Raw genomic sequence first — 144,179 nt, 5'->3', positions numbered from 1 at the left:
GACTAAAATGTTTCTGAATTGCAGATCTGGCTTTATACATGTTATCATAATGCATTTAGTTTATTTTGTCCTGAGTGTGGTTATAAGTATAAGTGAACTACTATTTCATGCATATTTTATTCCTCTTCATAGCAAACAGACACTTACTGTATTACATTTACACGGCCTTGTCCAAACCTGTGGATCTGCCGGGCATCTATGAATTCACTGCTATGGGTCTGCTAGACGACAGACAGATCGACTATTACAACAGCAAGGAAAAGAGAAAGATTCCCAAACAGCCCTGGATGAAAGAAAAACTGATGGATGATTACTGGGAAAAAGGCACTCAGTCGAGAAAGAGCAAAGAACAGTGGTTTGATGTGAACGTCAATATTCTGATGAACCGCATGAGACAAAATGAATCAGGTGAGGAACATTCTTACAGTTTAATCTGCATTTGGTTTTTATTAATCCTGTTATCATCTCACAGCAAATATTTCAATTTGTGTCCGTGTCAGATCTTCATGTTCTTCAGTGGAGACATGGTTGTGAAGTTGAGCAGCAGGGAGATGAAGTGACGTTTCTCAAAGGCGTTTCTGAGTACGGCTATGATGGAGAGGACTTTCTGTATTTTGATATTAAAGAGTCTCAATGGGTCGCCTTAGTTGATGCAGCTCTACCAACCAAGAGAAAATGGGACAATGTGCCGATCCTAAACCAATACACCAAAGGCTACCTGGAGAAAGAGTGTGTGGACTGGCTCAACAAATTCAGAGAATATGGAGACCAGGAGCTCAGAAACGGCTGTGAGTAAATGTGTGTGTGTAGTTGTAGATGATCTGCAGCTGTTATAGAGATAGAAACTGATTGATGAACTGATTCCTGTGTTTTCAGCTCCTCCAGATGTTCATGTGTTTTCAAGGAAATCCAGTGACGAATCCAAACTGAAACTCACCTGTCTGGCCACTGGCTTCTACCCCAAAGACGTGATGATGACCATTAGGAAAAATGGCACATTTGTGCCTGAAGATGATATGAAATTCTCAGGAATCAGACCAAACCATGATGGATCCTTCCAGAAGAGGAAGAGTGTGGAGATCAAGGAGGAGGAAAAAGCAGATTATGATTGTTTTGTGTTCCATAAGAGCATCAAACAACCAATTATCACCAAATTGGGTAATTAAAGCAGCTACTGTACATAGACAGATAGAAATATCACCTGAAATTTGATTTTTTTATTTTACATCTACTCAAATAATTGTATTGATGGCTCAATCAGACTGAAACGTCTTCATGTAAACACATCAATGGATCTGATTGACCTCGATCCAAATGAAATTCCATGTAGACTTGAAATAATCCCATCAACAGGAAAAAAGTTAATCCTGTAAAAGTTTGAATATGACTTTTCACTTACGCAGTCACTTACGCAGTACCGTCATGTGTATGCTTACATTCATTTTACGTATTACAAATGTGCCAAAATCTCACGTCTTATAATGTGGTCAGTGGAGGACACTGAATATTTACTAAATATTTGCTTAAAGCTCTTCTGTCAGATATGTCAGCTTTCTTGAAAGATGAAAACGGTCTGCAATTTTACTGGTTTTGTTTCTCATGACAGTTGATCATCTTTAATTAATTCCATTAATCAGTATAGGATGAATACACACTAACTCTTACTTGTAAGCATTTTGAGAACATTAAAACCTATATAATTTTTTGTTGTATCCATTTTCTTTTTTATTGTAAATATATTTTTTTATAAAATTTACTTATTCATTGAACATTGAGTGGTCCATCATTGATGTCGACTTTAAAGGGGTTGTTGATTATGATTTGACTTGTTTAACTTTAGTGAGTGTGTAATGTTGCTGTTTGAGCATAAACAACATTTGCAAAGTTACAACGCTCATAGTTCAAAGCAAAGGGCGATATTTTCTTTTAAAGAAATCACTATTTAAGGACTACAAACTGCTGGTTGGGACTACAACGAGCTTCTTCACGGGTTAGTGACATCACTAACTCTAAAATTTACATAAACCCTGTCTCCGGGAGTATTAATTATAACCATAATTAAACTAAACTATACCTGTTCTCTCTTCATGCAGCAGATATTCTCTGGCTCTGTGCATCTTACAACAGTTCTAACACAAGCGATTTATAGATTATCGTGACAGAACATGCTATTCGATGACTTAAAGATGGTTAACTTCACATCAGCTACATAAATTAATCCATTAACAATTCCGTTCTACATGTTGTCACTTCTTAAGTCTCTCTGTCATTGTCCAGTTTGAACATAAAAGGCTGAACAGTTTCTGAAATGTTAAATGCGTGTGTGCGTGAGGTAATCAGAGCTGCTTACATGAGCTCTTGAAGCTCCGCCCTCTTCTAGAAAGGGGGCTGGGTGTAGCAGCTGATTTGCATTTAAAGGGACACGCACAAAAACGGCAAGTTTTTGCTCACCCTCAAAAAGTGACAAATGTAATGTCAAATGTTTTATGCTATAAAAAAATGACCTGTGGGGTATTTTGAGTAAAACTTATTTTAAAAAATATTTTACATCTTGTAAAAAGGACATTATAGAACCCCTTTAAAATAAATCACTCTAGTCTGTGAATGGTTAAGAGTTTCACTGAAAAACTCACTTTGCCAATACCCTTCAGATATTGACGAAGGAACGATCAGTAAAATGCACACACTTCAACCCATCTAACAGGGAACGTACCCATAACTTTCACTAACATTCTTTAAAAGTTATGGAAATGTTAGGACAAAACGTTCTCAAAATAATGTTTATGGAATGTTCTCATAATGTTATCAATAGTTAATATAAGAGAAAATGTTCTTAGAACAACGATGTTGGAACGTCCTTGCAATGTTATTTTTACTTGAACATTCTCATAACATTGAAAGAAAATATTCTTAGAACAACATTCTCTGAACGTCGTCATTAATATTTGCTAAATGTTTATGGAATATTTGAATAAAACGTGAAAACATTTTATTTTTGTTATTTTTCAAAGTCTAAGTAAAAAAAATGTTTCGTAAAATGTTTAAAAATGTGACGTTTTGAACGTTCAGAAAACTTTCCGAAATAAATTTTCACAACATTTACAATATGATAGAATAGAATGTTCCTTTAATGTTCACATGAACCAAGAAAATAGAAAAATCACACAATTCACTGTTTAAACGGAGTATAAAAACAAAATTGTGTCTTTATCTGGGCACACCAATGAGTTGTTTTACTTCTTATCCTTTTATATCGAGGCTGTCAGTAGATTAGAATAGTTAATTGCGTATAATCTTGTTTTTGTTGGAATTTTAAGAAGTTGCTGCATTTCTCAAGTGGTTCTCATGTTATTGTCGTTTTTCGCTCTTATGTGATCTTTTAAACTTGCTGAAGTTTGATCCTATTTAAATTCCCTTGTACAAATATGGCAAATGGTCTTATTTTTTATTAAATTGCTACAACCCCAAATCAGAAAAAGTTGGGACAGTATGGAAAACGCAAATAAATAAAAAAAGAAGTGATTTCTAAATTTACTTTGACTTGTATTTCATTGCAGACAATATGAACACAAAATATTTCATGTTTTGTCTGGTCAACTTCATGTAATTTGTAAATATGCATCCTTTCCTGTCATTCAGACCTGCAACACATTTCAAAAAAAGTTGGGACAGTAAAGATTTACCACTTTGTAATGTTGCCATTCCTTTTCACAACATTTAAAAGACGTTTAGGGACTGAAGACACCCGTACCCTCTTCCTCTGCAGCCAGGACTTTGTAATGTGTGCAGAATGTGGTTTTACATTGTCTTGTTGAAATATACATGGACGTCCCTGGAAAAGATGTCTTCTTGAAGGCAGCATATTATGCTCCAAAATCTCAATGTACTTTTCATCATTAATGGTGCCTTCACAGAAGTGCAAGTTACCTTTGCCAAGGGCACTGACACAACCCCATACCATGACAGACCCTGGCTTTTGGACTTGTTGCTGGTAACAGTCTGGATGATCCTTTTCTTCTTTGGTCCGGAGCACACGCGTCCATTCCTCCCAAATATCTCAAATACTGATTCATCTGACCACAGTACACGTTTCCACTGTGTGATGGTCCATCCCAGATGCCTCCGAGCCCAGAGAAGTCGATGGCACTTCTGGACACTCTTAACATAGGGCTTCCTTTTGGCACAGTACAATTTTAACTGGCATTTGTGGATGTAACTACATATTGTGGTACTTGACAAAGGTTTGCCAAAGTAGTCCTTAGCCCATGTGGTGATATCGCTTAAAGATGAATGACGATTCTTGATGCAGTGCCGCCTGAGGGATCGGAGATCACGGTTGTTCAGCTTAGGCTTGCGCCCTTGTACTTTACGCACGGAAATTCCTCCAGATTCCTTGAATCTTTTAATTATGTTATGCACTGTTGAATGTGAAATATACAAATCTCTTCCTATCTTTCTTTGAGGAACATTGTTTTTAAACATTTCAATCATTTTCTCACGTATTTGTTGGCAAACTGGCGATCCTCGGCCCATCTTTGCTCCTAAAGGATTAGACCTTTCTTGGATGCTGCTTTTGTACCAAATCATAATTACAATCACCTGTTGACATCTGTTTCAAATCACATCATTATTTAACCATTTTACCTCATTACTAGCCCTAAATTGCTCCTGTCCCAACTTTTTTTAAAATGTGTTGCAGGTCTGAATGACAGGAAAGGATGCATATTTACAAATGACATGAAGTTGACCAGACAAAACATGAAATATTTTGTATTCATATTGTCTGCAATGAAATACAAGTCAAAGTAAATTTAGAAATCACTTCTTTTTTTTTATTTGCGTTTTCCATACTGTCCCAACTTTTTCTGATTTGGGGTTGTAGTTAAGAGGAGTTTCTCCATGTTGTGCGCTATTAAAGCAATTTTATGAAGTATTGGTATCAATTTCAATAACTGCCTTCATGTTGAGCTTTTTATTTAATGTGAAATAATAACTCTGAAACGTTTAGCACCGACTAACACATATGGCAAAAAGCACATTTGACACTGACTTGAAAAAGATAGCATCTAGTAAGATAAGCTTGTTGGGTCATCCAACATAACTTTACAACAGTTTAGTAGTTGGGCAACTTGGCAGTTGAGACTTTTTTTTTTGTACAGTTTTTTTCCATTGTGAAAACACAATTTTGATATAATGCCTCTTTGCCCTCACACATGGCACACAAGCCCTCAACAATGCTACAAAAACCGGTAATAATGTTGCTTGTGGTCCTCCACCTCAAACACCACCGTGGTTCTCCACCTTTTCTCATGATGACCACAACAAAAGACACAACAAATTTATACATTTACTCATTTATTTATTCCAGAGAATCTATATTGGTCCTAGTCAGGCAGTGTGGGTAAAATCCTCTGGCGTGCATAAACTGAAATGTCTGGCTTTTTCCAATTTCATTTTTTGTGTCTTCAACAAGTTTTGGAGTCCTATATGTGGCTTCTCACACATCCATATCTAATCTTCTAAAACACTTGTTTTGTCTTTACTGTCCATGCACTTTTAGTGAAGTTAAACGTAATTTCAAGAGGAGTGAACCCATCTGGGCCCGTATTTATCAAGCATCTGAGAATTACTCGCAAGAACGCTGCTAAGAATTTACTTAAGAGTAAAACAATTCTTGGCTTAAAGCTGCGCTTAAAAGTTAGTTATCAAGCATCTCAGTCATACTTTAAGTGAAGTGTAGGACTAAATCTTAAGTGTTAGTCTTAGAGTTGATTCCCGACACTTTGCTGTGCCACAAACGGGATTTTGGATGATGTCATAGTCATGAACCAATCATTGAATAGATGTCGTTATTAAAGAATATTCTCAGATAAATTCACATTGAATGGTGAAATTCCTAACAGGAGTTCACATTTAACACACATTTGACAATAAATCGTTTTCAAGAGAAAACATTATGATATACAAATTTGAAATGAAAGATAAACACGTTTCCCACCATGTCTTCATTAAACATTTTAAACTGGTGTGCTGTTAACTGACCTGCCTATATAGGCTAGATTTTATGATATAATCAGCCACCATGTTACTCCATATTTCACTGTATATAGTAAGAGTACATACTGTTAATTTTGCATTTTTACCTAACATTTTTTACAGTGCATTCAACTAGATGGCATTGGATTGACCTTATGTAATTAACTTAAGTTTATTGAAATAAATAATATTACATACGTGCAAAGTAACCCAGTTGCGTACCTGTTGACACAAAAACAATTAATTAAAGCCACATATAATTTTCAAGAAAAAAAAATGTAAACACCCGTGAAAAGGATTGTGACTTTTTTGGTAAGATTTTGACATACATTTAATATATTCACATCTAAATATTTTATACAACAAAATACTCTTTCTGGTTGTCATGCCAAATTTGTGAATATATTCAAAAATTGAAAGAGTTGATGCATTTTCTATTAAAATTCTAACTTTACCTCACAAACACGGCCAGCCCCAGGAATTTGGGCGCCCTAAGCGGGCAGGTTCATCCAACACATACACAGAGCATACCCACATGGAAAGAACCTATATAAACATATATGTTTTAATATAGGTTTTGATATAGGTTTTTAATATATGTGACATATATAAAATTGGCCGTTTTCCTATATTATATGTTCATATATGCACATATATGTACATATATGTGTACATATATACGTGCATACATATACCTATATAGGTACATATATGCACGTATATATATGTTCACCTATATGTGCACCTATATGTTCACTTCTATGTTCACTTATACTGTATGTTCACCTATATGCGCACCTATATGTTCACTTATATGTTCACCTACAGTGAGGAAAATAAGTATTTGAACACCCAGCTATTTTGCAAGTTCTCCCACTTAGAAATCATGGAGGGGTCTGAAATTGTCATTGTAGGTGCATGTCCACTGTGAGAGACATAATCTAAAAAAAAAAATCCAGAAATCACAATGTATGATTTTTTAACTATTTATTTGTATGATACAGCTGCAAATAAGTATTTGAACACCTGAGAAAATCAATGTTAATATCTGGTACAGTTGCCTTTGTTTGCAATTACAGAGGTCAAACGTTTCCTGTAGTTTTTCACCAGGTTTGCACTGCAGGAGGGATTTTGGCCCACTCCTCCACACAGATCTTCTCTAGATCAGTCAGGTTTCTGGCCTGTCGCTGAGAAACATGGAGTTTGAGCTCCTCCAAAGATTGTCTATTGGGTTTAGGTCTGGAGACTGGCTAGGCCACGCCAGAACCTTGATATGCTTCTTACAGAGCTACTCCTTGGTTATCCTTTGTGTGTGCTTCGGGTCATTGTCATGTTGGAAGACCCAGCCTCGACCCATCTTCAATGCTCTAACTGAGGGCAGGAGGTTGTTCCCCAAAATCTCGCAATACATGGCCCCGGTCATCCTCTCCTTAATACAGTGCAGTCGCCCTGTCCCATGTGCAGAAAAACACCCCCAAAGCATGATGCTACCACCCCCATGCTTCACAGAAGGGAAGTATGTATATGTGTATCTGCTGTATATATGCAGCATATATGTGCATATAAACTGCATATAGGTTTCATATATGTGCATATATCCTCATATAGGTTCTTTCCATGTGGGATAACATCCAACCTACTACCTGAGATGGCATATATGCATGAATATTTGAGGCTACATGTACACACACATACATTTTTCTATCGACATCCGATAGCAAACTGTCAAAAAACTGTCAGTGGGGTGGTATGGGGAGATGTAGCCAAGATGGTCTGAAAAGTTTCTCAATCTAGAAACAATCTTGCTCAGTCAGTGCCCCTGGAATGAGGAACTGAGAGGAGAGGAGGAAAGAATAGAGAAGTGGTTAATGGCTTCTGTACTGTAGTTGTTTGAAATGTAACACTTTTATTAAATAACCGATAGTTATACTGTGTCATTGTTCGTACAATCATTAAATATTGTATTACAAAATAGGTGATACATGTTTCATTATGGTACTACATGTAAATACATCCCTGTAAACTGCAGTAGTAGAGAGAATACTACAGACACAGTGGAATCATTGAAGAAAATCTGAAATATATTGATGAAAAAACAATACAGTACAACCACAACATAGGTTTATTTGAATCAAAGCTAAATAATTAGCTATGAAATAGAAAAGACAGTACTGTAAAACATCAAATGCAGTGTTCCTCAACTTGCTTGCTTGTACTGTAAAACGCAAAACGTAGGAGGGATTACTGTACTTCTAAATTTTCATCAGTTCTGTCTTGTGGATTTGGCCACAGGTTCTCATCTACATCACAATGGATGTTTTCATTAGCCAAAAATCTGGAAAAAAACCCTCGGGCATGGCGAATCCCGGCCTGACACTGGTCTGCCGGGATGTCATCCATGGCCTGGAGAAGAGTGACTTGTTCATGAGGGCACCTACATGTATTATAAACCTTCCATCTCCATGTGGAGTTCCCTTTCGAAAGGGAACTCTCGCTGCGTCTAGCTGACGCTATGGGGAACGCCCTCGGCGTGACTGGTGTCTGAAGCTACTATCGAATCACGGCAAAGTCTTTGACCGACGTCAGCCCATGACGTCATCATCGTGCGACCCGGAAGTATAAAAGGGCGTCGTGCCAACACATACACATCTTTTCTCGTCTTCAGGGACTGTCTGTTTGAACTGCTATACGAGTTAAGGTAAAACAAATTCATTTATTAATACACACGAGTGTGTATTTACTGCCTGGGATCAAGAGCATGCACAGTCAAGTTCATTTGAAGTTGTTTGTGTGTGAGTGTGAGCGGTTTTCAATCTGAGATCGCTCCACTCTAGTCTGGCTTTTTTCTTGAGGGAAGAGAGTTTGGCATCTGGGACTGGATGATGTTGTCCCGCTCATGCTGAGGCTGAGCGCTGGCATGCATCATGGGTTCTCAGATGCAGCTCGCCATCATCGTGATCATTCCCGAATTAGGCACTTATTGATTACCAGTTCTCTGTGGAGAACTTGTGTTAGTTGGGCCTACAGCTGGAGGTTACCCGCCAGGCAGGTTCAGCTGCTCCCCTCAATGAGGGTCGTCTATGAGCACTCAGCCGCCTGAGCCTGGTCAGACGGTCGTAGGCCTCTCATGAGGCCTCCCTGTTAGATCAGTCCATAGGCCCTTCCGGCCTCCCTACTGCTTTGAAACACAAGCACCTGGTAGATCCTTGATTTGATGTCCCTCGCGGCGTCCTGTGGAGGGTGCTGGGGGAATATGGGGTCCGGGGTCCTTTGCTGAGGGCTGTCCGGTCCCTGTATGACCGAAGCAGGAGTTTGGTCCGCATTGCCGGCAGTAAGTCAGACTTGTTCCCGGTGCATGTTGGACTCCGGCAGGGCTGCCCTTTGTCGCCGGTTCTGTTCATAATTTTTATGGACAGAATTTCTAGGCGCAGCCAAGGGCCGGAGGGTGTCAGGTTTGGGGACCACACGGTTTCGTCTCTGCTCTTTGCGGATGACGTTGTCGTGTTGGCCCCTTCTAACCAGGACCTTCAGCATGCACTGGGACGGTTTGCAGCCGAGTGTGAAGCGGCTGGGATGGGGATCAGCACCTCCAAATCCGAGGCCATGGTCCTCAGTCGGAAAAGGGTGGCTTGCCCACTTCAGGTTGGTGGAGAGTTCCTGCCTTAAGTGGAGGAGTTCAAGTATCTAGGGGTCTTGTTCACGAGTGAGGGGAGGATGGAACGGGAGATTGACAGACGGATCGGTGCAGCTTCTGCAGTAATGCGGTCGATGTACCGGTCTGTCGTGGTGAAGAAAGAGCTAAGCCGTAAGGCGAAGCTCTCGATTTACCGGTCAATCTACGTTCCTACTCTCACCTATGGTCATGAGCTTTGGGTCATGACCGAAAGGACAAGATCCCGGATACAGGCGGCCGAAATGAGCTTTCTCCGCAGGGTGGCTGGGCGCTCCCTTAGAGATAGGGTGAGGAGCTCAGTCACTCGGGAGGAACTCGGAGTAGAGCCGCTGCTCCTCCACATCGAGAGGGGACAGCTGAGGTGGCTCGGGCATCTGTTCTGGATGCCTCCTGAACGCCTTCCCGGGAAGGTGTTTCGGGCATGTCCAACCGGGAGGAGGCCCCGGGGAAGACCAAGGACACGCTGGAGGGACTATGTCTCCCGGCTGGCCTTGGAACGCCTCGGTGTCCCCCCGGAAGAGCTAGAGGAAGTGTCTAGGGAGAGGGAAGTCTGGGCATCTCTGCTTAGACTGCTGCCCCCGCGACCCGGCCCCGGATAAGCGGAAGAAGATGGATGGATGGAATTTTACTTGTGTTCATTGTGGTTTGAAGACCGTAGTGGAGATTCTTCTAGTGAAGACAGTGAAGTACAAGTAAAATCAACCTCTCACAGTCCACATTATGAGAGTGACACTTTGGTGGGTGCATTAATTGCATGTCTTCTAACATAAGTATAACATTTAATTGTAACTCATTTTAACATGTAGCTTGTGTTTTTTATACAGATGTGGGATGATCCAGATGAAGCAAGCACACCAGAGGCAAGAAGCACATCAGACAGGTATTATTTTAGCATTGTTAACAGGGCATTCTTTGGAAGTTAGGAGAGTTGTTTAAATTAATTTATAGTTGTTGTTTTTCAGACCGCCTAATCTCTCTCGGCCTTTTTTGGACAAAGTAAGTTTATAATTTATGTTCATACCATGCAGTAACTTTGTTAGAACAAATACAAAAATGTATTTTGTCTTATGGGTGTTGTTTAAGGTCAGTTACAGTGGTTTTTTTTTATTTTTTTTTTATTTCTGATAAATCTAGGAAGCAGGAAAAAAAATGTCCAAGAACACACACATGGCCAACAAAAGTGCTACAGGTAAGTTTATCTCAAAGAGTAAAAAACAATGATTTGCTTTACAAGCAGCCTAACAATTACTTTTGTATGTCAATGGATGTAAATTCCTGATACTCTTTTTCTTTTTACAGCAATTACACACATCTGTAAGCACCAATAGTTATTGAAAGTGACTCAGAGGAGTCAGATGAGAGCAGACAATATGTTCAAGAAGAAAGGTTCTAGTTCATTAATTACTCTCAATATCATGTTCCTAAATTTATTCACTCTATTTTTTTGTATTTCATAATTAATATTTTGCTTAACTCAATAAAAACCAATTTATGTTTTACAGCACAGATGTATTATCTGCTGCAGACATTGTGTCAGAACTCTCAATGAAGGTGATAAGGACATCTTGCAGCAGATTCAACATAAATAGAGCAGATGTTTGGGACGGAGCAGTTCGTGGTTTTAAACGTCTATCATATGACCCATTCCATGACAAGCTCGTCAAATTCACAGACGACGAAGGCACAGTTGAAGATGCAGTGGACACAGGTGGTCCCAAACGTGAGTTTCTAACCCTTCTAATGGATTGTTTAAGAGCACGGAGAATCTTTGATGGTCCAGAAAATAGGAGATTTCTCACCTTTAACAATGCAGGTAAATTATTTACTTAACTCTACCTTTTATCTGCCCTGCTCATAATTGTCTTTTTTACTAACTGGAGAAAAACTCTATTTTACTACAGCTGCCAGAGATGATGAATACTTTCTTGCTGGGCGGATGATTGCTGTTTCTATAGTTCACGGTGGTCCAGGACCTCGCTTCCTCTCAAGTATGCTGTACGATCACCTCACTGGGAGGACTGACATTAATGGAACAGTTGAAGATATAACTGATGAGACCATGAAGGCAGCTTTACTTGAGGTGCATTCAACTTTCATTTAAGCTTTATATATATATATATATATATATATATATATATATATATATATATATATATATATATATATATATATATATATATATATATATATATATATATATATATATATATATATATATATATATATATATGTATATATACATACATACATACATACACACACACACACACACACGTATGTGTGTGTGTATATATATATATATATATATATATATATATATATATATATATATACATATATATATATACACACACACACACACACACACACATACATTGTACATTATATATATACATGTGTGTGTGTGAGTGTGTGTATATATATATATATATATATATATATATATATATATATATATATATATATACACACACACACACGTGTATATATAATGTACAACGTATGTGTGTGTGTGTATATATATATACACACACACACACACACACACACACATATATATATATATATATATGTGTGTGTGTGTGTGTGTGTGTGTGTGTGTGTGTGTGTGTGTGTGTGTGTGTGTATATATATATATATATACACACACACACACACATACGTTGTACATTATATATACACATATTATTATTATATATACACACATTATATATACACATATATATATATATACACAAACACGCATATATATATATATATATGTATGTGTGTGTATGTATATATATATATATATATATATATATATATATATATATATATATATATATATATACACACACACGTTGTACATTATATATACACATATGTGTGTGTGTGTGTATATATATTTTTTTTTATTTTTTATTTTTTATTTTTTATTTATTTATTATGGTTCAAGGATTAAGTTTAAATCTTTTTTGTATTGGCTTTATGAAAAATGTATTAGAATTTACTTTTGAATGTTTTTATGTATCCTATTTACCAGCTATCCAATGCAGCTTCTTTGGATGAATTACACATGCTCATTGACAAGTATGCCAGCTTGCTGCAGACTGCTGGATGTTTTGATTACCCACAAAGTGTTGAAGGCAAAGAAAACATTGTAAAGGATTTCATACAATGGTACATATTATACAGAAACCAGTTCTCAATACAAAGGTAAGTTGATTTCTAATTTGCTTATTAATTGTTGCATTTAATTGTTATTTGTTGCATATACTTATCATTGTCGTTACTTTGTGATCTTGTTTGGCTTCCAGATTTAGGGATGGGCTTTCCACCTTGGATGTCATCCATGCCCTGGAACAACATCCAAGTGTATTCAGACCCTACATGTGCTACAGTGTTGAGAAACTAAAACCTGAATCATTGGAGGCTGTCTTCAAGGCTCAGCTCAGTGAAGAAGGTAGCACCAGACGACAAGAAGAAACAAGGATTCTAGGATACTGGAGAGACTATCTGCTTGACACTGGAGGTAAAGGATTGAACATCACATTTTATTGTTGTTGTGTACATATTTCATAATATTAATTTTTTTTATTTTCTTTTTTTCAGAACAAGAAACCAGAGTCTTCCTCCAGGACATCCTGATGTTTGCAACAGGACTCGATTCACTGCCTCCTTCAACAATTCTCCCTCAGCCCCGACTGAGTTTTGAGTGGACTTCTAAATTTCCCATTGCCAGCACCTGTGCCAACACAATCAAATTGCCAATGTCCAAAAGCTATGAAGAGTTCAAAAATGCAATGGACTTTGGTATCCAAAACTCACCTGGTTTTGGATTGCACTGAGTAGAACAATGTAAATGTAAAGGGATATCTATCCCTTTAACAGTTTGTTCCAAAGAACACACGTTTCTGAACTAACCAGAGTTTAAATGCGGACCATGTTCTTTAAAGTTATATAGTTCTCCACACCAGTCTCCCAAGCGTGAGGTGTAGTCAGATTGCTTTGAGCATGTAATTCTTCAAAGTTTGCCTGAAGCTGTTCATCTCCACATGTACTAATAGTCGGTTCAATGAAAAAGTGGTCCAAGTCTTCCTGTGAGACACGAAATCCACATTCTCTTCCATTAAACCTTTGAGTAAAAGAGGAAAATGTGTCTACCATTATATTGTTTGGTGTGAAAATTCAAGGTACAGTATTGAGAGCAATAAAGGTTAATTCGTATTAAATTCTGAATTTTATTTTTGGCTCAAAATAACACTTTATTAAACCTCATGTCAATGACTTTCTTCTGTGGAATAGAATGTTAGCCCCAATCTCTTTTTTCATTTTACGAAAGAGCATTGAATGAAATGGTGAGTGAGACTAACAATATATATAATATTTCCATTTTGTGTTCAGTGGAAGAAAGCAAGCTTCATGGCTTTGGAACAACATTAGGGTGAGTACATGATGGTAGAGTTTGAGGTTGTGTTAACTATCATTTTAACAATTCCATTATAAAATGCAAATAAGTTTAACATTTAATATAGTCATATACCAACCTGTGTGGAAGAGCGTACATTGCATCTGGTTTACCGGAAGGACAGCGAGACTGTTTAACTGCCCTAATGGTGTGAGTGTTCCAAATTTCTTTGCATTCATCAAGGTCCATCTGCAGCACACTTAAAAACACAAAACGCACCAAGCATATGTGCTCATGACTGCCATTAAAAAGTTGTCTCTCTTTCAAGTCATTTAGAAGATCCATCCAGAACTGAGACCTGTGTAAATAAAACAACAATATCAACATCCTTTTAGACATTCAGGGGCCTATACCATGAAGCCGGTTTAGCTGGCTAACCAAATATGTTTAAGCTTAGTTTGTGCCAATCCTGGGTTTGGCTTTTAGCAGTGTTCATCTCCATAGTAATTTACGCTCCACAGCTAACCTGCTCCAGGGCAGATTATGTTCTGAATAAGAGATCTCAAACTGAAATTAGACCAATCAGCTGTGAGCAAAGTGACACACCTCTGATGCAATAAAGTCACTCCCTTTAAAGGTTTCTACTCCAAATTAAAGATCACTACATAGCAAATGTTTTTTAAAGACTAAAGCGTCTGGCTGTTTGAAACATGATGCTTATTTATAATAATAATTTTGAATGATTTAGATATCATTTATGTCATTATACCTGTATACATTATTACATATGTATCATTTTAATCAATCATTAATAGGCACTTAGTTAAAAATGAATAAAAATAGCCTATATACAGGTTATACAAATAAACTTTAAAATAAATAAATAAAGCTATACAAATTACTACATGTGAGCTTAAATGCTTTCATAGACAGTTCTTTTCTTCTTCCTGTGTAAATTTGTTTAAATTATTAATATTTTTCAGTCATGTAATATTCTACAGAAGAGAGAAATCAATCTCACTGCTTCGAGACGTGAATCTCAGTTTCACTGATCCACAGCGTGTGATTGGCTGTTCACTACTGATGTCACAGCTAAACTCCTAAACTCAGGATCAAAGCCTGAGTTGACAGAGAAAGCTGATGATCAGTATCATGGGACCAACAAAGCCTGAATAGATTGGTTTGGTTTTGTCAACTGGAAACTAATCCTGTAAATCCTGTTAAACTACAATCATGGTACAGGCCCCAGGACTGGTTTCACAGACAGGGTTTAGATTAAGCCAGAATTAGGCCTTAGTTTAATTAGGACATTTAAGTAGAGACAAAACAATGGTACCGACATGACATGGTACTCAAACATAAATTTGAATCTGGAATTAGAACATGTTTTAATTGAGGATTTCCAACTGTAAAATTCAGCAAGAAAAGTAATATTAAATATAACCCCAAAACATCATGACTGTAGACTATACCTTTGTTTTCTGAAGTATGACCACTAGCTTTCAATTCGTTGGTTTGTGATTGAGGAGCCATACATATGGCCAGAGCCGGATTAACGCAAAGGCAAACTAGGCACGTGCCTAGGGCCCGATTGGCGGGATGGGGCCCAGACAGAGGGACAAAAAAAAAAAAAAAAACATTAAAATGTAGGACAAATGTCCTATCTACAGTTTATTTCAATATTTATTAATTACCTAAAAATAGTGACGATGTGTATCTTAACCATAGACTGTTACATTACGTCACATTAACGCCAGCCCATGACTGTATTTATTATAATCAGGTCAGAGCGGGACAACAAAGCTAGCAGGCAGGTGTTTTGAGTAGGCTAACATTCAAGATGCTTTCGGGTCCGGCAAAACGTAAAAAGAAAAAAAATGAAGAGGAACAAAAGAAGAGACAGCGGGGGGCTTTATAGAAGTTTCTGTCGGGCAGCCGTCCGACAGCTGTGAACCTAGCTCGAGTCAGCAGAGCCAGAGGCCGAGCCATGCCCGGAGACACGGCCCGAAGACGCGGTGGAAGATGCGGCGGAAAATAAGTAAAACAACATTTCCGTGTCAAGTTTTATGCTGCGTTCACACCAAACGCGAATAGAGCGTCTGGCGCGAGTGATTTCAATGTTAAGTCAATGGAAAGGCGCGTTTACGCGCGTCTGGAGGTCCCGCGGCGCGGAAGGCGCGTTTTGCGCGGAACGCAGCATTAAGTTACAAGAAAATCTAATTCAAAATGATAATAAAAGATAAAAACAAATGTAAAAAAAAGAAATAAATCAATAAAAGAATAATGGCATGGCCCTACTTTACATATGATATAATAATCATGTATGGCTCCCATAATTGTACAAAGTCCTTTATTTTACTCCTGGAGATATAAGTCAGCCTTTCCAGTCCAATGCACTCTGAAAGTTCTTTTATCCATTGTTTTATAGAAGGTGCTTCCATGCTCTTCCAGTTCAGCAATGGCTTTTCTGGCATGTAACAATCCAAAGTCCAGTCTAGTGTGTTTCTTTGTTTGTGAGAAACCTGTAGGATATATTCCCAGTACACAAAGTTTGGCACAATGTGGTATTTTAAGATTAAACCGTTCTGACAAACATTTTATGACATCTTTCCAGAAGTTCTGTATATCCCATAGACAGTGAATTAGAGTTCCTTTATAAAATATATATCAGGAATATTGCTAGACAAATGATTGAGTTTTTCAGGTGTTAAACCCTTGTCAACCATTTATACTGTAATAATTTAAGCCGCGTGTTTATGATTTGTTTTTGCGCCTTTAAACATGCTTCAGTCCATTCAAATTCCTCTATTTATTCTTGAATGGCTTTCCTCCTTGCGTTTAATTTGTCTACAGCAGACTCTTTAGAGTTAGACATTATAATATTTTGACAATTGGCCCTTTTCACCTCTTTTTTCAATTATTTCCTCAATTAATGACAGTTTGGGAATGTATAATATCTGTAGACCTGGAAGACATAAAACTTTTAAGCTGTGAATATTTAAAAAAAAAAATGTTTTGAGGGAATCTGGTGTTTATCACACAATTCTTGAAATGTAAGAAGTATACCATCCATATACAAGTCTTTAATAGTCTGAATACCTTTAGTTTTCCATAGTTTAAATCCTCCATCCTTATATTTATTATTATTTAGTGTTAGACAGTTTCTAAATGGTCTTGATGAATGTGAAGGGGTCATGTTTCCCTTCTTGTTGTTAATTACAACATTTATAAATGTTGTAAGCTATTGTATTTTGCAGAAAATCTTAATTACAACATTTATAAATGTTGTAAGCTATTGCATTTTGCAGAAAATCTTAATTAAATGTGTTGATTAAATGTAAACAGAGCAAATAAGATAAACTTATTTGCTCTGTTTACATAGTTTACTGACACCTATTGGTTATTTACTGGTACTACTGCCTTAACAATGACACTCCCAATGGATGAGGATAATTTAATAGCATTTAATAGAGCCGTGTAATGACGTATAAATAATGAATATCAAAAAATTGTCTGATAGACTGGTTAATATACAACACAACCAATTTGTAACCAAAGACTAAAATGTGAATTCACTTTTATTAGTAACTTTGGTAAGTTTCAGATTTCAATTCATAAATAACATCGATGGAGGGGGGCCCAAAAAATGCAGCCTGCCTAGTGTAGTCCATTTATTTAATCCGGCTCTGCATATGGCTTGAAGCCCCTGCAAGGTCATCTGTGTGGGTTGATCTCAGAGAACAGTGGATTCCAGCCATAGTTCCATTTTCAGTGCCACAGTCTGTGCGAAGAAGCTTTGGTATGACCCCAAATTCAGTAGCACACTGTAGGTAATGATGAGCTATAATATCTGGGTTGTTATTGGTAGCTCCACAAACTAACCACATCACTTTGCGTGAGTAACCATCAATGCAGCCACTTATAGCCAAACCGTATGGTTTTAATTTGTCATAGCCATCAATGTGCCAGACATGATTTGGCCCCAAAGAATGGTAAACCCTTCTCACAAATCTTCTTCTTGAGCGTTGTTCAATGCCTAATGGATCAAGGTCTGCCATCATAAGCATTACATCTTGCCTTCTCACTGTAAGATTGTGTTTTTGGCGTAGGGTCTGGCACATTGTGCGGTAACCATAATGCTGTCCAGAACCATGCAACTCTGCAATAATAGCTGTTCGGACATTGTCCAAAGGTGAGTCGTTTTTTCGTTTGTACAAGGACAGTCTGTTCAACTTTTTTTTCAGGGTACGCAGGCTCATTTTAATGTTGTGCTTCGATGCCAAGAAATCCACAATGACACTGTAACTGTGTCCATCTCTGAAGTACTTTAGAAGAAGATCATCCTCAGAAACATGGACTGATGACTCTAACAATCAAGAAAGAATAGAACATAGCATTCATATGTTTTACAGGGCATAATGTAATTGGACACACTCAAGCTTTCAATACATAATAGAAAGGGTATTATTGAGTTACGATTTTAATTGGTAGAACCACCTGCCTCAAAGAATTTAGTTAATAAAAAGTATGCTACAATAACAGTACACAGCAAAAAATGCACTTCTTACTTAGTCATTTTGTCTTGTTTCTAGTCTAAATATAAAAAATTCTTAAATCAAGATGCATTTACTAGATATGTCAAATGACATAAGATATTTTTCTTGAAAATACAATCAAAATTAATTGAGTTTTTACTTAAAACAACAAATTATCTGCAAATGGGGTGAGAAAATGATTTCTGAAAAATGTCTGATTGAAATCTTGTTTCTGTCCCAAACAGAAATAAGATTATTTTTCTCACCCCATTGGCAGATAATTTAGCTTCTTTAAAGCAAAAACTTAAATGATTAAATAAAATTATTAACTATCCCCCCCCCCCCCCCCCCCCCCAGAAAACTAGAAAAATATCTTATGTCCTTTTACTTATCTAGTAAATGCATCTTGATTTAAGAATGTTTAGATATTTGGACTGGAAACATGAAAAAAATACAAAATAAGAAGAGCATTTTTTGCCGTTTAACTTGTGGTTTAGATATAGCTACACACTAGACTACAGGTTCTAAATATTTTAATTTTTCATGCTTATTTGTGCATTTGAGCCCAGTGTTCAAAACGTTTGTATAAATTACATCATGATAACATGATCAAGCTGACTTAATACATAGGCCTACTTACCACGTTGAACTTCAGCCAAAAACTGGACATTAGAACCACACAAGCCACAAAAGGCTATAATAATCCCCAGATCGTTTCCACAAAATGGACAAAACATGCCAGCCTATATAGACAACGGTTGAAATTTAACATTTTAGCTGACATCAGGTATTAATGAAACAAAAGCAGAGCTAAGTTGTCCAAATCAAACATCATTTATCTTATACTCGTTTTATGAATCGATACATAAAGATTATCAGGATATCCAAACATTCAATAAAACATATTTTGATCATTTAAAAACTATTAACGTTACACGTATTATGCTCACATTACTTACATTGAGAATCTCTTCGTGTCCCGACTTCAGAGGAAATCGGCTTTTCAGTGCCGACTCTGCCCCCTAGTGGTCGGGAGCATTTCCGTTGTGGCTTATTTCCGTTGTGTTGTGGCTTATTTCCGTTGTGTTGTGGCGATTTCGTTGTGTTGTGGCTTGTTTCCGTTGTGTTGTGGCTTGTTTCCGTTGTGTTGTGGCTTTAATTCGTTGTGTTGTGGCTTATTTCCGTTGTGTTGTGGCGATTTCGTTGTGTTGTGGCTTGTTTCCGTTGTGTTGTGGCGATTTCGTTGTGTTGTGGCTTGTTTCCGTTGTGTTGTGGCTTTAATTCGTTGTGTTGTGGTTTGATTTCGTTGTGTTGTGAACTTATGTTTGCTTTTTGAATTTCCTTGTGTTGTGCACTACTGGGCCACCGTAGTAAACAGTCTGAAAAGGTGGTACATGGGACCATAGAAACGGTGTCTGATACGTAAAGAATGAAAAGGAAATATAACATCCATATGTGGCAGGAGAAATCTGAAAGTAGTTGCACCAAGGGCGCAACTACTTAAATTAGAATAAATACAACTTTAAGGAAACCGACTACCCCACTCTGAAGTCACACAGAGAATGATTAATACACTTTATTAAAGCATACAAGTTGGTTGCACTAGTAAGGAACAGAGACGTGAAAATCGTACAAAAGAGTTCTTTATTAATACAAAAGTCACCTTAAAAATACTCTGAACGTATCAGACAAGACACGCCACACCATCGGATCATAATGTTATTTACCTAAAGGATTATTAGGAACACCTGTTCAATCTCTCATTAATAAGGCGCTGAAACGTCAGTTTCGTGTCAGCCATCCCTAGAGTTTAGGTGCTAAATAAGAAAAGGATCGCCTGCCTGCAGTTGATTTTGATATTCTAGGTATTATCAACTGGCCAGAATTTTGAGGCCGCAGTGGACGTGATGGAGTATAATGCGTTAAGAGCTTGCTCAAGTACTGGGGAGCTAAACCATTTAGTGCTTTGTAAGTAATAAGCAAGATTTTTAAATGTATGCAATGTTTAATAGGCAGCCAATGCAGTGTTGAAAGAACCGGCTAATATGGTCACACTTCCTGGTTCTAGTAAGAACTCGAGCTGCTGCGTTTGGACATCTATCTATCTATCTATCTATCTATCTATCTATCTATCTATCTATCTATCTATCTATCTATCTATCTATCTATCTATCTATCTATCTATCTATCTATCTATCTATCTATCTATCTATCTATCTATCTATTTTGGCTCCTGCAATGGGTAGGGGGGTGTCCTATCCCTGTGCGTTGAGCCGACCAGATGAACCAGTTGTTTCCAGTGCTGACGGTCTTGTGCCAGCTGCTCTGCATCCTCCACAGCAACTCCATGTTGTTGGAGGTCGCCCGCAAGGACGTCAAGCCATCGGGTGCGGGGTTTACCTCGTGGTCGTCTCCAGCCTGCGGCTCTCGGATCAAACTGGAGAATGGCTCTCGTCGAATGGTCAGGAAGGAGGCGGAGGACATGGCCGAACCAGCGGGTGCGACGTTGCGCAGCTAGGCAGGTTGCTCTAGGCTGGCACATGCGGGCTCTAAGCACTTGATTGGAAACCCGCTGGGGCCACCTGATGTTCTCGATGGTTCTGAGAGCCCTGCTATCAAAGCCATCTAATCTTGCAGCCAGCATGTGCCGTAATTTAGATATATTTTTAAGATGGTAGAATGCAGTTTTACAGATGCTAGAAACGTGGCTTTCAGATGAGAGATTGGTATCAAAGAGCACACACAGGTTCCAAACTGTGAATTGGTAAGTTTCGTCAGGGCATGAAGAAATATAGAGCTCAGTATCGTCAGCATAACAGTGAAAACTAACGCCATGCTTCCTAATGATATCTCCCAGTGGTAGCATATACAGGGTAAAAAGCAACGGTCCTAGCACTGAGCCCTGCGGTACTCCATACTGAACTTGTGATCGGTGTGACATATCTTCATTTACTGCTGCAAACTGATTACGGTCACATAAGTATGATTTAAACCATGCCAATGCAATTCCAATAATGCCAACATAATTTTCGAGTCTATTCAAAAGAATGTTGCAGTCGATAGTATCAAATGCAGCGCTAAGATCGAGTAGCACTAATAGAGAGATACAACCACGATCTGATGATAAGAGTAAGTCATTTGTAACTCTGATGAGAGCAGTCTCAGTACTATGAAACGGTGTAAATCCTGACTGCAAATCCTCACAGATACCATTTCTTTCTAAAAAGGAACATAATTGTGAGGACACTGCCTTTTCAAGTATTTTTGACAGAAAGGGTAGATTTGAGATTGGCCTGTAATTGACTAATTCTGTAGGAACAAGTTGCGTTTTTTTAATAAGTGGTTTAATAATAGCCAACTTAAAAGTTTTCGGTACATATCCGAATGACTAAGATGAATTAATTATATTAAGAAGAGGATCTATGACCTCTGGTACCATCTCTTTTAATAGCCTAGTCGGTACAGGGTCGAGCATACATGATTTAACGAGTTTAACCAATTCTCCTATAGCAGTGAATGAGTGGAATTTAATCGCATGTGTTAGCACGTTAACATTGACAGCCCTAAAATAAATGTATACATAAATAAGGATATAAATGTATAATTATTTTGATTTTCTTTGTATTTTCTTTATGTATTTTAATTTTTTTTAAATTTTGGCAGACTTGGCATTACATAAATGGCTTCTGAACTGCGTTTTACTGTTCTGCTCTGTGTTGTTTTTAATGTAACACTTTTATTAAATAGATTTTATTTCAGTTTCCAGTGAAACCAGTTAACCAATTTAATGTGATCACAAAACATTTTGCACTTATGCTCCTTGTCCACATCCTTAATTAATGTTACTTATTGACAAACACACACACACACACACACACACACACACACACACACACACACACACACACACACACACACACACACACACACACACACACACCATCAGAAAGAGGTTATAAACACGAGAAGTAGGGGTGTGCATTGGGACTGCCCTCACAATTCGATTCGATTCCGATTCACCAGGTAACGATTCGATTCAATTCGATTCTATGATGCATTGCGATGCATCAAAATTCTACTGCACACAACAAGGCACATTTTTAATCAGTCATGAGGCAATACAAGCAGTCAGATATTTAACAACAGATTTTATTGGCTGCTATGTGTGTATTATCACTCTCCTGTATCTTTGACATAAATGTCATTAAATAAAATAAAATTGAATGGTACAGGGTATTGGATATGGCATTTTAAAACCTGAAAAAGAAAACATAAATCACTGCTTTCAGTGCTTTGAATGAGAAATGTTTCTCTTCTCTGCTTTAGAACCATTTGAAATTAAATAGAGCAATAATAACAGCCAACTTTTTCCAGCAGTGAACATAAGTGTTTTAATTAATCAGTAATCTCCCTCCGCCTCAGCCATCTTGATTGTTGTTGTTGTTATGACCCCGGAAGTAATTGAAACTTCACAACTTTATTGTCCAACTCAAGGCCAGAAAATAAACGATGACATAATCGATTATGGCACTTAGCCGCATCGATGCTGAATCGTGCATGCCCCGCATTGCGATGCATTGCCGAATCGATTATTGTTGACACCACTAACGAGAAGTGCTAGTAAAACTGCTGAGGCAGGAGCATTAGGGTTAAGAAAGGTCGAGATGAAGAGGAAGTGAAAGCACAGAAGAAGAAGAGAGCGTTCACTGTGACAGTCGTGTCTGTCCGTCTCCGCAGGCGTCAGTGGAGTGTGTGGATCTGGGACAAGTGTACTTCTAAAATAATAAAAGCAACCTGTGTGGTTTATAATTTTCAGCCATTAAATCTTTCCCCATTCCTGGGATTTTCTGTCATTTATGACAACCCTTTCCTATTACAGTTTTTTACCATCATTTTTGCACTAATATCAGAACCTTCATGTCATTTTTCAAAGCTCTAGACACATAATTCACAACGGATGATCAAAATGCTAATTTTTCAAAACTTGATCTAAACTGCTCAAAATGATAAGTAACTGTTGCATTACTACTGATGCATAGTTTTGATGGAAACTGATAATATTCTATCATGAAAGTTTCAGGATAACTAGATCAATTGAAACCACTTACCACAGAAAATGACCCAGGTGGACTACATTATCCATGAATGTCATATTTCATCATCATTCTTCATCAGACATGGTTTCTATGGTCCCATGTACCACATTTTCATATTTAACATTACATGCAATGTGGAGTTACTGGGAACTCATTACTGGTGATTGAGTTCTAATACTGGTATGCCTTGCCTATATATATATTGAGATGAGTGGTATTCTACTCAACATAGTGAAGACATGGAGCCAGCAGTGGGCGGTGGTAGAGAAGGAATACATGGTGGTCAAAGGAATAGAAGGGGACAAACGCCTTACCAGAGAGGTGTTCATGGGCCCTGAGAGGTGTGGGTGAACGTGGTAGAGGACAAAACCACAGACCTGGACCTGGACACCGGCAGCAACAGCAAAGGAAGTCCAATGAAATTCAAGCTATAGTTGTAGACTGTCATAAATCATGCTACAACGATTCAACCAAATCTCAGAAGATCAACTGTGGGTTCATTCATAAAGAACTGTCGACAATGAGAACTGGTAAGTCTTCAGAATGCACTAAACTTTCTGTTAACTGACACTTTTTTCATACAGACATGAAAATGCACTATCCAAACTTAAATAGTTGTAATTCAAGAATGCTTTGGAATATAGACATAAGGCTGGTCTTGTTTTAAAGAAAATATTTGCCAGATTATTGTATAATATACAAATCAATTATGAAAGTGAAATAGAAAAAGTTATAGAAGTTTACGTTTATGAAAATGTAAAAATATAATATTGTATATCCGCGATGGCGACACGCAATGATTCTATTTTAGAAACGTTTTCTATTTTTCTGGAACAACAACACAAATCATGGCAATGAGAATCTCAGGTAATCTGTGTGTGTGCTTTATTTAATGTTAAAAGTGTGTAATGTGACTTTGAATATCATTTAGTGCTCCCAGCTTTGTTAGTCGTACTAAAAGCAACAATGGTTCACCTCAGATCTTGAAATTAAACAAATGGAAACAAGAACATTCAAACTGTGAACAAGCAAGTATATTCTATGACAGTGATTGTTTTAGTAACTCAGTATGTATATTTGTGAATTTGATTATGTACTTATCCATTTCCTTGCGAGTGCCGTCAGATTAATCTCTGGTGCTGTACAATTGCCATGAGAGCCCGCCCACACTCTGTTCTGATTGGTTGTGGTTTTTGATTGATGTGTCGCATCTCGTAGTCGCGTTGCATCTGGTGTGGACAGACAAGTTGCTTGTCGCTGGAATCTTGGCGCGTGTAGTTAGGACATTAGAGGCGGAAACAGTAACAAAATAGTCTACTCAAGTAAAAGTACCATTACTTCAATGAAATTTTACTTAAGTACAAGTAAAATTACCAGTCTAAAAATCTATTCAAGTAAAAGTAAAAAGTAGTTCATTTAAAATGTACTCAGAGTAAAAGTTACTGAGATTTTTAAAAGCGGGGTGGGGGACTCTCCCATTTAGGGTTGTAATAGAATTTCACAATATGAAAACATCAGTTTGAAAACATCAGTTTCACAGCATCATGATATTAAAATTTTAAATTAAACTGTTATTAAATTATGGTTATTATTATCACCAGTTAAAATGGCGTTAAATTAAATAAAACAGTTTTTTTGGTTGAACAAATGCTTTATTATAACAAACTTGAAAACATTTGTTTGTTTTGTTTATTAAAATTTCAATAAAACATGTCTAATCGACTAAATTTAATAAATTATAATGAATTAGATTAACAACTAATAATTAGGGTTGGGTACCATTCACATTTTAACCGGTATCGGTACGGTACCCAACGGTACCTTTTTTCGGTACTTTATGGATTTACATCAATAACTATAAATAACCTGTAAGTAATTTATAGAAGTGTTATTGACATTATGCCAGAGCTGCCCTGGTCTCTGTCTGCCATTGTCTGTGATGTTTGTATACTGTAATATTTACTATAGTAGGCTACTAGGTACTGAAATTTAATTAATAAAAACAACCATATTATTTTTTTTCTTTTTAATTTAATTTCTATGAAAAGATTTCCCACAAATTATGTGCTGTGTATTTTCTGGTAATCAAATGAAGACATAAGACATTAATTTAATTTATCTTTTAATATAATTCAACTTTTTTGTCAAACAAAGTGCTGCACAACTGAGTTTAATACGGTTAAAATTAAAACATTAAAACAGAAAAATTGTAATTTATTACTTAAAAAATGAAGTTTTGATTATTATTATTACATTTGTGTTAGTATTATTAATTGAGACGTATCTAAATTCTACTGTACAACAGTGATGTATTTGTCAAGATAAACCAGACTTTTATTTTGACGGGTTGCCGTTCCTATGAGTTTCTGTGTTTAAGAATATGACGGTAGTTTTTCACAAATGACACGGTAAAATGCTCATAAAGTGGCTCTCAGTGGCTCTGGAGATGACATTCGTGCGTTCATGTCCTCATATGAGATGGCAGAGATGGAAACACGCAACCGTCATGGTGATAGTGAGCGCGATAGTGAGCGCGATAGTGTGTGTGTGTGTGTGTGTGTGTGTGTATGGTGAACCGCGCTTCTCTGGCATTCATTCGCACAGAGACACGCAGGATTCGTATTTAAATAGTCTTTTTGTGGTTTAATATTCACAGACACTAGTCTATTATCACCAGATGCGTTCTCAGGTACCGGAATTTGGTACCGATTGATTTAATGTGAATCGGTACTCGGTAGTACCGACGTAATTCGGTCAGTGCCCTTAAAAGTACCGAGTTCGGTACCCAGCCGTACTAATAATAGAGTCCTATGATTTTTTTCTTTTTATGATTTAATACAAATACATTACCAAAACGGTGGTAATCAAATAAAATGTAACAAACTTTTATCCTTTTTTTTTTGGCAAGGTGCTGCAAACCAGAGATTTATTCAATTAAACCATGGATTAAAAAAATATTCTTAAATAATGTTTAAATTATCCATCTTTTTGTGATTTTTGTGCATTTGTTCTCCCGCCCTTCAATTCAATGCAGTCGTTTTAAAAATGTAATGGCTGTGGGCCCACCGGTGGTCCGGTGACAATTAACAGGTTTTTAAGCTACTTGCAACTGTCGAATGACTGTATACAGCAATGTGCACCACAGATTTTTGATGTGATTACTGTACATTTGTTCTTTAACTTTTCCCCTGCAGAATAGAGACTAGGCCAAATAGTCTGATAACGGTCACATAGGTATGATTTAAACCATGCCAATGCAATTCCAATAATGCCAACATAATTTTCGAGTCTATTCAAAAGAATGTTGTGGTCGATAGTATCGAATGCAGCGCTAAGATCGAGTAACACTAATAGAGAGATACAGCCACGATCGGATGATAAGAGTAAATAATTTGTAACTCTGATGAGAGCAGTCTCAGTACTATGAAACGGTGTAAATCCTGACTGCAAATCCTCACAGATACCATTTCTTTCTAAAAAGGAACATAATTGTGAGGACACTGCCTTTTCAAGTATTTTTGACAGAAAGGGTAGATTTGAGATTGGCCTATAATTGACTAATTCTGTAGGAACAAGTTGCGTTTTTTTAATAAGTGGTTTAATAATAGCCAACTTAAAAGTTTTCGGTACATATCCGAATGACTAAGATGAATTAATTATATTAAGAAGAGGATCTATGACCTCTGGTACCATCTCTTTTAATAGCCTAGTCGGTACAGGGTCGAGCATACATGATTTAACGAGTTTAACCAATTCTCCTATAGCAGTGAATCAGGGGCGCACCTAAGGGGGGGAAAGTTAGGACGATTCTAAGGGCCCACACACTTTTGGGGCCCCCAGAGATCGGTTTTATTAGTAGTAACAGTACTAGTAGTAATGTATTATAAATTTATAATCTATCAAAGAGTTACAAATATAAAAAAATGATAGCACATTTCTGGCAAAATCCAGCAAAACGCTCCACTCATGAACCGCTCACGCTCACCGGTAAAAACTATGTTCACTCATATCCCACTCCGACATGAAAATTCTCTGTGCTATAGGCCTAATTGTTGCAGCCATTAATGTATTTATTTTTATATTTATGTTTAAATTAGTGGTGGGCATAGATCTTTTTTTTTAAATCTAGATTAATCTCACTGTAATCTTGGAATTAATCTAGATTAAAATGGCTCATCTGAATGTGTGCTGGTAAGTGATCGTTTGTCTTTTTGTAGTTTGAATAATAAATAACTTCTGTCCCTTTAAGACCTGACACACGCATGGATCCCACTCCTGTGAGCTGGTTACGACTATGTTTACGTTAAAACTCACCAAGATGGGCATTGAGACATTTGAGTGTATTTGACCATTAATGAGCTGGAAAAAGGAGCTCATTTTTGCACTTGTGTGTCAGAGGCGGCTTTATTACGGTAAGTGTGTGCGCGCTTCAGATGCGAGCGCGAAATCTGCGGGAATTAGTAGAATTAACGTTATGTGCAACCCCGCGCGAAATTCAGACCGGTCACACCAATACTAACAAAAGTCCAGCAGAACACCCGTTCGACATGTTCAGAGGGTTAACCGGACTGAATGAGAGGAGGCGGGTGCGTGTCAGCTCGCTGTCGGTCGGTCGGAGAGGAGAGCGCAGCTGATACCGATACTGTAGAAAACGAGTATTGTATCATTTCAGATATTTCAGTACAGATACATAGCGAAATATCGATATTTTTGACAACACTAGTAGGGATACACACAGGTTCGAAGACGTTCTCTCGCACCCTACAGTGCAATTCGGCTAGGTATACATCCGCGCTAAAATAACAAGGTCAAAGTCATCATAGCTTGCGTAGTATAGACCCAGCTCCCAACCCAACTTTGAGAATAGATTAACGGCAATATTTTTTTTATCGCCCAATAAGAGTCTCACGTTAACGCAGCACGTTAACGCCGATAACGGCCCGCCACTAGTTTAAATATTATATTGTTTTTTTATGTCTGTTGTCAATCTGTCAATCTATGTCAATTATGAAAAGTGAACAGCATGAGATAGGACACATCATAAGATGAACTTCTTATGAACTACCGTTTTCTATAAATTGTATCTTAATTTTAATCAATGTTTCATCAGACAATTAGGGCATTCTGGGTTGAGCAAGCAGAGCTTAATTGGTCAGTATTATTAAATTGCAGACAAAGATTTTGGATAGTTTGGTGTGGTAGAGGGCCCAACATCAAATTCTTTCATAGGGCCCAAAATTGCTAGCGGCGCCCCTGCAGTGAATGAGTGGAATTTAATCGCATGTGTTAGCACGTTAACATTGACAGCCCTAAAATAAATGTATACATAAATAAGGATATAAATGTATAATTATTTATTTTAGTTTTTTGATTTTCTTTATGTAGCCTATTTTTTTATTTTTTTTATTTTGGCAGACTTGGCATTACATAAATGGCTTCTGAACTGTGTTTTACTGTTCTGCTCTGTGTTGTTTTTAATGTAACACTTTTATTAAATAGATATTATTTCAGTTTCCAGTGAAACCAGTTAACCAATTTAATGTGATCACAAAACATTTTGCACTTATGCTCCTTGTCCACATCCTTAATTAATGTTACTTATTGACAAATAAACACACACACACACACACCATCAGAAAGAGGTTATAAACAAGAGAAGTGCTAGTAAAACTGCTGAGGCAGGAGCATTAGGGTTAAGAAAGGTCGAGATGAAGAGGAAGTGAAAGCACAGAAGAAGAAGAGAGCGTTCACTGTGACAGTCGTGTCTGTCCGTCTCCGCAGGCGTCAGTGGAGTGTGTGGATCTGGGACAAGTGTACTTCTAAAATAATAAAAGCAACCTGTGTGGTTTATAATTTTCAGCCATTAAATCTTTCCCCATTCCTGGGATTTTCTGTCATTTATGACAACCCTTTCCTATTACAGTTTTTTACCATCATTTTTGCACTAATATCAGAACCTTCATGTCATTTTTCAAAGCTCTAGACACATAATTCACAACGGATGATCAAAATGCTAATTTTTCAAAACTTGATCTAAACTGCTCAAAATGATAAGTAACTGTTGCATTACTACTGATGCATAGTTTTGATGGAAACTGATAATATTCTATCATGAAAGTTTCAGGATAACTAGATCAATTGAAACCACTTACCACAGAAAATGACCCAGGTGGACTACATTATCCATGAATGTCATATTTCATCATCATTCTTCATCAGACATGGTTTCTATGGTCCCATGTACCACATTTTCATATTTAACATTACATGCAATGTGGAGTTACTGGGAACTCATTACTGGTGATTGAGTTCTAATACTGGTATGCCTTGCCTATATATATATTTCACGAGTTCACACTTACATCAAATTAAATGGAGTAAAAGATTATGCGTATTTGGCGTGCTGTCCGGGGGAGGGCTCCGGGCTCGGAATTTTGGCCCGAACCCAGAGTGTCCCCCCCATGATGAAGATAGTCTAGAACTAGACTGTATTTTATTATGGCTTGTGTTGACATCTAATGAGTTTAATAAATCAAAGTGAGGAGATGGGGTGGTGGAGGGATGCTAAAAATAAAAACGGTCAACGAAAGAAGGTGAATATGCTGTATATATACACACACCTCTTATCGTTGATTAAATCGATTGGCTTGATGTGCTCCACCTGTGTTTAATTAGGTTTAATTATCTGAGGGTGCTCCACTTGGGTTTGATTAGGTTACATTATCTGGCATGCTCCATTGTTTAGATAGGTTTAATTATCTGGACGTGCTCCTCCCGAAATTAGTTACTAAAACTTCACATTGAGATGAGTGGTATTCTACTCAACATAGTGAAGACATGGAGCCAGCAGTGGGCGGTGGTAGAGAAGGAATACATGGTGGTCAAAGGAATAGAAGGGGACAAACGCCTTACCAGAGAGGTGTTCATGGGCCCTGAGAGGTGTGGGTGAACGTGGTAGAGGACAAAACCACAGACCTGGACCTGGACACCGGCAGCAACAGCAAAGGAAGTCCAATGAAATTCAAGCTATAGTTGTAGACTGTCATAAATCATGCTACAACGATTCAACCAAATCTCAGAAGATCAACTGTGGGTTCATTCATTCAGAACTGTCCACAATGAGAACTGGTAAGTCTTCAGAATGCACTAAACTTTCTGTTAACTGACACTTTTTTCATACAGACATGAAAATGCACTATCCAAACTTAAATAGTTGTAATTCAAGAATGCTTTGGAATATAGACATGGTCTAGTTTTAAAGGTAGGGTAGGTAAGAATGATCTAAAACACTTTTGTCCAAATTTGTTTAAACTTTCTTTATATGTCAATACATAATTAAAATTTAAGTACTCTGAAAAAGAGAGTATAAAAATCGAGTGACTCTAGACTTTTTAATCTGCAATAAACACCGCTCATTATTTTTGTTCGGGACGAAACAAGTGATTGGCTTGGGCGCCTGTCACTCTCTCTCGTTACCATGGCTACCGCCGCTTTTGCTCCAGGATCTGCCCACATGCGCGCACCCCAGTGTTGCCAAGTCGGGCTACTTCAAATACTGTTGCCGCGGCTGTTTTTCATGTCCGTGGGTTGAAGCGACCCCAATTATGTGATATTTTGCCCCGGGATTTGCCAATTTTAGCAGGCAGCCCTACCAAAAAGACACATATTTTACCCCCCAAATGCGATTTTTACCAGAGAAACACGATTGGGCTTGTTTTGGGCTAGTTTTGAGTAGCAATTGGGCGGATTTTGTTGTGAAAACCTGGCAACCCTGGCGCACCCGTTTGAGTTCAAGAGACTGTATTTCTGCTGGACAGGTAATCTTTCATTTTGATTATACATTTTTTTGGTTTATGTTTTCATGAAGCATGTCTCACTAGCACACGTAGCTGCCTAATATAGCTAACATAACATTACTTAGCATAAAGTTACGATGTTATACACTTAGCGAGCCATTAGTAGAGATGATAAATACTCAAAATGCTTAGCTCAAGTTGATCGCTGTCGTGTTGAATTTCGCAAAATGTAACTTTAGATAACAAAATGCATGTGTAAAAGCTAGTACACCGCATCCAGGAACTTTTTTTAGAACTAAGTTAGCTTTAGCTACTACCCTCTGTCTAAACTCTTTTACCATGTTCACCGGGAACTTTACCTGCACGTTTATTTCGGCCCTTGGTTTGTTTTTATAAACCAACGTTTACTGATGTTTTTATCTTGTATCTGTGTGTGTCGTAGACACTGTGTTGTGTGTGTATTTTAAACTTTACCAGTATCGTTATTCTAGCTTGAGAGTGAGTACTAAAAGACATCTTATTTGTTTATATTCATAATGATAAAGTTAGATTTTTTATTACATGTGATTCTGACATGATGTCACTACATGCACTTCTTCTCCGCTCGCCTCAGGTCAATAATGCGTCTTTCAGCTGAGCTGATCGTGGTCGGCGTAGCGTGTTCATGTGTTTTGGGGGCGTGGCTTTGGAAAGAGCCCAGAAGGGAGAAGGTGGAGTGAATGGAAATAATGAGCTGTCTTTAAAACAGTCGTGAGAGGTCTACAGACACACAATTTTTATACTTTCTTTTTCAGAGTACTAACATTTTAATTATGTATTGATATATAAAGAAAGTTTAAACAAATTTGGAAAAAAAGTTTTTTAACCAAATCCTACTTACCCTACCTTTAAAGAAGACATTTGCCAGATTATTGTATAATATACAAATAAATTATGAAAGTGAAATATTAAAAGTTATAGAAGTTTACGTTTATGAAAATGTAAAAATATATAAAAAAATTGTAAAATATGACCATCCGCGATGGCGACGCGATGATTCTATTTTAGAAACATTTTCTATTTTTCTGGAACAACAACACAAAACATGGCAATGATAAACTCAGGTAATCTGTGTGTGTGCTTTATTTAATGTTAAAAGTGTGTAATGTGACTTTGAATATCATTTAGTGCTCCCAGCTTTGTTTGTCGTACTAAAAGCAACAATGGTTCACCTCAGCTCTTGAAATGGAACAAGAACGTTCAAACTGTGAACAAACAAGTATATTCTATGACAGTGATAGTTTTAGTAACTCAGTATGTATTTTAGTCATGTTTAAATCGCGTAATATTTGTGAATTTGATTATGTACTTATCCATTTGTGTCGCATCTCATAGTCGTGTGGACAGACAAGTTGGTTGTCGCTGGAATCTTGGCATGCGTAGTTAGGACATCAAAGGTGGAAAGAGTAACAAAATATTCTACTCAAGTAAAAGTACCATTACTTCAATGAAATTTTACTTAAGTACAAGTAAAACAACCCATTCTCACTCCCAAGGCGTCAAAATCCGCAGCATGGTCAAGTGCCTTCCGCGTCACATCGAAGACGCTAAAGTCACCCCTAGGCCTCACTATATTGACGCGCTGGGTGCTCCATTCATTTCAGTTGTTTACCCAATGCGTCAGATCAAGACGCATGTTATTCTTTGCATTTGTAAAAGCAGACATGATTTTATTAATATTTGATTCATATTTAAAGGTTACTTTTATATTTTGGAGTTGCTAACCCAACTCCTACCCTAAACCTACCCACTTCTAAACAATATAAAACACATAACAGGCAAATACAATTACAGTCACATCTATTTATTGCAAAAACTGACCAAAGACAGTATAAAAGTATTAACTCATGTTGCATTCCAAGTCTTCTGAAGTCCCACGATATCTTTATGTAAAGAACAGAGTTGATCTTAATGTTTTAATCACTGAGAGGATGATCCCGCCACACCGTGAACGCACTCATTCATATCTCATTCAAATAATACACACGCCTCTTTAGCATGACGGATTCGGTCACAAGACACATGAGAACCAATGCAATTTCACTATGAAAACTGACGTAACGGGCGGCAATATTTGAAATTGAAGGTGTTCGGATGGAGACGCTGATCGCTTTTGGGGATTTCCTTCACACAAATCAATCGCTTTGCCTCGGAATATTTGTACTTTTTGAATAAATTGTGCATGCAGTCGACTGTGCCTGTTATATCTGAGTTTTATATACCACACAAATGGGTAGGTTTAGGGATGGAATGGGGTTGGGTTACATGTTAAAACGTGTCTAGATAGCATAAATAAAATGATGCTGGCTGATTAAATTGAGAATCACAGTCCAACATGTCATAATGGAAAAAATCATAACCCAAAATATGATCATCATGACGATAACGTTCCCATGCCCAACGCGTCTGTGTATGACGCCAAAGGTTTCTCATTGAAATGAATGGAGCACTCAGCGCGTTGATATAGTGACGCCTAGGGGTACCTTTAGCGTCTTTATTGTGACGCGGAAAGCACTTGATCATGCTTCGGACTTTGACGCCTTGGGAGTGAGAATGGGTTGAGTAAAATTACCAGTCTAAAAATCTACTAAAGTAAAAGTAAAAAGTAGTTCATTTAAAATGTACTCAGAGTAAAAGTTACTGAGTTACTTTTTTGAACAGCTGGGGTGGGGGACTCTCCCATGTAGGGTTGTAATAGAATTTCACAATATGAAAACATCAGTTTGAAAACATCAGTTTCACAGCATCACGATATTAAACATTTAAATTAAACTGTTATTAAATTATGGTTATTATTATCACCAGTTAAAATGGCATTAAATTAATTAAAACTGTTTGGTTGAACAAATGCTTTATTATAACAAACTTGAAAACACTTGTTTGTTTTGTTTATTAAAATTTCAATAAAACATGTCTAATCGACTAAATGTAATAAATTATTATGAATTAGATTAACAACTAATAGAGTCCTATGAAATTTTTCTTTTTATGATTTAATACAAATTCATTACCAAAACAGTGGTAATCAAATAAAATGTAACAAACTTTTATGCTTTTATTTTTTGGCAAAGTGCTGCAAACCAGAGATTTACTCAATTAGGATTTAAAAAAAACTTAAATAATGTTTAAATTATCCATCTTTTTGTGATTTTTGTGCATTTGTTCTCCCGCCCTTCAATTCAATGCAGTCGTTTTAAAAATGTAATGGCTGTGGGCCCACCGGTGGTCCGGTGACAATTAACAGGTTTTTAAGCTACTTGCAACAGTCGAATGACTGTATACAGCAATGTGCACCACAGATTGTGATGTGATTACTGTACATTTATTCTTTAACTTTTCCCCTGCAGAATAGAGATTAGGCCAAATAGGGGAGGCAGAATCAGAATTCTGACTGACCAACAAGAGCAGGCTGTGGTCAGTTTGGTTCATGCCAGAAATGATACTTCGCCTTACAGAACCTCGTCATCATATCTTGGACAACAACGACATATTCAACAATGTGGAAGCCATAATTTTGCTATGCTAAGTTTGCCATAAGATTCTATATCATTTTAATCATTAATGTCTTTTTACACTCTCAGAAAAAAAAGGTACAGTGGAGATTCCTTGGATAACAAAACGTATAACTGTACCTTTAAAGGTACACAATTGGTCCTTTAGGGTACAATTGTACCATTGTTTTCCTCTACTTAGAGCAGGGGTAGGCAAGGTCAGTCCTAGAGAGTCACTGTCCTGCAGAGTTTGGCTCCAACCCTGAAAAACATCTATAGAAGCCCTTATTGAGAATGAACAGAGGTTTAGATGTTAATGTTTTATTGAAAATGTTTGGTCACCATTATGGTAATCAGTGTTTCGTTTAGTTGAGCTTTAGGGCAGTTTGACTTTTGGCCTTTTATGGGTTTGTGGTTTTTGATACAGTGTTAACAAAACACATAATCTGTTCAAGTCAAAAGAAACCATAAACAAAAAATGTGTAACTAAACTAATAAATAGACGCACACAGATATCAAGAATCAGCATATGAATCTCAACAATGGTGACATACTTAATGCTGCAATGCATGCTGGGAGCCATGAGTTTTATACTGTGGTGGCTTAGTAGGGTTGGAGCCAAACTCTGCAGGACATCAGCTCTCTAGGACCGAACTTGCCTACTCCTGACTTAGAGGTACAAAAACGTTCCCTAAAAGTACAGCCCCAGTGAAGGCCACTTGTACCTTAAAAGGTACAATTTTGTACTCTTGAGAGTGTAGAGAGTGATGGAGCTTTACACTGATGGGCCATCACAAATTCATATTTTTGGATGAAGCAGGAGAGAGGTTGTTGGGTTGGTTCCCCCTCGGTAGAAATCGCGTTCGCAGGGGCGCGAAGGTCTAGTGCAGGGGTTCTCAACCCTGGTCCTCGAGGGCCAATGTCCTGCAGTGTTTAGGTCCAACCATGACCAAACTCACCTGCCTGTAGCTTTCTAGTAATCCTGACCGGCTTAATTAGTTGGTTCAAGTGTGTTTGATTAGGGTTGGAGCTAAACTCTGCAGGACAGTGGCCCTCGAGGACCAGGGTTGAGAATGCCTGGTCTAGTGGGTTAAACCACATACACAGAAGGTTGCTGGGACAATCCCAGCAGTTGACACCACCAGTGTGTCCTTGAGCGTAGCATTCCATGTTACTCCATGTTGCTCCAGGGGGATAAAACGCGTTTGGATAAAAGCGTCTGCCAAATGCATAAATGTAAAACCTGAGGGGAGGTAATAATTTGGCAGGGTGCCCAAATTAGGCACAACACCGTGTTATATGGTAGGGGTGCTGTTATGGATCTTCTAGTACAGAATATCAGGATTCACAAGAAGATGTGTGTAAACTAGAAAGCGAGGATACAAGTTGTTTATGGACAAGTGAGCTAACATGATCAGCCAAACATTCATCTGCACACACTCAAAAAATATGGCTGTTGTTGGTCCAAAGAATTGAACTATGTTCTAATTTAATAATACACTTATAACTGAAGACCATACAAAGTTTGGAGGTCTGTATCTCTTGACTCTACACAACAAATGTATACATTTACAAAAATGTTTTATTCATTATTGTACTTTACAGTACAATGCAGCAAACAACAACAAAATAATTCTGCCCCAACATATCTGTCTTTGGTCTGGGACAGGCCAGAGAATCACATCACATCACAGGCTACATTGGCCCTAACCAGGCAGAATAAAAATCCTAAAATCCTCTAGCATGCATCAAATTAAATGTCTTGGCAGGCTTCTTCCATTCCATTGTCTCTGTGTCCTACAAAAATAGGGAAGTTGCCAAGATAGTCTGAAAAAATGCTGAATCTAGAAACAATCTTGCTCAGTCAGTGTCCCTGGAATGAGGAACTGAGAGGAGAGGAGGGAGTGGGTAGAAAGAATGAAGAAGTGGTTTCTGAACGGAGTTTGTTTCAGTTTCCAGTGGAACCAGTAAACCAATTTAGTGTAACCACAAAACAAAGTGCACTTTTGCTCCATATCCACATCCTTAATTAAAGCTACTTATTGACAAATACACACACACACACAAAATTGAGGCAACAATTTGCATCAGTCTTCTAAATATTTAGAACTCATCTAATTTGTGTTTGACCAAATTGACTTTACATGTCTTCAACATGCACACTCAATTTTCCTCGTAAAACACAACTCAAATACTTTTTGCAGCAGAAACATATTTTCAACTGAGTAAGTACCAATAAAATTACATGTAAAAATAACTCAAGTGAATACACTTATATGACATACATTATAACAGTATACAGAAGAGAAAACCCACACTACTGCTATAAACAGTTGCTCACTGAGCAAAGCAATTCATATGATGCACTGTGTCTGTCGTCAGCCTAACATCAGGCTCCTCATCACCACGGTAACCCCCAAAATACCAACATGACAAAAACCTTTCTACATCCCAACTTAATAGAACATTAAACAGTAATAACAAGCCGTCTCCTTCATTTATCTTGCTTAAAACACATGAAGATAAAAATTCAACATTTTATCTTACAATTAGATCTCATGCAAAGCATTCTGGGAACTAGAAATCTCCTTACTCTCAGGTTGTACACAATAAAATTAAGTTGTGACAAAATGTTCATTTAAATATAATATTGATCAAGCAGCAAACATCTTCGAAACAACAACGGCCACGTCTGATGTAGACAACACTGTTATAAAATTACCCTTAAATAAGAAATATGTAAAAAATTGCTAGATTTATGTGGCAATGTGGAAAAATACGTCGTCGTGTGAAAAGGGTTCATCACATCAGCCAAATCCAGCAGTAAATATTTGAAGTAAATGTAAGTTAAATAGTATGTTGGAAATGCACATCTACAAAGCCTTGATTACTCAGGATAAGAAGTGCGATATACAATTATACAAAATATGTTTTTGCTACAAATCCAAATTAAGTGAGCTAGTCAAATTATCCAAGTAAAGAAACAAAGATTTATTATTTATGTTACACTTAGAGCCTCAATGATTCAGTTTTATCAGTGTAGGGTTTACCAGCCTTAGAAACGTATGAACTCGTTGGGAGTTGAGTTCATAGTGATGAGCGAGTGTGTAGGTGTGGTCTCTACTGCAACACTATTTAAACACGTACGAGGAAACATCAAGTGTATTTCTGTGGAACTGCTACAACCACTTCAGCTTTATTTCTGGTTTGTGATTCAGTTCAGGTGACGATGCGTCTGTTTGTCATCTCTGCGTTGCTGGTGTTGGGCTTTCCATCCATCATGACTGAAGTCGTTGATTCATTCAGCACATGCAGTGATTTTTTTATTGGAAACGATCCTCCAGAAATCACAGATGTTCTGAAGAATAATGAATCGGAGAATACGGACCGCTACAAACTAATCTGCCAAAAGTATGAAGGAGAATACAGGTTTGCAACTCTCTATGACATAAAAGAGAAGATCCCTGTTTTCTCAGCTTACAAATTTACTGGGATTTATAAAAAAACCCCACATATTCCATGGATGATCGAGCCGCAGGTAATGTTTCTCATGCTGGATTCTTACAGTTATAATCGAAATTGTCTGAGCTTTATGCATCTGATTTTACTTTTCTTCAAATAATAATTTGGAAATGATATATAGAATTGAATCTCTTTCTCTTCATTATCTCTTCTGTAGCTTGAACCATTAGATGGCAGAATGTCTGCACCAGGTGTCAATCAGGCTATAGAGGGAGACTACTGGAAGGATGGCGAAAAGAAGACAGTGGATCATGGACACTTATTTCCCAATGGCCACGCACCTGATGAAATTACAGCTGAATCCACATACACACAGACCAATACTGTGCCACAGAAGATCAGCTTTAATAGTGGTAGTTGGAGACTTATGGAGCGACGTGTTAGAGATTTAATGAATTCTAACTGCCGTGACCAAAACAACATCTTAGCTTATGTGCTGACGGGAGCTGTGCCTGGCAACACGCGCTTAAATAACAGAGTTAACATCCCCTCATACATGTGGACCGTTTTCTGCTGCTATAATGCTAAAAGTAAAGCATGGGAATCCCAGGCTCACTGGGCTGAAAACAGAGATGAGGACAACCCAACGCCAATCAAGGCAAAAACAGTGCAGGAATTAGAAGTTTTTCTGGCAATTAATTATAAACGATCCTTCCTCTTCAGCAATGAGTGTTACAATATGTATGGTTCAAAACAATTACACACGGATTTGCGAACATTTTTCATGTCATCAGATTCCATAAAACTGGGTTAAGTTGTTTTTCAATTCAGTAAATTTCAGTAAACTGAAAGGTTAATTAAATGTCATTTCGTTAAATCAGGTTAACATTCCTAATTTTGGCCAAAACTATTAAGTTCAGTTATTCTAAAATGAATATAAAACTAAAACCAAAACAAGTAATCCAGTTTAATTGATTATTTTTATTTAGTGAAATACAATTTTTCAACATTGAAACAAAAATCAACATTAACAAATGTTATCTAACAAGAACACCTTTTACAAAATCTTATTGGCTTTTTTATTATACATGATACATTAAAAATATAAAATGTATTTTATAATTGTAAACATTTTATTATACATTTAACATTAAAAAGTCTCCCAATTTTTTTAATTTTGATAAAAAAACGCATACAATAACATTTTATTTCATATAACATTTACTCTCCATATCCAGTCCTGTGCAAAGCATGATGGGAAGGGGAAATCCTGTCCCTGGTTTCTATAATGCAGTTTTAAAACAACTAAAATCATTTATGTAACTCAACTCAAATGGATTAAGTAAAGTGGTCGAAAATAATTGTGTTGGATTAACTTCATTTACTTAAATCATTTATTTCCGGCCTTCTTAACTGAAACATGTTCTTTCAAAATTAAAATATTGAGTTGAGCTAAAATTTAACTGTTTCAAGTCAGTTTAACACAATGCAATTTTGTTTGAATAAGATACCTAATACAATGGTGTTAAAGGGATAGTTCACCCAAAAATGAAAATGCTGTCATCATTTACTCACCTTCATGTTGTTCCAAACCTGTATGAGTTTCTTTGTTCTGCTGAACACAAAAGAAGATATTTTGAAGAATGTTTGCAACAAAGCAGAGAGAGCAACCATTCACTGTAGTAGGGGAAAAATACTATGTTAGTGAATGGTTGCTCTATCTGCTTGGTTACACACATTCTTCAAAATATCTTCTTTTGTGTTCAATAGAACAAAGAAACTCATACGGGTTTGGAACAACATGAAGGTGAATAAAAGATGACAGCATTTTCATTTTTGGGTGAACTATCCCTTGGATGATGGAGCTTTTAATACTTAGCATTTAAGATACTAATGTGTGCTGTTACTAGCTAAAAGTTTGTAAACTAGCTAGTGCAGTATTATAATTCAGTTGTGTAACATTAAAATATATGAATTTGAAGTGGATGAATGAATATATGAAATTGAATGCCTGAATCATGTAAGCCATATAAATTTCTCTTTAAGACTACTTAATTAAATCACTTAAAATGTATTCATTCTATGATGTTTTGATTCTATGATATTCTATGACATTCTATGATAATTGATTCATGTGGGACTGATGTACACAATTAAGTCATGTAAATCCAACACACTTTTTTTTCAGTGTTCATCCAATAAAAATTGGATGTTAAAGAACATTCTGGTCTCCCTTGAATTAAAATCTATTAAATTTACACTCATTATCGTCTGTATTTTATTAAATGAAATTATTAAATAAACGCAGGGGCGGGAAGATGTTTTTTTTTATGTGTTTTTTTTAATAAGAAACAATATGGAGTCTATAAAATCAAAGTCCCTTTATAAGACGAGTCATTTCACTCAGCGGCCATCTTTAAAACGCCTCTCGCCAATGCAAGTGCAGCTCCTATCTCTTTGAATGGGGAAACGGCAAATTCTCCACAACTGCTTACGATTCAATTTCATAATTGAAATCACCAATGAAATCTGACAACAACCGTCTCATAAATTGTGTTTCATTGTGTGTTGCGTCGTGTCATATCTGGGGGCGTGGCATGGTGGCGGAGTCGGCGTCGTGTCATTTCTGGGGGTGTGGCATGGTGGCGGAGTCGGCGTCGTGTCATTTCTGGGGGCGTGACGTGGGGGCGGAGTCGGCGTTGTGTCATTTCTGGGGGCGTGACGTGGGGGCGGAGTCGGCGTCGTGTCATATCTGGGGGCGTGGCGTGGTGGCGGAGTCGGCGTCGTGTCATATCTGGGGGCGTGGCGGTGGAGTCGGCGTCGTGTCATATCTGGGGGCGTGGCGTGGTGGTGGAGTCGGCGTCATGTCATATCTGGGGGTGTGGCATGGTGGCGGAGTCGGCGTTGTGTCATATCTGGGGGCGTGGCGTGGTGGCGGAGTCGGCGTCGTGCCATATCTGGGGGCGTGGTGGCGGCGTCGTGTCATATCTGGGGGCGTGGCGTGGTGGCGGAGTCGGCGTTGTGTCATATCTGGGGGCGTGGCGGTGGAGTCGGCGTCGTGTCATATCTGGGGGCGTGGCGGTGGAGTCGGCGTCGTGTCATATCTGGGGGTGTGGCATGGTGGCGGAGTCGGCGTTGTGTCATATCTGGGGGCGTGGCGTGGTGGCGGAGTCGGCGTCGTGCCATATCTGGGGGCGTGGTGGCGGCGTCGTGTCATATCTGGGGGCGTGGCGTGGTGGTGGAGTCGGCGTCGTGTCATATCTGGGGGCGTGACGTGGGGGCGGAGTCGGCGTCGTGTCATTTCTGGGGGCGTGACGTGGTGGCGGAGTCGGCGTTGTGTCATATCTGGGGGCGTGACGTGGGGGCGGAGTCTGCATCGTGTCATTTCTGGGGGCGTGACGTGGTGGCGGAGTCGGCGTCGTGTCATATCTGGGGGCGTGGCGTGGTGGTGGAGTTGGCGTCGTGTCATATCTGGGGGCGTGACGTGGTGGCGGAGTCGGCGTCGTGTCATATCTGGGGGCGTGACGTGGGGCGGAGTCTGCGTCGTGTCATATCTGGGGGCGTGACGTGGGGCGGAGTCTGCGTCGTGTCATTTCTGGGGGCGTGACGTGGGGGCGGAGTCGGCGTTGTGTCATATCTGGGGGCATGATGTGGTGGCTGAGTCGGCGCCGTGTCATATGACACGACACCGAATATGACAGATATGACACAACGCCGACTCCGCCTCCACGTCACGCCCCCAGATATGACACGACGCCGACTCCGCCACCACGCCACGCCCCCAGATATGACACAACGCCGACTGCACCACCACGCCACGCCCCCAGATATGACACGACGCCGACTCCGCCCCCACGCCACGCCCCCAGATATGACACGACGCCGACTCCGCCACCACGTCACGCCCCCAGATATGACACGACGCCGACTTCACCACCACGCCACGCCCCCAGATATGACACGGCGCCGACTCAGCCACCACATCATGCCCCCAGATATGACACAACGCCGACTCCGCCCCCACGTCACGCCCCCAGAAATGACACGACGCAGAGTCGGCGTCGTGTCATATCTGGGGGCGTTACGTGGGGGTGGAGTCGGCGTCGTGTCATATCTGGGGGCGTGGGGGCGGAGTCGGTGTCGTGTCATATCTGGGGGCGTGACGTGGGGGCGGAGTCGGCGTCATGTCATATCTGGGGGCGTGACGTGGGGGCGGAGTCGGCGTCATGTCATATCTGGGGGCGTGACGTGGGGGCGGAGTCGGTGTCGTGTCATATCTGGGGGCGTGACGTGGGGGCGGAGTCGGCGTCATGTCATATCTGGGGGCGTGGCGTGGGGGCGGAGTCGGCGTCGTGTCATATCTGGGGGCGTGGCGTGGAGGCGGAGTCGGCGTCGTGTCATATCTGGGGGCGTGACGTGGGGGCGGAGTCGGCGTTGTGTCATATCTGGGGGCGTGGCGTGGGGGCGGAGTCGGCGTCGTGTCATATATGGGGGCGTGGCGTGGGGGCGGAGTCGGCGTCGGGGAAAACAGTCCATTCCCCCTGTTAAAAAGACCACCATTATGGTTATAATCATGTATATTAGTTCACCTTTTCTATATGCCCGAAATCACATCATCTGTCGCAGCATCCGACCAGCGAGCCAATCAGCACTCGGGGTAAAACGTGCAGATCAGCGCACCCGCCCACTAGTTCAGTCAGATCAATCGGTAATGCAAAGGGATGCGAGCTGTACTGTAGCGATTTATCTTTGCTAAAGTTGTGTGCGTGCCTGCAAAGTGAGTAGCAGTCTTTACATATATTGTTCTCTACTTTGTTTATGAACCGTTTAATTGCTTCAAGTGTGTAGAAGTTAATGTATGCAAGTGACAAACGCGAACTAACTTGTAAAGATGTCCGTGGGTATATTTACATACCAGTTTCCTCATATATATCACTGTCATGCATCAAAGACATAATCTATGTGCCATTCACACATCATATGGTTTATTTAACGGGTAAATATCGCTAATTTCTAAGAGTTAAAGCACTCGTTAAGCGCATGCGCACTACTGTGCTAGACAGAGCGGCTCCGTCTCTGTATTCAGCGCTGAAAGGTGTCGAATTTCAACTACACCATATTAGTAATTTGTAGTGGTGCATTTCCCTATATAATGGCACATTTGTTCTTCATATTTACTGTAGTAATCATTGTAGTTAAATATTCCTTGTGGAGATTACTGTGCTTATATTTATTGTGACTACTGTTATTTGTTATTTGTACTTATTTCTCTTTTATCTGTTAATTGTAGAAAACCACACACACATGCAAAGAAGATTTATTCAGTGTACTGAGTTATGGTGACAATAAATGGGTTATTCCCGAATACCTGATCTTCTGTGTTAAACGTCTCTCACCGGACGCTCTGTAGTGGGTCTGTTATCAACCGGCAAATTCACATTGGGAAAGCTACTAGTAGCCATCCTTTTTACACCCCCACAATGTAAATGCATGGGGTTAACCCTGTATAGCCTGTGTGGAATCACTTCTGCCGCTCAACAGAGCAAGATCTATAGCAAAACGTAGCCGTATTGGGTCAGATTGTCCGTACAGTATCTGTAACTGATAAACGACCCAACGGAATCAATGACCAAAGGTGTCATTTTCTCATCAAAACACATGCAGCTCCGCCGAACCCCATACAGGGATGACATGCCAACTTCATAAATCTTTCCATGAAGACGTTCATTCAGTGTTCCTGAATTTAATGGATTAAAAGTATGTATTGCATACATTTAACGTTTTAAAATGATCATAACGTGTCTTGTGCTATGAAATTGACATGTCAGTGTCACCACATTTTTAGAATTATTGACAATAGCCGTTTGCAAGCCGTTTATAGACGTTTTTTATTAACTTTTTTATAGCAACCGTCTTAATCAAAAGACTGTGTGATTTATGAAGTAGCCTAGCTATTATATTCTGTAATATTTGTGGGAGCAGCTGCATTTAGACGAGAAAATGTCCTGTGACAAGTATGACTTTATTGGTGTTTTGTTCAGCAAACTTTTGCCATTGCAATTAATGAATTCTCTTTTTTAATCTTCACAATAGTGCCAGCATCATGTAGTGCAGATGTTTAATTATAATGGACGTATTGCACAGGCTTTGGGAATTGACGAATGGCTCCGTCTGTTTATTTGGCACTATATTAAACTTCAGATCAGGGTTTATTAACTTACTAGTTGTGCAGAACGCCACGACAACTTTTCAGGACTGCACCAAGCAAAAATAAATCGTAATTGTTACAAAGAGTAAAGATAAAGTGCATTCATTCTAATGGCTTGTTTTCCCCCACGGCATATGACGGATATGACGTTTTTGTGGGCGTTCCCAGTAATGCAGACCAACACTATAGGAACCGGAGCTTCTAACGGCAGCTGCAGTGACACAATGACTTTACTAATCAAGCCGGGGCTTATTCACCATATTGGGCATTGCACTCTCTCCCATCCAGGTTTTCATTCATTCAATTAAAAAAAATGTAGGGTAATGGTTCACATCTGTATTTTATATCTTGAGCTAATGAAAAATAAATAACTTGCCCTAAACAATATTTTCTATGTCTATGAAAACTATTTTATTAAAACTGGCACAAAGTATATTTTTCTTAATACAGTTAAGGGAGACATTTTATGTCTGTATGGTTACACATTTGATATAGTTAAAAGTATTTGTTCTCATTTTATGCAAATTAGTTAATCCTGTATGAACTAACAAAAATATGTGTATTATCCATTAACATGATAATTTTAAAAATCCTCATTGTGCATCATATCTTATGCATATATGAAAAGAAAAGTTATTTTATTTGAAAGTATTATTGTTAAATACTGTAGACATCGATCCAAACACAAACCAATCACAACTATGATTGTTAAGGGGCATGTTGTCACACTGAGCCCCTATTAGAAATATATTATATTCTATACTTTTATGAATTCTATAGAGAAACCATAAGGAAAATGTGAATACAGACTGGTAAGTGAGTTCTAGATGGTTAAATACATAGTCTTTGTTGTGGGGTAAGGTAATGGGGGAAAAAATTGTTTATAATCATAACGTAAATAGAAACCTTAAGTAAAATTTTTTTTTTTTTTAAACCCAATTTTATTATTATTTTTAAACCCAATTTTTTTTTAAACCCACTTTTTTAGGCTAGCATATAAGTGACTCAACTTGTTTAAATGTATGTTTTTTAATGTTTATTTTTTAATGTATTTTATATTGTTTTATTGTATTCTATACTGTCCATAATGTTTATGTGAAGCGCTTTGAGATGTAACTTTAAAGGCGCTATAGAAAATAGTTTATTATTATTATAAGTATTTGACTTAAATGGGGAGGTGTCGTGGTAATGTGCATTACCTGAGAGATGTGTTTCACTAACCAGCGCACTAGGGGGAGATGTGGTGGATATGGTTTGACACTCTGTATTTGATTAAGTTGACTTATGTGTTGGACTGATCATCTGTTGATTGCTCATGTCTGGGCAGTGTTATTGTCAGTTAAAGCGAAGGACAAGGCCGTCTCTTGATGTGTTATTAAATATAGCGATAAGACTCTTGATGAAAATAACTGAATACAGTGTTGTTCTATGGCGCTCTTCAATAAACCTCAAGAGATGGTTAATGCCTCCTTGTAAATGCTTAACTTCATTATGTGCTGCTGTACTTGGGCAGTTTGGCGTTTAGACGCTGACAAGGAAGGAACGATGTAAACCGTTTTAAATCACACATGGATTTTCAATTATGGCCGAAGTTTCACGAAAATTTTCTCTCTGCTTTGTGGTTTTCTACTTTTGTGGGACTTCGGCTTCACTTCAAGCAGGTAAAGGATTATGTTTTTCTGCATTTATCCGAGAACGAAAGTGAAAGTAAAACGTTTACTCTTCTTTCTCAGACTTTGTAACGACAAAACTGAATTTTGATATGTTAACATTGTATATGAAATATAAAAGTGTGTATGTACATATTTATAAATAAAATATTTGTTTTGTTTTGTCAACGTAGAACATGCTTTCTAATTTACAGGTTTAACAGGGTTATAGCAGCCTTTATCTGAAGATTGGTCTTACTTAGATTAACGGATACTAAATAGACACTGTAATAATCATCACAACAAATAAACATACTTAAAAAAAAAATGTGTGTGTATCCAACAGGATCTTGTTTGATCTTTTTTTGGATTGCTTTCAGATTTGGGATTTTGTGTCCTTCAGAAAAATACAGGGCTGCACAGCAAAACCCCCAGTGTTAAATGAACACTGCTCAGAGCACATATGGTCCCACTCTACAGAGAGTTAAAGTGACACTGAATCAGTTAAAGTTAACCTCTTATACTCCAAGGACTCTGATAAGGAATGACAGCATCAAGTATATTCTTTACATTTTAAATGTCTGTGGAGGAGCTCTGACCTCATATGTGGTACCATTTGAAAGCTTAGAATGTCTACTTTCTGGAGATGTGCATCACTTTGGCATTTGTTTTACATATGTTTATCACTTGACTTTTAGCAGTTTTTAATGTAACTTCAAAGGGTTTCTTGTAGGGCTGTCAAAAGATTAATCGCTATTAATCTCATCCAAAACAAAAGTTTGTGTTTACATAGTATATGTGTGTGTACTGTGTATAATTATTATTTATATATAAAAACACACACAAGCATGTATATATTTAAGAAAAATTTATTATATTTATATATAAGATATTTATATTTATATATAATATAAATTATATAAATGTATATACAGTATATACATGCAAATATTTCTTAAATATATACATTAATGTGTTTGTATTTATATATACATAATAATTATACAGAGTACACACAAATATATTATGTAAACACAAACTTTTATTTTGGATGTGATTAATCACGATTAATCTTTTGACAGCTCTAGTTTCCTGTCAAATGTGTATTTAGACCACTGTATGTGGGCATGGGAAGCTTTTCAATTTGGGAAGGCCAAATCCAGGCGGAAATCCACAAACATTGTCCCAGAGCTTGTCCCAGTGCTGTGTGATAAAACTGCACATTTTAGAGTGGCCTTTTATTGTGGCCAGCCTAATGCTGCGTTCACACCGAACGCGAATAGAGCATCTGGCGCGAATGATTTCCATGTTAAGTCAATGGAAAGGCGCATTGACGCGCGTCTGGAGGTCCTGCAGCGCAGAATTGAGCGAATTTGGTCGCGAATTGAGCGTCTTGCGCGATACGAGCGAGTGGATCTTTTTGTGCATTTTGTGCATTCACGCGTTTGAAGCGAATTTGCGTCTGACGCCCGAGTTGAAAAATCTGAACTTTGGCGTCAATTCGCGCCTGCTTGCTGCTGTCACGTGGCAAGGTGACGTGATGAGAAACCCTGCATAATTTAAAAATACTGTTATTGTGCCACTAAATGTAGTTTTAATGCTTTTCAGTTGATAATGTAGTTGTTTAAAGCTCAATTCTGTGGTTTATTTATAAAGAGAGCCTATTTAAAAAAAAAAATATTCTTGTGTTTTTGGAGTTGTGAGATCCAGGCGATCACCGGGTGCTCAGCGCTCGTTAACCCCGGCGAGAGCTATGGAGTCAAAATAGGGCCACATATATCTGCAAAATAACACAATGTTTTGCAAACAAAAAATATGTTTTGCAAAAAAAAAAAAAAAAAATTTGCAAAAAAAATAGAATATTGAGAAAAAAATGCTTTTTTGCAAGTAAAAAAATAATAATTGCAAAAAAAAAGTTACCACTGAGAGAAAAAATAAAGTTTAGCAAAGTAAAACTTGCAGCATTGACTTTGCAACACCTTTGCGCCGCTCCTTTAAATCCGCGTTTCCGTCATCCGTGCCTCTGCGACGCAAGCTTTCCTTTGCGCTTCATTTTTCTTTGCGCCTCGCTTTGTGTCCCTGATTTGACGTGGGGGAGGGGTCAAGAGGTTGGGGTGTGTACAAGGGACGAAGACGCGTCCTTCTCGTTACGTCATCAGCGCGAGCCCCAGACCGTATGGATCTCGAGACCTCTGTGTGTCATTCTGCTGCATATCATCTAGCTGTCTTTGAACACAAGAATATATTGGGCATGATTAATTGCATACATTTTTTTAATTTAATTTTATTATTTTTTTTTTAATTAATGAGTTAAATTGACAGCTCTACTTGTAACACTTTACCCCAACACTGATGATGTGTCAGACAGATTCAAGAAATGATTCCTGATGTAGTTTGGTTAGTTAACATAGCTGAGAGCTGCATGCATGCAACTTGGGTATTTATAACCCTTACACCAGAATGCTAGACATCGATGGATCATCCTCTGCATAGAAAGTGAATGAGATTGGGCAAATTAATTGAGACAGCGAGAGATCAGCACAGTTGCTCAGCCTCAAGGGCGAGTGGCCAAATTTAAGTCAGATTGTATTGATTGACGTAACGAGAAGGACGCGCCTTCGTCCCTTGTACACACCCATGTACACACCCCAACCTCTTGACCCCTCCCCCACGTCAAATCAGGGACACAAAGCGAGGCGCAAAGAAAAATGAAGCGCAAAGGAAAGCTTGCGCCGCAGAGGCACGGATGACGGAAACGCGGATTTAAAGGAGCGGCGCAAAGGTGTTGCAAAGTCAGTGCTGCAAGTTTTACTTTGCTAAACTTTATTTTTCTCTCAGTGGTAACTTTTCTTTTGCAATTATAATTTTTTTACTTGCAAAAAAGCATTTTTTTCTCAATATTCTATTTTTTTTTGTGCAAAATTATTTTTTTTTTTTGCAAAACTTTTTTTTTTTGCAAAACATATTTTTTTTTGCAAAACATTGTGTTATTTTGCAGATATATGTGGCCCTATTTTGACTCCATAGAGAGCAGCCTTTCCTCGGCCAGTCCTTCTGGCATTTGCCGCTGGCTCTGATGTCTCTGTAGCGGTTAAACATGAGATTTAATTTGTCTTGTGTAGATCTAATGAGCGATACTTGGTCTCATGAATCTATTGTTTGCCGCCAAATGGTTTTGACTAAGGGCAAAGTGAAGTTTCATAACTTTATATTTTTTAAGGATATTTAAATATACATGCAGTGAAGATCATCCAGGTAGTGCGTTGCCTGGACCACATTTGTGTGGCTATTAATGTTTAATATATATGTTTTAGGACATATTTCTCCTGGAGCGCCTTGAATGCGCGTCTATTTCGCTTGCAACACTCGATTTCTACGCGTGTCCAATTCACTGTGGATGCGCGAATGGATTCAAAATGTTCACTCGTCAAACTAGACGCGGTAGACATGATTTTGATGCTCTATTCACCTTTGGTGTGAACGCAGCATAAGGCACACCTGTGCAATAATCATGCTGTCTAATCAGCATCTTGATATGCCACACCTGTGAGGTGGATGGATTATATCGGCAAAAGAGAAGTGCTCACTAACACAGATTTAGACAAATTTCTGAACAATATTTGAGAGAAATAGGCCTTTTGTGTACACAAAGTCTTAGATCTTTGAGTTCAGCTCATGACAAATGGGGGCAAATACAAAAGTGCTGCATTTATAATTTTGTTCAGTGTATTATAACTTTTATGTGGTTGCTTGGCTCAGAAATTCGTTGAGTTTTTCGTCAGGTGTCTTTTTTAATTATATGATGTCACTACATTGCTGTCTTGATGCCAGCCAATCGCTGCATTTCTGATCGTGGTTTTGAGTATCGATGCATCTGCCCTTTTTAGGGAACACAACAACATGCAGTAATTTCAGACAATTTAATCCAGATATTTTAATCAAATCAGCAAATTCGTTTGAAGGACCAAATTAGCCAGAGTTCTGTTATCGCAATTAGAAGATCTGGGATTTGCCAAATCATCTCAGATGTATTAAGTGAGGTATGAAGAACGGACCCCTGGTCCTCTCTCGTCCTTCACTGTCGTCGCTCTTCCTTTTATGCCTCCGAAGCTCCTCTGTGAGATCGCCCCATTCTCTCACGGCACTTGTCCTTGACTGCTTGCCACAACCACACATTTAGGATGATAAAAGCTATATAGCCTGATCATCTTTTTCTCTGGCTTTTTTATAACAAATTATGTGTTTTGGTAAACACTATTACAAAGACAACAATCTCAAAGCCAAACTAAAGGAAACACTTTCAATAAAGCATCAACATCTAAACCTCTGTTGATTCTCAATAAGAGATTCTGTAGTCGTCTGACAGAAATAAAGTCAGTCTGGTTAGTAATGTGTGAAGCTGGTGATGCTGTTTGTGGAGTTGTTTAATCCTAATCAGAGAATTAATGTCTTCTTTTATCTTCAGTTGATTTCATCTAAGGCTGTGGCTGAAGTCAGCAGTAGTTCTTGTGTTTCTCTTTCCTTCAGTGATTCTGCTCGTTATCATCAGGTGTTCATCATTAAAGCATGAACGGGGGTATCACACACAGTTTCTGTCAATCTCATGTCAATCTTGAGTTCCTATAGAGTAGTATTGGATACTTAATATCTCCGAAAAGACTTTAGTTTTATCATATTTATAAAAGACAGATACGCTGTACCGAGTCTTTCCGAATAAAACCGAGCGGCTGGAGGCGTATTGTGTGGGCGGAGCTAAAGAACCACGTTCATGTTGTTTACTTGATGTGCACTTACGCCTCGATCGCCAACAACACAGACATTTGAAGCGGTTTTACTCACAGCACGCGGTTCCAACGCATGACCGTGAACCTTAACCGCTGGGACTGCTCCATCTTTCAGCATTAGACGATCTGCGAATCCGGAGTTGAACTGGGCCTTGTTTATAAAACAATCATCACCAAAATGCAGGGAACTAACAAAAACACTTGCGCAACTCTGTTGTTGCTCCGGAAAAACAAACTCCATCCACTGTCCCCTTAACGCTGGGTTCTTTGGGAAGCTGAACAGGGTTGTCTGGCCCTGGCAACCAAAAACACACTTCTTTGGTGACATTATTGATTTCATGAAGTCCTGTAATTAGGGCTGGGAGATAAAACAATAACGATATGTATCGCGATAGACACATAATCGATATCAATAAAAAATGCGTTCGATAAAACGTTCAAAAAAATTTTTTCTTCGTCGGAAGAAACCAGAGGTTGTGAATAAAGTTTGGTTGCATGAACAAAGGCACTCACTCTGTGGTAACCAAGCAACGTAGGGAGTGACAGGCTAACAGCCAATCAGGTAACTGTATCAGGTTTGTTTGCGCCATATCGTTGTCTTGTGTTGGATTAATTCTTCAGTAAACAGAACCGGCGTGGAGTGTTAAGTGGAAAATGAGTGCCGCAGTGAGCGAGGAAATTGTTGATAAAACAGGAAAACAAGTCAGCTCGCCACTATGGCAGTTTTTTAGGATTTTATAAGTCTGACCGTCGTCCCCATCAAGACTGGTCAGCATGAGCATCCGCTCGACTCGTTCGTTTGTGCTATTCTTGACTTTGGTTCTAAACCCTTAATCACTATTCCCTACTTTAGTCCACTGACACAGTTCACTCGAAGGAGTGAATGAAAACAAGTGAGTGAATTCGGACAGGTGCTGTGTGTACATTGGCTGTACACTCGTTATTGCGGTGCAAAGTGGGATAGAATGAGTGCACTTAATAACATAGGTCCATAATTGAAAAAAACTTTCCGAAACTTGTGAGAAACCGGAAGGAGTGTTTTTGGCACAGAAATACTCCATCAAACGTCCAACTTATTTTTTTTTTTGTTTAGCATGGGAATCCAAGTCTTTAAAAGTGTAAAAAAGGTAGAATGCATGAAATAGCATTATACCCCCACATTAATGGTCAATCATCACTTAATTAATCTCTTAATTATCTCATTAACTTTAACTGATTCAGTGTTACTTTAACTCTCTGTAGAGTGGGACCATATGTGCTCTGAGCAGTGTTGATTTAAGACTGGGGATTTTGTTGTGTGGCTTTGTATATTATTATAATAGATTTAGTCTATTTGTTTCTTACTGTAACTAAAAATGTTTTGAGAGTATTGTTTTGATGTTTTTACTTCTTTTACTTTAAAGGGTTCGTTCACCCAAAAAAGAAAATTCTGTCATTAATTACTTACCCTCATGTCGTTTGACACCCGTAAGACTTTGGAACACAAATTAAGATATTTTTGTAGAAATCCGATGGCTCAGAAAGGCCATTGGCAACAACGAAATTTACACTCACAAGACCCATAAAAGGTACTAAAGTCGTCTACAGTGGTTCTACAATAACGTTATGAAGCAACGAGAATAGTTTTTGTTCGAATTTTTTAAAAAAAATAACTTTATTCAACAAGTTTCTGTCTTCCCCCTGGGTCTCAGACGTGAATTCATGAAGCACCACAACGCATGCGCGAGAATATGACTTAGAGCCGGCTGTTCGGGCACTGTAGTGAGATAGACTTTTATAACAATGTCTTTGGTACCTTTTATGGGTCTTGTGAGTGCAAATTACAGTGCTGCCAATGCCGGCCTTTCTGAACCATCGGATTTCAACAACAATATGTTCATTTTTGTTCCATCTAACGACATGAGGGTAAGTAATTAATGACAGAATTTTCATTTTTAGGTCAACTAACCCTTTAAGAAATGTACCACTTGTAAATGTAAAATTTACATTTCAGTGAACAGTTATTTCATGTATGTTTTATTCCTCTTCATTGCAGAGAGACACTCGCTGTATTACATTTACACGGCCTTGTCCAAACCCGTGGATCTGCCGGGCATCTATGAATTCACTGCTATGGGTCTGCTAGACGACAGACAGATCGACCATTACAACAGCAAGGAACAGAGAATGATTCCCAAACAGCCCTGGATGAAAGAGAAACTGCCGGAGGATTACTGGGAAAGAGGCACTCAGGCGAGAAAGAGAAAAGAACAGTGGTTTAATATGAATGTCCATATTCTGATGAACCGCATGAGACAAAATGAATCAGGTGAGGAACATTCTTACAGTTTCACCTGCATATACATTCTAATTTTATTATTGTTATCCTCTCACACACATTTCAATTTGTGTCCGTGTCAGATCTTCATGTTCTTCAGTGGAGAGTTGGTTGTGAAGTTGAGCAGCAGGGAGATGAAGTGACGTTTCTCAAAAGTGTTTCTGAGTACGGCTATGATGGAGAAAACTTCTTGGCTTTTGATATTAAAGAGTCTCAATGGGTCGCCCCAGTTGACGCAGCTCAACCAACCAAGAGAAAATGGGATAATGATCCCGCCCTAAACCAATACACCAAAGGCTACCTGGAGAAAGAGTGTGTGGACTGGCTCAAAAAATTCAGAGAATATGGAGACCAGGAGCTCAGAAACGGCTGTGAGTAAACGAGCAGTATTTGTGTTTGATGATTATCAGCAGCAGATTGATGAACTGATTCCTGTGTTTTCAGCTCCTCCAGATGTTCATGTGTTTGCAAAAAGGTATATCAGGTACAAAAGCAAGCTGAAACTCACCTGTCTGGCCACTGGCTTCTACCACAAAGACGTGACGTTGAACATTAGGAAATATGGCACATCTCTGCCAGAAGATGAGATGAAATCCACAGGAATCAGACCAAACCATGATGGATCCTTCCAGATGAGGAAGAGTGTGGAGATCAAGAAGGAGGAAAAAGATAAATATGATTGTATCATGACCCCCTTCAAAGGATCTATTATCATTAAACTGGGTAATTAAAGCAGTTACGCAGAAAGAGCTATTGATTAATAATTAGCTAATTCATTTTCCCATTTTTTTGTTTATGATATCCTTAATTAATCAATGCTATTTTTCATCTTTTTGCATTTGATTAGATGGAAAATACTGGGACTGCCCACCAGAGACTGTCACACTTATGACCGGAGTAGTGATTGGAGTTGTGCTTATGCTGGCTCTTGATGCTTTAGTGGTTTACATCTTAGTGAAGAAAAAGATTATTGGTGAGTAGTGATGATCCACACATTCTTGTTTTTGGTTTTGTGTTAGTAATGAAATAATAATTCAGGGTGTTTTCACACTTGGTCCTTTTCAGGGGTCTGAGCACGGCCCATGTGTGAACACTCCAAACGATCTCAGACCCCTTTAAAGCGAACTGAACCGAACCGAACCGAGACCATTTCGGGAGGTGGTCTGGGTGCTGTTCGATCTCATCTTATGGTACGGTTTCTAAAAATCCGCTCTGGGCTTACTTGATTTTTCTGTTCGCGAATTTCAATGTAGTTTGGTCATCAGATGCCTCCGTACAAATCTGCTTCTTCTGGCAAATCTCTACAAATTATTTGTTCAAAACTTACACTCTTATTTATTGCAATTTCAACCACTTCCGAACTGTGTAAGAGAAACTGTGTAAACTGGCGCCTTGCCAGTTTAAATGGTGTTACGAGTGCACCAGTGATGGGAATAACGGCGTTATAGATAAACGGCGTTACTAACGGATTAATTTTTTTCAGTAACGAGTAATCAAACAAATTAGTGTTTCTCCCGTTACAACGGCGTTAGCGTTACTGAGAAAAAAAATGCGGCGTTACTATAATTGAGCTCACTGAAGCGGTTTTCATCCGAACAGGCTCTCTGTCAGTCGGACCTGCAGCGTGTGTGTGTGTGCGCGTGCGTGTGTGTGCGCGCATGCCATGCGTGTTTTTGGTACACATAATTGATGATGATTGGTGGGTGGGAGACAAGGTCGAGGTTGATAGGTTGAGTTCACACACACACACGCGCACACGCATGCAAAGTCACACACGACCAGGAGGAGTCAGAGCGATGTCAAGCCCAAGGACTTCAAAGGTAGCTTTGGCAAACTGGAAGTATAAGCGCTACTTTTCCCTCGTTGAGGTGAAAGGTAAGAATATTTATGTAACGTGCAACTTATGCCCAGGAAGAAAGAGTCTCTCCACGTCGGTGGCAAGTAATTCTAATCTAATGAAGCTCCTCACATCATCACATGCCACCACAACATTAGTGGCTAAAAACCCAGGTGATAACGTGAGCTCCACTACCAAAGGAGTAGTATAGTACTGATAATATTTACACAATATTTACACTATAGTAGGTCTACTGATAATATTTACAATAATGTATTAATTTTGATAGGTGTCTCACATTGTCCCACAACAATAGTGTAGCCTACATTAATGTACAATGTTTTATAATAATAATTTATTCTATTTAGTGTCCAATTCATTCATTTAACATATTTAATATTGGGGGCATCCAAGTTATTTGACATATTTGAACAAAAAAGTAACACAGTAGTTACTTTCCCTGGTAATTAGTTACTTTTATAATGATGTAGCTCAGTTACTAACTCAGTTACTATTTGTAAGAAGTAACTAGTAACTATAACTAATTACTTTTTTAAAGTAACGTGCCCAACACTGTAGACCACACACTTAAAGTGCATGCACAGAGGCCAGCCGTCACAGCGCGTGTACTAAACAAAATCTTTAGCGTCTTGTTGCATTTATTTTAACGTGTCAAAAAAAGTGATTTTGTCTTAAGTGAATGTAAACATCTAGCCTAATATAATAATCAGTGGAGTACGATTCCGGTGAAGAATATGCATTTTTATTTTTTGTTCACGTGATTATTCCATTTCTTTCTTGAATGTTGTTATTAGGCATACCTACATTACCTGGAAATTTAAAAGCAGTTTATTTAATTTGCATCTTTAGTATTGTATTGTTTATTTTTTGTTTGCTGATGTTATCATTGCCTTCTGCAATAAAATAAACATGATTCAAGGAAAACAATTCAACAAAGGTGGATGTAGCAATGTTTGTTCGCAGGGATGAAAGGAAGAAGTCAGGGTTGGCGATAAGCTGGAACTCGTGGGTTTTATTTTTAACTCATTATAAACAGAAACTGGCGCCACGCGCACTCGTGCAACAAAACACTCAAAACTGGAAACTTGTCACTTTAACAACAGCTTTCTTTTGGACGACTCACTCTGCCAGGTCCCACGAGTCCTCAGCGTCCCTCTCCTCCGGCACACTGTTCCAGCATGGCTTTTAACCGGTCTCTCCGCGCCAATCATTGCAATCAGACACAGGTGTTTATCATCATGCACTTGACCCACTTTCTCACCGCTCGTCTCCCGACTCCCTCTGTCTGTGCAGACCTCGCGAAACCACACCCCCCTCGCCACAGTGGATGTGTGATATCGCTACTGCAAGAATATGTAGTATTGCAAAAATATATATATTTTTGTGTAAAAAGATAAACAACTTAATTCAACAGCATTTGTAGCAATGTCATTTAAAAAAAAAATCTTTACAAACAAATATCTTGGTTACTGAGGCACAAAGAATGTAAGTGAATGAGATAAAATGTTGAAGACCATACACTCTCAAAACATTTTTTTTACAAAATTGTACCTTTTAAGGTACAAGTGGCCGTCACTGGGGTGGTACCTTTAAGGGTACATTTTTGTACCTCTAAGTCAGGGGTAGGCAAGTTCGGTCCTAGAGAGCTGATGTCCTGCAGAGTTTAGCTCCAACCCTACTAAGCCACCACAGTATAAAACTCATGGCTCCCAGCATGCATTGCAGCATTAAGTATTTCACCATTGTTGAGATTCATATGCTGATTCTTGATATCTGTGTGTGTCAAAACTTTTTTCCCCCTAGAATGTATTTAAAAATCAGAATTCAGAATGTCTGATCTGTGGCAAGAAAGTGTTGTTGGTGAATATTATTTATTAATATTTTTAGTCAATGATGAGTTTAGTCAAAATTTTTCTTCATGATATTTTTAGTTTATGGCTTCTTTTGATTTGAACAGATTATGTGTTTTGTTAACACTGTTACAAAAACCACAAACTCACATAAGCGAAGAGTCAAACTGCACAACTAAATGAAACACTCATCACCATAATGGTGACCAAATATGTTAAATAAATCATCAACATCTAAACCTCTGTTAATTCTCAATAAGAGCTTCTATAGATGTCTTTCAGGGTTGGAGCCAAACTCACTTGGACCGAACTTGCCTACCCCTGCTCTAAGTAGAAAAAAACAATGTTCCCTTTCAGTCGGTCACGTTCAACGTATGTCGGAACTGACAGACGAATTGGGATCTATTTTCAGAGACCAATCTACTTCGAGTGTTTAAAAACAACGCATTCCACGGCCCGCCCCGTGTTGCGGGTATAAATACGGTAGTGGAAGTGTCGCATATCCTTTTCAACTTCGGTGTTGTGTTCCTACGAAGAGTGTTCAAAGTCTTGTGAAGAGGATCGTTGGAAACCATTCCAGGATATCTCAGTGTCGGTGTGACGTGCCTTGCAGCGGTGGTCGCGAAGTGAAGAAAACAAACAGCTGTTTTCACAGCTTGCTAGGCATTTTCCTCTTGAGTGCTCACAGCGGGCTTGCACCTTTGAACCGCTGTGAGCCATGGCCATTTCCCCTGTGTGCCTCGGCACTGAACAGAGCATTTTTTTCCTTTTCTAAAAGAGCAACACTGTTTGACCCTGCGTCTTTTTCAAGATGTCATTCAAACCATGTGTTTCTGGATGCCGTCGGTATCTGTCTCCAGTTGACGGACACGATCGCTGTCTCTCGTGTTTGGGCGTTCAGCACGCTGAGGCGGCTTTCGTGGATGACTCATGTTCGCACTGCGCGAACATGACCATCGCAGTCTTACGGTCTAGGCTCCAATACCTCAAACGGGGTGGAGTTCCATTGCGTATCCCCCGATCTAATGGTCCTCCCACTGCAAACCAGAGGGCTGCTACCTGGTGGAGACCTGAGGGTTCCAGTGAGGGCACTCCCGCCGGGTCACCAGGCTCCTCGGGCCCCTCCCCCCTCCGCTGCGCTGGTAGAGCTTCCGGAAGAGCGCGCTGGTCCTTCCATTGGGGGCCAGCCGTTACTTTCGGGGCTCCGACTGACGACATTTTATCGATAGGTGCATCAGGGGACGAGCTAATGGACTCTGGAGACGAGGATCTGGCTGCGTTGCCCCCTTCGGGTGTGGTAGCGTTGTCCGAGTATAATCCAGAGCTCACGGCTATGCTTTCACGGACCGCCGCGAGTGTCGGGCTCGAGTGGAACCCTCCACCGTGTCCCGAACCCTCGCGGCTGGACGATTGATATCTCGGGATGGCCTGTGCTGGTTCTCAGTGCCCCGCCCCAGTACCTTTCTTTCCGGAGGAGCATCAGGAGCTCACAAATCGTGGACAGCGCCCTACAGTGCTCGAAGCCGATCAACTGACACCTCTGTCCTCACTACCCTCGATGGTTGGCGCAGGGTTACATGGAGGTCCCCCAGTGGAGCGGTCGGTAGCGATGCAACTGTGTCCAAAGACCGCTACTGACTGGCGGGGTCACCCACGTCTCCCCTCCCAGGCATGTAGGTTTTTGTCCGGTCTAACGGGCAGAGCCTACACAGCCTGTGGGGAAGCTGCGTCATCTTTGCATGCCATGGCGCCCCTGCAGATCTACCACGCCAAGGCGCTCAAGGAACTGCACGAGGGTAGTTCCGACCCAAGGGTTATGCAGGAACTGCAACAGTCGCTGGCCGCAGCACGGTCCCTCCGGGGTCCAGCGGTACCCACATTCTCAATAAAAGAGCAGTTTCCTCCCTCCCTGAGCCCCGAGAGGGACAGGTTGGCAGTGTGCGACGCCCCCGGGCCTTGCCACTCCTTTCCTCACCTCTCCCCCCTCGCCAGGGGGCAGCAGTGTGGGCACCGAGGATGCCCCCGGGCCTTCTCACCCACACTCTGCCCCACCTGGAGTACTCAGGCAACACTCCGGGCTGCTCCCGGGCCTCCCGAGTCGGGCCTGAATGCTCCACTTTGCTGCCTCACCCCGGGTACGTCTGTGGTGCCGTTGGTCCCGCTTGATCGGTCTCTGGGGGCCTGGCTAGGTCTCCCCAGGCCATCACGCTGGCTTCCCAAGTACAAGAGCATCCTCTTCACCTACGCGCGGAGCAGCGATGCCCATGTCTTGCGGTCCGAGATCAATGTCCTGTTGGCGAAGGGCTTGATCGAGCTGGTTCCTCCTGCTGATTTGAGGTCGGGGTTCTACAGCCCCTAATTCATTGTGCCCAAGAAAGGGGGTGGGTTAAGGCCAATCTTGGACCTGCGCATTCTGAATCGGGCCCTGCACAAGCTCCCGTTCAAAATGTTAACGCAGAAACGCATTTTCAAATGCACCCGTCCCCGAGACTGGTTCGCAGCGATCGTCCTGAAGGACGCATACTTTCATGTCTCTATCCTTCCTTGACATAGACCGTTCTTACGCTTTGTCTGAACTTTTGTTCCCCTCTACGAGGCACCTCTACACTCTGAAGTGGAACCTGTTCGTCGAGTGGTGCTCTTCCCGCCGGGAAGACCCCCGAAAGTGTTCGATTAATGTTGTGCTTTCCTTCCTGCAGGATGGGTTGGAGCGAAGGCTGTCTCCCTCCACCCTCAAAGTGTTCGTCGCAGCAATAGCGGCGTATAATGATGCTGTAGACGGTAAATCCTTAGGTAAGCCCGACTTAATCGTCAGGTTCCTCAGAGGTGCGAGGAGACTGAATCCTCCTCGTTCAACCTCGTTACCCTCTTGGTATTTAGCTCTGGTGCTTAGAGCACTGCAGGGTCCTCCATTTGAGCCTTTGCGGTCTGTTGAGCTAAAAATCCTGTCCATGAAGACGGCTTCTCCTTCTCCGGCATTGGCCTCAATCAAAAGGGTAGGGGACCTGCATGCACTTTCGGTCGACCAATCGTGTCTAGAATTCGGGCCGGCCAACTCTCACGTTGTCCTGAGACCCCGGCCTGGATACGTGCCCAAGGTTCCCACCACTCCCTTCCGGGACCAGGTGGTGAACCTGCAAGCGCTGCCTTCGGAGGAGGCAGACCCAGCCCTGGCTTTGTTATGTCCAGTTCGCACTCTTCGCGCTTACGTTGACCGGACTCAAGGCTTTAGAACCTCACAGCAGCTCTTCGTCTGTTACGGAGGCCAGCAGAAGGGAAAGTCTGTCTCCAAACAGAGGTTAGCCCACTGGATAATGGATGCTATCGTCTTGGCTTACCAGTCCCAAGACGTGCCTTGCCCGTTCGTTGTGCGAGCGCACTCCACAAGGAGTGTAGCTTCCTCCTGGGCGCTGGCTCAAGGCGCCTTGCTGACAGACATATGTAGAGCTGCGGGCTGGGCGACACCTAACACGTTTGCTAGATTTGATAGCCTCCGTGTAGAGCCGGTATCTTCCCGCATCCTCGCCCCTAGTGGCCAGTACCCGTTCTAGCGTCGGCTTGCAACACCACTCCCGCCCTCTGGGCTGGATACTATTGTCTCCAGTTGTGTTCACCGGAAACGGCTAACCCTGTGAGTTCCTCCGTCACCCCTTCGGTGTCAGACATTGCGGCCGTCTGACGCTAGGCCTGCACCCGTATGCTTGTGGAACGTGTGTGTAGGCTGGGTTCCATATGTAGTGGTCCCGTAACGGCTACCCCATATGTGTATTTTCCACGGTACCAGCTACCCTACTTGGCTAGCCCCTTGTCTTTCCCTTGACAGAGCTCACTCTGTCGTCTCTGGGTGTGTTCTTTCCCCCCTGGGACCAGGATCCACCCCAGAGACTGCCATAGGTAGCATTACCCTGATAGGTTAGTCCTTATGTGTATTTCGCCACCTCACCTTCCATTGAAGGACGTGACTCCGCAGTGTGCCATCTCCTCGAGACGGGCACGCTTTCCCAGCGTTATCCAATAGTCACGCTGAGTGGGTCTTGCAGGAACAGCAGTGACTGTCCTTCCCTGCCGGGAGCCCTGACTCCAGCGCCAGCATCTATAGCGTGTTGGTAGGGATCCCAATTCGTCAGTCAGTTCCAACGTACGTCGAACGTGACCGACTGAAAGGGAACGTCTGAAAGGGAGCATCTCGGTTACGTATGTAACCCTCATTCCCTGAAGCAGGGAATGGAGACATACGTCCCGTCGCCAGGTGCTGTGCTTCAGCTGAAGGCCCGAGCCACTTATCTCGGCTCCTCAGTTGAAAACGATATGCGGCACTTCTACTTCCGTATTTATACCCGCAACGCGGGGCGGGCCGTGGAATGTCAGTTCCGACGTACGTCTCCGTTCCCTCCTTCAGGGAACGAGGGTTACATATATGTAACCGAGACGGTATAATTGTACCCTAAGGACCAATTGTGTAAAGGTAGAGTTAAACATTTTGTTCCCCAAGGATACATTGTCTGATGGTCATGCTTTAATTCTGAAATTTCTAGTGTAGTGTCATTTTCATGGGTATTTCATAATATTTAACTACAATAAGATTGAACAAAAGATATGGACTTGTTTTCAATAACTTATTTTTGCATTACAAACAATTTGGAGTGCAAAGAATATATTAAAAATGACTATCTGTTATTCTGTTTAGCTTTCCCACCTTTAAGCACAAACCCACCAAAACTAGGGCTGGTCCGAATACCATTGTTTGAGCTTCGAAGCATCGGTAGTAATCAACATCAAATATTGGAAGCTCCGGAGGGAGGGGGCTGAACATATTCTTCTCTCTAATAAAAGCATGAATCTGTGGCGTGCCTCACACGGGCAGGGCTTAAATGCTCAGAGAACGGACACTGCACTAGTGATACAAAACACATAGGTCTGTTACGTCCCAGTTTTGATATATTATAGTAGTAAAAATCATTTTGTTCAGTTAGAGAACAGATTAACTGCAATTAAAAACTGAACGTGTAGCGTTAGCCGAATGAGAGTCAGATCTCATACATCAGAGAGTGAGGAGCTGACTGACAAGATGACGGCGGAATATTTTATTTCAAAGCCAAATGTAAAAGCGCCTATTTATGGGAGTTTGTCATTGTACTGTGTTGTTGTTGTGTTTTTCTTTAAGAATAATAGGCTAATGAACCCACAATTCAAGCAACCCACCCCGAATTGGCAAACTGAAAAGTTTTGCCATTCATTTAATCATAGCCACTTTAAAATTACATTTAAACCAAGCACATATTTCTAGCAGGTGAAATGCCGTAAATACATAACATCCAATCAAATCACCTCATCTTTCACGGTCAAAACTGACCATATGACAGATTGTGTGCAGAGGATGCTGCCTTAGCAAATCAAGCTACATTACTGCCGTTCTGAACAATGTACCTTTGTAAAAGTGGGGATTCAGCACTTCTAGCATGAAAAACACGATAGAGATCGATTTAAGGCTCAAACTCTCTTTGATACAAAAACATAACCTGTGTGAGTTCTCTTTTTTACTGTTGATCATATATTAAACACAGATCAGGCATAACATTCGGACCCCCTTCCTAATATTGTGTTGGTCCCCCTTTTGCTGCCAAAACAGCCCTGACCCGTCTCTGATGGACTCCACTAGACCCCCGAAGGTGTGCTGTGGTATCTGGCACCAAGATGTTAGCAGCAGATCCTTTAAGTCCTGTAAGTTGCGAGGTGGGGCCTCCATGGATCGGACTTGTTTGTCAAGCTCATCCCACAGATGCTCGATTGGATTGAGATCTGGGGAATTTGGAGGCCAAGTCAACGCCTCAAACGTTGTTGTGCTCCTCAAACCATTCCTGAACCAGCCTTCGCTCCCCACGTGCATCAATGAGCCTCGGCCGCCCATGACCCTGTGGCCGGTTCTCCACTGGTCCTTCATGACCCTGTGGCCGGTTCTCCACTGGTCCTCCATGACCCTGTGGCCGGTTCTCCACTGGTCCTCCATGACCCTGTGGCCGGTTCTCCACTGGTCCTCCATGACCCTGTGGCCGGTTCTCCACTGGTCCTTCATGACCCTGTGGCCGGTTCTCCACTGGTCCTCCATGACCCTGTGGCCGGTTCTCCACTGGTCCTTCATGACCCTGTGGCCGGTTCTCCACTGGTCCTCCATGACCCTGTGGCCGGTTCTCCACTGGTCCTCCATGACCCTGTGGCCGATTCTCCACTGGTCCTTCATGACCCTGTGGCTGGTTCTCCACTGGTCCTTCATGACCCTGTGGCCGGTTCTCCACTGGTCCTTCATGACCCTGTGGCCGGTTCTCCACTGGTCCTTCATGACCCTGTGGCCGGTTCTCCACTGGTCCTTCACTTTTGATAGAGACTGACCACTGCAGACCGGGAACAACCCACAAGAGCTGCAGTTTTGGAGATGCTCTGACCCAGTCGTCTAGCCATCACAATTTGGCCCTTGTCAAACTCGCTCAAATCCTTACGCTTGCCCATTTTTCCTGCTTCTAACACGTCAACTCTGAGTACAAAATGTTCACTTGCTGCCTAATATATCCCACCCACTAACAGGTGCCGCAATGAATCAGTGTTATTCACTTCACCTGTGTACCGAAATCCACACAATTGCAAATGTGACATTGATTTTTTTAATTATTTTTTTTTACAACAGTTCAACAAACAGAAGGGTATTAAGTGATATTGATTGCTCTATTTTTCATGTTTGATCAACGAAAGCCACAGCATAACTTGAACACATGAGTAGGTTTATATGCTCCCTCATAATGCGATTATAATAGGATTTTGACAATATTGCGATTAAACTTTACATCATGTAAACACAAAACTTCAATCAAACTAACGGGATTAAGCTCATAATCGTAGTAACCATAGTCACAATAAACAGCCATGTAAATGCCTTAATCGCATTATTACCATTCTGACCAACACAACTCGCTGAGCCGTCTCCACTCCATATCTTCATCTAGATGGCGCGAAGAACACGACGGCAGCAGGCAAACCCAGCACTGCGATCTCCATCACGGTGCCAAATAATATCCAGCAAGCTACATCCATAAAAATGTATTATGAATTTGAGCCGAGTAGAGTAAAACAATGGCCTGTAACATGCATACGTTATGCCTATCTGAGTGTGGTATAACTTATTAGAGAATAATCAGAATAAGGAAAATTGCATGTAAACTGAGTGAAGAGTTCTGCTCATGTCATGTAAACATCTTACTGTGATTAAAACCTTACCTTATTAGAAATAGTCACATTATTGGTGCACATGTAAACGTAGTCATTGTGTAAGTCAATGATTCAATGACCCATTCATAAATACAGCCACTTGCTTTCAGAGCTGTGCGATATGGACAAAAAAGTCTATCGCAATTTCTTTGAGCAATATTGTGATTGATTGGTCACGATTTTGACACACACAGTTCATAAATACATTCACTGTGAATTCACTCAGCTTGAGCCGAATGAGGGTCGCCACACAAACGCAACAGGAGTCAGATCTCATTCATCACGAGAGCGAGGAGCTGAATGACAAGATAAATAGGCAAATATTGTCCCTTAATGGTAACGGTGTGACTGCAGTCTAAGTGGAAGAGAAGGGGTAAGAAGAAGGATGCTAAATGCCTTAGGGGGTACTCCGAACATGCCTCCTTTTTAGATATTTATTCCGCTAGCTCTAGCTAAATCAAACAACTAAATGCTTTCTTAGGGAATTGCTTTGTTTTTTTTACCAGGCAAATATTAAGTGCACTTATACCACAGCAATGTAAATGAACATTTCCCTGTTTCTCCAACAGGTCAAGCTTCTAGAACATTAGACAGCAGTGCGACTATTTCTCTGGATCAAGCGAATGAAAATGGTAACCGTTTCTCATTATGAATCTCATCACACACAGCAAGAACGTGCAAAGCTTCAGAAGTGTTCAACTTTGTTTGACACACATGTCTTTTCACATGTCACATGTCATGACACATGTAATTTCTGTTTATTAATGTTTCTGTAAATGCATATTTGTTTAAAATTTTGGTGCATCCTTATTTGATAGGTGAGCTCACCATTCCACTGGAGATTGATGAATCAAGAAGAGAACTGTTGGAGACTCCAAACTTCTGAACTGATGAGGTAACTGTATTTTATACACAGCAAAAAAAATTATGTTAAATGAACACTCCTCAGAGTTTATTTGACTCCACACTCAAGAGTGTTAAAGTAACTCTGATTCAGTGTTAAAGTTAATGAGATAATTAAGAGATTAATTAAGTGATGAGTGACCATTAGTCAAGACACCTGATGATAAGCAGAATCACTGAAGGATCACCATTATGGTGATCAGTGTTTGCTTTAGTTGGGCTCTTTATCCTTGGGATTATAACATTAGTTTAACTGTATTTTATACCACAAGTCTGTTGAATGCTTGATTCTGATTGGTTGATGGACATTCTGAGTCAGATTTGACTGATGATCAAACACATTTAGGAAATATTTAGACTGTAGAAACATTCAGTAGATATGTAAAATAAATATTGCATCAATTGTGATGCATGTGTTATTTATCATCTTTAAATGAAATAGAGTGATATCACATATATCAAGTGTACAGAAACGTATTGTTGTATGTGAAAGTGGATAGTTATTTGCTAAGGGTCCATTGATTTCAATTGGGATGGTGTAACATAAAGTGCAAATACTCAAGCCCAAGTTTTCCATGCACTACTCGTCCTGGAGAATAATGTCAGTTGTCCTGTTTTACCTGATATTCAACATCTCATTGAGAACATGAATTAAATAACGTCACTGTTTATGTCTGTGTTACAGGAGTCCCACACTAGTATTACAGCACTATTAACAGATCAAGCCCTGAGAGTTGAGATATTGGTCAATATCAACACTATCAGTATTTGGATCCAAGATGGCAGCTTCCAGAACAGTCGTGTTAATCAGACGGTGTGAACCATTGCATTGAATTATCATTTTTCAGAGTCTAGACTAGTTGCTATGAGTCTAGACTCCTACTTTTTGAAACAGTCGATCATCGTGCCTCACAGGAGCGTTAAAGAACTGCTAACGCTAATGTCTCACAAACCCGCCCAGCACCACAGCTATCACAGAAATCATGGATAACATTTACAGGGAGTGCAGAATTATTAGGCACGTTGATTTTCTGATCATATTTTTTTTCCAGGCACATTTGACCAATTCCAAACCACAGTAATCCTAATAACTACTATTGATTTAGTATTTAATAATGTATAAGTGATATATAATTGTTCATGAAGGCTGGAAATGAAAATCACCTTATATTCAGGTGTGCAGAATTATTAGGCATGTTTTCTTTTACAGATAAATTGAGCCAAAAAAGAGATTTAACTCAGACTGAAAAGTCAAAAGTATTAAATGTCCATGAGAAGGATGCAATACTAATGCAATACTAGACATTGCAGTTAAGGCGTGACCATTGGACAGTGAAATGCTCGTTGGGTCAGCAGGATCAGACAAAAACAGGTGGTGAAGAAAAGACACCTGTTAACTGCAAAAGAATTAAGAATTAAGGTGAAGAATTAAGGGTGAAACCATCAGGAACCCTTTAGTCTCCAGCGCCACCATTTTCCAGAGCTGAACCTACCTGGAGTCTCCAGAAGTGCAAGGTGTCAGGATCTCAGAGACTTCAGTTAGGTAAAGAATCCTAAAAAATGACCCCCACTAGATAAGAATCACAAGCTGAAGTGTTGTAAAATACATGAAGAAGGTTTTTTTATAGGCTTTATGGACAGATAGGTTGAGAGTGACTCTTGAAGGACCAGCACCACATCCTCTAGTACCACTGTTTGAAGAATTCATCTTCCAGAATCTGGCAGTACGTTTTGGGAGTTCATTTTTAGTCCATCTCTGCAAAACGGACTTCAGGATGGACTAAAATGAACTCCCAAAACGTACTGCCAGATTCTGGAAGATGAATCTGGTGGTTTGGAATTGGTCAAATGTGCCTGGAAAAAAAATATGATCAGAAAATCAACGTGCCTAATAATTCTGCACTCCCTGTAGAAAACGGATCAATGAAAAGTTGAGTCAGCTGTCACAACTTCTGCAGCAACAGAAGGAAAATCTTGATGGCCTTATGCATTTGAGAACCAAATTTCCACGGTGGAAGATGCTGAGAAACTGGAGACGCTAAGAGACGAGTTAGTGAGCTAACGGATCATTTGGATGACTTGGAGAACAGAGGGAGAAGGAAGAGAATGCGTATTGCTGGGATTCCTGAGAACGCAGAAGGTGATTGACCTGTTGATTGTTTCGAAGCCTGGCTGGCAAACTCTCTGGGCATTCAAACTCCGGGTAGATCCGTCAAGTGTCCCCATATCCAAAGGCATTTTTGGTGAGATTCCACAACTACGAGGATGAGGAATGGGTCATCACTGCTGTGAGAGAGTTGGGGAATGGAGAGCAGGCTTTGATTTTCCAGGATTTCTCTGCTGCCGTTTTGCACAAACAAGCAATTTGAGGAGGTCAAGAAACATCTGAGGGTCACTAATGGCAGCTTTATCTTACCTCTGTCAAAGTCACACTACCAACATGATCCAGGATCCATCCCAAGTGGACACACATCTGTTTGAAGATGACTTTGCTCCCACACGTTTAGACAAATGTTATTGTAATGCTGGCAACACGAGTATGACCCAGGTATGAGCTTGCACATGTTGTCATATTTCTCTGTTTTGTATTAGGCTCTCTGTTATAGAGATGTTTTACACATTTAAGGTCCACATTTCTGTCAGTGCTACATGTTAACTTTATTTTGTCATTCAGGATCTCTTTCACACTGAATTGTGTTCCTTTAGACATGATTTTTTCTTTGTTTTGCTCCTTTCAGCTCACTTTTGATGCACACATGGGATTGTATTATTACTCCGGGAAACATTTCTGGTCGGGATATATATTTGCTTTTCTTTCTCACAAAGCATTTCAGCTGGCACTTTTTATTTGACCTACTCTTCACAGGCTTATGTATCCCATAGGAACAGATCTCAAGACAGGAAAACGCTGATATTAGCCCTTCTACAAGTAACTCATTTTGATGATAAGAACACCTTAAGTGGCAACATTCGGGCTTCAGTCATGTTGTTTGTTTATTTACGTTGAGGAGCAGAGGGGTGGCCATTTTGTTTAGAAATAGCTATACATTTCCGTTAAATTGAATCAAACATAAAATAGACGTTAAGAGATTGTGAATGTATATTCATGACTGTATATATAGGTCCTGTCTGGCTTTGTATATCTGGGAATACATTATATAACTCCTCAATTCAACCGGATGTTTCAGACTTAAACTCCTCTTATTAAACTTGATCTATAGTTGAATACTCTCCCCATCTCTTGGCTCGAGTGCGTTGCTCTTTTGAAAATGAATGATCTTTCAAGAGTATTATATCCAATTCAGATATTTTCTTGCAGAAAACAAGACTTAGACAGGGCTAATAAAAGACCTCACTTAAGCATTAATATATTGAATCTCCCAGAGGATGAGGGTGGTCTTGGTCTCCCAGATATTAGAACGTGCCAACTTAGTACCAACATAACTATCTGTTGAAGGCAAATTGTGTTTAACATCAGTTTATACTCCAATATGTACTGTAATAACCCTGATTTTCCTCCAGGTGTCAGTGATTTACACTTTCAACAGTGTGCTTTCAACACCATTGCTGAGTATTTTCTCCTTTAAAGGCCTCCTGAAATCAGCTTTTAGTATGACTGTTAGCCTTAAAGGGTTAGTTCACCCAAAAATGAAAATGCTGTCATCATTTACTCACCCTCAAGAGTTTCCAAACCTGTATGAGTTTCTTTGTTCTTCTGAACACAAAAGAAGATATTTTGATGAATGTTTGTAACCAAGCAGAGAGAGCAACCATTCACTACCATAGTAATTTTTCCCCTACTACAGTCAATGGTTGCTCTCTCTGCTTGGTTACAAACATTCTTCAAAATATCTTCTGTCCAATCAAATGGTCTCTAGAATCTGAAGCCCCGCCCCTACACTATAAAGAGACCCTGAAGCTGCATCTGAAATCGGTCAGCTGTTCACACATTTACTGTTTTCTACATTGTGAAAGGCACACACACACCAACGGCTCTGGTCTGAAGTTAGACTAGAGACACGAGAGCAGATCATATGTGCGAGTCTGTGCAGACAAAACATATCAGACCCATCTAAATTCTGCACAGAAGGCTGTATTTCAAAGCGATATGGAGGAGATTATGATGATAAACGGTTAGAGATTAGGAGGAAACTGTGGCTTTACCAAACAGAAAGGCTCTAGTCAAACAGAGATATTAACGAAGCGCTATTGGCTGTTTCAAAAAAGGGGAGGAGCTTCTAACAGCTGGAACCGTTTCAGGGGAAATTATGTCAACATATTGAATAATGCTGCGCGTCTCAAGGCACTTCAGTGGGACTTTAAACTGCAGTGAGCCAAAGACTCCGCCCATTTCCTCGTGTCACAAACATGTAACCAATCCTGTCGCCTTGTGGGCGGGGCTTTCTCCACTGTACGAACCGATGTGAGTGACTAAAGACGTCATACAGGGCCATACTCGGAAAAAAAACTTTCCGAAACTTGTTTAAATCCTGAAGGAGTGTATTTGGCACAGAAATAGACTACTCCGTCATACGTCCAACTCATTTTTCTTTATTATTTTTTTTTTAATTCTGGCCATTTTATCATGAGAATCAACTCTTTAACAGTGTAAATAAGGCAGAATGTAGCAAATAGCATTAAACCCCGCTTTAGCTGAAACTGCGCACATGCATTTTTAGACATGTCGTTTTATCCACATCCATTCACTGCTGGGTTATTGCCAATTTAAAGGACAAATATTTTATTACAAACATTTTGCAAATAAAGCTTCAGTGAAGGATATTTTCTACATCTTTATATTCTGTGGTCACTCGGGGACTAGGTTCCTTCAATCTTTCATTGAAAATGAATGGAAAACAACAGTAAATTATGTTTAATTTGCAAAAACACTCATATTTTGCAACTTTCATTAGTGAAATATTATGAAACGCCCACCTCAGAATGTTATTAATGCATCGTTTGATGTGTGACGGATGAAACTGAGTTTGGTGATTTTGCTGTAAAGCTGCGTTGAAGACACTTGTACTGTATAAAGTGCTGTGTAAATAAAACTGACTTTAAGTGTGTGAAATTTAGTGTGGTTCAGTGTGTGTCGGTGTTTTATCTCCATGGCAACTGCAACTCACAGCCAGCGCTGCTCAACAGTGAAACCACTTCCTGCTGGCGTTTCATCGAGTCATTTCTCAACACAAGAGCTGTGTGTGGCTTTATATATAGACGTGTCCGGCTGTTGTTCCATTTCCTGTTGCTTCCAGGGGTCATTTCATTATAACAAGTGTAATTGATCACAAATCTCCATTTGGCTCCAGTCAGGAGCAATGAAGAAGAGAAGCGTGTGTGTGTGTGTGTGTGTGTGTTTGTGTATTGAAATCTCTCTGGGTGTGTGTGGGTTTATTGTCATTTCTGACCTGTTTGGTGGAAGACGAAGATGAGACGAATTGTGTCTGCAGAAACCGCAGTGAACATTTCACACAGTCATCATGACAAACACTCACGACACACACACACACACACACACACAGAGTCTGCTATACCACACACAGACATTTCAATGATGATCCATCCTCACTTGTAGAGTTTTCCGCTTGTATACGGCCTACGCCACCTTCATGGAAACAACATAAACACACAGAAACACTGAGTGCTAAAGGACTGGACAAGTAAGGAGCAATACAAATATTCCCAGCAAGCAATGGCCATCATTTCACCATCTCAGTTATCTATAGACCCGATATAGTCCGGCTATGAGTAACCCACTTCTAGCCAAAATTACCTTGAGTTTGGTAGTTTTTGCCAAAATAACTTGTGAGATGTGATATTCCATCACGTCAGCAAAGTCAACAGTGATTACAAGGTGTTTGGTGTCATATCTTTGAAATGTTAGTGCTCTAGATGACTATAGTCTCCTCTTGGGCTGTGGTTAGACGTCTATATTGGGCGTCTACCTTGTTTTAGCCTAGACGTCAGGGCTGTGTTTGGACGGCTATTAGACGCTATCAAAATTGCCCGTTGGGATAGTCAACAGTCAAGAAGCCAAATGACGGCATTTGTAGAGAAAAGACGTTTAATTCTACAACCAAGTTGACATTTCAGTGTTTATTTACGTTTTATCAACATTACGATCAACGTTGATACCGTTTTATTTGTCAGCGTTTTTAAATTTTTACATTTAAAAAGCATTTAAGCAATATTTAATGTTGAATGAATGTAAAACGTGTGTAGAAACCATGGAAACCACATGAAAAAATACTATAGTACATTATAGTAAAATTACTCTAGTAAATACTAGTGTTTTTGAAAAATATACTACAGTAAATTAACAAAGTGTAGTAAATACTATAATATACGACAATATACTACAATTTACCGTAGTTTCTTTACTATAGTATGGTTCAAAAACACTGTAGTATTTACTGGAGTAATTTTACTGTAATTTTACTATAATATACTATAGTATTTTTCATGTGCGTTGATAGACAGCATTGTTCTCCAGCTCAACACAGTTAGTCTTATTGTTTAAATCTGGTGTTGTTGATTTAGCGCATATAGTAGCATTATAACATCACTTTAACACACTCATATGTGTGATAAAACAGCGCTGCGATCCACCAAACGCTCGCATGATAAAAGCTCTGCGAAATCAGAAATTACATATTGTGCCTTTAACTTTTTACATTCATTTATTGTGAAACGATTTTTTTCAATGTTGTTTCTGTTAACCTTTTTACAACAGCGTAGCAGTAAATGTTGTTTCAACGTGTCATCAATGTTGAATAACCAACTGACAACAATATTTCAATGATAGGGTCGGTCATGTGACGGCAGGGAAGTCTATGAATAAAGTGTTCTTTTATGGGTCGGTTTTGGGTTATAGTAGTTGTAATCGTATGTCCTCATTTATACAGAGAGTGTGTTGTAGTTTGTCTATGGTACATCCTCATTTAGATAAACACACATCCGTGTCTGCGCACGCGCACTGGCTCTCTGAGGGTGTTTTGCGGGCGCGTGCACGCTGCCTTCGCGTTATTAATAGAGTTCGTCTTAATGACGGGAATTGAGAGCTTTTAATGAACTTAACCATGTCGATGTACATCGGATATTAGCTTTATGAATATCTGTGAAACTTTGGAGGAGACTGACGGAGTTCATCTGCGCTCGTTTGTTTCTAACGGTAAACTCATTTATCTGTCATTGATATTCATAAATGAAGCAGCTGAATATAGATCAAATCATCTGCCGAATTAATACACGTACATGCATAGTTATGTTTTCCAGTGTTCTCATCTATAACTGATCTGGTTTTGTATAACGGATAGGCTAGCCACGGACTTGATGTGGAAAAAAACGAGCGCGTCTTAGAAAACCGCAGAAAACTACATTTTAAATAAACAAGAGTTTATTCTGCCAATATAAAATATAAGAGTTTCGTTTCATTATGCGATTCATATTTAACACGAGACAAAATGTGCCACAAAACAGTTTTATCTCGTATGATGATGTGATATCATCTTTAGTTTTGGTTTTACTCACACACGATAGTTTGGTCTGAATGTTTGTCATCAGTAAATGAGTTAATGTGACAGTGCTTAAAGCAGGAAGAGTGTGAGTAAAAGAGGAAGATGAGATTCATCATGAGTGTTGCAGAAATAATCTGATAAACACTTGAGCCACATGTGAGAAAGTGAAGCAGTTCCTCTGTGATGATGTGAAGAACTGGAGACTGATGATGATGATGATGATGATGATGATGACGAAGAAGGAGTTTTGATGTAATGCTTCTGGACCTCTTGAGCTGATTTCAGAATCTCATACTGCTCATGCTATTTCTGTAAGGAAGTCGAACCTATGACAGTCATAAAAGGCATTTAAAGTCGAAATTATGACGTAAAGTATTAATTTTGACATAAAATGGCATAATTATGACATAAAACATTAAGCGTCTGACTGTAAAATTCAAAATTATGATGTGAAGTATTCATTTCGACATAAAGTGTCATAATTATGACATAAAGTTAATAGTCTGACCTTAAAATTCAAAATGATGACATAAAGTATTAATTTTGACATAAAGTGGCATAATTATGACATAAAGTTAATAGTCTGACCTTAATATTCAAAATTATGATGAAAAGTATTAATTTTGACATAAAGTGGCATAATTATGACATAAAAAGTTAAAAGTCTGACCTTAAAATTTTAAATTATGATGTAAAGTATTAATTTGGACATAAAGTGGCATAATTATGACATAAAAAGTTAAAAGTCTGACCTTAAAATTTGAAATTATGGCGTAAAGTATTAATTTTGACATAAAACGGCATAATTATGACATAAAAAGTTAAAAGTCCGACTGTAAAATTAGAAATGATGACCTAAAGTATTAATTTTGACATAAAGTGGCATAATTATGACAAAAAGTTTAAAGTCTGACCTTAAAATTCGAATTTATGACGTAAAGTATTAATTTTGACATAAAATGGCATAATTATGACATAACAAGTTAAAAGTCTGACCTTAACATTTTTAATTATGATGTAAAGTATTAATTTTGACATAAAATGGCATAATTATGACATAAAAAGCTAAAAGTCTGACCTTAAAATTCGAAATTATGGTGTAAAGTATTAATTTTGACATTAAATGGCATAATTATGACATAAAAAGTTAAAAGTCCGACTGTAAAATTTGAAATTATAACAAAGTTTTAATTTTGACATAAAGTGGCATAATTATAACATAAAAAGTTTAAAGTCTGACCTTAAAATTCCAATTAAGGCCTAAAGTAATAATTTTGACATAAAATGGCATAATTAAGACACAAAAAGTTAAAAGTCTGACCGTAAAATTTGAAATTATGACGTAAAGTATTAATTTTGACATAAAATGGCATAATTATGACATAAAAAGTTAAAAGTCTGACTGTCAAATTTGAAATTATGACAAAGTATTAATTTTGACATAAAGTGGCATAATAATGACATAAAAAGTTAAAAGTCTGACCTTAAAATTCAAAATTTTGACAAACCAACTCATAATTTTGATTTATAAGTCATAATTTCTACTTTTCATCTCATTATTTTGACTTACTCGATGATTTTTCGTACTCTTAACGTGTATGTGATGATGTCATTGGGTGTGCAGTGATGTCATAGTCGTGATGGCTCCGCCCCAGAGGAGGCGTTCCCTCGGCCCCGTCTCACCTAAACGCATCTACAGGAGTCTGTCCGTCAAACTGAGGGGCGGAGCTTCCCCCGGTGAGGCGGAGCATTCTGATTGGAGGAGGCGGCTGAGCAAAGGACCAGCTGATGTAACAGCTGCACACACACACACACATATATAGAGTGAATGTCCTGCTGTTTACATGAGCGTGTGTGTGTGTGTGTGCAGTACTCGTGTCTGTGGGACGCTCTGGAGAGTGAAGACACCCTCGCCGTGCAGCATCTGTTATCCCGAGAGAGAGAGACGGGTGGAGGACAGACAGACCGACGGGTGAACGCCGTCAGTGAGCTCGGCCTGGTGCCGCTGGACGTGGCCGCTCTTACCCATAATGCCTCACTGCTGAAGGTGCTGCTGAATGCCGGAGCCAAACACAACCCCACCTGTGAGTGACACACACACACTTCAGTCACGCTACACAATTCATCACACACGTTAGAAAAGTTAATAGATAATAGTGAAGACACCCTCGCCGTGCAGCATCTGTTATCCCGAGAGAGAGAGACGGGTGGAGGACAGACAGACCGACGGGTGAACGCCGTCAGTGAGCTCGGCCTGGTGCCGCTGGACGTGGCCGCTCTTACCCATAATGCCTCACTGCTGAAGGTGCTGCTGAATGCCGGAGCCAAACACAACCCCACCTGTGAGTGACACACACACACTTCAGTCACGCTACACAATTCATCATCACGTTAGAAAAGTTTATCAATTATTAAATGGATGTATAAATGCCTCTCGCCGTCCCGCCACAGTGAGCTCGGCGTCTGATTGGTCGCTGAAGCTGGATGAGCTGGTGTCATTGGCCGAGCAGAAGCTGGAGGAGTGGAGGGCGGAGCTTCAGCTCAGAGTGAAGGCGGAGCTTCAGTCACACACAGACGCGCAGAAGAACGTCGAGCTCTGGACGCGCCGCTGTGAACTTTACCGTCGCATGAGAGAGAGATTCCACACGACGGGTATGAACACACACACACACACACACACACACACTCACTCACTCAGATGACCCATCATCACACCCGTCTGTCTCCCTCAGCTCCGCCCGGGCCGCCCGCTAGCGCCGCCCTGCTGGTGACGGGCGACAGCTGTGTGTGTGTGCGTGTGTGTGAGCCCTGCGGTCGGACACATGGCCTCATCACCAGATACAGAGGTGAGACACCGCATCATCACCAGCGGACTGTACTCTGATGACGTCATCACTGACCTGTCTGTGTGTGTGTGTGTGTGTGTGTGTGTGTGTGTAGTTGAATGGAGCTCTTCCGCTAGTTTTCAGCCTCTGTGTGGCTCTGGGTTCATCACGGACAGCAGCAACACAGAGTTCAGCATCACGGGACTGAAGACTGTAAGACACACACACTCACAGCTATACAGGTGCTGGTCATATCATTAGAATATCATCAAAAAGTTGATTTATTTCACTAATTCCATTCAAAAAGTGAAACTTGTATATTATATCCATTCATTACACACAGACTGATATATTTCAAATGTTTATTTCTTTTAATTTTGATGATTATAACTGACAACTAAGGAAAATCCCAAATTCAGTATCTCAGAAAATTAGAATATTGTGAAAAGGTTGAATATTGAAGACACCTGTTGCCACACTCTAATCAGCTAATTAACTCAAAACACCTGCAAAGGCCTTTAAATGGTCTCTCAGTCTAGTTCTGTAGGCTACACAATCATGGGGAAGAAGCTGACCTGACAGCTGTCCAAAAGATGACCATTGACACCTTGCACAAGGAGGGCAAGACACAAAAGGTCATTGCAAAAGAGGCTGGCTGTTCTCAGAGCTCTGTGTCCAAGCACATTAATAGAGAGGCGAAGGGAAGGAAAATATGTGGTAGAAAAAAGTGTACAAGCAATAGGGATAACCGCACCCTGGAGAGGATTGTGAAACAAAACCCATTCAAAAATGTGGGGGAGATTCACAAAGAGTGGACTGCAGCTGGAGTCAGTGCTTCAAGAACCACTACGCACAGATATATGCAAGACATGGGTTTCAGCTGTCGCACTCTTGAACAACGTCAGAAGCGTCTCGCCTGGGCTAAAGACAAAAAGGACTGGACTGCTGCTGAGTGGTCCAAAGTTATGTTCTCTGATGAAAGTAAATTTTGCGTTTCGTTTGAAAATCAGGGTCCCAGAGTCTGGAGGAAGAGAGGAGAGGCACACAATCCACGCTGCTTGAGGTCCAGTGTAAAGTTTCCACAGTCAGTGATGGTTTGGGGTGCCATGTCATCTGCTGGTGTTGGTCCACTGTGTTTTCTGAGGTCTGAGGTCAACGCAGCCGTATAGCAGGAAGTTTCAGAGCACTTCATGCTTCCTGCTGCTGACCAACTTTATGGAGATGCAGATTTCATTTTCCAACAGGACTGGCACCTGCACACTGTGCCAAAACAACCAGTACCTGGTTTAAGAACCATGGGTTCCCTGTTCCTCATTGGCCAGCAAACTCGCCTGACCTAGCCTGATGTTGTCATACTCAATTCTAGTCAGAATATGAGTGTGATCTGCTCCGTTGGGCTGTGATTATGGGGCGTGTCTCAACCGAACCAGGAAAGACCTCAATTGGATAGACCTACAACCAATCAGAGCAACAGAGCGACGCATAACATTAGTTGTCAAATGTCAACAGAACTCAACTGCACTTGTTGCCAAGTCTGCGGTTTTGCCGCGGGCTGTTTTTCCATGTCCGCGGGTTGAAGCGACCCCGATTATGTGATATTTAGACCCAGGCAACCCAGGACACCCAGCCAAAAAAACACATATTTTACCCCCCAAACAGACTGATCTCCTCATGCCACGCCGCATCGCTGCAGTAATTCAGGCTAAACCAGCCCCAACTGAGTATTGAGTGCTGGACATGCTCATACTTTTCATGCTCATACTTTTCAGTTGGCCAAGATTTCTAAAAATCCTTTCTTTGTATTGCTCTTAAGTAATTTTCTAATTTTCTGAGATACTGAATTTGGGATTTTCCTTAGTTGTCAGTTATAATCATCAAAATTAAAAGAAATAAACATTTGAAATATATCAGTCTGTGTGTAATGGATTAATATAATATACAAGTTTCACTTTTTGAACGGAATAACTGAAATAAATCAACTTTTTGATGATATTCTAATTATATGACCAGCACCTGTATATGACACACACACACACACACACACACACACACACACACACACACACACACACACACACACACACACACACACACACACACACACACACACACACACACACACACACACACACACACACACACACAGATGTGGATGTTTGTGACTGGGCTCTGTGTGTGTAGGGTGTGCAGTATTTCGTGCGGGTCAGTGCGTATAACATCAGAGGCTGGGGTGTGTGTGTGAGCAGCAGCCCGCCGAGTGTCGCCCCCTCCAGTGAGTACGGAGAACTGCACACACACCTGCCACACACACAACATCATCGCCTGAGATCTGATAAACGCCAATACATGACTAAAGTCCTTTACTAAAGTTGAACTGAATGTAAAACATGATGCACCGATCAGCCATAACATTATGACCAATGACCTAATATTGAGTTATTTTCCGCTGGAGTGATCTCTCACTGTTTTACAGTGTGTTTGATGTCTGGAGTGTGCTTTAGTGAGTGTGTGTGTGTGTGTGTGTGTGTGTGTGTGTGTGCCTGCAGGCTGGAACGAGTGCTGCGGTGTGACGGTCAGGCGCAGGAATCAGGCGGCGGCCGTCAGGAGGATCTCACAGCAGATCAGAGAGCCTGCGCTCATCACCGGTACCACACACACACACACACACACACAGATAATAGAGTGAAGAAACACCCGTCATCACTGATAAACACCTGTGTGTGTGTGTGTCAGATAACAGCAGCTCTGTGAAGAGAGCGTCTATGTCTCGTGGCCTGAAGCAGCTCTTCCACTCCAGCAGGTTCGTCCGTCTGTTGCAGAGGTGAGACACACCAGGGGTCACAGGGGTTACAGGGGTCACAGGGGTCACAGGGGTTACAGGGGTCACAGAGGTCACAGGGGTTACAGGGGTCACAGCGTCACAATCACCTCAAACCAGTTCACATTATAACATTGTTATTCATTCATTTCCTGTGTGTTTAACGGGTGAGGATTATGAAAACCTTGATGAATGAGGAAGCCTCGTTTTAAAAGAGTCTGATTGCTAGACCTGAAAATAAAGTGATAGAAATTAATCAAATCTGTAAAACATGGAAATTTTTATATTTACTAGTTATGATATTGGACATTTTTATTATAAGTTCTAAAAATGTTTGAAAAGTAGTTTTTGAGTATATTTTACTTTTAGTTAAAAACACTAAAATGACAAACTTTTTTTTCCAAAAAAAACTAATTTAGTCTTATTAAATTATTTTAAAAGTAAAATGTTTATAAAATAATTTTAATATTACATTTGAGTTTTTTTAAATCTTATTTCAAATCTTAAAATCATATTTTTTGCATATTTTTTTATATATATAATTTATTTATTTATTTGGATATATTTTTGTTAAAAAAAAGTGGGAATCCCACATAATGTTCAGTTTATAAAACCTTTAATTATTATTAACATTTTTTAATTGTAGTTAAAAATACACAACAAAATAAATGTAATCTTAAGTGTGTGAGACACACCAGGGGTCACAGGGGTCACAGGGGTCACAGTTCATGACTTCAAACCATCTCACATAAAACATGCTTTTACTAAATTAAGATCATTCTTATTTTATTATTCATTCATTTCCTGTGCCTTTAACAAATGAGGATTATGAAAACTGATAAATGAGGAAGCTTTGTTTCACAAATCTGTCAAATATGGGCATTTTTATAATGAATATACATTTTACTAGTTATGATAAGTTCTAAAAATGTCTAAAAAGTAGTTTTTGAGTACATTTTACTTTGAGTTATACATTTTTTTATCTATATTTTTATGTCATGTCTTATTAAATGATTTTTAATGTAAAATGTTTGTAAAATAATTCAAAAGTGCATTTTAATATTAAATTAGATTTTTTATTTCATGGCAAATCTTAAAATTATTTACATTTTTTATAAATTTTTCATATTTTCTTAAGATATTTGAAATATATTTTAATTTTGATTTATTTTTGTTTAAAAGAGCATTCAGTTTATAAAACCTTTAATTATTATTTTTTATTTATTTTTGTATTGTAGTTAAAAACACACAACAAAATATTTTCGTATTTTTGTCTATATATATATATTGTCTATGTGTCTTATTAAAAAATTTAACATTTAAAATGTTAATACAATAATTTAATTATGTAAACATAAAACTTTTGTCATTTTATTTTTAGTTTTTTTATTTATGTTTTTGTTTTAGTTATTTGTAGTACTTCAAATTGTACTAAAGAAAAAAAATATATATATATATTTTTTTTTTACAAATATATAAAGAAAATATTTTAAATGTATGAGATTAAGATTTTTTACATTTATTTGTATATATTACTATTTAAAAAATAGAGGGAAAATATTCAGCTTATAAATCTTTTAATTATAATTGTTTTATAGTCACTTTTTTAATTTTCAGAAGCTAGGAATGTCCATACATTAATATTAATTTAAGTTTTAATATACAATTTTGTGTCAATCTCAAATCTTAAAATGATGTATTATTTTTGTATTAATCATACACTTTTGTAATAATTTTTTTTGTTGATATTTGTAATATATGTGTATGTATTATTTGTATGTGTGTGTGTGTGTGTGTAGAGGCGTGTACCTGGCGTGTGTGTTCTATCAGAAGGACTGTGTGCTGGTGTCATGTGACGAGCGGCTCCCTCTGGTGGAGGTCCAGTGCTGCTCCGCCTCCGTCACGCAGGACTTCCTGTGGTTCACTAAGGTCAGGCTGGCTCAGACGGCAGCAGTGTGTGTGGCTGACTGATGGTCTGACTGTGTGTGTGTGTGTGTGTGTGACTGACTGATGGTCTGACTGTGTGTGTGTGTGTGTGTGTCAGCTGTCGTGCGCGTGGACGCAGGTGTGTGTCCTGCAGCAGGTGCTGTCCTCTTCATCGCTCTGCTCGTCTTCATCGCTGCTGCAGAACAGGCTCAGTTTCCTGCGGGCCGTCGCGCAGCTGCAGGTCAGTCTCACACCCGTCTCATTCAGGACCTGCTAATGTTCTGCTTTTTCATTTTAGTTTATACGTTTATAAGTTTATAAGATAAGTTATTTAGTATCTCCAGTTCTGTTTAAAGCGCTTTCTGTAAGTCAAAGTATAAGGCTTTCATTATAGCCTATAGTATAGAAGCTTTTTTGACATTATTATTATTATTATTATTAAATTCTGAATAAAATGATTCACATTTTTAATGTGATGTGCGATTTATATTATAGCAGTTTTTGTATGAAAATGTATATTTAAAGGGTTAGTTCACCCAAAAATGTAAATTGTGTCATTAATTACTCACCCTCATGTGGTTGGACACCCGTCAGACCTCCGTTCATCTTCAGACACAAATGAAGATATTTTAGTGTAAATCTGATGCTCTGAAAGGCCTCCATTGGCTCAATGCACGGTTCACTCTCAAGACCCTACAAAACTAAAACTCGAGCATTGATAAGCCATGATAAGATCATGAGAAATGTTTTTTTAATGGTCTGTAAGTCTGTACAGTATGAGATTAATAAGCACTGAGAGCTCAGACAAACGTATCCTCACTCGTAATGGAAGATCAAACTCAACTCTGTGTCTCAGGGTCATGGGTAATGCACTATACAGCACATGTACAGGAATTATTGTATGACCTCATGATGTCAGATACAGGCGTCCATATCATGAAGTTTGTGGGTTGCTTATTCTGACTTGTATCTTTGCATCACACATCTTTCCACACCCATTTTCTCCCGTCCATGTCACTGTCTTTATACTGTCCAGCCCTCCCTCTATGAATGATTCATCTGTGAACTTTAGCCCAGAGAGTCTCTCAATCTCTTCAATTGGCTTCTTACATATCTCTTTTAGAAATTCCGAACCCTGACATACTTTATTGTCTTTTAAATCTTCTTCATCATTGGGAATCAGACAGCATTCTGGCTCTTCTACTGTTCCATCAACATTCTCAACAATTATCACCTTAAAGAAGGCGGTCGGCACTGCTTTCAGATCCTCTGAATCAACAGAAGCTGCACCATATCCTCTTCTAGTGCAGGTCCAGTGTAGACATGGACATTTCGGATGTCTGTATTTTGTATTTTATTTCGACAATATTCCTCCAGGGCTTTCCAGTAGCCACTGTTTAATGTTTGAAGCTGTGGTGAAATGTTGCTGAACACAAAAGTGCTGTTGTAGGCTTCCTGACACCACATGTGATTGGCAGTCGCAGCGAGATGACCTCGTTAATAGCCTTTGTTTATCAAGAATGAGCGAAATTTTATTTTTACTGGATTATTGTTAGCTACAGTGTTCCTGTTCAATATCTCATACACCCATTTAGCATTCTTGGTTTCATCATCATATGCCAAGACATAAGTGGGTTTTTTTCTCACAATATCAGAGTCTGAAGGATTTCCGTCTATTAATTTATGTTTTTTTGAGTTTAGGTTTGAGTTTTTTGGTTTAGTATCTTCACTGAATTCATTATGAAACAGATGTGAGAGTGGGATCTTTATGTAGACGGTTTCAGAATTATTTGAACCTACTCTTTCCCTTGTTCCATCTTCTCCTTCTTCTTGAAGCTCATCTTCTGAAGGATTTTCAGTTTCATCGGTGTCATTAAAAGTTGAATCCTGACTTCCTGATGCTGCACCTGCACTCTCTCTGTGTGTGCGTGTAGCTGTGCCTGTTGTAGAGTTCTGCTCAGCTGCTTGTGTTTGACGCTCATGATACAAATATTTCATCACCTGCAGCAGTATCACATAAGCCCACTCTTTTTTATTGGATTCACCAACGGTTTGAGCTGTTTCCCAAGCTTGTTTGATTTTCTCAATTGGCCAGTATATACAATCCTTTTTAATGTCACATTTCTTTTCAATCTTTGCTTGAGAAGTATGATGGTTCTTGAAACATTCTAACAAACCCGTAACTATGTTATGCAAAGTGTCATCTGTGGGGTTTGGTCCCTGGTTCTCAAGAGGGGCTTTACCATGTACAGGAGATTCAGGATCTCGTTGCTGTTTCCTTCTCTTCCTGGAACGCACCATGATGTAACACAGGCTAAGGAACAAATCAGCCTTCACTCAATCCGGTATTGTTACTTCTTCAAGGGCTTCGACCAAGGATCTTCTCTTTAAGTCTGGCTAAAATAACGTCTATCCTCCTGAAAACAAGAAAAAATCGTTGCCTCAAAATGCTAAATTTGTCCAGAAAAGACAAAAAAAAGACATACTCACATCAACGGACGGTGAAGATCTGCTGCTCTGATTTACGTCAGATCGGTTCTGCTCTGCACACAACAAACACACAACACAGATTTTACAATGTACTCTTACTATGTATAATAGAACAGTTTCAAGACTTTTTATTATTAAGACGAGTAAAAACAAAAGCCAGTTAGTAGTTGACTCCTACAATATGCCTTAAATTCACACAGCAAATTCTGTTTTTTGGAATAAACTCCCTGTTAGTTAAAATCAACTCAATTTGAGTGTACATGCGTGACCATCAAATAAGAGCTCTTTCTGGAGTTGAAATACTAATCCTACGGAGAGTAACTGTAACTCTGAAATGTAGTTAATTATAATATAAACTCCTTACCAGTGTTAAAAATTAACACTTAAAACATATTTTATTTAACACTTCTTAGAGTTAACATTTATTTAACACAATATGTGTTATGTGGAAATGACTACACTGAACACCATACTCTTGATTTACTGGCTTTATTTGAGCAAATTCATACATTTGGTTCAGAAATTCAATGCATGGACACACTTTGAAAACAATTGCTGTCAAACTGTAAATCTAACAGCAAAACATATAGGCAGCTGAGTGAATTACGTTACCTCGGCGGCATTAAAGTTAGTGTGGAAGCTGAACAGGTTTCTTGAGCTGAGTCGCCACTTCAATTTGACGGCAAAACACTCATTTTCAGAAACACGGTGAATGTGTAACAAGTACAAATCGGTGCTGCTCCTTTAAGGGGAAGGCACGTTATTTTACTCACTCGCTGAGTGGGCAGTCCTTGGATGGAGCACGAGCTGTGAGCTGCATACGCTTTATATTTCTGTTGCTCTTTATCGTTTACTTTTCCGCTCAGTAACGCTATTGTCATAAAGTGTTGCAAACTAACGTTACCCCATGTGTGCATGGGAATGGTGCTGAAAATAAATCCCATGTGAAACGTCAGATAGCCTGCCTACGTGAGTTTTGCTTGCACTTGGCTGAAGCCATTCGGTCCAGCTATCCGGTCTCTCTGCAAAGCGTTACAAATGGAAAGACGGTTAGCTCGTTTACATCGACAAAAAGCCAGCGCAAATAGCCATTTAAAATTTTGAAACAAGTTATAGGCTACGTTCATACGTTTCCATGGTCTTTGACGTTAGTACACAATAACGTAACAGCTGACAAAACGTGTTTGTCAGAAAATATAGAACATGTTGAAATAGTTTTTTTTTTTGTAGATATACACTTTTACCTACCTCACGACGAAGCACAAGTCCATTATTTGTGCTGCAGAACCAGGGTCGTGTCGTGACGCACTTCTCAAAATGTAACTCCAGATGTAGTGTTAAAACACGCTCCTGAACACCAATGAATGAACGCCAAAATACAACACAGCCAGGGAGTATCCAGTAACACACACGGTAGTCAAAATGTAAAAAATAACTCAAAAAATGTAACTCATTCACACTTTTTTGTCTAACTCATGATTTTTCAACTCCTGAAATTTGCTGTGCATGAATGGCAAGAGAAACGGACCTGGGCTGTGTTTCCCAAAAGCATCATAAGCCAGAGCTGATCATAGCGGACATTTGTTGCAATTGTTCAATGATCAATTTAGGCTTGCGTTGCTTTTGGGAAACAACCCAAGGGTCCGTTCCTCATATGTGGCTAAGTTAGCTGGATTTGATTGTTGACGATTTGGCATGATCTTGGATTGTTTGGTTCTTCGACGCTCATCCTGGACTTGCTGTCATAGCAACAGGCCCGTAAGATTAAAGGAACACTCCACTTTTTTTGAAAACAGGCTCATTTTCCAAGTCCCTTAGAGTTGAACAGTTGAGTTTTACTGTTTTTGAATCCATTCAGCCGATCTCCGGGTCTGGCGGTAGCACTTTTAGCATAGCTTAGCATACATCATTGAATCGGATTAGACCGTTAGCATCTCGCTCAAAAATGACCAAAGACTTTCAATATTTTTCCTATTTAAAACTTGACTCTTGTTAGACCGACGGAAAATGAAAAGTTTTGATTTTCCAGGCCGATATGGCTAGGAACTATACTCTCATTCCTGCGTAATGATCAAGGAACTGTGTTGCCGTACCATAAGTGCAGCGGCGCAATGATATTACACAGCGCCTGAGAGTAGCCCTCAGCTAGGAAACTTCCAATGTGACAATGAAAGCTTCATTTCACCATCACTAGTCTCGAGTATCAATGCATCTCCCCCTTTTTGAAGGCTGTGATATGGTTTGTTTTTGGCAAACAAAGCTAACGCCGCCTTTCTATTTTGCCATCAATTGATCAGTGTTCAAAAAATGCTTGGAAACTATTGAACTGAGTACACTGAGCAAAGTTGATTTAACTGAGGACTATATTGCAGTAAAAGTATTCTTAGTAAAGTATAAGCATAAGATGACTAGCCTTCAGAATTTGGTCCTCCAATATCACTGTAAAACAAAGCACATTAAACTTTTATTTCGGAACAGAAATTTCTACGGGTGGTTTGTAAGGCCCTCTCATAATTGCACAAAAAAGTTTCAGACAATTTTTTTGTTTGTGGTAGGGTTGGAGCGTTAGGGGGCAGAGTTGAGACAGTCCATGTTTTCAGGAGGTTTTGTATGGTGTTTTCAGAGGTGGGTGGGGTGATTTGAGTTCAGGGCTCTCACAGCCTGGGGGACAAAGATGTTGAGCATTCTGGCGGAGCGAGCTTTGATGCTCCGGGACCGTCTTCCTGATGGCAGGAGCTGGAAGAGAAGAGCTATTTTAATTTATTGATAAGCTGCTGAGGGATTATTGTGTTGAATGCTGAGCTGAAGTCGATGAACAGCATTCTTACGTAAGTGTCCTTCTGTTCTAAGTGGGTAAGAGCCACATGGAGGGTGGAGGAAATTGCATCATCTGTAGAGCAGTTTGGACGGCATGCAAACTGGAGCAGATCGAGTGTGTTGGGGAGGCTGGTTTTTATGTGGTGCATGACTAACCTCTCAAAGCACTTCATCATGATTGGAGTCAGTGCTATGGGACGGTTGTCGTTTGGACAGGACACGGGTGATTTCTTTGGCAGTGGATTTGAGACATGTGGGGATGACTGCCTGGCTCAGCGAGGTGTTTAAGATGTCTGTTAGTACATCTGTCAGCTGTGCAGCACAGTCTCTCAGTACACGGCCAGGTATGTTGTCAGGACCCGCACCCTTGCGTAGGGTCTTCCTTACATGGGCTGGAGACAGACAGAGGGCCTTGTCGGTGGGAGGTGTGGACAGTTTCTGTGCAGGTGTGTCATTCTGCATTTCAAACTGTGAAACATAAAGTTCAGTCATGAAACTCACTCCCATCCGGGTCACAGCACCAATGTAACCCCTCCTGTTCAAACCACCCGCTCCAAGCGGGACTCGAACCCGGGTCCGCCGGTATGAGAGTCGGACACTCTAACAAGGAGGCTAAAGGCTGCCGCCTCTAGCATCAGTCGCTGGAGCGTCTCTTGAGATCAGAGGAGTGAGGTTTTCTCACTGAACAACTACTAGCTGGCCTCCGTTACATAGGCACTCACTGTTTCATTATACTCATGCAAGTCTGTGTTGTTGTTGTAGGTGGCTGCCTCTTTAAACATGTTCCAGTCTGTGTGCTGAAAGCAGTCCTGTAGTGTTGAGGTAGCATCATCCGGCCGTACTGTAATGAGTTTTTGAACTGGTTTGGTGAGTTTCAAAAGTGGGTTGTATGATGGGATGAGCATAACAGACATGGGGTCGAGGTTTAGCTTTGTACCCGTTTTTCTCTGTTGGGTAAACAAGTTCCAGTGTGTTGTTTCCCCTTGTTGCAAAGTTCACATGTTGGTAAAACTGTCTTTAAGTTTGCGTGGTTGAAGTCACCAGCTATGATGAAAAAGCCGCCAGGGTTGTTTGTTTGTTGTTCGCTGATAGCGCTGTACAGCTCGCAAAGCGCGTCCTTAGCGTTTGCACATGGGGGAATGTAAACCGCAACAATTGCAATGGCCGTGAACTCCCGCGGCATTGTTACACCATTCTTTGTTGATGTACACACAAAAGCCACCCCCGCAAGTCTTACCAGACAGTGATGAGTCTCTATCCGCTCGGTAGCAAGTTAGCCCATGCAACTGAATGCCGGAGTCCTGGATGTTGTCGTTTAGCCATGTTTCAGTAAAAACAATCCCTTGTCTCATGCTGTTTAGACTTGGGTTTAACTGAGTAAACAAGGTATAGTATGTGAATAGTACAGATTACTAGATTTTTACAATTAAGACATTAAGTCAAGTTAGCTAAAAAGTGTTAGAATCACTGTTGGATTTTAGAGTGTATAAGACATTAAGACACATTAAACGTTTTATTAGCTGGTTTCTATGGGGAAAACCTTACAGTGTGTAATTTAGCGCGTTGCGCTCATATTCTGGGCTTTTGCATGCAGAGAATGCATCATCAATAAGGTGTGCCCTCCAGTATTACTGTCTTAATGCATAAAACCATCTTTAGCGCTTTCACATTGAGCATTTTAGAACATCCCTAATTTGCCTATAACTTGCACGAGACAAACGTAACAAAAAATACATTCTGACTAACCAAGACTCTCTAAGCTCTGTTCTGGAAGTATTAACTAACATTCCCACTCAGTCCCATGGATCAGAAGAGATTAATTGGGTTTTAATAAAAAATAAAAAACAAAGTCAAACCTGAGGAAATCGTTGTTCCAAACAGCAAACTTCAGCTGGATATCATATAAGAGATGTGTCTTGTTTTCTTGAATTCTTCTGCTTTTGCCACTGTGGGCCAGAGGTGTCAAAAGTATTCGTATTCATTACTCGAGTAGAAGTATAGATACTAGGATTTAAAAAGACTTCCGTAGAAGTTGAAGTATCAACTCATGCTTTTTACTTAAGTAAAAGTGTAAAAGTACTGGTTTCAAAACTACTTAAAAGTATAAAAGTAAAAGTAATTAATGAAAAAAAAAGTCATTAAGGACAAAAGCTTAGGCCGCGCCACAGTGGCCTATAGTGCACTAACCCACCTCCTCAATGTTTTTTCTAAAGGCCACAATGACTATGTTATATTAAAATGTTAATGTTGAAAAATTTGGGATCTACTAGGCTACCTGTTTCAGCCGCATATATGCCCATTGAAAATGAACGCATTTTAGTACAATGCAAATACATTAAAGAACCATATGTGTGATTCTGAGCATAAATTTGTTTCATGGAGCGGAAGATAACTAGTTGCCTATAAGTATTGTAATGGTGCAAAGTCAAATTTCAGAGGCATTTTATCAATAACCTTTATTGGAATATAAAGGTACATCCAAGCTTAGCTGCTGGAATCTGTGAAGGCAACATACAAGAAATTTGGTGTAACTGGTGGTCACATTTAACAACGTCACATTTAACTAGACGATGTAAAACACTTTGTACTCAATCCTGTATGTTCAACAACAGGGTTTAAGCACAGAACATGCAAACAAGATTTACCAATAGGCTTGGTTCAGTCGCAAAAGCAGCTGGTTCTCAAAGTTCTTTGAGCCAATGCATGCTCTTTTTGGCCTAAAGATCAGCCCTGCAACACTAAACAGTCTTTCACAGGCTGCTGAGGCAGGGAGTGCTGTATTAAGCTTAAGTGATAGCTGGCACACAGCTGGGAAGGACTTCAGTACGTCTATAGTGTCTCCTGGGCACCCCAGGTACGCATCCAACTGCTGGGTTGTTTCAGGAGGGCCAGTCTTCTTCAAGGAGGAAAAGAAGTCCTCTTCCTCAGATGATTGGGAGCCCTCCTCACTGATGGGATTCTCGGCCTGACATTCCAAATGGCTTCTGATATATTCAAAGCCTATGGTTAATAAAAATGTTTTTTTTTAAATTCAGAACAATTTAGACCATATGACAGTATTGTAATTGTGTATTGGATATATATATATATATATATATATATATATATATATATATATATATATATATATATATATATATATATATATATATATATATATATATATATATATATATATCACACTGTGTGTCATTAAATGTCATTTTAAACTCATTTCACTGTCTCCAAAGAAATTACATGCATTAAGGGGAAGTTGAGAAGTGAGACACTTACCAAGTTTGAGGATATTTTCGTCACTTGTCCAGCAGGTCTTAAATTTGGGAACTAGAATGGCTGCGGCTATCAGCTCTGGATCTGCAAGCATCTCGCCGAAGCGTTTTTCAAGGCCTGAAAGTAGTGCAGCAATCAAAGGTTCACAGAACTTGGAGGTGACGTGAAGGTGCTGGAGCTTGGTCCTTAGTAGAGTTATGGTGGGGACCAACCATCCCATCTGCACACTGGTTTCTCCCTGAAGAACATCCAAGGCCATTGCAACTGGGCTCATTGTCTTTGCATATTCTGCAAGAAATGCAAGTTCCACTGGAGTAAACCTGTACAAAGAAAAGAAAAACAACATGGAACATTTAGCCTACTTGATGTAGCACCTTTAACTGGAGGAACTGATAATTCAATTTGTCATCTGACACTTTTAGAAATGTAGTTGTGTTGCTACAAATCACATTCATAGTAAATATGGGGACTGCATATTGGCAGTGCGCATACATGTGTTCTACATTTTTCAAAGTATAAAACTATGACTTAATCTATTGTTAATCACTTAATTAACTGAAAGGCAGAAAAACAAGCACTTACTTTGGTGTATCTAGTTCACTGCAGACAGCTGCAAGGGCTGCTTCACCTTGTTCTCTAGTTATCCTCACTATTCTTTCTACGGCTGAGAAGAGTGAATTCCACCTGGTAGCAACAGGCCTTACGAGTTGTAGTTTGCAGTGGTCTTCGATTACTTCAGATGCGGTGGTGGATCTTGAACTTTTGTTCCACAGGCTAGAGCATTTGGCAAATGCGGACCTTGACACGCGTTTGTACAATGGGTTGGCCTCTGCTTTTGTTGCATCAACTGTGGACACTAAATTGAGGAGGTGGCAGGCACAGCGATGGTGCTTGGGTAGCTGGTATTCCAAGTAGTCATCTTCGTCCAACAGGGCTCCGGCATCAACAAATTCAACACCCTCAGTGCTTTCCTCTTCTTCACTGTAATCATCATTTTGACCATCATCCTCTTCTCCATCACCCTCTCCTACAGGTTCAGCATTGTTGTTCTCATCAGTCTGCCCAAAAATTCTGAAGGCTTTCAGGAAGTTAGATCCGTTGTCAGTTGTAGTACGAACGATTTTCTCTCTGATATTGAATTCTGTGTGAATATCATTTAGGGCACCAGCCAGGGCAGAAAATGTATGGGACCCTTTAAGTTGCTTGCATGCCAGGGCAGCACAAGATCTCTGCATGGTCTGGGGGTTAAACCAGTGTGCAGTGACACCAATGAAACCACGACGATGTGCCGTCCAGCAGTCTGTTGTTGTTGCTATGAACTCAATTTCACTAAGGGCAGCTTTCAGTTTTCTTTTCATTTCAACAGAGGCCTTTGTGACTTTGTTTACCACAGTATTGCGTGTCATGACATTTGTATTTGGCTGAAGATGTTTCACAAGATCAATGAAGCCCTGTTGCTGAACAATGTGTGGTGGGTGCAAGCCTTGGACAATGAATTTGAGGACTACTTTATCCACACTTGCCTGGGACACTCGTCGAGTCTCCCACAGCTTGGTTTGTTTGAAAGGTGGGGCCAAAGAACCTTCAGTGGATGACTTCCTTTTGAGGGCTGCTGAAGTAAGTTGCGTGTACCTCTCTAGATGAATGGGGTGTTTCTTCTGTGGAGAAAATAAATGCGCAGGCACAGATTGAGATTCAGATTATTTCTCTCAAACCACAAGCTCAGACTATCTAGGACTTCCATACTGTATTAAAAGTCATGCTTGAAGTTCATGAATGAAGGTCAAATTACAAGTTAGGGAGCAGTTTCACTGGTCTATGCAATCATGTTGAGCAGACCAGAATATTGCCACTTAAAGCTGTTTTAGGACCACAAGTAGCTGCTGGCATGACTGAAAAGTAGCATTATTGAGGAGATAGTCTGACTAAATTCATTTAAACAGCATTTGGCTAATAGTTGGGCCTATTACCTCTTTACAAGGAGCCATAGGGCCTGCCCCACACAGGCTCACACACTCTCATACACAGACAGGATCATGCCTGTCCTTAGTACATGATTTATCGACCAGCAGTAGACTATAGCTTTGCACAATTAACTTACAAATATTGCATATAGTAATAATATAAGCTCAGTTTGACTAAAGTCGAATTTCAAATCTCACAGAGCCCACCAAACGAGTTAGCAACGTTGAATCATAGCCTACTGCTAGCAAGCAAACCATGGCATGTACTTAGTAGGGCTGCACGATTTGGGAAAAATATCTAATTGCGATTATTCTGGTTAAAATTGCAATTTGCGATTTAAAATGTTATTGTTTTTATTATTATTATTGCTAAAAAAATATTTAACAAAATAAGAAATACTACTATTACAATAACATTTTCATTATTAAAAATAGAGTATTTAAGGATAAATAATATAATATAATAGTAATAATAATAATAATTATTATTATTATTATATTTTACAAAAAACTAGTTTTACAAAAAACTGCTAGGTTACCTATGCCGACTAAATTCATTAGAAAGGTCAGGATTTCATTTATTGTATAAAAAAAAAAACCTCCTGTAGAAAAACATTGGATATGAAAAATATGGATTGTTATATACATTAATTTAGAGAGAAGTATTATTTCTTATTTTTCAAACAAGTTTCATTCATATTGGAAGCCAGAGGGCGCCCTCGAGCAGAAACTCCACATTTACCTCAGAGAAGTAATAGTTTTCAGGAAATCCCTAATGTGAAGCTAAGCTCCTGCTGTAGGCTGAATAAAAAGATAGAAACGCTTTGACTGATTAAACGACGACAATAAATATACAACTGCATCAATATATGGTGTATTTGAGTTCTTCAAGCCTTCTCGGGTGTTTTCATAATATTAAAGTATAATGCAGTGCTGATTAACAAACTTTAATCACTGTTAATGCTATAAAATAAATGCATTGTCTTCATCATTCTGTGATAAGCCACATCAGCTCAAACACTCGATTGACTATATGAAGTGAGTTAAAACGTGTTAATAAACATTGTATTTTGTTGGACAGCCGGTTTATGAACACTTCACATTACTAGTTTGTGAAGATGTTTTACACGTGTTTTTTTTTTTTTTCAAACGTGATCACAGAGCCGCTCTTCACTGACACGCTGGGCATTTATTAATTTCATTAAAATCGCACATAAACCAAATCTCGATTGCGGTTCGATTTCAATTAATCGTGCAGCCCTAGTGCCATAGCAAACATTGAAAATGTAACATTACGTTCCCTTTAGGTTACTACAGTCAGTAATTGACTGACTGATAATAACAAACTTTCAGCTTACCTCAATATGCTTTTTCAAATTAGACGGGGAGTTTTTGAAAGCCATTAGCTCGTGGTACTTGGGTGCACAGAGCTTGCAGCGCATTCGAAATGAGTTGTTTTTGCATCCACCCATTTCGAAAAATTCTTACAGGTACGGCCAGGGATGTATAAGGGTTGGCTGCTCTTCCTGTCTACCAACCTCCTCGTTGGTGCTTGGTTGGCAAATTTCGCTCGAATTCTCTTCTTGAGTCTCTGCCACAGACATCATCATACTTGGCTACAGTACACACATATGTCCTTGCTTGGGTGATGAGTGTGACGTGATTTGCGTCATCATGTGCAGGTGCGATGGATCGCGTACAAGCCAATAGGGTGTCGGAATGTTGTATGTTTATACTTCTCATCCAACCACAATCAAATTCACTCTCTCCGGATGGCGCGATTTATCTGGATAGGTTTTTTTTTTCTTGAACGATGAGAAGCCGGAATGAAAACAAGGCGAAATGAAATAGGAGTAACGAGGCAATTTTTAAAATGTAAGGAGTAGAAAGTACAGATAATTGCCTGAAAATGTAAGGAGTAGAAGTAAAAAGTAGGCTGTAAAATTATTACTCCAGTAAAGTATAGATACCCAAAATTTCTACTTAAGTAAGGTAACGAAGTATTTGTACTTCGTTACTTGACACCTCTGCTGTGGGCTTATAAGTATCCTCACGTTACACAGGTGCATGTCAACCAATAAGAAAAGATCTGTGTTATGGAGATAACGGACACCTGCTCTATCTTTCCAGTAAAACACATGTCTTTCAGAAAAAGGACCAGTCAGTTTCCCTCCCCCCAAAAAAAGTTAGTTGGAGGTAATGTTGGCGTCAGCATCTGAAAACTCAGACAGGTGTAAGTACCGATCTTTTGTACTCACAGACATTGGTCTGGATGTGGTAAGTGACGTAACATTGAATCTTTCTGGCAGAACTTGCGCTAGAGCTTTCATTTCTCATTTACATGTAGGTTATAATTGTAGTAGTGATCTATTTATATGGGACAGTTGAACACAAGTGAACAAATAAGAGTTAGATGTTGTGTTAGCACGCTATTGAGACATGACATTGTTTATACATTAAATAAATATAAAAGAGTATACTTCTAAAGAACTTTTCCAGGAATTATGAATAATGTTTCTGATCTTCAATGTGTGATCACCATTATGGTGATCAGTGTTGGTTTCAGTTGTGCAGTTTGACTCGTGGCTTCTCACGTAAGTTTGTGGTCTTTGTAACAGTGTTAACTAAAACGTGAGGTCTATGAAGCTGGTTTTGGTGGATAGCCAGCTATGTTTGCGTTTAGTTTATGCCAAGCCTGGGTTTTAGGCGCCATGAAAGTGGTTTGAATTTTAGCAGGGTTCATCACCATAGTAACTTGTGCTCCACAGCTCCAGGGCAGGTTATGTTCTGGATAAGAGATCTCAAAATTGGACCAATCAGCTGTGAGCAAAGTGACACATCTAATAAAATAAAGCCACTCCCTGTTTCTACTCCAAATTTATATTTCATTTTTATTTAACCTTTATTTAACCAGGAAAAGTCTCCCAGGGAGTCCTGGCCAAGACTGGCGGCCAAAAGTAAAAAAAATATATATATATATACATAAAAGACAGGACAGATTACATACTACACCACAAATCTCTATACATACACTATACATACTAGAAGTCATTATACTTAACGTAAGCAAATACAAACATACAATTGTAAAAGGCACCTAGTTAAAAGCAATTGCACTGTTTAGTCAGAGTTGACTTTAAAAGGTTTTTCATTAAAGGTCTATAATTTTTTTATGATTTAGATATTATTTATGTAATTATTATACCCTTAATCCATTACACATGTACAAATTTAGTTGATCAATTATTATTAAGCACTTAGTTTAAATATAAAGGTAATATAAATAAGCTTTAGAATCAGTAAAGCTATAAAAATTAGCTTAAATGTTCAATTCTTAGATTATTTTTAATAGGTCTATATAGTTTTAATTTTTTTTTATCTCTGTTTCAGTTATTTTGTTTTGCAATTTGATAGTTTGTTTGTTAAATAGATCTATAAAGTTTTTTTTGCATTTTCATTTTTTTAAAAGTCTGTATAGTTTTTATACATTTTTTTTTTATTTCAGTTTTAGTTATTTTGTTTTGCATTTTTTATTATTACATTTGTATTATATTATATTTCATAAATGTTTTTTAAATAAGTCTACAAATTTTGTATCTTTTTTATTTCAGTTTAGTACTCTAGGTTAAACTAAACAAAAATGAGCACAACTAGCTGAAATAAAGCAAGGATATCTTTTTATATTTTCATGAATTCATTTAGCAAACACTTTTATCCAAAGCGTCTCTGTCCGTCTGCGCAGGCGTCCGTGGGGTGTGTGGATCTGGGGCAGGTGTACTTCGAGCCGCTGAAGGACCGGCAGGGGAACGTGCTGCTGGTGACCCTGAGAGAGGTCACGACCCCTCTGACCCCGTCTGACCCCCCGCTGCACTGGGCTCCGGTCAGCAGACTGGAGAAGAACCAGATCCAGACGCCGCTACTGCCCGAGCCCACCGCTGTCGAGCTGCTGACCGAGAGACTCCGGGTCAGAACACACACACACTCACACACACACACACACACACACACACACACACACACACACACACACACACACACACACACACACACACACACACACACACACACACACACACACACACACACACACACACACACACTCACACTCACACTCACACTCACACACACACACACACACACACTCAGACACACACACACACACACAGTAGAGAAAATAACTCAGTGTTTTGGTGAAATGTCGCCCTCTGCTGTCATTAGAGACACAGTTCACCTACACAGGAGTCATTCACATTGACTTTCTTTCATGTGTGAGACACAAAAGAAGACATTTTGAAGAATATTGGAAACCAAACAACTCTGACTTTCATTATATGGAGAAACAATATATATTTTGACATGAATAAATTACGACAGAATGACCATTTTTGGCTGAACTGTCCCTTTAAAATGAAGATTTGTTTTATGTCATTTTTAGTGTCAGCTCAAATGCTTATGGAGGCTAATGAGTGTGTGTGTGTGTGTGTGTGTGTGTGTGTGTGTGTGTGTGTGTGTGTGTGTGTGTGTGTGTGTGTGTGTGTGTGTGCAGGAGACGCTGGCGTATCACCGCAGGAGTCAGCACAGAGCTCAGCGTGGCCTGTATGTGTGTGTCCTGAAGCTCTGCAGCTCCGTCAATCAGCTGCGCGTCCTGGTCTCTCAGAGATTACCCAGCATGCCCTACAGCTGCCGCGTCAGAGACCGCCCGCACGTCTCACGGTAACACACATTCACTCACACACACTCCATGATGCTGTCAGCAGAAATAACCTGACTGTGTGTGTGTGCAGGGAGGAGTGGGCGTGGCTACAGAGGCATGCGGTGGGCGGGGCCTGTGGGAGCGGCAGCCGGGAGGGCGGGGCTGAAGCTGTGATTGACAGCTCAGGTGTTGAGGACTTTGTGAAGGCTCTGAGATCTGCGGTGATTCAACTGCTCACCAAACTCAACGTCCCGCTGGAACGGGTAACACAACACCTGGACACACTCCACTATCAGCTCACATCACACCACAACACCACAACACAACACCTGGACACACTCCACTATCAGCTCACATCACACCACAACACCACAACACAACACCTGGACACACTCCACTATCAGCTCACATCACACCACAACATCACAACACAACACCTGGACACACTCCACTATCAGCTCACATCACACCACAACACCACAACACAACACCTGGACACACTCCACTATCAGCTCACATCACACCACAACACCACAACACAACACCTGGACACACTCCACTATCAGCTCACATCACACCACAACACCACAACACAACACCTGGACACACTCCACTATCAGCTCACATCACACCACAACACCACAACACAACACCTGGACACACTCCACTATCAGCTCACATCACACCACAACACCACAACACAACACCTGGACACACTCCACTATCAGCTCACATCACACCACAACATCACAACACAACACCTGGACACACTCCACTATCAGCTCACATCACACCACAACACCACAACACAACACCTGGACACACTCCACTATCAGCTCACATCACACCACAACATCACAACACAACACCTGGACACACTCCACTATCAGCTCACATCACACCACAACATCACAACACAACACCTGGACACACTCCACTATCAGCTCACATCACACCACAACATCACAACACAACACCTGGACACACTCCACTATCAGCTCACATCACACCACAACACCACAACACAACACCTGGACACACTCCACTATCAGCTCACATCACACCACAACATCACAACACAACACCTGAACACACTCCACTATCAGCTCACATCACACCACAACACCACAACACAACACCTGGACACACTCCACTATCAGCTCACATCACACCACAACACCACAACACAACACCTGGACACACTCCACTATCAGCTCACATCACACCACAACACCACAACACAACACCTGGACACACTCCACTATCAGCTCACATCACACCACAACATCACAACACAACACCTGAACACACTCCACTATCAGCTCACATCACACCACAACATCACAACACAACACCTGGACACACTCCACTATCAGCTCACATCACACCACAACACCACAACACAACACCTGGACACACTCCACTATCAGCTCACATCACACCACAACACCACAACACAACACCTGAACACACTCCACTATCAGCTCACATCACACCACAACACCACAACACAACACCTGGACACACTCCACTATCAGCTCACATCACACCACAACATCACAACACAACACCTGAACACACTCCACTATCAGCTCACATCACACCACAACATCACAACACAACACCTGGACACACTCCACTATCAGCTCACATCACACCACAACACAACACCACAACACAACACCTGAACACACTCCACTATCAGCTCACATCACACCACAACATCACAACACAACACCTGGACACACTCCACTATCAGCTCACATCACACCACAACATCACAACACAACACCTGGACACACTCCACTATCAGCTCACATCACACCACAACACCACAACACAACACCTGGACACACTCCACTATCAGCTCACACCACACCACAACACCACAACACAACACCTGGACACACTCCACTATCAGCTCACACCACACCACAACATCACAACACAACACCTGGACACACTCCACTATCAGCTCACATCACACCACAACATCACAACACAACACCTGGACACACTCCACTATCAGCTCACATCACACCACAACACCACAACACAACACCTGGACACACTCCACTATCAGCTCACATCACACCACAACACCACAACACAACACCTGGACACACTCCACTATCAGCTCACATCAGACCACAACATCACAACACAACACCTGGACACACTCCACTATCAGCTCACATCACACCACAACATCACAACACAACACCTGGACACACTCCACTATCAGCTCACATCACACCACAACATCACAACACAACACCTGGACACACTCCACTATCAGCTCACATCACACCACAACACCACAACACAACACCTGGACACACTCCACTATCAGCTCACATCACACCACAACATCACAACACAACACCTGGACACACTCCACTATCAGCTCACATCACACCACAACACCACAACACAACACCTGGACACACTCCACTATCAGCTCACATCACACCACAACACCACAACACAACACCTGGACACACTCCACTATCAGCTCACATCACACCACAACACCACAACACAACACCTGGACACACTCCACTATCAGCTCACATCACACCACAACACCACAACACAACACCTGGACACACTCCACTATCAGCTCACATCACACCACAACACCACAACACAACACCTGGACACACTCCACTATCAGCTCACATCACACCACAACATCACAACACAACACCTGAACACACTCCACTATCAGCTCACATCACACCACAACACCACAACACAACACCTGGACACACTCCACTATCAGCTCACATCACACCACAACATCACAACACAACACCTGGACACACTCCACTATCAGCTCACATCACACCACAACATCACAACACAACACCTGGACACACTCCACTATCAGCTCACATCACACCACAACACCACAACACAACACCTGGACACACTCCACTATCAGCTCACATCACACCACAACACCACAACACAACACCTGAACACACTCCACTATCAGCTCACATCACACCACAACACCACAACACAACACCTGGACACACTCCACTATCAGCTCACATCACACCACAACACCACAACACAACACCTGGACACACTCCACTATCAGCTCACATCACACCACAACATCACAACACAACACCTGGACACACTCCACTATCAGCTCACATCACACCACAACACCACAACACAACACCTGGACACACTCCACTATCAGCTCACATCACACCACAACACCACAACACAACACCTGGACACACTACACTATCAGCTCACATCACACCACAACATCACAACACAACACCTGGACACACTCCACTATCAGCTCACATCACACCACAACATCACAACACAACACCTGAACACACTCCACTATCAGCTCACATCACACCACAACACCACAACACAACACCTGGACACACTCCACTATCAGCTCACATCACACCACACCACAACACCACAACACAACACCTGGACATACTCCACTATCAGCTCACATCACACCACAACACCACAACACAACACCTGGACACACTCCACTATCAGCTCACATCACACCACAACATCACAACACAACACCTGGACACACTCCACTATCAGCTCACATCACACCACAACACCACAACACAACACCTGGACACACTCCACTATCAGCTCACATCACACCACAACACCACAACACAACACCTGGACACACTCCACTATCAGCTCACATCACACCACAACATCACAACACAACACCTGAACACACTCCACTATCAGCTCACATCACACCACAACATCACAACACAACACCTGGACACACTCCACTATCAGCTCACATCACACCACAACATCACAACACAACACCTGGACACACTCCACTATCAGCTCACATCACACCACAACACAACACCACAACACAACACCTGAACACACTCCACTATCAGCTCACATCACACCACAACACCACAACACAACACCTGGACACACTCCACTATCAGCTCACATCACACCACAACATCACAACACAACACCTGGACACACTCCACTATCAGCTCACATCAGACCACAACACCACAACACAACACCTGGACACACTACACTATCAGCTCACACCACACCACAACACCACAACACAACACCTGGACACACTCCACTATCAGCTCACATCAGACCACAACATCACAACACAACACCTGGACACACTCCACTATCAGCTCACATCACACCACAACACCACAACACAACACCTGGACACACTCCACTATCAGCTCACATCACACCACAACATCACAACACAACACCTGGACACACTCCACTATCAGCTCACATCACACCACAACACCACAACACAACACCTGGACACACTCCACTATCAGCTCACATCACACCACAACACCACAACACAACACCTGGACACACTCCACTATCAGCTCACATCACACCACAACATCACAACACAACACCTGGACACACTCCACTATCAGCTCACATCAGACCACAACACCACAACACAACACCTGGACACACTACACTATCAGCTCACACCACACCACAACACCACAACACAACACCTGGACACACTCCACTATCAGCTCACATCAGACCACAACATCACAACACAACACCTGGACACACTCCACTATCAGCTCACATCACACCACAACATCACAACACAACACCTGGACACACTCCACTATCAGCTCACATCACACCACAACATCACAACACAACACCTGGACACACTCCACTATCAGCTCACATCACACCACAACACAACACCACAACACAACACCTGAACACACTCCACTATCAGCTCACATCACACCACAACACCACAACACAACACCTGGACACACTCCACTATCAGCTCACATCACACCACAACATCACAACACAACACCTGGACACACTCCACTATCAGCTCACATCAGACCACAACACCACAACACAACACCTGGACACACTACACTATCAGCTCACACCACACCACAACACCACAACACAACACCTGGACACACTCCACTATCAGCTCACATCAGACCACAACATCACAACACAACACCTGGACACACTCCACTATCAGCTCACATCACACCACAACACCACAACACAACACCTGGACACACTCCACTATCAGCTCACATCACACCACAACATCACAACACAACACCTGGACACACTACACTATCAGCTCACATCACACCACAACACCACAACACAACACCTGGACACACTCCACTATCAGCTCACACCACACCACACCACCACAACACAACACCTGGACACACTCCACTATCAGCTCACATCACACCACAACACCACAACACAACACCTGGACACACTCCACTATCAGCTCACACCACACCACAACACCACAACACAACACCTGGACACACTCCACTATCAGCTCACATCACACCACAACATCACAACACAACACCTGGACACACTACACTATCAGCTCACATCACACCACAAAACCACAACACAACACCTGGACACACTACACTATCAGCTCACATCACACCACAACACCACAACACAACACCTGGACACACTCCACTATCAGCTCACATCACACCACAACACCACAACACAACACCTGGACACACTCCACTATCAGCTCACATCACACCACAACATCACAACACAACACCTGGACACACTCCACTATCAGCTCACATCAGACCACAACACCACAACACAACACCTGGACACACTACACTATCAGCTCACACCACACCACAACACCACAACACAACACCTGGACACACTCCACTATCAGCTCACATCAGACCACAACATCACAACACAACACCTGGACACACTCCACTATCAGCTCACATCACACCACAACATCACAACACAACACCTGGACACACTCCACTATCAGCTCACATCACACCACAACATCACAACACAACACCTGGACACACTCCACTATCAGCTCACATCACACCACAACACCACAACACAACACCTGGACACACTCCACTATCAGCTCACATCACACCACAACATCACAACACAACACCTGGACACACTCCACTATCAGCTCACATCACACCACAACATCACAACACAACACCTGGACACACTCCACTATCAGCTCACATCACACCACAACATCACAACACAACACCTGGACACACTCCACTATCAGCTCACATCACACCACAACATCACAACACAACACCTGGACACACTCCACTATCAGCTCACATCACACCACAACATCACAACACAACACCTGGACACACTCCACTATCAGCTCACATCACACCACAACACCACAACACAACACCTGGACACACTCCACTATCAGCTCACATCACACCACAACATCACAACACAACACCTGGACACACTCCACTATCAGCTCACATCACACCACAACATCACAACACAACACCTGGACACACTCCACTATCAGCTCACATCACACCACAACACCACAACACAACACCTGGACACACTCCACTATCAGCTCACATCACACCACAACACCACAACACAACACCTGGACACACTCCACTATCAGCTCACATCACACCACAACATCACAACACAACACCTGGACACACTCCACTATCAGCTCACATCAGACCACAACACCACAACACAACACCTGGACACACTCCACTATCAGCTCACATCACACCACAACATCACAACACAACACCTGAACACACTCCACTATCAGCTCACATCACACCACAACACCACAACACAACACCTGGACACACTCCACTATCAGCTCACATCACACCACAACACCACAACACAACACCTGGACACACTCCACTATCAGCTCACATCACACCACAACACCACAACACAACACCTGAACACACTCCACTATCAGCTCACATCACACCACAACATCACAACACAACACCTGGACACACTCCACTATCAGCTCACATCACACCACAACACCACAACACAACACCTGGACACACTACACTATCAGCTCACACCACACCACAACACCACAACACAACACCTGGACACACTCCACTATCAGCTCACATCACACCACAACACCACAACACAACACCTGGACACACTCCACTATCAGCTCACATCACACCACAACACCACAACACAACACCTGGACACACTCCACTATCAGCTCACATCACACCACAACACCACAACACAACACCTGGACACACTCCACTATCAGCTCACACCACACCACAACACCACAACACAACACCTGGACACACTCCACTATCAGCTCACATCACACCACAACACCACAACACAACACCTGGACACACTCCACTATCAGCTCACATCACACCACAACATCACAACACAACACCTGGACACACTCCACTATCAGCTCACATCACACCACAACACCACAACACAACACCTGGACACACTCCACTATCAGCTCACATCACACCACAACATCACAACACAACACCTGGACACACTCCACTATCAGCTCACATCACACCACAACACCACAACACAACACCTGGACACACTCCACTATCAGCTCACATCACACCACAACATCACAACACAACACCTGGACACACTCCACTATCAGCTCACATCACACCACAACATCACAACACAACACCTGGACACACTCCACTATCAGCTCACATCACACCACAACACCACAACACAACACCTGGACACACTCCACTATCAGCTCACATCACAACACAACATCACAACACAACACCTGGACACACTCCACTATCAGCTCACATCACACCACAACATCACAACACAACACCTGGACACACTCCACTATCAGCTCACATCAGCTCATCTTCACTAATATTCATGACTGATTCACTGAGTCACTGATTCACTGATTCATTGAGTCATTGATTCACTGAGTCACTGATTCACTAATTCACTGAGTCACTGATTCACTGAGTCACTGATTCACTGAGTCACTGATTCACTAATTCACTGAGTCACTAATTCACTGAGTCACTGATTCACTGAGTCACTGAAACACTGAGTCACTGAAACATTGATTCACTGAGTCACTAATTCACTGAGTCACTGATTCACTGAGTCACTAATTCACTGAGTCACTAATTCACTGATTCACTGAGTCACTAATTCACTGATTCACTGAGTCACTAATTCACTGAGTCACTTCACATGTTCTCTGTTGAACTCAATGTTTTTTATTCATAATTATTCAAAAAAAGAATAATTTACCTGTTCAAAAGAATAATTTACCTGTTCAAAAGAATCATTTACCTGTTCAAAAGAATAATTTACCTGTTCAAAAGAATAATTTACCTGTTCAAAAGAATAATTTACCTTATCAAAAGAATCATTTGCCTGTTCAAAAGAATCATTTACTTGTTCAAAAGAATCATTTGCCTGTTCAAAAGAATAATTTGCCTGTTCAAATGAATCATTTACCCGTTCAAAAGAATAATTTACCTGTTCAAAAGAATAATTTACCTGTTCAAAAGAATAATTTACCTTATCAAAAGAATCATTTGCCTGTTCAAAAGAATCATTTACTTGTTCAAAAGAATCATTTGCCTGTTCAAAAGAATAATTTGCCTGTTCAAAAGAATCATTTACCTTTTCAAAAGAATCATTTACCTTTTCAAAAGAATAATTAACCTGTTCAAAAGAATCATTTACCTGTTCAAAAGAATCATTTACTTGTTCAAAATATTCATTTACCTGTTCAAAATGATAATTTACCTGTTCAAATGAATCATTTACCCGTTCAAAAGAATCATTTACTTGTTCAAATTAATAATTTACTTGTTCAAAAGAATCATTTACTTGTTCAAAAGAATCATTTATCTGTTCAGAATAATCATTTACTTGTTCAAATTAATAATTTACTTGTTCAAAAGAGTCATTTACCTGTTCAAAAGAATCATTTACCTGTTCAAAACAATAATTTACCTGTTCAAAAGAATCATTTACCTGTTCAAAACAATAATTTACCTTTTCAAAAGAATAATTAACCTGTTCAAAAGAATCATTTACCTGTTCAAAAGAATCATTTACTTGTTCAAAATATTCATTTACCTGTTCAAAATGATAATTTACCTGTTCAAATGAATCATTTACCCGTTCAAAAGAATCATTTACTTGTTCAAATTAATAATTTACCTGTTCAAAAGAATCATTTACTTGTTCAAAAGAATCATTTATCTGTTCAGAATAATCATTTACTTGTTCAAATTAATAATTTACTTGTTCAAAAGAGTCATTTACCTGTTCAAAAGAATCATTTACCTGTTCAAAACAATAATTTACCTGTTCAAAGGAATGATTTGTTCACCGTGTCAATCTTTGAGATGTTTCAGCTGAAGAATCATTTCTGCCTGAGGCGATGATTCAGAAGGTTTGAATGAGTTTGAGGGACTCTGAGTGTTAACCCGTCATCACGTGTGTGTGTGTGTGCAGGCGTGTGATTACCGCGTGTACACGCAGGAGCTGCTGCAGGCGGGCGATCAGGTGTCTCTGCTGCTGCTGCTGCCGCCCAGTGAGGAGTTGAGCTGCCGCCGCTGGCCAGGAGAGGGCGACCTGGAGCCACACGGCCTCACTGTCCCGCTGCACATGTTTGAGCTCGGTCAGAGACTCACACACACACACACACACACACACACCAACGGCCTCACTGTCCCACTGCACATGTTTGAGCTCGGTCAGAGACTCACACACACACACACACACACACACACACACACACACACACACACACACACGCACGGCCTCACTGTCCCACTGTCCCACTGCACATGTTTGAGCTCGGTCAGAGACTCACACACACACACACACACACACGGCCTCACTGTCCCACTGCACATGTTTGAGCTCGGTCAGAGACTCAAACACACACACACACACACACACACACACACACACACACACACACACACACACACACACACACACACACACACGCACGGCCTCACTGTCCCACTGCACATGTTTGAGCTCGGTCAGAGACTCACACACACACACACACACACACACACGGCCTCACTGTCCCACTGCACATGTTTGAGCTCGGTCAGAGACTCACACACACACACACACACACACACACACACACACACACACGGCCTCACTGTCCCACTGCACATGTTTGAGCTCGGTCAGAGACTCACACACACACACACACACCCGGCTCTGTGGTCTAATGTCCCATAATCCACTACACAATCTGCTTCATCTCAGGATACAATAACACATGTATGATGATAACCACAGAGAGCTACCCTGATCACATGAGTGTGTGTGTGTGTGTGTGTGTGTGTGCAGTGCACCTGTGGGCGTACGAGCGGGACCTCCTGTCTCAGTTCTGTCAGCTGTGGATCCGTCTGGAGCTGGACGTCCGTCTTTCCCAGCAGGCTTTGCGGGAGGCTCTGGACAGCAGCGAGGTCACAGAGGCCACGGAGAGACTGGCCCACGTCACGCAGCTCGCACAGGTGTGTGTGTGTGTGTGTTACCTGCTCTCTCACACACTCACGCAGACGTGTCCCTCACAGGTGTGTGTGTGTGTGTGTGTGTAGAGTCTGTCTGCGCTGTGGAGAGAGAGACGCTGGCTGATGGACGTCATTCACACGCTGCGCTCCAAGAGCTCCGAGGGGGCGGTGCCTCTGGGGCGGGTCATGACCTCCCAACCGCCAATCAGATCCCACGCTGCGGAGGACACGCCTCCTGCACACACGCTCAACACAGGTGAGAACAGACACACACTAGGGATGGCTCGATACCACAATGTTGTCTTCGGTACGGTACCACAATCTAATTAAATCGATACCACATAGGGTCTGAATTTTGGCGCGGGTTTTGCGCATAATTTTACTCACTCTCGCAGGTTTGAGGTTTATAAAGCGGGAAATTAACGCAAATGTTTATTATTAAATGAATCAACAACGATTATCAAATCAGTCATTTGGAAACTTTCTTGCGCAAAGTAATTTCAGCACACTTCTCTAGCTCTCAAAATGAGCAATTTGCTTCTAGCTTCAAAAGACATCGCACATGCACTATAAAAGCATCTGTGCGCTCAGATTCAAAACTTTCGCTTTCGTTGCGGGACAGCTGACGAAAATCACTGCCCACGTCTTTTTAAACCTCGCCAATTTGAACATGCGAGCGATTTTATGGCATTCCGTAATACATGGGGACGGGAGCTAAGAGAGAGTTTTCTTTGCGCTCATACCAACAACACACACACAAGCCTAAAGAGCTCGCGCATTTCAAATTAAGTTGTGTAGTCATATACACTCAAAATTATGTCAAAAATGTCAATCTTTAGTGAGCATAACAGTTGGTTATGTCTTTCGTGAATGTAATAGTGCAAATATTATGAAATTTAAACGTCATTGGTTGAAACGAAAGCTGGAGATGTCATTATATTTAAACGATACGATCTTATGCATGTGCGTTGATCAGTGTTAAAAGAAAATAAATGTCTAAATTAGATCGTTTGATTTATGCACTCACCTGTCGATGCAGATGCTTGGCAAGGTTTGATGGTTCTTCAGCAGTTTTATAAGCAAAGTAATTCCAAATTTCACGTCTAATCCTCTCTTTATTAATGAGTTTTGTGCGTGTTGAGTGAGATTCAACTGCTGTATTCATTTTGTTCCTCTATGGCACCACATTTACTGCCACCTAGCGGTGAACTTCGGAACAGCAGCATATACCGAAATGTGCAAAATCATGATATCGTACCGTTTGAAATTAAATATGTACCGGTATTTTCCCAGTACCGGTAAACCGTGCATCCCTAACACACACTGAATGATTCACGTGTCACATGATCATTTGTTAGATTGAGACTCTGATATATTAAACACTATTTTGTTTCCAGCAGAGGGCGACGTTCTGTCCTGCTCTCCTCAGCCTGAAGGGTCAGAGGTCACACACGGGTTCACCGGTGAGAACGCACCCGAGGTCTCGGTGACCCCTGCGGCCGAAGGTCGTGACCTGCCGTCAGACATGATGGACCTGTTTGAGAGGCTGGACCTGCTGGGAGGGAGTCTCTCAGACCTGCAGGATCTGGACTTGACCAATCCCGAACCAGCCCTGTCAGAGAGTCCTGATGACATCACCGCTCCGCCGTCCAATCGCACGGAGCGCCCCGTCAGGAGTCTGGTGGAGTGGGTCAAAGGTCACCAGACTCACTGAGAGACACGATGAACAATCACAGTCAACTCATCTCATCTCAAACAGAAGGATCTGTTAGTGGGTGGGATATATTAGGCAGCAAGTGAACATTTTGTCCTCAGAGTTGATGTGTTAGAAGCAGGAAAAATGGGCAAGCGTATTAACGGAAGCGGATGAACAACCACAGACCTCTCAAACAGAAGTGATATGTTATTATGAAATAACAACCAACTCGTCTGTAACAGATTCAGTATTTCTATATTGCACTTGTAAAGGTATAAATCTGTGTCTGTTTTGGTAAATTAATAATTAATATATAATACATTTTAAGCTCCTTCTCTGTAAACATATCTTGAAGAAGAAAAAACACGAGTGTTGTAATAATAAATACCTGAACAAGTTAAATGTACAGTACAAACTTAATAAAGTATACAGACTACTGGTATATTCACACATAATAAATATATATATATATATATATATATATATATGTATATGATACATAAAGTGCTCATATGTGATGAGATTGTGTGTATTTATTTAATAATTTTCATATTCATTCGTCACGTGATCATGTGACTGACACGCGCTTTAGACGGTTCGAGGCGTTGTTGTGATGTCTGATGTATTAATTTATATTATATATTTCTGAGGTACTTGTGAGAGTGTTTGTCTCTTTAAGTCTCTGCCGTCTGTGGGAAATATGGCGGAAACGGGAGACTCTTCAGCTGCTGGTGAGTGAGAATAAACCTTTTGAATAAAATGATCCAGAAAGAGCGCGAGTTTATCTGATTACAGGTCGCGTGAAGCTTTCTGTGGGACAGTTAAAGGGACACAGACTCATTTGAATGAAAGTCATTTTAATGTCGTTCATTATGTCGTCCTATTAATAATGATCGTATTTGTCTCATTGAGAACTATAAACTGTAAAAGATCTAGCTTTTATTTACGTTCGTATGTGGAAGTCCTTGACAGAAATGTCATTTGAAATCCTTGAAAAAAAAATCGTTTTATTTATTTACTTAATTTATTATTTCTTTAATTTTTTATTAATCACGTGTATTTATTTAAATCATGTTCTATTTATTTTAAAGGCACAATATGTAAGATTTTTGGGTTAAAATATCCAAAAACCACTAGAACAATATTATTTTGTTGACTTGTGTAGTTTCCCAGATAGCACACATACGTCTGCAAGATGTCTGTTAAAGATCACTTAATCTGGAAAGCATCTGCTGTTTACAAACATCTGATAGACGTCTTTAAGATGTCAGTTTTTCATACATTGTAAATCATAAACATCTTAAAGACAATGTTTAAACGTCTATTTGACATCGGACAGGAAACGTCCATTAGACGTATTGCAGATGAGCAAACACTCTAAAAAATACGTCTTCCAGATGTTTTATATCTGATGTGTTTATTAGAAACTGTTTGGATCATTGATGGACATAAAACTGATCATCATTCTCCAGCTCAACAGAGTAATTCTGCGTTCACACCTAACACGAATTGAGCGTCAAATTCGCGTCTATCACGTCTAGTTGGACGCTTGAAAATTTTTAATCCACTCGCGAAATAGTGAAATAGACGCACGGTCGAGGCTAAATTCGCTTCTTGTGGGAGGGGCAAGTGCTAGGCGGTTGTCCGTTTGCAAGATGTCTGATGTTGATGGAGCATTCATCGAGAGAGTGAGCGCTCTGGATTTGCTCTAGAGAGCAGAACAGTGGCGTAGGGGTCAGCATCGCCGTACTCCGGTCCACCAGACCCTCCGGTACCCAGCTTGGCGAGTTTCACCACTGGATGACGGCCGTTTTCAGCGGTACTTCCGCCTGTCCCGCGTCCAGTTTGATGACCTGTTGTCCCACGCCGGAGCGAGGATCACCCTCCTGAAAACCAACTACAGGCGCTCTATCCAAGCAGGCTCCTGATTGGTTAACGTGGTGCGAACAGACGCCAAAGTTTAGATTTATCAACTTGGGCGTCAGACGCGAATTCGCTTCAAACGCGTGAATGTACAAAAAGCACCAAATAAAATCACTTGCGCGTAACCGCGCAAGACACTCAATTTGCCTCTTTTGCGCGGACTGGACACGCGAATGAGGTGAAATCACGCCACAGGACCTCCAAAAAGCTCTGCGTTTGTATTTGAATTACATTTATTTATGTTAAAGGGGTGGTTGCATGCGATTTCACTTGTTTAACTTTAGTTAGTGTGTAATGTTGCTGCTTGAGCATAAACAGTATCTGCAAAGTTATAGCGCTGAAAGTTCAATGCAAACGGAGATATTGTCTTTTAAAGTTATGGCAGTTTATTGCCTACAAAAACGGCCGGTTTGGACTACAACAAGCTTCTTCCCGAGTTGGTGACATCATAAACACCTGCTATTAACATTAACACTGCCCCCGCGAACACGCAACAAAGTGGACGAGGCCACGTCGCAGTCATTACGAAAGAGAGAGAGCTGTTGCAGAACTACAAACTACATTTGGCCATCTAAACAATCTAAGACCATTGCGTTTTTCGGAGGGTTTGGCTTCACAGAAGCAGGAAGCAAACGAGCCGTTCAAAGGACAATGGAGACAGCGGTGTGGAATAAAGGTAACATATAAGAAAAATACGGCGTTTAAAAAAAAAAGAAGTATTAAGACATGTTATACTGCGCCCCATAAACACAACCAAGCCTAGAAAAAAACCACGGAACCACCCCTTTAAATATTTACATAGCCTGACAAGCCACACCCACATCAAGATGTTGGGTCTGGAAACTCACCATTGACAGGGCTCAATCCGAGGGTCGGGATAAACGGTTGTCTTTCAAATTCCCTCTGCACGCAATTGGATAGCGCCATGAGCGCCACAACCAACCAGAGCGAAGAAGAAGCCGAGCTAACGTTAGTTGATAGACGTTCGCCGTATCCGGTAGGCAAAACTTTGAACACATCTTCTTTTCTTAAGAATGACTTCAGTGCCGTTTTTTGTTCTTTTCTCAAAGAAAAGCTTAACTCCAAGTCTTCCAGAGTCGCGGCAAAAACCGATTCAAAAGACCGCTGTTCGTCAGATTTGTTTACGAGTAGCACGCAGAACCTCCGCAACTCTGCCGTGACGTGCAGTCATTATGTTAAGCCCGCCCACCGACTCTACACACGCTGTGATTGGCCAGACCAGAGTTTGGTTTTTCCAGCCCTGAGGTCTACCGAGAGTTGCTAGACTACACTCGCAGCAAAATAAATGTTCTGCCGCTAGGGTGCATCTAGATTTCTAGGCTAGTCTTTACACTGTTTTTCTCCAAACTTTTCCCCGGACCCCAGTCTGAAAAACCTTGCTCATGATCTCATATAACGGTGTTGTCGCGTCTGTTGCTCTTAGACGGCTCCTCTGAGGTGCGAATGGTTCTGCTGGGTCAGACGGGATCAGGCAGGAGCTCGGCGGGAAACACCATCCTGGGCCGATCCGCGTTCTGGACGGACATCTCCGCCGTGTCCATCACCAGCCGCTGCCAGCGTGCAGGGGGCGTGGTGGATGGGCGGAGCCTGCGGGTGATTGACACCCCGGGGTTCTTCCACACCTGCATGAGCCCTGATGAGGTCCGAGTGGAGCTGAGCAGGTGTGTGGATCTGGCGGAGCCCGGGCCGCAGGTGTTCCTGCTGCTGCTGCGGGCCGGACGGATGACGCACGAGGGCAGCGCCGCTCTCGACTGGATCCGTGCCGCGTTCGGGCCGCAGGCGCTCCGGTTCACCATTGTTCTGATCACGTGGGGCGACGCGCTCGGGCCAAAACCTGCCGAGGACTTCCTGAAGGAGAGCACTGAATTATGGGAGTTTGTGTGCGAGTGTGCGGGCGGCTTCCACGTGTTTGATAACACTAAAGGTATTCCACCGCATACATTTGCATAATTAATTTATCGCTAACAACTAATTGAACAGTTACCATAAATATATCCAACTTTATTCACAGTATTACTCACGTAAAGCGATATACTATGCAAATCTCAACTGCTTGATTGTTTATATAGTTCCTAAATATAACTATATTATCGTACAGATCTTTATATAAAGTTGGATATTTAATCACAAGGTCATCAGTATTCACAGCCTTTGCCATGACACTCATTGAGCTCAGGTGCTCCTGTTTCCACTGATCATCCTTGAGATGTTTCTACCATAGATATCCATAATAAAGGCTAGATGTCTTACGGCGGAGTCTCTAACGTCATCAGTGGCGGCCATCTTGTCACAGGCAGGGCTCTGTGGCTCCTGATCTGAACACAAGTACTCTTATCTCGCTGAAATCTCGACGGATTTACAAATGTGGCTATAATTCCGGATGCTTGAACAAATGCAGTATGCAGTGTCTTAACTACATCTCTGACGTTCAAAACAAACCAAACAGTTTGAAAATCGGTAGAAAATTTAGCAAGTTATGGTTATTTAAAAAGTACACGCAGCATTAAAACACAATGTTACGAGTGAGCGAGCTGACTGTGACAAGATGGCCGCCAGGAGCGGACGTCGACCTCTATTGGCCAGCAGTGCGGACGAGACATCTAGCCTTTATTATGGATATCTATGGTTTCTACAGCTTGACTGGAGTCCACCTGTGGTAACTTCAGCTGATTGGACAATGATTTGGAAAGGCACACACCTGTCTATATAAGGTCCCACAGTTAACAGAGCATGAGCATAAACCAAGCCATGATGCCCCAGGAATTGTCTGTAGACTCAGAGACAGGATTGTATGGAGGCTCAGATCTGGGGAAGGGCATAGCAACATTTCTGCAGCTGAAGGTCCCAGTGAGCTCAGTGGCCTCCATCATCCGTACATGAAGACGTTTGGAACCACCAGGACTCTTCCCAGAGCTGAGTGATTGGGGAGAAGGGCCTTAGTCAGGGAGGTGACCAAGAACCCGATGGTCACTCTGACAGAGCTCCAGCGTTTCTCTGTGGAGAGAGGAGAACCTTCCAGAAGAACAGCCATCTCTGCAGCTCTCCACCTATCAGGCCTGTGTGGAGGAGTGGCCAGACGGAAGACACTCCTCAGTAAAAGGCACATGACAGCCCGTCTGGAGTTTGCCAAATGGTTTTTTTCCCAAAAATTCAATTTTTTCCGTTTTAATTTTTTTGACTCCATTTTAATGGTTAAATCAAATTTTTAGTAATCAAAAAGCATGTCAAATTAATTGAAACTTAAACAGTTTAACAACAATTTATTAAAAGTTTAACAAAAAATGACATGTTTAGGGCCCTATGAATTTTTTTTCCCCATCCAATTCCATTTATTAATTTTTAAATCAATTTCTGTTTTCTGAATTCCATTTTTTTATTGTTTAATTAAATGTTAATAATCAAAAATCAAGTCTAATTCATAAAATTCACCAAAAATATTTGAATATAGATATTTGTTGTGTATTTTCTGGTAATCAAATGAAGACTGAAGACATAAAACATAATTTTAATTTAACATGTAATCATATGAAATTAAAACTTTGTTGTCAAGCAACGTGCTGCACAATGTCGCTGTTAAAATTAAAACATGAAATAATTTTTTTTATTATTCCTTAAATAATTTTATTATTATTAGTGTTAGTATTATTATTAAATTGAGACGTGTCTAAATTATACTGTACAACAGTAATATATTTCTGTCAAGTTAAACCAAACTTTTATTTTGACGGGTTGCCATGAAGACCTTTGAGTTTCTGTGTGTTTGAGATATGATAGTTTTTTTCTCAAATGAAAGGGTAAAATGCTCATGAGAGCGGCCATGGAGATGAAGTTCATGTCCTCATATAGTAAGCGCACGCGCACGTGTGTGTGTGTGTGTGTGTGTGTTTGTTTGTTTGTTTGTTTGTTTGTTTGTGAGTGAAACCACGCATCTGACACATTCCGTGAAATTCCGTGTTATAAGGGTTGGGTACCGCTCACAATTTAACTGGTATCGGTACCAGTACCCAACGGTACCTTTTTTCGGTACTTTAGGGATGTTTACATCTGTAAAAGAGGTAATCTAGTAGGGCTAGTTCATCTAGGGTTTCAGGCAATAAACAGGATGGTGTATCGGTCAGAATACAGGAATAAAGACGAGGAGATATTCTTTCTTCTTTAGATTGTATTGGACTTCAGCAGTGCTCATCAGAACATTCCAATATCCAGTATTGTCATTATAGTTTTCCGTCATTAACTCAACGCATGAACATTGGAAGCTGGATTGTTCAGTAGGGACTAAGGAAGCTGCACAGCACAGATACGTAGGCTAAATGATGTCGTTAAACTTGAACTCGTTTCCATACCCGCTATATCTGACGCTAACCACACATTTCTCTTCCGTCACCACAGAATAAGAGTCTTAAAGGGGAAGGCACCCTGAAATGTCAGAGCCTTTTATACAGCCGCCCCCAAATGTGCAAGCACATTTGCTCCCTTTAAAAGGCTTATCAGTCAGGCTGTGAGGGGCTCACAGAGGCATCGTCCATCCCCGACGGGAGAGCTGGCAACATCACCAACCGAGCTACCGGTCGGGTGTACACATGTCCTTTGATGTCCACATCGGCAGATCTAATGCGTCCATCGTCGCTGCGGTGACTCTTGATTACATGCCCAATGGGCCACAAGGCTCGAGGTAGCTGCGGGTCCACCAGCATGACAACAGCCTTTTCCAGTAGTTCAGGGGAAGAGGAGTGCCATTTCTGTCTAGTTTGCAGCCCAGGGAGATATTCCCTGATGAATCTGGACCAGAACTGATCAGCGAGAACCTGTGAATGCCTCCAGCGTCTACGGCTCAGGAGCTCCGTCTCAGGATAAACCACTTGGGGAAGAGATCCATCAGGCCGCCCCATAAGCAGACTATTGGGTGTCACGGGGTCGATATCCGCGATGTCGGCAGATACGTAACCCAATGGTTTGGAATTGAGAATTGCCTCAACTTCCAGGAGAACGGTAAGCAGGACGTCCTCATGAACAGGTTGGGCCCCCACACAGGTGTAAAGTGCAGACTTGACAGAGCGGACCTCTCTTTCCCACACTCCACCGAAGTGGGGAGCTGCGGGAGGGTTGAACTGGAACTTAATCCTCTGTCGCGCGAGTTGTTTCTGCAAGGTTGGCTCCATACTGGCAAAAGCCTCTCTTATTTCCCGTTCTCCTCCTTTAAAATTGGTTCCCTGATCTGACAACAACTCTGCAGGTGTCCCCCTTCTGGCGATGAACCGTCTCAGGGCCATCAAATAAGCATCCGCATCCATATTTCTGAGGAGATCCAAGTGTACCGCCCTGGTTGTTAAACACTTAAATATTATCCCCCAGCGTTTCTCCTGACGTCTGCCTATCTTCACTAACATGGGCCCAAAACAATCCACGCCAGTGGAGTGGAAGGCTGGTTTGTGTAATCGGAGACGAGCAACGGGAAGGTCCGCCATTCGGGGAATGGAGGGTTGAGCTCTCCAACGCTGACAATCGGCACAAGAATGCTGGTGTCTGCGAATTGCCTCCCTCCCACGGATTATCCAGAATGACCGCCGCATCTCCGCAAAGACTCGCTCTGGACCAGGATGATGCAGGTCGCTATCATACTTTTGAATAAGCAAGCGTGTAAAGGGGTGTGAGGCATCCAAAACCACAGGGTGCAATGTCAAGTCGTCTTGACCTTCCAAACGTCGCAGCCGACCTCCTACTCTTATAAGGTCCGTGGATTTGTCCAACTCTGGAGCCAAGGTGAGTAACCGACTCCCATGTGCGACAGGCTTCCCTACTGCAAGGAGTTTGTAGTCCTCTGGGAAAGACTGTTGTTGGGCTCGCTGGAGAACTATCATCTCCGCCTTTTGGTACTCTTCAGCACTCGGTGGGAAACTAGAAGGGGTTTGTCCTAGGATTTCTTGAGCAGTGGCATCTATGAGCTCCTGCCAGTTTCGGTACAGCTTGTCATCCCTGCTGATTGACATTGGTGAGGTAATCGTTACTCCACAGAAGGTGGTCTTCCGGAGTTCCGCTTTATCCTCAAATGGTTCGGTGCTGGGTCTTTCTGGCCAAATAGCTGGGTTCTGGAGAAGGAAGGGAGGTCCTTGAGACCATCGGTTGGGATCTATTAAGGCCTCCAGGGTCTTCCCTCTCGTCAGATCGTCAGCAGGATTATTTGCAGAGTCCACGTAGCGCCAAGTGCACTTCTCCGTTAACTCCTGGATCTCAGCTATTCTGGCGCCCACGAAGACCTTGTATCGACAAGACTGAGAGTGTAGCCAGGTCAGTACAGTAGTGGAGTCGGACCACATCACAGTTCGAGCCACTGTCAAAGTAAGTTCCCTCTCGAGAACGCGAGCCAGCTGTGCTGCAACCAGAGCTCCGCAAAGCTCCAGGCGTGGGATAGAATGCAGACGTCTTGGAGCTACTCGTGAACGAGCAAGGATAAAAGACAGGTGGACCTGTCCTTCCTTGTCTTCGGTTCTCATGTAGGCTACGGCTCCATATGCTTGCTCAGAGGCGTCTGCAAAGATGTGCACCTCACGTGTGGCACCCGCAAGGTTAACGTCCGCCGGAACATATGCACGTGGGAATGTAAGTAGAGGTAAGGACTCAAGTTCAGCCTCCCAGCTGAACCAGGCCTGCAGGAGGTCGGCGGGTAAGTTCGAGTCATCCCATCCTCGCTTCTTATCCCACAGCTGCCTGATGATGAGCTTTGCTCGGGTGGAGAAAGGTAACATATAACCCAGGGGATCATATTGTGTAGCTAGAACTCTGTAGATGTTCCTCAAGGTTGGTTCCTCGTAGGACACAGGCCTATGTTTGTAGCCCAAGGAGTCGGTTGCCCAATTCCAGCTGAGACCAAGTGTTGACTCGAGAGGGTTGGACTTATCCTGTGCCAGCCACAGGTCCAGGCTTTCCGATCTGGCCTCTTGAGGCAAGTGACGCAGGACGCTTGGATCGTTGCAAGCCCATTGGCGCAACTCAAAACCTGCAGATATCAGAAGATCCCTGAGTCGATCAACAAGTCGTTTGGCCTCACCCGATGTACCCATGCTCTGCAGGCAATTATCCACATAAAAGCAGTTCTCAACCGAGAATTTCAGGTCATCGTCAGGCCCGCAGTGGTCAACAACATGGCGCTGTAAGGCATATGTCGCACAGCACGGGCTACAGGTTGCGCCGAAAGGCAAAACTTGCCACTCAAATGTTCTTGGGGGCTCTTCCACCTTCAGGTCCCGCCACAGGAACCTTAGAAGGCGGCGATCTTCAGGGATGAGGCGGACTTGATGGAACATCCCCTTGATGTCTCCACTAACCGCGATGGGGTGTTCACGAAATCTCAGTAAAACTCCCAGCAAAGGGGCACCAAGAGTAGGGCCCGGTAACAGGTACTGGTTCAGGGTCTGCCCAAGGTACTGGTGAGAGCAGTTAAAGACCAGGCGGGGTTTCCCGTTGTGGCTGACGAGATGATGTGAGATATACCATCCTTCTTTGGTTGAGGTATCCTCAGTGATTTCCCTCACAGCACCTGCTTCAATGAGCTTCTGCATTTCCTTCCTGTATGCATCCGCCAGCCTGGGGTCCTTTAAGAGTCGCTTCTCAGTACTACGTAACATGGGCATAACTGCCTCCTTTGGCGAGTGCAATGGTGGCATGCTTGCCTGTCGCAGCAATGGTGTGGCGTACCTAAGAATTCCATCCACATTAGTACGGACAGTCTTGGATTCAAGCAATGCTACAGCCTGTTGATCCTGCTTTGACCGAGTCACCTCTCTTTCTGGTCGGTAAGGTACAGTGTCTACTTGCCAGAGCCTCTCAACATGCTTGTAAAGCTCATCCATTGATGGCGCATATGAAGTATACAGGCACTGTGCAGGTTGGATAGGCCGCCCCATGAATGGGGTGGGGCCCTGAAGAGTCCACCCAAGCCGGGTGCGGACTGCGGCTGGGCCACCTGATGGACCAAGTCTGACTGGCTCAACAGGTGTTATCAGCTGAGGGTTATCAGATCCTACAAGGAGTGTTGGCTGAGCATCTCTTAAGGCAGGTAGGGGAATACCACTTAGGTATTTGTATTTTCTCTTCAGGCGGTCAATGGGGTAAGTATGCTGTGCTAGGCTGAGGCGGCCAGCTGTGAAGGCCCCCTTGATCTTATAGCTTATGTGAGGGTTCGCCACTGGTGAGACGCTGAAAGACACTGTGTGGCCATGGAGGATCTGGATGTCCTGTCGGACTGTACGCAAAGGAAGCGCTTCGGGTTTGCCCTTTAGGCCAAGAAACTTAGCTGCTGCTGGCAACAACATGGTCCTCTCTGACCCATCATCGAGGATCGCAAAGGTGTCCAGCGTCCGATCTCCATAATGTACAAGCACCGGGACGACCTTCAACATGACTCGATTCCCGGCTCCAGGTCTGTCCAGGTAGAGCGAATCAGCCGCAGAGCTAGTTAAGCAGCTCTCTTCTTTAGCAGCTACATCTTTATTGCCCCTCTCTGCTCTTGTATTTATCTCGTGAAGAGCCAGTAGGTGCTTTCCCTGACAGATGTTGCAAGGTTTCTTCAATGTGCACTGAGCAGCTTGATGAGTTCGTGCGCAGCGCCAGCACCGTTTGTTAACCCGGATCCATTCCCTAAGCTGGTCTCTAGAGAGTTTGGTGACAGCACTGCATTGACTAAGATAATGTTCAGTACTCTCACAGTAGGCACAGTAGGCTTTACTCTTGGCTCCTCGGTTAGTTGAACTCTCTTTAAGATACGAAGAAGCTGTCTCTGCCGACTCACCAGCTCCATGAAGGACAGTCACCGTCTGTCTACCAGGACGACCATCAGTCTTCATGTTCTGCCTTTCCTTTATGCTGCGTCCAGTAGCCTGACTGTCGAAGCCCTGACACCATGATTCATAGCGGAGCCATTCTGACAAATCATGTAAAGTGTGGGTCGCCCCTAACTGCTTGAACTGATGTCGACGGAAATCAGCTCGCTGCTCCGGAGGGAGCTTACTCAGCAGACGAGCAACATGTGATCCGCAGTTGAGTTCGATTTCCCCTTCAGGTCCCAGAGTCTGCAATAAACCCACTAAAGATTGTATCTGGAGAGAGAATTTCTGGAATGCCATAGTATCACCTCGCCTCACCTCGGGAGTCTCCAGGACGTTCGCTATCTTCTTTAAGGCAAGTTGATGAGGCTGCCCGAATTTGTCATGGAGGGCTGACATAGTGTCACTATAAGGGGTGGGTGAGTTTAGATAAGCATCAGCTATCAGCTTGGCTTCCTCCAGCTTTAAATGATCTACAAGTATCTGATACTTGAAGAGTTCTGTAGCCGTGGATGGGAGTAGGTTTTCTAAAGCTATGCGAAGCCGTGCGAACTCACTGGGATCCGGGTGAATGAACCTTGGGATTGTGGGTTGAGGCCCTCGATACACTTGTTCATTCCCCAGCGGCTGCATAAACGGGTTAGATGGCGGCATACCATGTACCGCTCCGTATCTGGCCTCTAAGGGATGGTAGGCACGGGCAGGTGCCGATTTCATTACAGGTGCATGAGCTGGGGCAGGGTGTGTGAGCAACTGAGAGGGCCGTTTAGAGTGGTATGATGATATCCCTCTATCAGAAGCAGGAGCGGGGTACTGAGGATGCAGTGGAGGCTTACAAGGCATACACACTCTACCTCCGGGGGAAAGGTCGAGCTGGTTACGGTCTAGCCCTTGTTCTTCGACCCTGAGATTGCACATGCCTCCCGTCAGGTTCTCATCAGGTTCAGGCCAGGGTGGAGGATCAGGCCAGTCCTCATCCTCCATTTCCTTCGAGTGTGCTGCATCAGTGAAACTTCTTGAGGCCACAGCACCGGCCTGTGGAGATGTGGGGTTGCTGTAGTTTGCGGCTGGACTATTAACTTGGGCCAGGTTTTCCCTCAGCGAGCGGGCTACTTCCAACAGCTCTTTCATCTCATGCCGTGCTTCATTGAGTTCCTTTATGCCAGTCTGGAAGGCCTGTTGTGTTTGGAGCAGCTTAATATTCTCCTCCCGAATAGCTCTAATTTCCTCCGAGAAACGAGAATCCAGATATGGGCTCTGATGGGATGAGGGTGTTCGCGCAGGCTGAATAAACCCATCCAAATCTCTCCTCTGGCCGTGGTCTGAGACTAACTGATAAATCTCAGGGTGAGCAGCATTCCCAGGGAAACCCCCAGAGTGAGAGTGGGCTGTCTGGAAAGGGGTCATCTGGTCTGGACCCTCCCGAGTGGGGAACACCCTCCTATCCAATGCAGGGGATGACAGATCCCATTTTAACTGATCTCTTTGACTATATCCCATATAGTCCACTTCGAAGTCCTGAAGTCTGACAGGTCGACGTATTTGACGTTTAGGTCTCACATCAGGATACATCTCTTCATCTGCCTCCATCCTGAATACTGTATCCGGCTCGAAGGACCAATGTAAAAGAGGTAATCTAGTAGGGCTAGTTCATCTAGGGTTTCAGGCAATAAACAGGATGGTGTATCGGTCAGAATACAGGAATAAAGACGAGGAGATATTCTTTCTTCTTTAGATTGTATTGGACTTCAGCAGTGCTCATCAGAACATTCCAATATCCAGTATTGTCATTATAGTTTTCCGTCATTAACTCAACGCATGAACATTGGAAGCTGGATTGTTCAGTAGGGACTAAGGAAGCTGCACAGCACAGATACGTAGGCTAAATGATGTCGTTAAACTTGAACTCGTTTCCATACCCGCTATATCTGACGCTAACCACACATTTCTCTTCCGTCACCACAGAATAAGAGTCTTAAAGGGGAAGGCACCCTGAAATGTCAGAGCCTTTTATACAACATCAATAACTGTAAAGAAAAGTAATTTATATAATTGTTATTGACATAATGCCAGAGCTGCCCTGCTCTCTGTCTGCCATCGTCTGTGATGTTTTTATACTGTTATATTTACTAGTAAATAGTAGGCTAGGTACTTAATTTGATTCATAAAAACAACCATTTTATTTTTTTTATTTTTTATTTCATTTCTATGAAAATATTTCCCACAAATTATGTGTTGAGTATTTTCTGGTAATCAAATGAAGACATAAGACATTACTTTAATTTATCTTTTAATTTAAGTAAAAAAAAAAATTGTCAAACAAAGTGCTGCACAACTAAGCTTTATACGGTTAAAATTAAAATATTAAAAAAGAAACATTTAAATATATTACTTAAAAAATAAAGTTTTGATTATCATTATTACATTAGTGTTAGTATTCTTATTACATTGAGAAGTATCTAAATTCTACTGTACAACAGTAATTTATTTGTCAAGATAAACCGACTTTTTTTTGACGGGTTGCCGTGAAGACCTTTGAGTTTCTGTGTGTTTATGATATGACAGTAGTTTTTCTCAAATGAAACGGTGAAATGCTCATGAAGTGACTCTCAGTGGCTCTGGAGATGACGTTCATGTCCTCATATGAGACATCAGAGATGAAAACATGCAACCGTCATAGTGATAGTGAGCGCGATGGTGAGTGTGTGTGTGTGGTAAACCGCACTTCTACGGCATTCATTCGCACAGAGACACGCAGGATTCGTATTTAAATAGTCTTTTTGCGGTTTAATATTCACAGACACTAGTCTATATCACCAGATGCGTTCTCAGGTACCGGAATTTGGTACCGATTGATTTAATGTGAATCGGTACTCGGTAGTACCGACGTAATTCGGTCGGTGCCCTTAAAAGTACAGAGTTCGGTACCCAACCCTACACATTATACAGTAAATTCTGGAGGAAGTCAGCCCCCACTCATCTCCTGGTCAATCCCATCCCTGCAGTGAAGCATGGTGGGGGCAGCATCATGATGTGGGGGTGTGTTTCAGCCGCAGGAACTGGGAGACTAGTCAGGATCCAGGGAAAGATGAATCCTTGATGAAGACCTGCTCCAGAGCGCTCTGGACCTCAGACTGGGCCGAAGGTTCATCTTCCAACAGGACAACGGGCCAAGATAACAAAGGAGTGGCTATGGGACGACTCTGTGAATGTCCTTGAGTGGCCCAGCCAGAGCCCAGACCCGATTGAACATCTCTGGAGAGATCTGAACATGGCTGACGCTCCTCATCCAACCTGATGGAGCTTGAGAGATCCTGAAAGAAGGATGGGAGAAACCGCCCAAACATAGCTTTAGCATCAAACTCAAAAATTGCTGTGATTGGTGCCAAAGGAGCTTCAACAAAGAGTTGAGCAAAGGCTGTGAATACTGATGGTATCTCACACCTCACTATATAAAGTTAGGACATATAACTGTTTATATTGTCATGAATATTAGGCCAGCATAAAGATATAACATCATGATTGAAAAGTGCTATATAAAAAAATCTGACCTTACTAAAGGTCACGAGGAGAGGTCGCAGGTCACCGAGCTGCTGAAGAAGACCGATCTGCTGGGTCAGCGTAACGCAGGAGCACATTACACCGGAGACATGCTGATGCGGGCCGAGAGCGCCCTACGCCACATGCAGCAGGGGATTCTGGGAGACGAGCGGGGGGAGGAGGATGAAGAGGTGAAGAAGAGGGCGGAGCCTCTGTTCTGGTACGAGCTGCTCAGCGCTGTGGGGCGTGGCGCGGTGGAAGCGTCCGGCGTGATGGAGAAAGGCAAGGGCAAAGGGATGAAGGTCAAAGCCGTGCAGAGGGCGGCGGCCATCGCCTCCACGCCGCTGTCAATCACAACCGCCGCTAAAGTGATGGGCGGAGCTGTGAGAGAGGGAACTAAAGTGCTCTACAAACACAAGAAGACTCTACTGCACTAACACACACACACACACACACTATATATTTGTTTCTTCGGCCCCACTTTATATTAGGTGGCCTTAAGTGCTACGTACTTACAACAACAAAAAAGTATAATGTACTTACTGTGTTTAAATTGTACTGCAAAACACTTGCTGAAATTGAGGTGGGATACGGGTAGAGTTAGGGACAGGTGTGGTGGTGTGGGTAAGTTTAAGGGTAAAGTTAGGGACAGGTGTGGTGGTGTGGGTAAGTTTAAGGGTAGGGTTAGGGACAGGTGTGGTGGTGTGGGTAAGTTTAAGGGTAGGGTTAGGGACAGGTGTGGTGGTATGGGTAAGTTTAAGGGTAGGGTTAGTGACAGGTGTGGTGGTGTGGGTAAGTTTAAGGGTAGGGTTAGGGACAGGTGTGGTGGTAAGGGTAAGTTTAAGGGTAGGGTTAGGGACAGGTGTGGTGGTATGGGTAAGTTTAAGGGTAGGGTTAGGGACAGGTGTGCTGGTATGGGTAAGTTTAAGGGTAGAGTTAGTGACAGGTGTGGTGGTGTGGGTAAGTTTAAGGGTAGGGTTAGGGACAGGTGTGGTGGTATGGGTCAGTTTAAGGGTAGGGTTAGGGACAGGTGTGGTGGTGTGGGTAAGTTTAAGGGTAGGGTTAGGGACAGGTGTGGTGGTATGGGTAAGTTTAAGGGTAGGGTTAGGGACGCCGTGGTGGTGTGGGTAAGTTTAAGGGTAGGGTTAGGGACAGGTGTGCTGGTATGGGTAAGTTTAAGGGTAGGGTTAGGGACAGGTGTGCTGGTATGGGTAAGTTTAAGGGTAGGGTTAGGGACAGGTGTGCTGGTATGGGTAAGTTTAAGGGTAGGGTTAGGGACAGGTGTGGGGGTGTGGGTGAGTTTAAGAGTAGGGTTAGGGACAGGTGTCGTGGTATGGGTATGTTTAAGGGTAGGGTTAGGGGCAGGTGTGGTGGTGTGGGTAAGTTTAAGGGTAGAGTTAGGGACAGGTATGGTGGTATGGGTAAGTTTAAGGGTAGGGTTAGGGACAGGTGTGGGGGTGTGGGTAAGTTTAAGGGTAGGGTTAGGGACAGGTGTGGTGGTAAGGGTAAGTTTAAGGGTAGGGTTAGGGACAGGTGTGGTGGTAAGGGTAAGTTTAAGGGTAGGGTTAGGGACAGGTGTGGGGGTGTGGGTGAGTTTAAGAGTAGGGTTAGGGACAGGTGTCGTGGTATGGGTATGTTTAAGGGTAGGGTTAGGGGCAGGTGTGGTGGTATGGGTAAGTTTAAGGGTAGGGTTAGGGACAGGTGTGGGGGTGTGGGTAAGTTTAAGGGTAGGGTTAGGGACAGGTGTCGTGGTATGGGTATGTTTAAGGGTAAGGTTAGGGGCAGGTGTGGGGGTGTGGGTAAGTTTAAGGGTAGGGTTAGGGGCAGGTGTGGGGGTGTGGGTAAGTTTAAGGGTAGGGTTAGGGACAGGTGTGGGGGTATGGGTAAGTTTAAGGGTAGGGTTAGGGACAGGTGTGGTAAGGGTAGGGTTAGGGACAGGTGTGGGGGTGTGGGTAAGTTTAAGGGTAGGGTTAGGGACAGGTGTGGTAAGGGTAGGGTTAGGGACAGGTGTGGGGGTGTGGGTAAGTTTAAGGGTAGGGTTAGGGACAGGTGTGGTAAGGGTAGGGTTAGGTGTAAGGAAAGTGTCAACTGTGTAATTACAAATGTAACTACAGAAATTAATTATAGACGTAATTACATGCAGGTATTTTTTTAAAATGTAAGTACAATGTAAAAACATGTATGTACACAATAAGTGCATTGTATCAAATGATTAATTAAAATGTTAGTACATAGTAGTTAAGGCCACCTAATATAAAGTGGGTCCATTTCTTCTTTATATCTGTTCAAACATCACGACTGTCTGATTGTCTTCATGAACGGAAAATAAAGACCAGTGACCCGAGTGTGAGTGTGTGTGCTCATTCGCTCACGTGAACACAAGCACACAGAGAGAGAAACTCTTTATTGACATGCTTTATAAAACACACTTTATAAAAACGAGGACAGACAAACTGTCCATCTTCATATAAGCTCACTAAAAAAGTTGAAATGTGGTTCATACAAACATTCATGATCTCTGGCACTCAATCAAACGTCCCTTAAAAGAATGCAAGAATATTGCATAGGCGGTGAGAAACAACAAAATCATTTGCCAAACTACAGAAAAAAACGTAAACAAGGCTATTAGAATAAACGAGAATGTGGAGTGTTACACACACAGACACACACACACACACACACACTTTATTTATGAACAGAAGCATGAAGGCATCAAACACGAGACTGGTCCAGCAGATCTGGTCACTGTAAGGCACGATTACACCGCAGACACACGTGCAGCTCAAACACAAGAACTACAGTGTAAAGTGCGGCGATGATGTCACGGGTGGGTGTGGCCTAGCGAAGGGGCGGGGCCTCACACAGGCATTGGCAGTGACATCTTTCCACTTCCTCTCAGCACTGCAAAGAGAGAGAGAGAGAGAGAGAGAGAGAGACAGACAGAGAGAGGAGTGTAAGTGATGGCTTCAGGAAGCAAACAAGAGTTAACGGCGTGTGATGTCTGCTGACCTCTGGTGAAGTAGAGATAGAAGAAGTCGCAGTAGAAGATGGTCTGGACGACGCCGGACACCACGGCGATCTGGTCGAAGAATCCCTCCACGTGATAGCGCCACACCCAGTTGCCGAGGTACAGCGCGCGGTACAGACCCAGGAAGAACAGGTAGTGTGTGGTGATGGACTCCGCCTCGCCCGTCTTCGTGATCATGAACAGCTGCGGCAGGATGGCCACCGACTCCAGATAGATGGAGAACGTCCACATGATCTACACACACACAGATATGATGACCGCGGTCAGTGATGGATAGAACGACAGACAGACAGACAGATAGACAGATAGATGGAGAACGTCCACATGATCTACACACACACAGACATGATGACCGCGGTCAGTGATGGATAGAACAATAGACAGACAGACAGACAGATAGATAGATGGAGAACGTCCACATGATCTACACACACACAGCCAGGATGACCGCAGTCAGTGATGGATAGAACAACAGACAGACAGACAGATAGATAGATGGAGAACGTCCACATGATCTACACACACACAGACATGATGACCGCGGTCAGTGACAGAGCGATGGATGATGGAGAGAACAACAGACAGACAGAAGGAGAGAGAGACAGACAGACAGATAGATGGAGAACGTCCACATGATCTACACACACACAGACATGATGACCGCGGTCAGAAACAGAGCGATGGATGATGGATAGAACGACAGACAGACAGACAGACAGACAGATAGATAGATAGATAGATAGATAGATAGATAGATAGATAGATAGATAGATAGATAGATAGATAGATAGATAGATAGATACAACCCCAAATCAGAAAAAGTTGGGACAGTATGGAAAACGCAAAAAAAAAAAAAAAGAAGTGATTTCTAAATTTACTTTGACTTGTATTTCATTGCAGACAATATGAACAAAAAATATTTCATGTTTTGTCTGGTCAACTTCATGTCATTTGTAAATATGCATCCTTTCCTGTCATTCAGACCTACAACACATTTCAAAAAAAGTTGGGACAGTAAAGCATTTACCACTTTGTAATGTTGCCATTCCTTTTCACAACACTTAAAAGACGTTTAGGGACTGAAGACACCAAGTGATGAAGTGTTTCAGGTGTAATTTTGTCCCGTTCTTCCTGCAAACAAGTAGCCTGGACGCCAGCCGAACTTAGCCCCGCCCACAACATTTTTACTCGGGCAGTTCGGTCTGGACTTGATCGGTAGAGAAGTAATTATGCCGAACAGAAACTGTTCGGACCAATGAAATTGTCAGGGCGGGCTTTAGACGATGATGGACAGATGATCAACAGTAACGTAATCATCTACGTCATCAAAGGCCTTGGGTTGAGTTTGTTCTAATCCTAAACGGAGATTTTGTTCGTATATGCATTCACCTTCACTATTTCTCTCAGAAATGATGATCGTGTTGGTAAATAAACTCTGTATCTTTTTTTTACAACACCAGCAAAGATCGTTTACACTCATATTTATCTTCTAACGTTAGGCTACTTATTCCAGCGTGCGTGCACAGGGTTGCCAAGTTTTTACAACAAAACCCGCCCAATTGCTAACGTTCCTCAAAACTAGCCAAAAACAAGCCCAATAGCTTTCCAGGGGGGGGTTCTCCGGCAAAAAAGGCATTTGGGGGGTAAAATGTGTTATTTTGGCAGGGCTGGCAGCTAAAAATCGCATTCCTGGGTCTGTATATCACATAATTGGGATCGCTTCAACCCGCGGACATGGCGACACAGTGCAGTTGAGTTCTGTTGACATTTGACAACTAACGTTGTGCGTCGCTCCTTTGCTCTGATTGGTTGTAGGTCTATCCAATTGAGGTCTTTCCTGATTCGGTTGAAACACGCCCCATAATCACAGCCCAACGGAGCAGAATCAGACTCATATTCTGACTAGAATAGAGTATGACGACGTCAGGCTAGCAAACAAGTCTTAAGGTGGGCAACAGTACGGGGTCTTCGTTGCCACACATTCTCTATTGGAGACAGGTCGGGACTGCAGGCAGGCCAGTCAAGTACCCGTACCCTCTTCCTCCACAGCCAGGACTTTGTAATGTGTGCATAATGTGGTTTTGCATTGTCTTGTTGAAATATGCATGGACGTCCCTGGAAAAGATGTCTTCTTGAAGGCAGCATATTATGCTCCAAAATCTCTATGTACTTTTCAGCATTAATGGTGCCTTCACAGAAGTGCAAGTTACCTTTGCCAAGGGCACTGACACAACCCCATACCATGACAGACCCTGGCTTTTGGACTTGTTACTGGTAACAGTCTGGATGATCCTTTTCTTCTTTGGTCCGGAGCACACAGCGTCCATTCCTCCCAAAAAATACCTGAAATGCTGATTCATCTGACCACAGTACACGTTTCCACTGTGTGATGGTCCATCCCAGATGCCTCGAGCCCAGAGAAGTCGACGGCGCTTCTGGACACTGTTAACATAGGGCTTCCTTTTGGCACAGTGCAGTTTTAACTGGCATTTGTGGATGTAACTACGTATTGTGGTACTTGACAAAGGTTTGCCAAAGTAGTCCTGAGCCCATGTGGTGATATCGCTTCTAGATGATGACAATTCTTGATGCAGTGCCGCCTGAGGGATCGGAGATCACGGTTGTTCAGCTTAGGCTTGCGCCCTTGTCCTTTACGCACTGAAATTCCTCCAGATTCCTTGAATCTTTTAATTATGTTATGCACTGTTTAATGTGAAATATCCAAATCTCTTCCTATCTTTCTTTGAGGAACATTGTTTTTAAACATTTCAATCATTTTCTCACGTATTTGTTGGCAAACTGGCGATCCTCGGCCCATCTTTGCTCGTAAAGGATTAGACCTTTCTTGGATGCTTCTTTTGAACCAAATCATATTTACAATCACCTGTTGACATCATATGTTTCAAATCACATCATTATTTAACCATTTTACCTCATTACTAGCCCTAAATTGCTCCTGTCCCAACTTTTTTTATAATGTGTTGCAGGTCTGAATGACAGGAAAGGATGCATATTTACAAATGACATGAAGTTGACCAGACAAAACATGAAATATTTTGTGTTCATATTGTCTGCAATGAATACAAGTCAAAGTAAATTTAGAAATCACTTTCCATACTGTCCCAACTTTTTCTGATTTGGGGTTGTATATATATATATACACGTAGATAGATAAACAGACAGACAGACAGACAGACAGACAGATAGATAGATGAGTTGATTGTGGCTGAACTCTGACCTCCAGCGGTGTGAAGGCGTAGTTCTCCAGGAAGGACAGGCCGGCCACGGGCACCAGCAGGAACTCCACCCGGAACGAGTCGCTCTCAGAGTCATACGAGTTCCTGAAGCGGAAGTAGATGAGGCTGACCGTGGCGTACGCCAGCACCAGATACACCACCTGACACACACACACACACACACACACACACACACACACACACACACACACACACACACACACACACACACACACACACACACACACACACACACACACACACACACACACACACACACACACACACGATTACACTGGATAGGTGTTTACATATCTGAATATTACATAAAACATGTGTGACTAAAGTGTTTCCATATCATGTGTTCAAGAGAACAAAAATCGCCACATTCTGGGGAATTGGAGCAAAATATTTATCATGATGTTTATGAAATAAAATATTTTTGATGAAATCGAGTGACTTTCGCTGGGACTCAGGAAACTAGATATGGCTCTGTCCTGCACTGATGTCCTACAGCTCCACCATGAGTTTTGCAATATTTCAAATGAACAATGATTGATGGATAAACTATAATAACAATTCAGTGTAAACATCTGCTGTGTGTGTGTGTGTGTGTGTGTGTGTGTGTGTGTGTGTGTGTGTGTGTGTGTGTGTGTGTGTGTGTGTGTGTGTGTGTGTGTGTGTGTGTGTGTGTGTGTGTGTGTGTGTGTGTGTGTGTGTGTGTGTGTGTGTGTGTGTGTGTGTGTGTGTGTGTGTGTGTGTGTGTGTTTTATGGAAGCCTCTCTCAGTCATATATATAAAACAAAAAATCATGCTTCTGTAAATCAAAATTATGGCAAAAAGTAAAAATCTTGAAATACTATAATCATTTCAAATTATGAAATCATGACATACAAAGTTAAAAATGTTGATTCTAAGTAATTGAGATAAAAGTAGATATTATGAGATATTAAGATAAAACACTTAAAATTATGACTAAACATAGTCAGCTAAAACTGACCTAGTATCTCCTAATTGATACTTTTTATATAATAATTATGACAGTATTTTATAATTTCAACTGTATGTCATAATTATGTGTATGCGTTAATGCTTTTTATGACAATTATGACCTAGTGTTTCATAATTGATACTTTTATCTCATAATTATGACAGGTTCCCATAATCAACACCTTTTATATCGTAATTATGACTTAGTATATATGCTTTTTATATTTTAAGACTTTCTATTTCATAATTATGATTTAGTAACTCATAATTTATACTTTTTATATCATAATTATGACAGTATCTCAATTTATATTTTTATATCATAATTATGACAGTATCTCAATTTATATTTTTATATCATAATTTTGACAGTAAATCATAATTTAGACTTTATATCATAATTATTTAGTATCTCATAATTCAGACTTTTTATATCAAAATTACCATTTAGTGTCTCATAATTTATACTTGTATATCAGTTATGAAAGAATCTCATAATTTATACTTTCTATATAATAATTATGATTTAGTGTCTCATAATTTATACTTTTATAACAATTTTGACTTAGTGTCTCATAATTTATACTTTTATAACAATTTTGACTTAGTGTCTCATAATTTTTACTTTTTATATATCATAATTAGGATTTAGTGTCTCATAATTTATACTTTTATATCAGTTATGAAAGAATCTCATAATTTATACTTTCTATATAATAATAATGACAATATCTCAATTTATACTTTTATATCATAATTATGATTTAGTGTCTCATAATTTATACTTTTATATATCATAATCATGATTTAGTGTCTTATAATTTATACTTTTTATATATCATAATTACGACTTAGTGTCTCATAATTTATACTTTTTATATATCATAATTAGGATTTAGTGTCTCATAATTTATACTTTTATATATCATAATCATGATTTAGTGTCTCATAATTGATACTTTTATATATCATAATTATGATTTAGTGTCATAATTTATTCTTTTTATATATCATAATTATGATTTAGTGTCATAAGTTATTCTTTTTATATATCATAATTATGATTTAGTGTCTTCTAATTTATACTTTTTATATATCATAATTATGATTGTGTCATAATTTATACTTTTATATATCATAATTATGATTTAGTGTCTTCTAATTTATACTTTTTATATATCATAATTATGATTTAGTGTGTCATAATTTATACTTTTATATATCATAATCATGATTTAGTGTCTCATAATTTATACTTTTATATATCATAATTATGATTTAGTGTCATAATTTATTCTTTTTATATATCATAATTATGATTTAGTGTCATAAGTTATTCTTTTTATATATCATAATTATGATTTAGTGTCTTCTAATTTATACTTTTTATATATCATAATTATGATTGTGTCATAATTTATACTTTTATATATCATAATTATGATTTAGTGTCTTCTAATTTATACTTTTTATATATCATAATTATGATTTAGTGTGTCATAATTTATACTTTTATATATCATAATCATGATTTAGTGTCATAATTTATACTTTTTATATATCATAATTATGATTTAGTGTCTTCTAATTTATACTTTTTATATATCATAATTACGATTTAGTGTCTCAATTTATACATTTTATATATCATAATTATGATTTAGTGTCTCATAATTTATAATTTTTATATATCATAATTATGATTTAGTGTCTCATAATTTATAATTTTTATAGATCATAATTATGATTTAGTGTCTCATAATTTATACTTTTTATATATCATATTTATGATTTAGTGTCTCATAATTTATAATTTTTATATATCATAATTATGATTTAGTGTCTCATAATTTATACTTTTATTTCATAATTATGATTTAGTATCTCATAATTTATACTTTTATATCATAATCATCACTATTAATTAATGCTTTTATATCATAATTATGACTTAGTGTCTCATAATTTATACTTTTATAACAATTTTGACTTAGTGTCTCATAATTTATACTTTTTATATATCATAATTAGGATTTAGTGTCTCATAATTTATACTTTTATATCAGTTATGAAAGAATCTCATAATTTATACTTTCTATATCATAATTATGACTTAGTGTCTCATAATTTATACTTTTTATATATCATAATTATGATTTAGTGTCTCATAATTTATACATTTTATATATCATAATTATGATTTAGTGTCTCATAATTTATACTTTTATATCAATTATGATTTAGTGTCTCATAATTTATACTTTTATATCATAATCATCACTATTAATGAATGCTTTTATATAATTATGAGTGTTTCATCATTTCTACTTTGTACCTCAATTTAAACATAATTGTGACCATATTATAATTGCCTTAGTATTTCATAATTTCTACTTTTTATCCCATAATTATGATATCAAAATGTATAATTTTATGTAATAATTTTGATTTTAATATGTCTTTATTTTTTACTTTATCGCATAATTAATTATGACTTTGTATCTCAGCATTTTTACTTTATGATCATAATTGTGATGTACAAAGCGTGATGTCTGAGGCAGGCTCCTCCGCTGTACCTTCATGACGGTGTTGTAGATGGAGATGAAGGCTATGAACAGGTCCAGGTATCGGGTGGTGAAGACCAGCGCGAACAGCACCTGAGACTTCCCGGAGATCCCTGAAACACACAACAGCTGACCTCAGATCAGGCCAGAAACACACAACAGCTGACCTCAGATCAGGCCAGAAACACACAACAGCTGACCTCAGATCAGGCCAGAAACACACAACAGCTGACCTCAGATCAGGCCAGAAACACACTGGAGCTGACCTCAGATCAGGCCAGAAACACACTGGAGCTGACCTCAGATCAGGCCAGAGCTCACAGGAGCTGACCTCAGATCAGGCCAGAGCTCATGAGGAGCTCTGGAACCTGGAGAACCCCTGGAGATCTGCTCAGCTGCCACGTAAACACAACACACACTGCGCGCAACACCATTCCCCGGGCGCGCTGCGCGTCACGGCCGCGTTTTTACGCGTTTTTCTCCACAGTCGCGTTCTCCGGTCAGTGATGAGCGCAATAACACACACTATAATAACGGGTGAGCACATTACCTGCGCAGGATTTGGACCTCCATATCTTCAGGAAGAGAATAATGATGGCGACCAGATGACACAGATCTCCGGACAGTCGGAAGATATTCATCTTGTCGATCAGTGATCAGCGCTGGGTTTAGAGAGTTATGCAGCGGATCAGAGGCTCGCCCTGCAGAAATAACACACACTCACACACACACACTCTGTCTGTCTGTCTGCTGCTCAGCGCGCGCGCCTCATATCCAGACGCGCTTCTCCGGCTGTTATGATGATCAGATGTAATAGAAGAAGTGCTGATTTACTGCAACTCTCTGATGGACTCTCCGCTGATTGGTGACGTGGCTGACGCTCCGTGCGCGCGCGACCAGGATCCGGGTTTCCTCACCGGGCGCGTTCACGATCCGCGTCACACCGCCCCCTACGGCGCGCGCATTTAAAGGGATAGTCCACTCAAAAAAATGAAAATTATCCCATGACTTACTCACCCTCAAGCTAACTTAAGCCCGGGACACACGATTTCTGTGATCATGACTAATGTCGTACAGTGAGAGAGGCTCAAAGTCTTGTTTCAGCTTGATCTTCGCACAGTGTGTTTGCTGATATTAAATACCATTAAATACTCTTCTCCATTCCTCTTTCGCCACGTCCTCTTTTTTCAGCACACATAAAAACTACAACTGCCAAAGTGAGATTCCTCGTGCTCTTTTGTTTACCTCTAGCACACACTGATGATGTTTATTCTTCTACAGAAACGTGCATCATAGCCTATAGGAGTCTATGGGTGTCATCATTGTACAGTTTAAAGTCATACCCAGGATTATTAGATCCGTGTCTCAGTGTGATCTGTTATGATCTTGTAGGATTGATAAAATCGTGCAGTGGCTTTAGGTGTATATGACTTTCTTCTTTCAGACGAGTACAATCGAAGTCCTGGCTCTTCCAAGCTTTATAATGGCAGCCCAAAATTTGAAGTCCATACAAGTGCATCTATCCATCATATAACTGCTCCACACACACGGGGTAATAAGGGCCTTCTGAAGCGAAACAATGGGGTTTGTGTAAGAAAAATATCCATATTTAAAGTCCTCATGGAATCAAAATCGACCTTATTTACTTTGTTAGCACACATTACAGGTCTTAGGGTGATCAATTAATCCGATTATTATATATTATATATTATATATATTCAAATTGGGTTTGAATATCTTAACCAGTCCCCTCCATCCGTTAGTCTGCTATGAGTGAGAGATGAAGGGAGGAGCGCTGAAAACTCAGTTGCTACTTCCGCTTCACTGGGACTTTAACATGTTATAAAGTCAAATATCTACCGCCTTCTGTACTCAAATTAAGAAAAAAGTGTAACTGGCGATGACTTTGGACGTAGCGTAAGCGTTTTGAACTACGAGAGGCGTTACACTTTTGGATTCGCTTCAGAAGGCCTTTATTATAACACCCAGAGCCGTGATTTATAATGGGTGGATGCACTTTATGATGGATAGATGCACGTTTATGATGGATAGATGCTCTTTTATGATGGATAGATGCTCTTTTATGATGGATAGATGCACTTTTATGATGGATAGATGCTCTTTTATGATGGATAGATGCACGTTTATGATGGATAGATGCACTTTTATGATGGACAGATGCACTTTTATGATGGATAGATGCACTTTTATGATGGATAGATGCACTTTTATGATGGATAGATGCTCTTTTATGATGGACAGATGCACTTTTATGATGGATAGATGCTCTTTTATGATGGATAGATGCACTTTTATGATGGATAGATGCTCTTTTATGATGGATAGATGCACGTTTATGATGGATAGATGCACTTTTATGATGGACAGATGCACTTTTATGATGGATAGATGCACTTTTATGATGGATAGATGCACTTTTATGATGGATAGATGCTCTTTTATGATGGACAGATGCACTTTTATGATGGATAGATGCACTTTTATGATGGATAGATGCACTTTTATGATGGATAGATGCTCTTTTATGATGGATAGATGCTCTTTTATGATGGATAGATGCTCTTTTATGATGGATAGATGCACTTTTATGATGGATAGATGCTCTTTTATGATGGATAGATGCTCTTTTATGATGGATAGATGCTCTTTTATGATGGATAGATGTACTTTTATGATGGATAGATGCACTTTTATGATGGATAGATGCACTTTTATGATGGAGGGATGCTCTTTTATGATTGATAGATGCACTTTTATGATGGATAGATGCACTTTTATGATGGATAGATGCACTTTTTTAATGGGTGGATGCACTTTTAGGATGGATAGATGCACTTTTATGATGGATAGATGCACTTTTATGATGGATAGATGCTCTTTTATGATGGATAGATGCTCTTTTATGATGGATAGATGCTCTTTTATGATGGATAGATGCTCTTTTATGATGGATAGATGCACTTTTATGATGGATAGATGCTCTTTTATGATGGATAGATGCTCTTTTATGATGGATAGATGCTCTTTTATGATGGATAGATGCACTTTTATGATGGAGGGATGCTCTTTTATGATTGATAGATGCACTTTTATGATGGATAGATGCACTTTTATGATGGATAGATGCACTTTTTTAATGGGTGGATGCACTTTTATGATGGATAGATGCTCTTTTATGATGGATAGATGCACTTTTATGATGGATAGATGCACTTTTTTAATGGGTGGATGCACTTTTATGATGGATAGATGCTCTTTTATGATGGATAGATGCACTTTTATGATGGATAGATGCACTTTTATGATGGATAGATGTATTTTTATGATGGATAGATGCACTTTTATGATGGATAGATGCACTTTTATGATGGATAGATGCACTTTTATGATGGATAGATGCACTTTATGATGGATAGATGCACTTTTATGATGGATAGATGCACTTTTATGATGGATAGATGCTCTTTTATGATGGATAGATGCTCTTTTATGATGGACAGATGCTCTTTTATGATGGATAGATGCACTTTTATGATGGATAGATGCTCTTTTATGATGGATAGATGCTCTTTTATGATGGATAGATGTACTTTTATGATGGATAGATGCTCTTTTATGATGGATAGATGCACTTTTATGATGGATAGATGCTCTTTTATGATGGATAGATGCTCTTTTATGATGGATAGATGTACTTTTATGATGGATAGATGCTCTTTTATGATGGAGGGATGCTCTTTTATGATTGATAGATGCACTTTTATGATGGATAGATGCACTTTTATGATGGATAGATGCACTTTTTTAATGGGTGGATGCACTTTTATGATGGATAGATGCTCTTTTATGATGGATAGATGCACTTTTATGATGGATAGATGCACTTTTATAATGGGTGGATGCTCTTTTATGATGGATAGATGCACTTTTATGATGGATAGATGCACTTTTATAATGGGTGGATGCTCTTTTATGATGGATAGATGCACTTTTATGATGGATAGATGCACTTTTATAATGGGTGGATGCTCTTTTATGATGGATAGATGCACTTTTATGATGGATAGATGTATTTTTATGATGGATAGATGCACTTTTATGATGGATAGATGCACTTTTATGATGGATAGATGCACTTTTATGATGGATAGATGCACTTTTATGATGGATGGATGGATGCACTTTTATGATGGATGGATGCACTTTTTGGGCTTCAAATTTTGGACTGCCATTATAAAGCTTGGATTAACCAGGATATTTTTGATATAACTGTGAATAATTTTATTCGTCTGAGAGAAGAATGTCATATACACCTAGGATGACTTGAGGGGGAGTAAATCATGGGCTAATTTTCATTTTTGGGTGAACTATCCCTTTAAAGAGGAAGTGCGTCAGCTAAGAATCCACAGTCACTAAATTAATATTCAAATATTGAGTTCCTGTGGAATGATTTTAGCTCCCAGACTCACTTAATGAGCAGATTTCACTGTATTTGTCCAAATAGAACATATAAATTAAAAAATTATTTTAATTAAAAAAGTGTTTGTGTGATTAGTGATTTACTCACTGCAGGTTTTATTCTGAATATGTGTGTGTATGTTTCGTTAATATTGTGTTATCCAACCATAACAGATTTGTACAGATGTTCATGGGTTGGCTTTATAGGTTTATTGTAGCTTGTCATTCTGTGGAAAATACTGGACGTTCAGCTGTGAAACAGACCTCACAGATCCGCTGCTTTGGGTATATTCAACACACACACACACACACACACACACACACACACACACACACACACACACACACACACACACACACACACACACACACACACACACACACACACACACACACACACACACACACACACACACACACACACACACACACACACACACACACACACACACACACACACACACATGTCTGGTGCTATCCTTCTGGGGACTCACCATAGGCGTAATGGTTTTTTTACTGTACAAACCGTATTTTCTATCCCCTTACACTGCCCCTGCCCCTAAACCTACCCTCACAGGAGACATTCTGCATTTTTACATTTTCATAAAAACTCATTCTGAATGATTTATAAGCTTTTGTGCCCGTGGGGACCTCAATTTAGGTCCCCACGGTGACACGAGTCCCCATGAGTCTGTCTACAGTCAGGTTGAAGTCCCCACCAGGCTAGAAAAACATGTACACGCACATGTACGCACGCACACACACACACACACACACACACACACACACACACACACACACACACACACACACACACACACACACACACACACACACACACACACACACACATTGAGATTGTATATTTGCATTGTCAAGCATTTGCAGTTCCGCTGCATGCAATGTGAAAAAAATGCAAAATATGTAATTTAAAGTAAACTAACTATAGCTTAAATGGAGTATGCAAAATAGCAATAGTGCAAAATAAAATGAAAGCACAGCTGTATGCGATATTATGTCGCAATAAACCACTTTAATACATGAGCAATGCGTGAGAAAAGCAGTAAAATAATGAAAGAGAAGTGGTGTAGAAGGATAAAGTGACCTGTGTGTCTATACCAGTGTTTTCCTCTAGAGGACAGTACAACTCCCTCAAATACTGACACACACACACACACACACACACACACACTCCACATCCTAAACGCTTTATTTATGGCTCGTGTAAGAACCTAAAATATAGTAAAAGCTTGCGTTTTTAAACGTTTAAAAACAACCCATTTGATCAGCAAACATTATAAGGAATGTTCCTGCTGGACGTTCTGAATGTTGTAAGGTTTAAACAATCCTAGACAATATCAGAACTTTTCAGAAAGAAAAACGTTCAATGAAAAAAAAAACAAGTTAAGCAACTTTCAACTTTTTTTAAGAGAGTGGGGTAAGATAAGCCATGTTATGTTGTCAAGATAAGAGAAAATTAGGCAGAAGTAAAGTAATTTCAGGATCTGTCCTATCATTTTAAATTAACCAGAATACATCTATGACAAAGGGTTCTAAAAATATGTATTTTTATTTTTTAAATATATAAAAATATTCATGTGGCTCAACTTACCCCAGGTTAGGGGTAAGTTGACCCGAGTCAGTGGGTAAGTTACACCATCTGGGTGTAAGCTGACCATCTAACTGAATCTAAATCAATAATAATAACATTTTTCTGCAATGTCGAACATGTTCAGTAAATAAATAAATAATGATAAATTTAACCAGTTTTGCGTAATATAGCATTGAAATCTACCAATTTATACTTCATTTAACTCAACTACAGTGCCTTATGGTGGGGTAATTTACTGTAAAATGCTGGCCCACTTTGCCCCATAGCTGCCATTTCGAACAAAAAAGCTATCTTACCAATTCAGGCTAATATTTAGCTAAATGATTAGCATGCTTTTTTACATGGCTAAATCACCAACACGAAATGATCGGTGGTTCCAAAATATGACAGTGAAGGTCGTAGTTTAGAAAGTGTAGGTTGCCCAGATAAAGGGGGTGGGTCAACTTACCCACTGGCTCATCTTACCCCGTTCCCCCTATTCAAATTTTAACTCGTTTTTAAGTCAGTTTAATGTAATTAACGTTGACATGACTTAAACAAAAAATGTGGATAGTACTTCCATTTTTGAAGAAACAAAAGAAACAAACGTTCTATTGTTCATCACTTTGAGAGAACGTTGACAGACCGTTAGCCAACGTTCTGAGAACGTTCCCTGTTTGAGACAGATATGGACGAGCAGGGCATTATTTCATATTTAGCGCCTCATATATACACACACTGACGCTGGTGTGTGTTCTCCTGATGTCTGAAAGAACGGTTCACGTTCAGTGCTATGGCTGCGAGTGCGTTTGAACGGAACGAGTGTCGCGTGTAAACTCAGTGTGACAGAGAGTGGAGCAGTCAACCATTCGGGATCAAATTAGGAAGTTAGCAAAGGTTCTTTCTTACATAACCGCGGAACACGGCAGCGGTGTGCAAAACGGCAGAAAACCAGCGAGTTTCCACACGACTGCGCGAACGCCACAACACGCAGGACAAGCTGACCGGTGAAGAGAGAGAGAGAGAGAGAGAGAGAGAGAGAGAGAGAGAGAGAGAGAGAGAGAGAGAGAGAGAGAGAGAGAGAGAGAGAGAGAGAGAGAGAGAGAGAGAGGACAGCAGTGTGTTCTTGTTCAAGATGGAAAGGAAAACCTGGAAAACTGAGAGAGACAATGGTGTGTCGATCAGAGGTCGTGGGAATTTATCAGGACGCCCAGAGGCGATTACAGGCTATTAATACACACACACACACACACACACACACACACACACACACACACACACACACACACACACACACACACATGTTGGTGCAACAGCATTATGAGGACTCTCCATAGGCGTAATGGTTTTTATACTGTATAAACTGTATATTCTATCCCCCTACACTGCCCCTGCCCCTAAACCTAACCCTCACAGGAGACATTCTGCATTTTTACATTTTTAATAAAACATTGTTTAATATGTTTTTATAGCGATTTGATTTACGGGGACATTTGAAATGTCCTCAAAAACCACCTTGATGTTGTAATACCAGTGTAATACCCATGTCATTATACAAATTTGTGTCCTCATAAATCACATAAACAAGCACACACACACACACACACACACTGGCCTCGAACAATCACTCTGTTCTGCTGTGCTGTCTCACTCTCACAGTAATAATTTAAGACACGTTTGAGGAGCAGATGTTATATCTGAGGATTGTCTCAAGTGGAACGTTCTGTCAACGTTCTTCCAGTAACGTTAATAGAACGTTTGCTCAAAGTTCTCTGGAACGTTCTCAGCACAAAAACATTCTAAAATGGAACATTCCCTTAATGTATTCTCTAACATTTGCAATAACCTGCACTGGCCATGGCCACCAAATAGCATAATGGGAACTTCTTAGAAGATATTTTGGTCCGCTGTGATTTGTGATGATTGACAGATGTAAAAATGACGAGTCTTCCGCTTCATTTTCTGTTCCCTCGCTCCTGAGGGTGAAAGGGCATTACACTTGTTCCTGACTTCTGCGTCCTTCACCCTCTGACCTCATGCTACCACCATCGACCCTGTGTGTGTGTGTGTGGTCCTGAGGTTTTGGGTCATGTCCTGTTTGAGTCAGAGAGGATCACCTGTCTGTCTGAGCGTCTGTCTCTCTTCTCTCAGAGGCGGGATGTTATATATCCAATCAAAACAAACAAATTATTATAGACGTATTCAACTTTAAATCTATTAACTGCTGTTGTGAAACTGTCTCTGTTATACCTTGTTTTAATTCCCCATTATATTTTCAGTGTATGTGAAGCACCAACACACCAAAGTTTTGCCCAAATGGAGATTCATTCGTATGATTTTGTACGATCTTATCTCACTATACTTATTGTTATGTTTGGGGGTGGACCTTTAAAAATCGTATGTGGCGTGACCAATTTGAGCCCGTTGAAAAATCTGCAAGGGGGTGAAAACTTTCGCACGTGGATTCCATTTGAAATGACTGGATTACACTTGCGAAAATTTGCCCAACAACGGTGAATGTGACTGCATCCTTGCTAACACATTAGTACGGTGCAAAAAGTTTGCGAGACAACGTAAAAGCATTGACTAATATATTTTTCTCCTTCACCATGTCCCTTTAGGGGCTCCGTACATTAGCACAGGGCCTAAAATTAACACTCGCCAAGCGCCAAACAAGAGTAAAAATTGGTGTTAGCGAGTAAATGAAACGGTGTCACTCGCCAGTTGGCCGGTAACATTTTTATGAATTCTTAAGGTGCGTTCACATCAGACGCAAATGAAGCGTTAAGTGCGAGTGATTTACATGTTAAGTCAATGCAAAGACGCGAATAGACATTCTGCTGCGCGATTTGAGAGTTTCACGAATTGAGCATATTGCTCAGTTTCGAGTTGAAAAATCTGAGCTTTGGCGGATATCCGCGCCGTGTTAACCAATCAGGAGCTTGCTCTAGTAGTGAAAACAATGAGGACAAAATCATATGTGGATACCCGGAGCTGTACGACACATCTTCATACTTTATAGAAACAGAATAAAAAGGATCTTGCTTGGAAGAAAGTGAGTGAGGAGGTTGGACAGTATGGTAAGTTGTAAAAAGCGCTCTTTACTCAATTTGAGCTAAACATATATTGAGACTACAAGCTAGCTAAAGCCGGCAAATTGAGCTTATTCGCCGTATTTTAAAACAATCTATGTCAGCCATTTCACAATGAGACTGAAGCAGAAGCCCCTCCCATGACGCGAATTCGCATCGGTTGTGAAGTGAATGTCACGCGCGAATGAAGCGAGTAAACTCAAAATGTTCATTCAACTACGCGCGAATAGCGCGATTTATTCATGCAAGTCGCGTCTGGTGTGAACGCACAGTAACAATGCATGAACGCAAACAAATGTGAACTACAGACAGTTGATGGGTCAGTGCTGCATCGTCACGAAAGTTTATGCCTTGACAATTTAAATATTCAAGCGCAAGAAGACATGAAATTTCGTAACTCGTTACACATCCGAAGTGCATGCCCAGAAAGCCACGTCTCAGACAGCGAGAGAATACTAAACTGAGTTTTCAGATACAGAAATTTAATTAAGTAAGCAAATACTGTAAATTACTGTAAATTAAACAGCGTTTATTATTTAACCCTTATTAACTCTTTCCCCGCCAGTGTTTTTAAAAAAAAAGGTTGCCAGCCACCGCCAGGGTTTTTGATCATTTTTACAAAAATGTAATGGCCCATAGAATATTTTGTCATGCCATATATCAAAAGAAAGAGCAGATCCTCCGCTTTTAAACAAAAAAAGTTGTATTCTAGCTTCATGCATTCCTTTTTTTAGCAGCACTTAAATATGGGTAAGTTTCATAAAAAAGCAACATTTTGAACAAAAAGCTGAAAAAATCACGTTTTTGTCAAAGACTACATTCAAATCAGATTCAGAGTGATTGAGTCCATCAACATGACAAAGCTTCACAGTCCTAGAGCATGTCCTCGGTCCACATTTTATTCAATAAAATTAGAAAGTTTTGATTTATATGATGTTTAATGTTGATGATCACATTAATATACATATGCATCTGCTTACATACGATCGCTTGTTTTATTTGCGTTTTCTTCGTCTGTGTTTTGATCAGGAGATTCTGTACTCATTCAGAAGATTCATAATAGCGCCCCCCTAGCGTATAACACTGAATTAACGTGACTTAAATTATTCAGTCAAGAGCAGCAAGTGATTTTTTCTTCGTTTTTTGTTGTTTGATTAACATTAAAAACACTGGAATATTAGGCTGCTGTCACTTTAAGAGTGAATGCACGGATCTAACACACTGATACTGTTACACATGCGTTTACTTTCTCAACTGTTTACGCTCACTTAAAGCTACACTATGTAACTTTTCCGTCCACTAGAGGTCGCCTGTTCAAAACAAAGGCGTAGTTTGATGACGGCACGTTAGTTGGAAACATTTTGGATATTCAAAGTACTCAACTGAACAAAATATATAACACTGGCCTAGTGGTTTTTGGATATTTTACTGCAAAAATCTTACATAGTTCACCTTTAAGACATAACCGACTTGGATACTATTTTTGGGCACCATTTTGCGTGAATTTGTCTGCTCAAGCGCAAGAAGACGTGAAAGAGAAGTACTGTTAAATCTCCCTGAAAAGCACAGTTTATTTCATTTGTATCTTTCATATTGTATTTATTTGTGCTTTTACTTGTAATTGGATTATTTGTTCTTATACAGACTGTTTATTTGTCTTTACTAATGTTTTAAATGTATAGTAGTTTTAGCTGGGGCATCAAAATTGGAATTTTTAATTTTCACTGGTCAATGACATTTTCCCAAAAAATATTTATGGCCGGTAAATGTTCCTAAGTCACCGGCCATTGCATATATATACATGCATACATATATTCAAGTTGCTTTGAGTGTGACAACAAGAGCACATTTTTGTTAGTGTTCTTGTTAAATTCGGCCTCATTCCATGATGTCCTAGCAGGATCCTCTCGGCTCAGCTCGTCTCTCTCTGTGTTTTCTCCCACACACACTCCTACTGTCACTCCACGGCTGTCATATGTTCAGATTTGCCCACCTCCTCATTCAGGCCTCCACCGCCGAAAATAAGAGCTCACACAACAACTGCGCATCTCCATAGAAACCATGTAGTCACTGCTCCAGAATCTCTGAAACCAAATAACCAGGACAGAAATGCAGATCTGAAGTCAGGGAAGCATCACGGACATTCAGCTCGTAGGACGCACGTTTTGGAAAACCAGTTCATTTTTTTTGTGTTTGTATATGTTTTGTTTTCATCAGACACACTGGAATTGATCATTTATGTGGATCAGGGTCCTGCACTCTTAAAGGTTCTTTAGACACATTCTCTTTTAAGAACTGATCCCTGAAGGGTCCCTTTGGGGAACCAAAAACGGTTCTTCATTGTTCAAATATTTCTTCATTTCTGAACATTTGTATAATCCAGTGATCTTAAAGGTTCTTCATGGAACCAGCAATATCAGTTAAAAGTGTATGGTATGACTGCGAAAACACCCTTATTTTTTAAAAAGTGTGTATCGTCTATATTATGAAACAACCAGTTTTGGTAATATTCTTTCTGACCCTGAATCTGTGTGCGAGAGAACATTTTGGTTCGGATGCTAAAATACTTTGACAAGAGAGGAAAACGAGAAACACCCTCTAGAATAAAAGCTGCAGAAAGTGCAAATCCCACAGACAGAAGCAAACACACTGGATATAAAGTCAATCGGCGGTCTTTCATCCCCTCATCCATCACGTCTGGACTAATTTGGACTGAATTTCTCTTGACATCAATCTGAAGTGAACATAATCGCAGTGACAGGCTCGCATCTTTCTCCTCCTCCTCCCCCGTTATCCGCCGGTCGGTCACCCACATGAGCGCGAGACCGCGAGGATGAGGAGGAGAGCGCGCGCGCGCTCGGAGATTACCGCGTGAGGGAAGTCAAAGAAGAGAGACCGGAGGGATTAACCTGCGAAAACTACAAGAAAACACGAATTACGAAAACGCTGGGCTGGTGACATCGTGTTAAAGATGGGTGTTCTCGGAGACTAAAAAAAAGGAAATAAAAAACAGAACATAGCGCGCTTAATTACCGCCAAAACGCGAAGTGACCGCGAGCAGAAGAAGATAAATAATACGTTTACAGATTAGATATTTGCTTTA

The 144,179-nt window shown here is 40.7% G+C and overlaps 8 protein-coding genes across 9 annotated transcripts in view; 6 read left to right on the top strand and 2 right to left on the bottom strand.

The window, feature by feature from the left end:
• The window catches only part of LOC307126228 (uncharacterized protein), a 14,311-nt gene extending 10,778 nt beyond the window's left edge, over positions 1–3,533 (top strand). Inside the window, exons 7-9 of the mRNA XM_079816659.1 lie at positions 133–408; positions 501–788; positions 877–3,533. Of these exons, the coding sequence (XP_079672785.1) occupies positions 133–408; positions 501–788; positions 877–1,166 (854 nt within the window). The 3' untranslated portion in view covers positions 1,167–3,533. The remainder of the gene's footprint in view (positions 1–132; positions 409–500; positions 789–876) is intronic.
• A 34,691-nt stretch (positions 3,534–38,224) lies between these two features.
• On the top strand, positions 38,225–40,839 carry LOC307126382 (endonuclease domain-containing 1 protein-like). The gene is made up of 2 exons (XM_079816864.1): positions 38,225–38,594; positions 38,736–40,839. Exons 1-2 carry the CDS (start codon positions 38,286–38,288, stop codon positions 39,330–39,332), a joined length of 906 nt encoding a protein of 301 aa, XP_079672990.1. The 5' UTR covers positions 38,225–38,285; the 3' UTR covers positions 39,333–40,839.
• Positions 40,840–46,037: 5,198 nt separating this feature from the next.
• On the top strand, positions 46,038–68,570 carry LOC307126300 (H-2 class I histocompatibility antigen, Q10 alpha chain-like). The gene is made up of 8 exons (XM_079816762.1): positions 46,038–46,387; positions 53,195–53,467; positions 53,560–53,847; positions 53,921–54,199; positions 54,324–54,449; positions 65,011–65,073; positions 65,260–65,336; positions 66,030–68,570. Exons 1-7 carry the CDS (start codon positions 46,309–46,311, stop codon positions 65,325–65,327), a joined length of 1,176 nt encoding a protein of 391 aa, XP_079672888.1. The 5' UTR covers positions 46,038–46,308; the 3' UTR covers positions 65,328–65,336; positions 66,030–68,570.
• Positions 68,571–72,322: 3,752 nt separating this feature from the next.
• Positions 72,323–108,244, top strand: LOC307142087 (ankyrin repeat and fibronectin type-III domain-containing protein 1). 2 transcript variants are annotated; one of them, XM_079842615.1, is made up of 18 exons: positions 72,323–72,515; positions 74,486–74,651; positions 74,732–74,945; positions 75,313–75,513; positions 75,594–75,707; positions 75,802–75,899; positions 77,868–77,958; positions 78,233–78,331; positions 78,420–78,507; positions 80,304–80,433; positions 80,549–80,671; positions 94,714–94,935; positions 95,518–95,684; positions 95,756–95,927; positions 105,073–105,238; positions 105,934–106,100; positions 106,185–106,353; positions 107,498–108,244. In XM_079842615.1, the coding sequence occupies exons 2-18, from the start codon at positions 74,502–74,504 to the stop codon at positions 107,809–107,811; spliced, it is 2,685 nt and encodes an 894-aa protein (XP_079698741.1). In that variant the 5' UTR covers positions 72,323–72,515; positions 74,486–74,501; the 3' UTR covers positions 107,812–108,244. The 2 variants fall into 2 exon arrangements, with proteins under 2 accessions (XP_079698741.1, XP_079698740.1); XM_079842614.1 differs by having other exon boundaries at positions 107,495–108,234.
• LOC307143265 (zinc finger BED domain-containing protein 4-like) lies at positions 88,183–92,618 on the bottom strand. Its single transcript, XM_079844687.1, has 4 exons — positions 92,330–92,618; positions 89,590–90,665; positions 89,011–89,327; positions 88,183–88,737 (listed from the first exon to the last, which is right to left on the bottom strand). Exons 1-4 carry the CDS (start codon positions 92,441–92,443, stop codon positions 88,379–88,381), a joined length of 1,866 nt encoding a protein of 621 aa, XP_079700813.1. The 5' UTR covers positions 92,444–92,618; the 3' UTR covers positions 88,183–88,378.
• Positions 108,245–108,493: 249 nt separating the features above from the next.
• LOC307123376 (GTPase IMAP family member 9) lies at positions 108,494–122,725 on the top strand (the record flags this gene model as incomplete). Its single annotated transcript, XM_079811900.1, has 3 exons — positions 108,494–108,524; positions 111,161–111,661; positions 122,118–122,725. The coding sequence occupies 3 exons, from the start codon at positions 108,494–108,496 to the stop codon at positions 122,531–122,533; spliced, it is 948 nt and encodes a 315-aa protein (XP_079668026.1). The 3' UTR covers positions 122,534–122,725.
• Positions 122,726–124,232: 1,507 nt separating this feature from the next.
• kdelr3 (KDEL endoplasmic reticulum protein retention receptor 3) lies at positions 124,233–132,820 on the bottom strand. The gene is made up of 5 exons (XM_079823526.1): positions 132,465–132,820; positions 131,927–132,027; positions 128,363–128,521; positions 125,106–125,358; positions 124,233–124,997 (listed from the first exon to the last, which is right to left on the bottom strand). The coding sequence occupies exons 1-5, from the start codon at positions 132,553–132,555 to the stop codon at positions 124,954–124,956; spliced, it is 648 nt and encodes a 215-aa protein (XP_079679652.1). The 5' UTR covers positions 132,556–132,820; the 3' UTR covers positions 124,233–124,953.
• An 11,067-nt stretch (positions 132,821–143,887) lies between these two features.
• Positions 143,888–144,179, top strand: part of kcnj4 (potassium inwardly rectifying channel subfamily J member 4) — an 18,786-nt gene continuing 18,494 nt past the window's right edge. Inside the window, exon 1 of the mRNA XM_079812678.1 lies at positions 143,888–144,179. This exon is cut by the window's right edge and continues 5 nt beyond it. The gene's annotated coding sequence lies outside the window, so the exon portion shown is untranslated.

Source organism: Gobio gobio (assembly GCF_949357685.1).
Source record: "Gobio gobio genome assembly, chromosome: 1".
Taxonomy (NCBI): Eukaryota; Metazoa; Chordata; class Actinopteri; order Cypriniformes; family Gobionidae; genus Gobio; species Gobio gobio.
This window is presented reverse-complemented; position numbering and strand designations above follow the sequence as displayed.

Excerpts from the sequence above, each read along its gene's own strand:
- LOC307126382 (XM_079816864.1), top strand. The coding sequence starts at position 38,286 with ATGCGTCTGTTTGTCATCTCTGCGTTGCTGGTGTTGGGCTTTCCATCC. Across the intron at positions 38,595-38,735 it reads CATGGATGATCGAGCCGCAG|CTTGAACCATTAGATGGCAG; the intron begins GTAATGTTTCTC and ends TCTCTTCTGTAG.
- LOC307126300 (XM_079816762.1), top strand. The coding sequence starts at position 46,309 with ATGGCCGAAGTTTCACGAAAATTTTCTCTCTGCTTTGTGGTTTTCTAC. Across the intron at positions 46,388-53,194 it reads TTCGGCTTCACTTCAAGCAG|AGAGACACTCGCTGTATTAC; the intron begins GTAAAGGATTAT and ends TCTTCATTGCAG. Across the intron at positions 53,848-53,920 it reads CCAGGAGCTCAGAAACGGCT|CTCCTCCAGATGTTCATGTG; the intron begins GTGAGTAAACGA and ends CTGTGTTTTCAG.
- LOC307142087 (XM_079842614.1), top strand. The coding sequence starts at position 74,502 with ATGGCTCCGCCCCAGAGGAGGCGTTCCCTCGGCCCCGTCTCACCTAAA. Across the intron at positions 74,946-75,312 it reads AGCCAAACACAACCCCACCT|TGAGCTCGGCGTCTGATTGG; the intron begins GTGAGTGACACA and ends GTCCCGCCACAG. Across the intron at positions 106,354-107,494 it reads TGCACACACGCTCAACACAG|CAGAGGGCGACGTTCTGTCC; the intron begins GTGAGAACAGAC and ends TTTTGTTTCCAG.
- LOC307143265 (XM_079844687.1), bottom strand. The coding sequence starts at position 92,443 with ATGGGTGGATGCAAAAACAACTCATTTCGAATGCGCTGCAAGCTCTGT. Across the intron at positions 90,666-92,329 it reads ATTTGAAAAAGCATATTGAG|AAGAAACACCCCATTCATCT; the intron begins GTAAGCTGAAAG and ends TTTTCTCCACAG. Across the intron at positions 88,738-89,010 it reads CGAAAATATCCTCAAACTTG|GCTTTGAATATATCAGAAGC; the intron begins GTAAGTGTCTCA and ends TATTAACCATAG.
- kdelr3 (XM_079823526.1), bottom strand. The coding sequence starts at position 132,555 with ATGAATATCTTCCGACTGTCCGGAGATCTGTGTCATCTGGTCGCCATC. Across the intron at positions 125,359-128,362 it reads ACGCCTTCACACCGCTGGAG|ATCATGTGGACGTTCTCCAT; the intron begins GTCAGAGTTCAG and ends GTGTGTGTGTAG. Across the intron at positions 124,998-125,105 it reads CTATCTCTACTTCACCAGAG|TGCTGAGAGGAAGTGGAAAG; the intron begins GTCAGCAGACAT and ends CTCTCTTTGCAG.